This window comes from Sprattus sprattus (assembly GCF_963457725.1).
Source record: "Sprattus sprattus genome assembly, chromosome: 16".
Classification (NCBI taxonomy): Eukaryota; Metazoa; Chordata; class Actinopteri; order Clupeiformes; family Clupeidae; genus Sprattus; species Sprattus sprattus.
In genome coordinates, this window is record NC_137914.1 from 7,084,563 (window position 1) to 7,227,073 (window position 142,511).

Consider the following 142,511-nt stretch of genomic DNA (forward strand, 5'->3'; position numbering starts at 1 on the left):
GGAACGCAGGAACACACCTGATGAACTCACTCCGTGTGGAACTGAGATTAAAGGTCAAAAAGAGCAGAGGAGAGAGAGAGAGACAGACACCTCACTGCACGCAGACAGATGAGAGAGAGAGAGACAGACACCTCACTGCACACAGACAGATGAGAGAGAGAGAGAGAGACAGACAGACAGATGAGAGAGAGACAGACAGACAGACAGACAGACACCTCACTGCACTCAGACAGTCTGCGGTCTATTCCGGGGGGGGGGGGGGGGCATTTAACAAAAATGAGCCGTGCACGATGCGTACGAAGACGAGCACGCACACATGTCTTAACTGACTCTGGATAACAAAACGGAGGCAACAACAACAAAAAAAAATATTTGCAAGCTCTTCCTTGGACACGGTCTACCCATGCTTCCTTGCACACACAGGATAAAGTCCAGCCTCACAGACAGCAGACATGGGATGACTGGCTCCACAGCACCAGGCAACAGTGCTAGAGCAACATAGCTGGGCTGACTGACACACAAACACACACACACACACACACACACACACACACACACACACACGTACACACACACATATACACACAATACAAAATGTTTTGACTTACTAGGTGGGGTACAAGCAAAAGCAGCATGCATCGCTAAAAGGTAATTCCTTTCTTCAGTTTAAATGATGTTTAAAGATCTCTGTCCACTGCACTCCACACTGCATGTAAATGTGTACAGTATGCCGATGTGTGTGTGTGTGTGCGTGCTTGGATGGAAGTCAGACATACTCGTGTGAGCATGTGATGGTATTATTTAAATATAAGAGTGTTCTTGTTGTGTGTTTTCAGTGCTGGTAATGTGCACTGTACGCCTGTGTGTGTGTGTGTGTGTGTGTGTGTGTGTGTGCGCTTGGATGGAAGTCACTCATACATGTGGTGGTGTTGTGTGTTTTTAGTGCTGGTAATGTTGGTGGATGAACTCCAGCAGGTGCTCTTTGGAAAGCTTCTCAGGGTCAACCCTTGTCTGGGAATCGTGAACTTTGACCCCTTCCTCCCATGCCCAGAAGATTTGCTCCTTGTGGCAGACACTGAAAAAAACACACACAAAGAGTTACACACTTATACACAGAGAACACACACAAAGAGATACACACTTATACACAGAGAACAAAAAAACCCTTATGGTAAAAAGGTGTGAAAGCTGACAGAATGTCCTATATTGTTCTTCTACCCACATACTGTTTGTTTATGTACATACTTTTAATGCCACCCTGTTCATATCATTTAATAAGTATGTTGAACAAAATAAATATAGCTTACTGATATGATTGATATGAACAACTCTCTGTGTATCACCACAAGATCAAACCTATCAGGTGCTTGAGGTTGAAACGATCAACTATCATGTTTCCAAGTGATAAAAAAAAGTAATTTTCTGAGTTTCAGCAACGTGCGTTGCGGTGACAACAGATCATTGATCGTTATCTTGGTAAACTCAGGTTTGAGACATCTTCCACTATATAGACTTATACGGCTTATCCTTTCTATGTCTGTTCTATTCGTTTCTGAGATCTGACTTCCGTAGAATGCAGGAGAAAGACAGAGGTTTTTTGACAGGTGAGAGGTGAGTCAAGGCGAGGTCGTACTGGAAGGGGGCGACTGAATCGGGTGGCAGGTCGAAGGTGGAAACACTTGTGGCTTTATTGTAGAAGTACTTCCTCTTTGCGCTTTTACTGTAAGCCATTGTCCAGGGATCTACAGAAAAAAGAAAGGGGGCGGGGGTAGACAAGGAGGATATTACAACACTTTATAAATAGATACTTAATACATTTAATACATACAGTATTATATACATATATTCTACATATTGTACTCGTATACATAACATTTACATATGCTCATATACTCTCAGGCCTCCTTCATTTACTGACTCAACATCAATCAAACACACACACACACACACACACACACACACCGTTAACAGTCTTGATTATGTGGAGGCCACTGGGCAGGAAGTGGCGGTCGTCTCGTCCCGTGTACGACAGACGGGGCATCCCTCCCGAACCCTTAGTCACCTTCATCTCCAATCTGAGGAGGAAGAAGAGACACAGTTAAAGCATACACACACACACACACGCACACACACACACAATTCCTGTAGCAGTACCTGGCCAGTAACATTATCCACCTCTTCATTTGACAAGCACTCAAATCAAACACATTACAGAATCACCAAGTATATGGTGGAACGTTTGGTTCATATGGTGGGTTCTCAGGTTCGAGGACTTTTAAGGGAACATGCACCTATCAGATTGGTTGTGCCTGATACAACACCTCAAGCGTATCAATTCTGTCTTCATCTAGACATCACATCATTATCTAATACACACTTAAGGCAGCAATAATCAGAAAGGAAATTAGAGTAGATTAGGTTATTATTTTAGGCATTTTTGGACTGACAAATGTTTTGATAAATGATCTTTAATAAACAAACTAAACTCACTAATGCACCACGTGACTCCAAAGCTCAAGCAATTACCTGACAAAGATCTTCTCCATCTCCTCCAGCCTGTACACCTCCTTCACCCTGACAGAGGGAGGACATGTGAGCAGACACAACACTCAGCCCAAAGAAAGAGATCTGAGAGAGAGGGAGGGGGGGAGGCAGAGGGAGAGAGAGGAGAGGGAGAAAGAGAGAGAGGAGGAGAGAGTGGGGAGAGGAGGAGAGAGGGAAAGAGAGTGGAGGGAGAGAAAGAGAAAGAGAAAGAGAGAGAGAGAAAGAGAGAGAGGGGGAGAGAGAGAGTTGAGGAAAGAAAGAGAGCAAGAGAGGGGAAAAGAGGGGGAAAGAGTGGGGAGAGGGAAAGAGAGACAGGGAATGAGTGTGAGGAGAGAGAGAGGGAAACAGGTAGAGTGGAGGAGAGAAAGAGAGAGGGGGAGAGAGAGAGGGAAAGAGAGTGGGGAGGGGGAGAGAGGGAAAGAGAGGGAGAGAGAGTTAAGGGGAGAGAGAGAGAGGAGGGGGGGCAAGACAAGAGTTGACAGGCCATACCTTATGGGGTTCATGTCAGGTCTGCTAGGTTTGGATACAGCCTTCACAAACTTCTCCACCATCTGGATCCTAAGAGACACAGCCCACCAAGGTTTACACATAAACACACATCCACAGTTCTATTCAATACTCACAAACCACTCATTACATCTCACATCTCATATGATACAATGTCATAATACAGCTAGCAAAACGTTTAGATGCAATCCAGCAGCCAGGGCCATGGTCTCTGATGAGCTCTGCAGCATCAGGTAGGGGGACTGCCAATGGAAACTAGCCATTTGGCTATAATTGGGTGCATTTACATTTTTATGTTCATGAATGTACACTGTCCCTCTTGATCAATTATGCAAATTGATTGATTGATTGATTGATTGAGATGAGATCAAACACAGACATAACAGCTTGCTTCTTCATATCTAATGACAGTGGCAGTGTTTTCACATCTTCACTGAAAATGATGCTTTTGCATTCTTGGATGCTCTGCATGACTTGTCTTTGCCGTCCTAAGGGAGTACTCTTAAGGGATAGTTCGGGATTTTCGTCCTGTGAGCAGAGTTCTCGTCCAGTTTTGGTCAAGCAGTCCGGCAGGTTTGCTAGACCCAGCAAAATAAAACGTTTCTCTTCCCAAAACATTATGTGTTCAAAAGAGTGATATATTTGCATCCCAAAAACATGGTAGTGGAAAAAGTCACACCTCGTTATCACTTGGCCCTATTTTCAGTACGCGCGATACTGCAACCTCACAGCTAGGGACTACCTGTTTGATTCGCGAAAGTTGATTCGCCAAAGTTGCCTGAGACAAACGTCCGTCACAGGAAAACGATGAAAACTGAGACAACATTTGATAAAATTGACATAAAGCTGAGTGTAAAAAAATGGTGAAGGCTTGCGACTATCCAGGTTGTGGCAACAAAGATGATGGTGAATCGACTCTCAGTTTTCATCGTTTTCCTGTGACGGACGTTTCTCTCAAACTGGACGAGAACTCTGCTCACAGGACGCTGCCGGGGGTAAGTCAGCGTGATTGCATGACACTGGTCATCGGGGAGGCCATACAGATTCATGTCAAAAATCCCGAACTATCCCTTTAACAGAGAAAGGTGATGATTGGTTCATGGTGGCATGAGACGTGCGCAGGGGGAATAGAGGTCACGTTCATGAGATGTGCGGAGGGGAATAGAGGTCACGCTCATGAGATGTGCAGAGGGGAGTAGAGGTCACGCTCATGAGATGTGCAGAGGGGAGTAGAGGTCACGCTCATGAGATGTGCGGAGGGGAGTAGAGGTCACGCTCATGAGATGTGCAGAGGGGAGTAGAGGTCACGCTCATGAGATGTGCAGAGGGGAGTAGAGGTCACGCTCATGAGATGTGCAGAGGGGAGTAGAGGTCACGCTCATGAGATGTGCAGAGGGGAGTAGAGGTCACGTTCATGAGATGTGCGGAGGGGAATAGAGGTCACGCTCATGAGATGTGCGGAGGGGAAATAGAGGTCACGCTCACCGCTGGTTGAAGTGCTGCACTCTCACATCTGTCCCGTTCAACACCAATGCATCCAGAACATGGACTGCATTTATTCTTCGCTGGGCTTTCCCCTGCGCGCACACACACACACACACACACACACACACACACACACACACACACACACACACACACACACACACACACACACACACAGATACAGAGAAACACAGACACTACATGTCAGACAAGGTTTTAAACATGAATGCTGCTTTATCAAAGCTTTCCCACTGATTCCTCTCTTTCCTTCAATCATGCTATCATTTCCCGCCTGCCTGTCTGCACAGTCTTTGCTATGGGATTCTCTGTCCTCTCCACTCCTCTTTAAACTTTCTCCTGTCTTCCTCCTTCCTCCTTCCCCCTTGAGCTCCTGCTCTAACACCAGCCCCTCTCCACTCCTCCTCTCCTCTCCTCTCCTCTCCTCTCCTCTCCTCTCCTCTCCTCTCCACTCCTCTCCACTCCTCTCCACTCCTCTCCACTCCTCTCCACTGTGGCTGACCTCCGCCTTGAGCTCCTGCTCTAACACCTGCCCCTCTCGACTCCTTCTTTCCTCTCCTCTCCTCTGGGGCTCACCTCCCCCTTGAGCTCCTGGACGATCTCCACACTCAGGAGCGTGTCCCTGGGCAGCTCCAGCTTGTTGACCGTCTCCAGCTTCCTCCAGCGCAGGGGCGTGCGCCCGTCACAGGTGTAGATCTGGGACCTCTGTCCAGGAGAAGAGAAGAGGAGGAAGAAAAAAGAAGAGAGAAACGGAGGAGAAGAGAAGAGGAAGAAGAAAGAAGAGAGAGACGGAGGAGAGTGTAAGGGGATGACAGAAGACGTCAGACTAGAGTCATACAAGACCATCTACATGGTTCTGTGGAGTTTGATGAAATGACCTCATTGCATTCAACTGTGGAATTTCATTGTGCAATATTAACACATTAGTCACTTTATTCTACTGCAAGTCACTTATGCCATCTCATCTCATCGCATCTTTATGTGATTCCATTTGACTGTATTTATTTGCAACACACCTCAGGGGAGAACTTGTACCCTATACACCTGCACTTTGTTGTACTCTTTATTTTCTTTTAGCTATTTGTACTATTGTTGTGTTATATGTTGTCCCTCAGGAGCAGCGCTCCATATCTCTTTGTATACAAATACAATGACAATGAAGGCTTTTCTATTCTATTCTATACAGCCCAAATGTGAATGTTTTATACTCTTTTACGAGCCGTGATGTAGATGATGTGTGACATCATCGCCGGCCAATCAGATTTCATAAGCAATCTCTGTGTCATGTCTTATGAATGACAGGACTGGTAACTAACGACAAAGATTTGGTGTTCCCAAAGAAAGCAAAAGAAGATCTACTTCTCTCTGTGTACTCAAATGAATCGATCTCCTGCCCGGCCAATAGCACAAACTCACACAACGCCAGACGGTTGATTCTGCACAACATGGTTGTATACTCAATGCCCACATCGGTCTTGGCTGTCTGGATTATTGATAGATGCCTCGTCTTCAGTGATCACTACCAAAAGGCTCTGACCACTAACCAGCAGTGAGCTCTGGGCATCCGTGGTACATTCTGCCCCTACAGAATCAGAACAACAGAAGTAGTACTTACCCCAAGCGATAGCAGAAACAGCTGCTCGCCTCCTCCCACAATGCACCTGTGGTCCAGCACATGCGCAACCTTATCCAGTGTGGTGGAGGTCAGGGGGGTCGGCTTCAGGCTCAGCCACTCCATGTCTGAACCCTACAAGCACGAGAACACTCAAGCTCAGCATTTATTACAACTACTGACAATACTACTAGCCTGAATACACTCACGCTAAACATGTATTACAACTACTGACAATACTACTAGCCTGAGTACACTCACGCTAAACATTCATTACAACTACTGACAATACTTCAAGCCTGAGTACACTCACGCTAAACATTTATTACAACTACTGACAATACTTCAAGCCTGAGTACACTCACGCTAAACATTTATTACAACTACTGACAATACTTCAAGCCTGAGTACACTCACGCTAAACATTTATTACAACTACTGACAATACTTCAAGCCTGAGTACACTCACGCTAAACATTTATTACAACTACTGACAATACTTCAAGCCTGAGTACACTCACGCTCAGCATTTATTACAACTACTGACAATACTACTAGCATGAGTACACTCACGCTCAGCATTTATTACAACTACTGACAATACTACTAGCATGAGTACACTCATACATGCTCAGCATTTATTACAACTACTGACAATACTACAAGCATGAGTACACTCAAGCTAAACATTTATTACAAATACTAACAATACTACAACACCGAATCCAATTGTCACTGTGTGAAGTACAGTACATATCATCTCTCAGGACTTCGGCCTAGCAGCTCAAATTGACCAAAGGCACTCTGCAGACAGATCCATTCCACCGTGTTATGTTAAGTACTAAGTTCTACATCACCACATCTTGCCAGACTGCGTACCTTCATTAGTTCATAGAATTTGTTTTTGGGATCCGGGTGTCCTGGAGCAACTCTGGCTTTATCCGGGACCTGTTAAAGGACAACAAGCACTTAACTCACGAGACAAGACCATTACAGGAAATGACAAACAACTGCAGACAGCTACAAACTAACAAACTCTCTAAGCAGTTAGCGCCCCCTAGGGGTCATTGGAGAGAGAGAGAGAGCTCAGAAGGAAACATAAGCAGGTGTACTAACCCCCCACGTCTTGAGGCACTCCTTACGGATGTCAGCCTGACGAGGCTCTGACAGAGTACTGAGAAAGATAGCAAACCACCAGGAACACAGTGCAACACATTTACACTGATATGCAGATACACAATCTTTAACAGACACATAGAGAGACACACACACACACACACACATACACACACACACACACACACACACACACACACACACACACACACAGACACACACACACACACACACACACACAAACACACACCTAAAAGTACACCAAAACAATCAGTCTCCAAGAGAAAAACATCTACTACACTCTACTCACACTTAACTCTAGTTAGTGACACAGAGAGAGAGGACACAGAAGGAAACTCTATGAAACTCACTTGTCTAATACGAAGGCGTGGATCTTAGCCAGGGCTTTCACCTGTACTGCGCAGTGGCTGGAAAAGCACAAAAACATTGACAGCATGTTCATACCTTTGTGTTTATAGATTTTGCATTAAAAAAGGGAGGGAAAACAGACTTTGATTAAGGCTGTGCATGTATCAGTGCGCGCAAAAGACAGGGGAAGACTTGGGTTTAGGAGTGTGTATTTGTGTGTGTGTGTGTGTGTGTGTGCGTGTGTGTGCGTGTGTGTGTGTGTGTGTGTGTGTGTGTGTGTGTGCCCATCTCACCTTTCGTTCGAGCGGATCATGTGGTGAAAGAAGTCCGTATCTGATCTAATGATGTCCAGTGGGACGACTTCGTTGACATCAGAGTCTTTGTGTCGCAGCTGGTTGAGCTTGATGTTGACGGTGAACAGGTACTCCCTCACAGCATCAGACCCCGGCTTCAGGCTCTGACATACAATATACCTGCAGTACGCCACACACACACAAACACACACACACACACACACACACACAAACAATGTCAAAGATATGACATACACACACACATACAAACACACGCATGGTAACAGATATGACACACATATGCACACACACACTCACAAGGTCACAGATATGACACACACACACATACACACACACACCCACACACACACACACACACACATCATCTGTGGGTAAAATGTTTTAATCCAGTTACTGTTTGTAGTTGTGGTAGGACTTTGTCCTCTCTGAAGCTGACATCCCAGTGTAAAGGGCATGGGCAGAAGTTAACCCAGCCCCATGCTCACCTCTCGGAGTTGGCAGGCCGACTGGTGATGGGCTTGAAGAGGGACACCCGGTCGAAGCAGAGGTACAGCAGGTACACCAGCCCCACGCTGAAGGACGTGAACAGGTCGAAGGTCTTGCACACGAAATGGCCACCTGGAGAGGAACACTCACGGTTTAAAGAGCTCGACCGGAGTGACGTCCTTCCGTGGGATTTGGAAATGGGTGCACACACACACACACAGACAAACACACACACACACACACACACACACACACACACACACACACACACACACACACACACACAAACAAACACACACAGAGGCAAACACACACAGACAGAGAGAAACACACGCACAGAAACACAAACACACACACACACACACACACACACACACACACACACACAGACAAACACACACACACACAGACAAACACACTCAGACAGAGACAAACACACACACAGAAACACAAACACACAGACAGAGAGAAAGACAAACAAACACAGACAGAGACAAACACAAACACACACACAGAAACACACACGCAGAAACACACACACAGAAACACAGGCACACACAGACAGACAGAGAGAAACACACACACAGAAACACAAACACACACAGACAGAGACAAACACAAACAGACAGAGAGAAAAACACAAACACACACAGAGACAAACACACACAGAGACAAACACAGGCACATACAGGCAGAGAGAAACACACACACACACACACACACACACACACACACACACACTCACCCGTTCTGAGCGTAGACAGCGCCGTGAGGAACTGACAGAGGAGGAGCTGCTTGCTGAGGATTTCCTGGATGTTCTCCTGACCCTCCACAGAGAAGCCCTGTCATGGCAACACAAGCCCCACATCAGAGAGCCACCAACACTAACCCTAACCCTAACCCTCCACAGAGAAGCCCTGCCATGGCAACACAAGCCCCACATCAGAGAGCCACCAACACTAACCCTAACCCTAACCCTCCACAGAGAAGCCCTGCCATGGCAACACAAGCGAGCCACATCAGAGAGCCACCAACACTAACCCTAACCCTCCACAGAGAAGCCCTGCCATGGCAACACAAGCGAGCCACATCAGAGAGCCACCAACACTAACCCTAACCCTAACCCTCCACAGAGAAGCCCTGCCATGGCAACACAAGCGAGCCACATCAGAGAGCCACCAACACTAACCCTAACCCTAACCCTCCACAGAGAAGCCCTGCCATGGCAACACAAGCCCCACATCAGAGAGCCACCAACACTTGCAGCCCATGAAAAGTGCTTTCAAAACCAATCTCCGTCCTTGGTTCACCGCCAGGCCCTAATCTCATCGATGGGTAACTGGCAAGGAGCAAAGTCCGCTGTGCGTCAACTAAAGCTAATTTAATAACTCGGCAAAATCATTTGGCCAATTTTAATACCATGAGCAAGATCCTACGGGCAAACATGGGTGGGTCAGCGCAATGCTCCCACAAGCCACGCGATTATCTTTATTTATTTGTTTATTCATTTTATTTTATTTTATCAATAACATAAGGGTCATTTCTGAGGGTCTTACTCCGTCTGCCATGAGAAAGTGCAGGCCGCGGCGTTCCGTGTTCTCCAGGACAAAGTTCCGGAATGCGGTGATGTTCTCCGGCCGTGTGATGTCACCGTCACCATCCACCCCTCCCTCGCCTGAAAGGCACAGAGAAACAGAGGAATGAGTGCAGAGAAACAGAGGGATGAGAGAAACAGAGGGATGAGAGAAACAGAGGGATGAGTGCAGAGAAACGGAGGGATGAGTGGAGAGAAACAGAGGGATGAGTGCAGAGAAACAGAGGGATGAGTGCAGAGAAACAGAGGGATGAGAGAAACAGAGGGATGAGAGAAACAGAGGGATGAGTGCAGAGAAACGGAGGGATGAGTGGAGAGAAACAGAGGGATGAGTGCAGAGAAACAGAGGGATGAGTGCAGAGAAACAGAGGGATGAGTGCAGAGAAACAGAGGGATGAGTGCAGAGAAACAGAGGGATGAGAGAAACAGAGGGATGAGAGAAACAGAGGGATGAGTGCAGAGAAACAGAGGGATGAGTGCAGAGAAACAGAGGGATGAGTGCAGAGAAACAGAGGGATGAGAGAAACAGAGGGAGGAGTGCAGAGAAACAGAGGGAGGAGTGCAGAGAAACAGAGGGATGTGTGCAGAGAAACAGAGGGATGAGAGAAACAGAGGGATGAGTGCAGAGAAACAGAGGGATGAGAGAAACAGAGGGAGGAGTGCAGAGAAACAGAGGGAGGAGTGCAGAGAAACAGAGGGATGTGTGCAGAGAAACAGAGGGATGAGAGAAACAGAGGGATGAGTGCAGAGAAACAGAGGGATGAGTGCAGAGAAACAGAGGGAGGAGTGCAGAGAAACAGAGGGATGAGTGCAGAGAAACAGAGGGATGAGTGCAGAGAAACAGAGGGATGAGAGAAACAGAGGGATGAGTGCAGAGAAACAGAGGGATGAGTGCAGAGAAACAGAGGGATGAGTGCAGAGAAACAGAGGGAGGAGTGCAGAGAAACAGAGGGATGAGTGCAGAGAAACAGAGGGATGAGAGAAACAGAGGGATGAGTGCAGAGAAACAGAGGGAGGAGTGCAGAGAAACAGAGGGATGAGTGCAGAGAAACAGAGGGATGAGAGAAACAGAGGGATGAGAGAAACAGAGGGAGGAGTGCAGAGAAACAGAGGGATGAGTGCAGAGAAACAGAGGGATGAGAGAAACAGAGGGATGAGTGCAGAGAAACAGAGGGATGAGTGCAGAGAAACAGAGGGATGAGTGCAGAGAAACAGAGGGAGGAGTGCAGAGAAACAGAGGGATGTGTGCAGAGAAACAGAGGGATGAGAGAAACAGAGGGATGAGTGCAGAGAAACAGAGGGATGAGTGCAGAGAAACAGAGGGATGAGAGAAACAGAGGGATGAGAGAAACAGAGGGATGAGTGCAGAGAAACAGAGGGATGAGTGCAGAGAAACAGAGGGATGAGAGAAACAGAGGGAGGAGTGCAGAGAAACAGAGGGATGAGTGCAGAGAAACAGAGGGATGAGTGCAGAGAAACAGAGGGATGAGAGAAACAGAGGGAGGAGTGCAGAGAAACAGAGGGATGAGAGAAACAGAGGGATGAGTGCAGAGAAACAGAGGGAGGAGTGCAGAGAAACAGAGGGATGAGTGCAGAGAAACAGAGGGATGAGTGCAGAGAAACAGAGGGATGAGAGAAACAGAGGGATGAGAGAAACAGAGGGAGGAGTGCAGAGAAACAGAGGGATGAGAGAAACAGAGGGATGAGAGAAACAGAGGGAGGAGTGCAGAGAAACAGAGGGAGGAGTGCAGAGAAACAGAGGGATGAGTGCAGAGAAACAGAGGGATGAGAGAAACAGAGGGATGAGTGCAGAGAAACAGAGGGATGAGTGCAGAGAAACAGAGGGATGAGTGCAGAGAAACAGAGGGATGAGTGCAGAGAAACAGAGGGAGGAGTGCAGAGAAACAGAGGGATGAGTGCAGAGAAACAAAGGGATGAGAGAAACAGAGGGATGAGAGAAACAGAGGGATGAGAGAAACAGAGGGATGAGTGCAGAGAAACAGAGGGATGAGTGCAGAGAAACAGAGGGATGTGTGCAGAGAAACAGAGGGATGAGAGAAACAGAGGGATGAGTGCAGAGAAACAGAGGGAGGAGTGCAGAGAAACAGAGGGATGAGTGCAGAGAAACAGAGGGATGAGTGCAGAGAAACAGAGGGATGAGAGAAACAGAGGGATGAGTGCAGAGAAACAGAGGGAGGAGTGCAGAGAAACAGAGGGATGAGTGCAGAGAAACAGAGGGATGAGTGCAGAGAAACAGAGGGATGAGAGAAACAGAGGGATGAGTGCAGAGAAACAGAGGGATGAGTGCAGAGAAACAGAGGGATGAGTGCAGAGAAACAGAGGGATGAGAGAAACAGAGGGATGAGAGAAACAGAGGGATGAGTGCAGAGAAACAGAGGGATGAGTGCAGAGAAACAGAGGGAGGAGTGCAGAGAAACAGAGGGATGAGTGCAGAGAAACAGAGGGATGAGAGAAACAGAGGGATGAGAGAAACAGAGGGATGAGTGCAGAGAAACAGAGGGATGAGTGCAGAGAAACAGAGGGAGGAGTGCAGAGAAACAGAGGGATGAGTGCAGAGAAACAGAGGGATGAGAGAAACAGAGGGATGAGAGAAACAGAGGGATGAGTGCAGAGAAACAGAGGGATGAGTGCAGAGAAACAGAGGGAGGAGTGCAGAGAAACAGAGGGATGAGTGCAGAGAAACAGAGGGATGAGAGAAACAGAGGGATGAGAGGCCTTTACCACACACTGGCCTTTACACTCTCTTCTCCAGTCGTGCCGTAGTAGGGCTCAAAGAGTTCGCTTGGCGCTGCATAAAAGTCCTCCAGTTTGACACAAACACACACACGCGCGCGCCACGTACCATAGTAGGGCTCAAAGAGTTTGCTTGGCGCTGTATAGAAGTCCTCCAGTTGAACACAAACACACACACGCGCGCGCCACGTACCGTAGTAGGGCTCAAAGAGCTCGCTGGGTGCTGCATAGAAGTCCTCCAGTTTGAAGTCGTTGGCTCCTCTAATGGTCATGCCGAAGCCTTTGGCGTGCCACTTCCTCCTCCAGAGCACGTACTCCGAGAAGCCGCCGGGTCCTGCGCACACGTCACCGAAATACAGCAGCTCCCCCTCCTTATCCCGAGTCAGTGGTTTCTGTGTGGTGGTAAGGTGTGTGTGAAGAAGGCTTAACATACGTCTCCAAAATGCTGAAGCACCAACTCATCACACTCACACAAAAAACACACACTGGTCCAAATACACACAGATGCATACATACACACAAACACACACACACACACATACACACACATACCTCAGTTCAGCATTCTAAAAGGTTAAAGTAAAGCCATGAAGGCCTTGCCTCACCCCTTGAGAGTCCTTCGGGTTGGTGAACATGTAGTCAAAGACATGGTCCATATTTGCCATTTTCATTGCAGCTCTGAAAAAAACACCCAAAAAGAAGGATTAGCATCCACACTGATGAGACATGGACTGTAGTCTCCATGCTTGAGGTGTAACATCACTTACTTGCTCCGTGATGCGCAGGGTGGGTAAAAGGTGTGTGAGAGTGTGTTTGTGTGTGTATGTGGGTGTGTGTGTGAGAGTGTGTGAGAGTGTGTGAGAGTGTGTGTATGTGGATGTGTGTGTGAGAGTGTGTGAGAGTGTGTTTGTGTGTGTATGTGGGTGAGTGTGTTCGAGTGTGTGTGAGTGTGTGTGTCAGAGTGTGTGTGTGTTTGTGTGTGTGTGTGTGTGTCTGTGTGGGTGTTACCTGTTAAGGAAGAATGCGCCTCTGATGGTCTCGTAAGCATTGGAGCGGGTACGTGCTCTCCTCATCTCCTCTCCCTCCAAATTATCAAACACACTCTACAAGACACAAACATACAATTAATACAAAATTCACACTGGCAGGACACAGACTCTTCAAAACAGGGGAATACAGTACACACCTTACAGCGTAGAACAAGGTGCAGAAGATCTTCAGAGCAGAACTCCGTTTCATCCTCAATCTTCAGTTTCCTCTGGAGAATCACATATACACACACCTGTTCAAATTCATTCTTATTGCTTTCTCTTTTTTGTGACAGGATAAGAAAGTTGCTCCAGCTATATCTGGCTGTATGTGTATGTGTGTGTGTGTGTGTGTGTGTGTGTGTGTGTGTGCATGACAGTGAGAGACAACGCATGCATGTGAGCGTGCCAATTTGAGCGTGTCACAGGTTACCTCTCCAATGTGCATCCAGTCTTTCAGCTCATCAGAGTCAGGAATCTCCGTGGAACTTTCTGGAAACCACTCCACCGGTTCTGTTGCACTGGGCTAAAAAAGCGCGTGTGTGTGTGTATGTGTGTGTGTGTATGTGTGTGTGTGTGTGTGTGTGTATGCGTGCACCAGTTTGTTAGAACAGAAGAGAAGGAGATGAGAATAAAAAATGAGGAATACAGAAAGAAAAGACAGACAAATGGAGTGAAGGAGATTAGATTTAGACAACAGGTAAAATTACTATAATAAAAACACATTACAAAATGGCCTCAATGACCTGTAGCCCACAGCAATACATCCCCTAATTGTAAACAGGGGGAAGGAAAGGAAGAGATAAGTAAGAGAGCAAGAGACTGTTGTGCATGTGTGTGTGTGTGTGTGTGCATGTGTGTGCTTGCGTGTGTGTCTGTGCATGTGTGTGTGTGAGTGTGTGAGAGACAGAGGGGGCATGAAAGAGTCTGTGGTTTGTGTAAATGAGAGCTAGAGTTAGAAAAACTGCGTTGTGTGTTTAGAAAAGAGAGACGGACAGCGGGATTGAGAGGAAATGAAGTGCTCTGTACCGGTGGTTCATCCCGCCAGTCCACGTTGAGTTCCCCCTGGAAGCCTTGCAGCGTCAGCCCCAGACCCCTCCTTCCCCGCTGGGTAGACGCCTCGATAATCTCCTTCCGACCCTGGCCGAACTTCCCCAGGCCCTCGCCCTCACGGAAACCCATTTTAGCCTAGGAATGGAGAAGAGAGTGCAGCATGTCAGTATCAATGTGCTGCCTTGAAGGCATCATCAAATATGCCTGAAAAGCACTGCACTGCATGCGGTCATGTTTTGGTCTGTGCATGTTTACATGATGTGTGCTTTACCATAAGCTTCTGCGAGACACTGTTGTACATGGCGAACTTGTTGGCTGCATCTGCATCTGCATCTGCCTGGCTGTCAGACTCCTGACTCTGCGCGGGTCTGGAAAAGCTAGGCCTGGCCTCCTCAGCATCGCTCATGGAGTCACTCTGACTGGAGTCTGTGTGCGCAGATTCACACAACCGTGGAGACACACACACACACACACACACACACACATTTGGTAATCGGTTAGCAGCCTTACAGGGGCATTACACACACAACCCAAGACACACAAGCATGGTACTCATGCAGAAAGCAATGAGAGGAGGTACCTCTTCCAAGGTACAAATCGTCAACTTTCTCCTTCAACCAGGCATTCTCAGTCAGAACAGTGTTTAGCTTAGCCTCAACCTGAACAAGCCTCTCTTCACTATGGTCAAGAGTAGCTTCAATTCCACAGATCCGTTCTTCGTGTGATTCGTACAGGGCTTTTATTTCATTCCGAGTCGATTTGAATGGCGACAAAGCTGTGTCTAGCTCCTTCCTTATAACAGTGTGAATAGCTTGAGTGAGCTCTGAAAGCAGCCCTGAGCGGAGTTGGTCAAACTGCTCAGCTAGATCCATGCTAGCTTGGCTGGTGGTCACAGAAGCACTTTCTTTTTCACTCGGTTTTAGGCGACGAGTCTGCTTGTTTGACATAATACGTGTCGGCTGGCTTGTCGAAAATGGCTTTACTTACATTATTGACTGATATTCCTAAAATAAATGGGGTCAATAATCAAGAACAAATTAAAAACTCGGGAGCCACTTCTCCATACACCTACTCACGCCAAAACCAACCCGGAAGTCGGTACAGGCTGTTCTGGTTAGTCTAAAATCACACACACACACACACAAACACACACCCAGCAACCAGCATCCTACCTTGGCTGGTGGTGTGTTGCGCCGACTCCTCCTCATCAGAGCTAGCCTCATCCCGCCGTTGCTTCTTCTTCTCCGACGGCTCCTCCGTCGCCGCCACAAATTTCCTTTTGATCATTGCTAAAAAGCCAGATGATTTCACTATATGAGCTCATCAGCATTATATTCACAGTCTGATAGACTGGCAGAGCTCAGGTAACCAGACTTTTATGACACTTTATGATTGCAGTTTAAGGACACCCATGTACAGGTAGACAGGTAACGTAATGGGGTGAGTTACTGTAGACTTTTGAGGTCTATACTGTGAATGCTTCCCAGACACCTAACAACAATCAAGTGAGGGGCATCTTAAACATTCATAATCCATCTTTAGATTTTATAGCACAGTCAAGAAGTATGAATAATATCGTGAACGATGCAGGCTTATTCAGTGACATAGACATACTTTGCTGAAGTTTATAGTGATGTAAGTTAATTGTAGTTCATTCCTGTCGTATGTCCTCTTGAACCTCCTGTCCGACAGAATAGCTCCAAAGAACAGTTGGGCGATTTGCAAGTCTCAGTGATGATGAGGCATTTGCTGCCAGAGATAGTTACACGATACAAAATCTCTCGGACACTCTCGGTTTCGATTTCGCCTCCAGCACAACTGGCCACAGCTAGCTAGCTAACTTGCTAACTCGACTTGTTTACTTGTGACATGCAATCTCTCTCATCACAGAAAAGCTCACTGGCGAAAGACGCTGGTCCTCAGGGACGCATGAGGGTGAAAATGCTTCAATGCAATTTTTTCTTTCTATGGAATCTATAAGTACGAAACCACTTTGCCTCGATTGTTTTGAGTTGTGGGATCAGTGTTGACCCGCGTCAAATTTCAGAACTGTCGCAGTTGGGGTCCTTCTATATTTGGCGATATGAGATGACGTCATCTGTAGTAACACTTAATATTGCCTGTCTGACGCGGCTTTATTATTAATAACGTTATGAAAACGTCATTACTAGTACATTTTTACATTCTCAAACGAAGGGTAAGTAGCGGCGAGACAATATGCGTTTTTGACAGAATGCGATAGCATACACACCATAGATACAGTATAAATTCAGGCATCTCATTCAGTGGTATATTAAACGGAAACATCTAACTGAAGTATTGCTATACCGCCACTAAGCGGGTGGAGTAAGTAATGCAGTAATCCATGAGCAGAACATCACCCTAGCTCACTGGGAAATATTATGAGGGTCGAGTTTTCTGGCCAGCTAACATCAGGCTGAAACCACTGGAGTGATTGGTGTTTTTTTTCCTTTTCAGGTAATGTCTACATGTATTTTAAGTCAGCCATTAAGAGTCAGTGTGTTGTATAAATGTCCTAGTGCGACTTCAGATTTAGATTCAACTTTATTGTCATTGCACAGAGTACAAGTACTGAAACAACGAAATACAGTTTAGCATCTAACCAGAAGTGCAAAAATAGCAATAAAAGTGCAGAGTATGTGCAAATGTAAGTGGAATAAGTGAGTAAATATGATATGTACAGTAAGAGTTAGAATATGACAAAGAATTGTAATATAAACAGAATTGAGACTAGCAGCAATTGAGGTAGGAGTGAGTTATGATAAGTATGTAAAGTGCATCAAGTGAATGAGGTAGAAAAGTACAATTAATACAGGTAATGCAGTAAAGTGGATACAGTATAAAAAGACATTCTGGTGCAAATGTTCAGTGGCTGGAGGAGAGTGTGTGGCAGTCAAGCCAGGGTGAAGGGGGGGGTGGAAAGTGAAGTATAGTGCAAATGCCTACCGCGAGTCAACTTCTGTAGTTCTATGCTTCCATTATCCCCCCCAGCTGGTCACTGGGATAAACTGCATTCATTTGTTTCCAGGTATGTCTGGAAAGGTAAACGCCCACGGATTAAAATGTCCATTTTGCAAAGGCACAAACTCTCTGGTGGCCTTGGACTTCCAAATTTCCAGTTCTATTTTTGGTCCTCAACCCTTCGTCCTCTTCATACCTGGTTAGATCCAGAGGCTCAAGTAGCCTGGCGTTCATTAGAGGAACATCTAGTAAAACCACATAGGCTTCAGGATGTTATTTACTCAAACATCCCTCTCAAAATGTGTAAATCCAAATTCGGCTCTTTAATCTCACATCTTGTTGCCATATGGAGAACTGTGGAATCACACTCCAGCACTCACTTTAAATTCCATCCTCACCTTCCTTTATTTAATAATTTTGCCCTTTGTTTGGGTGGTCACCCGATGTCCTTCCCTCAGTGGAGGGATAGAGGGATTAATACCCTTTCCGACATTATGTCAGATAATGCGCTCAGATCTTTTCAGGACTTGAAATCACATTACAACTTAACCGGCACCTCTTTTTCCTACAACTCTGCAGCGCCTTACGGGCATACGGAGTCCCCTGGGGTGAAAACGTGGTGCCTCATCCAATTCACAAAATATGTGGTAGTTCATCTACCAAAGGCTTGGTCTCTGCTCTATACACATTTATGTCTAAACATGCAGAAAAACCTTTGCAAGTGGATAGTCGCTGGAGCCATGATCTCTCAATTGCACCTATACTACAATCAATTGGTCCATAGTCTGGTCAAAGCTTGACCTATCTTCGCGTAATCCCAACCATCAGATGATTCACTACAATTTCATACACAGACTCTACTGCACTCCTCATAAATTATTCTTGATGAAATTAAATCCATCTCCTAACTGCCAGCTATGCTCTTTAGGTACTACAGGAACCTTTGTTCACATGGTCTGGGAGTGCCCTGGGGTGAGCGACTTTTGGAGTATGGTATCCAACAGGATGTCTATAGTACTTGGGCGTACCATCCCCTGCTCACCAATTATCTTATTGCTGAGTGATTTTACGGGTCTAGATCTTTCTCTGATGCACCAACGCTGGTTTCTGGTAGGCCTTACTGCTGCTAAAAAGCTTGTAGCACAGAGATGGAAAGCTCCTCATGACCTGTCCTACCAACATTGGGTGAACACAGTCATAGATCTGGCTAAATTAGAGAGATCTGTGGCCAGCATGCATGGCGCCCAAGCCAAAAATATTAACTTATGGTCCACCTTTATTAACAGTATGTTGGGAGAGTAGTCATGGCTTACTGTATCTACGCCTTACTCACTGCTTTTTCATCCTTTTCCTTTTCTTTTTCCTTTTCTTTTTGTTTTTGTTTTTTGGGGGTGAAGTGAAGTATAGTGCAAATGTTCAGTTGCTGGGGGGGGGGGGGGGGGGGTGGAGAAAAGTCACAGGGGGAGGTGTGTGAAGGGGTGGGGGGGCTATCCCCGTGGAGCAGAGTTCAGCAGGGTGACAGCCGCAGGGATGAAGCTGTTCTTGAACCTGCTGGTACGGGAACGCAGGACCCTGTAGCGCCTCCCAGAGGGGAAGATGGCCAACAGTCTGTGGCTGGGGTGTGAGCTGTCCTTGACGATGCTGCGTGCCCTCCGCAGACATCTCTTGCTCTGGACAGCCTCAATGGTGGGGAGAGTGGAGCCGGTGATGCGTTTGGCAGTTTTCACCACCCTGTGCAGTGTGTTTTAGTGCAGTGTGTTTTTCCAGGGTGATTTAAAGTCTTTGTCTACTTTGAGCCTGTACAATGTGTCTGTGTATAGCCAGCTCCATTATGTAGGCTATTCATGTTTTAATGCATGTTACTGTGATTAATTAACAGCTAGTAAGCCAAAGATATGCATGGCTTTGTGTGATGGCTACAATGTCGTTAGGCATAATTACTTAAGCGCTCCTGTCTCCTCTGGTGTTAACCACTACATCTGTTGTTTGCTCCATTGTAAAACAATGACTGAGCTTTGTTTGAACATTAGTAAGGTATGGTCGAATCATTATGATTGGCTGATGACTTGATTGGTACACCCACTAATTACTCAAATAGTTTATGTTTGATTGTGCCCTGCCCTGTGTGAAAGAAATTAGCAAATATCTCGCTGCATAGTTATTGCTGCATGAAGCCTGTTTGCTGTGCTCATGGCGCTATGAACTTAGGGCCCAATTATACAAAATATGTTTTCTTAAAGCTGAAGTGTATACAAGTAAAATAACCTCACATTAATCAGGCAAGGCAATTCAAAGCTGTGTGAAGTTATCCATTTCAGGGTTTCAGTTAATCGTATGTCTATGCGTACCTCTAATCGTATGTCTATGCGTACCTCTTTGCCCTAAGGTAAGGAACAAAAGGCTCATCTTCCCATTGTCTTAGTTAGAACTGAAATAAACTGCAAATGCTAGGAAACATTTCCCCCGAAATATGAGGATGGACGCTAAAACAGAAATGTGGAACTATGTCATGGGATACTCTGATGTCCAACCTTTGGCCCCAGTGCCTTCAGTAAACTCATTTTAAACAGGAAGTCAGTGTTATCCTGGCTACAAAGCCAAGTCGGAGGAGAGCAGTGAGACTTTTTTGTTCACTTGCTGGGATTTCATTACAGTTGGATTTGTTTGTTTTATTTTTTTACGTTCCATTTCCCAGAAAACAGCCCCAGTCGGATTAGGGAAGGGGATGCGGAATTGGTTGGTGTTGGCGGTATAACGCTCATTGTAAGTGGATTCAGTGCTTTGGTTGCATTGCATAGCTCATTTAGAAAAAGACATGAAACTGCCATCTTAAAGTTATCTTTAACAGTCCATATTAATTAGATGAATATGAATTATATTCTATTTGCATTTACTGAGACAAAGCTGATATTTGGGATTGTCCAAGTAATGTACATAGATTTATTCTGAGGCAAATAGATGGCAGATCAATGAACTGACATTTCAACTGTTTCGTTTACGGTAGGGTTTATAGTGTATTGCAACTTATTTTATTTATTTTAATAGGCTATTTAAAACACCAGCATAATTTTGAAGCATTCTGCACCCTATAAAAAATCCCTGGTAAAGATGTGTCAAGTAAATAAGACTTAAGACATGGAATGCCAACTAACCCTTACATTAGACGAACATGTGATTAGGATCAGTGTGAGGCAAGATGAGGCAAGATGTACTCAGGTTGCTACATCACAAACATTTTTTTTTTTTTTTACAAACAAGCCCCTAATTGAGATTAACATAATTATTGGATAGGTAGGCGAGGTTCCTCAGTGAGTCTACATCATATCTTTAATCATATGAAGTTAGTTTAGTAAAATCAAGAGTTGTCATCACATACCACAAGAGTTTCCCCACATGTTCTCAAGAATTCTCCAATTCTTTCTTTCATTTTCATCCTCTTTCTGTCCTCCCTTCCCTTTTCCTACAGTGAGCGATGAATAAACAAACACTCATTTCCTGGAAAATGACTTTCCTGGTCACTGTGTCAGAAACAAACTTTTCTAAGCAATCTTGATAATGTGTGTGTGTGTGTGTGTGTGTGTGTGTGTGTGTGTGTGTGTGTGTGTGTGTGTGTGTGTGTGTGTGTGTGTGTGTGTGTGTGTGTGTGTGTGTGTGTGTGTGTGTGTGTGTGTGTGTGTGTGTGTGTGTGTGTGTGTGTGTGTGTGTGCGCGTGTGTGTGTGTGTGTGTGTGTGTGTGTGTTGACACACTCCTGAGCTGGGTGGGATCTGGCGGCAGCTCCTGACAGGTGAAAGAGAGTAGAACTTTCACTGGCTGAGCAGTGTCTCCTGCTCCTGGCTGTTACCTCCCCTCAACCCCTCAAAACACACACCCCCGCACACCTCGCACATAAACAGACTCGGGAGAGCTGGGTTGCAAAGACAACTGGAAGCAGTGAGAGTAGACAGAAGACCAACTGAGAAGCTAAGGAAAAGATTTGAGCAATTCTCAAAGGTATGTAATTTCCTTGAAATAATCATCCAGCACATAGTTTTTTCTAGAGCAGTGTCTGGACCGAAGAACTGACTTAACTAGAGCTGTTTCCTCTGTGTTCTGTGTGGTGGAGTGATTTATCTCTTTTTTATTGGGATGTGCTGGAAGTGTTTGTAGTTTCCAAGGGATGTAAAACCTACCCCAAGAGTTTTGTTTCAGGTTTACGTTTCTAGATTTTACTACTTGCTTAGCTATCTGTCTTAAATCTCATAGATAGCCAGAAATGATGTTTACACCATGGAAAGAAAGATTATAGGTAGAATGAACACTGATTTAAACTTATGGTCTGAATTAATTAAATCACAAACTGATTATGTTTTTTGTGTTATACATTTCCAAGTGGATAGTTTTCTGACGTAGAACTGAATCAAGCAATTTAAAAAGAATATCAGACAATGTAATCAAATGCTCTCAGATCAAGACGTTTTTGTGGCTATGATAGGATAGACCTGGGTGTGGATTTGGGGGGGGGGGGGGGGGGGGGGTGGGTAGGAGAGAGGGATGTTGAGCTGTTGCATAGTTCATCTTTTTGGATCTTGATGGGACCTGTCCTAGCATGCTCTGGTGTTGGTCTTGCCCTGTGTGCTGTGTTTATGCTCGACTGACCCCACTGACATGCTCCTTGTCAGTAAACAGCTGCACCTCAGTAAAGCAGATGTCGCCTAGTCAATCTACTTCACAACCCAGGTGATGGTTATCTCCGTGTTTATAGGTAGCCCTTAAGTCGAGAATGTCCGATTGTCAAGCTGCAAAACTGGAAAGTCCCAGTTGGGTGATGAGGCAAAACTGATCAAGCCTGTGGGCATTGCACTTGGTTGACGCTCGAAGACATGATTCATATCCCCTGTGTGTCAGTGCCTGTGCGACCAGGACCTGTCTTATAGAGGCACTGCTGATCTGAGTTGAGATCACAGTCTGGCCACATCATGCCCAGGACATTATTCATGACACTGACTCACCAAACGCATCCGTCATAAGTTCTACTGCATGTGTCGTAGACAGTGATCGAGGCTATGTCTGTAATTGATTTGATCACCTGTCTGTCTATATAACTTACAGTAAGTGAGTCAGGTATGTGTCAGGTCTTGAGAGTGTCTCTGTGGATGACCTCGGGGGGATTTAGTGATGTTAGGTCATCCTGCTGTATGACTGAAGGCTTGCAGGTCTTTATATCACAGCAGATAGACCTTTTCTCACCCCTCCTGTTATTTCCCCTTAGCCTCTTCACTGTTACCTTAGTCTACTTCTCATTTTGCCTGTATACCATCGTCTCCTTGGCACTGTAGCCATAGACTTTCGACACATCTTTCAGACCTATGTGTAGAGCAACTTTAGCAAGTACTCACTGGTATCTACACTATACAAAGAACATTTATTTTAATTTCTACATGACCTAGTATGATGACAGTATAACCAGATAGATCTAATTCTCGTCAATCTCTTGTTCCATTATATATTAAAAAAAAAGATAGATTGGCACAGGCAATATATTTATTAGGGGATGTATCCTTGTTTATAGTCTTAGAAGGTGATGGGTATGGTGAGGGGAAGTTGCTGCTGTTTTATCATGACACGATTTATTGAATCAGTCCTGTAAAGTCAGTGTATAAGATTATCTGGCTGAGCTCACTGCAATACTCATCTAAGGTAAACACTTGACTGAATCTGAAATATGTGAGTTGCGCCACATCATCTAAGCTTATCAAGGTTATCGCAGGCCTCTGTCTCAGCTTGTTTAGGCAGCTTCAGGAGAAGTTAGTCAGGTAAATTGCAGGTGTTTTTTTTACCCCTCTTATTCCAAATAATGATTCATCGCTAAGGGGGAAGCAGGAAGTCCACTTTCATGCTATCGAATGACTTCGTCATTTTGGACTTCTTACAGCTAAGAGGCTCAGAGGTTCTCCTGTGAAGATGTGTACTCATAGAAATATATTAAAGTAAATACTTCCTTATCGGGGTCAGAGGCAATATGTTTGGGAATCCTTGAGTCTTTGAAGGGACTTTCCAGTTTCCAATTTCAGTTTAATTTTCAGGCATATCAGAATAACTGTAAACTGTGTGGGAGACATGAATCACCTCAGAAGGAAAGATTTCAGTGGAATAAGTCAAATGTGCTGAGGGTTAGAACCATAGATATGTATATAACCGTAATTCTATATGTCTATGGTTAGAACGTTCTCCCTCTGCTCTACTCCCCTCAGGTTGCCGTGCGTACAGGACACACCAGTAGTCATGGCCACCGAATCATTCCAGAGAACGCAGTGGGCCTCAAAGTCTGTGCGCATCACAGCCAAAGAACTGTCCATCGTGGGCAGGAATACTGCCATTGCTGAGCGCTTCAACAAGTAAGTGTTGGATAAACAGTTGATCCTGATTCCTGTGTTCCCTCTTCTTGCACCTTAAACGTATCAATGTCTTTCTTCATGTTTTGCATTAAATGTCCTTTGTATTTTAGTTAAACACAGGAAAATATGTTAAATTCCTTGTGCTATTGGTTGGGTACTTTCCCAAGCAGCCAGTCTTCTCAATGTCACATGCAAGTTCTCATAGCCAGCAACCTAACCAATATAACAACTGCCCAACCATAGATTCTGCACAGCAGGATACTACAACAACACACAACTGGCTGAAAACAACCGCAACACGCGCCACATGTTGTACTCCTTCACAGTCCGTAACAACATGACTGCTCAACCACCTCGAAAAGATTTCGTAAATCTCAGTTTTAATTCAGGTTCACGACCCCAATTAGTCTGCGAGTTCCTCAGCCACAACCACTGGTTTGCTTTTTCAGCAGCCTCAGACAACTGCTTTAAAGCTACTTTGAGTGACCGTCCTTGAAAACCAAGATCAAATGGAAGTGTTGTTGTTGATTTAGCTACAAATTCTACCAATTCTTTAGTCTGCTAAATGACTAAATGTAAATGTAATCTTGTTAACCCAACAAAGTAAACCATGCACTCAGAAAAGACATTGTAAGTGGGTTCAATGGTACATTCTAATGTGGTTAACGTCCACAGCCTAAAGTTCTCTCCAGCTGATCTTTCTCATCTCAACACCACGCTATAGTTCATCCATTGCCTTTGCTTTGCCTGAGAAGCCGCTGCTTCTTGCTTCTCTCTTGTGCCCTTCAGATATCCACAGAGCAAATACTTATTCCACCTCAATGCAGCATGCCATGACAGAAATAAAAAAAGACATGTTTTTCCTGTTCTCCTAAAGGGCAACAGACATATTGATTTCAAAGGGATGCAATTTACACAGGTGGCTTCAATTAGATTAAACTCAATCATCACACATTTTTTCCTGAAAGCTATTTTATTTTGTCATATTTATGGTCACCATCCTGCTATAAATGATCAGCTTCCTACAGTGCCAGTATGTGGTATCAATGCACACTTCAGACAGCAGGGGACAGTATTACTCTGTTACGTTGTGTCATGACATGAGAACAGTTAACCAAAAATGTCAGTTATATGCCTTATATGAATGAATAGCCTCATTCAAAGCCTGTTCTTTTATCCTCATAGGTACCAAAAAGCAGCGGAGGAGACCAACGTAGAGAAGAAGAAAGCTGTAAGTGTCTGCATTTCCTCAGCAGCCATGTTTGGCTGATCTATATGTGTAGGCCTGGTTTCAATGATAGTGAAGTGCTGATTGTTTTGTCTCATATTAGTCTGGCAAAGTCCTACAGGAATGACACCCCAGCTATCACACGGATTCAGTCTATGTTGCTGCAGCTTCAAGTTATGCCTGGTCAGTGTGTAGCCACACAGCTAGTTGTCTTAAGCCTTATTTAGACTGGTTAATCTTCGGGTTAATTCCCCTGTAGTTTGACATAACCACTCCCCTCTGCCTTACGTCGGCTCTATGGTACTGTCTGGAGGGCTAAATGAACTGTAAACTGTAGCCAGAAACTGCAGCATGCAGGAGCTCCAGCTAACCCTCGCTCTTAGCTGGGTAATGAGGTAGACTGTACACCACAGTGGTCAATGGGTAGAACCACTGTGAGGCTCTGATGTGGAAGTAAGGCGGAGGGACAGCACTGTCAGAGGTATGTTTTGGGGCAGGCTTGTGACACCACTGGTGTGCTTTGTGTAGTGTGAATGGTGAGGCAGTAGCAAAACCCTTGTAGTTTTATTTTGGGATGTTACAAGCTAACCTACTGGTGAACAATGTTGGTAGTAGTTCTCTGTCAGTGTAGAGTGATAAGACATGATTGGTTCTGATCCCTGACCTTTGACAGACCACTCGGTCACTCTGAGGAGAATGTTAAACAGACCTGAAGGTTGAGTGAGTAGTTTGAATTCAAATTATGATGGCAATTAGAGGGATTGATTGACAGCCTGAGGCTTTCAAGAAAACAAAGTAAAACTCCAAATGTGTGCAAGGACTAGCACAGTATAAGTGCTGCTCAGTGCTTCGGTGCTCTTTGTCACTCTTGATCTAAATCAGCCAGAGAGGATCTTGTCTCATGACTCGCCTCTTTGGGTTTTGGCACAGAGGAGCCGTGTCTGTTGCTTAGAATACATTTGGAAGGGATCCAGAAGCAAGCAACATTTTTAGCAAGAAATTAAACAAAATTATCTTAACTGTTGTTGTTATTTGTATTACCCAGAGGACGCAGTCCATTTCGAGGCTGCTGATGCCAATTTCTTAACTCAGTGAGGTGGTAGATGAAAGAAGTAAAGGTTCATTATTCAAGGAGGAGTATAAAAGGCTAACCAAATGTTTTATTTTTTTTACATTGATCAGTGAGTTCATAGTACACTACATGAGCTCTGGGGGAAAGTCCCAGTCTTTCATCTATCTAAGGGTTAAATTCTCTCCTGAATGAAGTTTCTGACTTTCTGGCTTCCTGGATCCTGGTCTCTGTCCTTTTACTGACTTTCGGTATCCTTCCTTCTCCCCCTTCTTTTCCTCTTCCTCTCAGCTTTTCTCTCTTTTTCATTAGAGGGGTGGGCTAGTTCCTTTACTGTTTCTCAGGGCTGACATCTGGGACAGCTTTTATTATTCCTGTCTGGCTGAAACGGAGAGCACCTACAATACAATCAGGTTTCAAAGTTTCTATCTTTCATATGCATAGGTTTTCAAACTTTTTCATAGAGTTGTCTGACTAGTGCGATCAATAGTTGAGTCTATCAAACAATTGTATGACTTTTTTTTTTCATATTCATTTTCTGTCTGGAGAAGTGGTCATTTTCCTTTTTAAGTGGTTATTTTCTTTTTTTTTAATGAAATGTTTGTTGTAATGGATAGCCAAATTGTGTTATATGTGGGCTATTTTGAAAAGATGTTACATTCAGTTTTAGAGGCGTCATTTTTCATTTGATTTGGCTGAGACACAGCATTCTTGAAATATGCTGCAGATTGAAAAGAGGTGCTGTGTCAGTGATGCAAGACGCTCAGAGAAGCATACATTGCTGGCTGCACTCCCTGCACTTTTTCTATTACATTTCTCATTTCAGTTAAGTCTTGGAAGTCAAATACAGTCACACGTACACTTAAGACAAGCTTGGCGATGTGTAAGATTGCTGGGAGTAGGATAACTGTCATTGCAGGGAACCCCTCAATTTAAAGATACTTAGTTTTGTAATTAATTTTGGGGTCAAAGGACTAACTTGACTTTTTATCTTGTGACCTATTAATTCCAATTAACTTGTTACTCAACTTAAAATCAGCATTTAGAAATTATGTTTTATTATAAGGTGTTGTGGATGGCAGTGTAAAATACTATGATTTACTTATTTAGTTTTACTTTTTTTAGTTTTACACTGTAGATCTTCTGCTGACATTCCACAGTCCTCTCCTCTGCTCCATGTGCTTCTAATATGCTGAGTCCATGAAGCATTCCACAAGCTCTCTGTTACTTAGCACAAAGCGGACAGGAAACCTAAGCCTTGATCTTAAGGACAGCACATTGTTGCCTTTAGGTCTATTTCTAATCCAGCTGTTTCGGACCCCTTCTAAACAGATTTGTCTCAGGTCAAGTCAAAGTCCTCAAGTGGGTCAGATAAGTACCGTAATAAAGCGTGTGACATCATTACATGCAGGATACTATCCTGCTTAAGGGTAACTTCTCTCAACAAACATGCCAGGTTTGGGTCAGGTCAGATTTGTGGCTTATCATTCAGTGTATGTGGGAGGCATTGAGCTGTACAACACCTTTGGGAGTGATGACTGATGATTCTCTCTCTTTGACAATCAGGTTTTGGAGAACCTGCCCTCAACCCCGCGCGGTGGCAACCTGAGTGCTCTGAAGAAGCGCTGGGAGCAGTCACCCTCCCTGTCCCCAGCAACCTACCCCCACACACGCCCATCAGAGCCCACTCCCAGCTGGCGACAGCCACAGAAGACAGCAGACACCACCACACTGTCCTTAGAACCAGTCCAAGCTGAAGACGCATCAAAGACCACCACCACCGCCGCCAGCCAAGCTCTGCCCACAGACGACACCCCAACAAACCCTGTGGTTGTCCCGGTCCCCCAGGATCCTCCGCAGCACCAGGAGGAGTCAGCCATGGAGAACCAGGAGGAGCAGGAGGCCCTGCAGGAGCCTGCGACCGTGCCCAGTGTGGTGGCCATCGAGAAGCCCAACGTGCCTCTCACCAGCCTAAAGAAGATGTTCGAGAAAGGGGAGAACATGCAGAACAAAGTAAGTAAATGCAATGAGCTTGTGTGGGGGCTCAGTGTGATGGTGTGGTTGAATGCACACATTGAGGCCCCACAGGGGGAACCATATACAGTGCTCATGCACTCAGGTAGTTAGCCTTGTGATGGCTACAGCCAGGCAATTACGCGAAGCCCCTCATACAGTGTACAGTGTGTATCCACTTTAGGCCATTAGTCTAGGGATGTTTGTATCGTTTCCATAACATCCATCAGCTGATGTACTGTATTTAGCCCTGGGAAGATCATGTGATCGTGGTGGACATGGTCTGTGAGCCATGAATCCATAGGATAGTGACTGCTGTCGGATTGAAGATCTGCTGGGGTTTGGGGCGTTAAAAATGGAATGTGCTTCCAGGGCTTTCGCAGGACTTTCTGAAGTGTGTCTGTGTCTGTGTGTCTGTTTTGTTCTAGTCAGACTCTCCCCAAGGCCCTTCATGCTGTGTATCACATGCTTCTCTCTTCATGCCCCTTGCTCATAATCAGCCTGCTTTCCCTCGGACCTCAGACGGGTGTCCGTCAGCAGAGTGTCCTGTTTGATCTTCATCATTACGTGTTAGGTTTTAAAATGTTTTCTCCCAGTATTAACCCAAGTGATTGCACTTTCCAAATAAGCTTTTTTTTCTCTGATGAATTGATGTCATGTACTGTTATATATGATTGCATTCGCACACGATGCACGACTCCGACGTAACAGGTTTGTTTAAGCCCCACGTGGTTGAACAGAGCTAACATCTTCAACTTCAAATTAGACTCTCATTTGATTTAGACATCAGTCGGTATTGTGCTACTGGCTGAATATTTGATCTCTCCTCATCTGCTGATACTCGTTTATTCCCAGCATTTGAAAGGTTACGTGTCCAAGATAAACTCGAGGGAGAACAGTCAGAACAATGGAGCCTTGTATCCTGCACTCTGCACACTGAAGGGATTCATGCTGGGGCTCCCGTTCAATCGAGAAAAAAAGACGGAGAGGATAGACAAAAAAGGCCGACAGGAAGTGGGAGTGAAGTGGAACATTAAAAGACAAAAAAATGACTTTTTAGAAGTTATTTCCTCTGACATTTAGAGAACAGGTAATTTGTTTGAGTCGAATCGGTAAGGTGAAAGGGCTTGCATTTGATGCTGTGCCGGATATAGGTGTATCCTCTTTATTTCCGTTTTAGAATTAAATGAGCTCAAGATGAACTACCTCTTGACTATTCCTCTGCTGCTCTCCTCGCGAACTGCTAGTTTTCCTGGCCTGAAAGCTCAGACTGATAACAAGTTTGTATTCATTTGACCTTAATACACAAACACCTATTATGAATAGTGGAGTTAGACACCTTCATCTCATAAGGAGCCGCTGAGAAAAACTACTGCTTTGAGTAAATACCCATTTGTACTCTAAATTGTGGGATAATCTATCTGCTTATAAAGCACTCCTCATGTAACCTAGACAAGTAGCTGAGAATGGCACCTCATCCTGCTACTTCCTAGAGATTCCAAGTGAGGCACCAGCCGAGATCAAATCTAGGGCTCTGCTAACATCAGCCTGACCTCCTCCAGCACCCCAGGCTTGTGAACATTCTCTTGGTGATGATGTCAAGGGGCAGGCAGGCAGGCAGGCACATGATGGCGGAGCAGGATGGGAAGACTGTGAGACCCTCAGGGCAGGGCCCTGTGCTCCTAGCTGCTCTGCGGCTCCGGTTGGCCCCGGCCTCCTGCCACACGGCTCAGTCACGGGGCAGAGGGGGCCGACCGCAGCCTTTAGTCACCCCCCCCCCCCCCCTCCCCCCCTTGCATCTGACACAGACGAAGAGACTCCCCTCAGTGGCTCTTCTGTTTTAACAGCCCCAATTGAGTTATGTGGGCAAAACACTGATGTACAGGACATTTTCCCAAGCACAATGCAGGCTTCTCTGTTCAACACATATTTTATAAACATGGTTGGTGTAGCACTGGGAAAGTGGTAGAATTGCATCAGAAATGTGTCGGAGGATGAGGACGAACGTAACTGTTGTATGAACCTGAGATTGGGCCATAAAACCATAACAACCGACTAAAGCAACAAAATGCTAGTTTGTTGTCTCAAGACGGTAACAAAAATGGTTATAATCTTCAAATGATAAAGGGAAAAAAAGTTTATGGTTTGTCCCATTTACCCCATTTAAGGTGATTGGTTTATGATGTTTTTGGTCCAATTCCAGGGTCATGTGATGACAGCAATAAAACGCTCTAATGGACACATTTGGTACTGGCTGTCATGTGACTGAGTTTGGTCATGGTAGTGTTTGTGTGCGTGTGTCTTTGTGTGCGTGTGAGTGTGAGTGTGCCTGTGCGTGTGAGTGTGTAGTGGAGCGTAAATTTTTTTTGTGCTTTGTGCCACTCCACCCATATCTCTGTAATTACTGGCGGTGATGAGACTGCCCTTTATTTACTCGCGTGCGGCTGTATGATCGGGGCAGCTCAGACCCCCCCTATTTGTATGAAGGATTAGCATAAGAGCCCTACTGTCTGTTCCGCTGATCCCTCTGCTTGAGCCTCAGTTTTGTGTTTTTGTTTACCCCCACCCCTCCATGGTGTCCTTCCTGCTGTCTAGAGATGCCCAGCAGTGCAGCCACAGTGCAGGCTAGCTGGGCTGGCAGGCTTCCATCCACCCCACTGACTTACAATGGCTAATCCATTGAGAGGAGGGACAAAACCGTACCCCCCTCCCCCCCCCCCCAACCCTTGTATTTAAAGATTCTACCAGCTGCCCTCTGCCCATCCTCCACTCTGGACAACTGTAGCCAGCCACACACTGGCATCATCCTGGGCCTCTAATCTGGGCTCTGAGCACACCCTAGCATGGAGGCTGTTCTTCAAGCCTTTAGAAAATCCCTGTGGATTGAGTGTTCTTCTGCCCTGAATAGGTTTACCAAACACACAGGTACTCGAGATGGTATCCTCTGTTCCCAGATAATGCCATGTCATGATTTGGTCCTGTTGCAATGGGAATCTTGTGCTCTCTAGGTGAAGAATACAGTTTGTGCCCTCCGCCCTTACGGCTCCAAAGTGTTTTCAGAGACAGTTGTTGTAGTGAACCAAGAGACCTGATCTGACTGTTGGTTTGCACAGACTTATAACTAATACATATGCATATACATACAATGTTAGTTTTACTCAAGACTGGTGGTGGTGGCTACACTTGATGCCTTACTGCAGCTTGTGAGGTGAAATATTGCCATATATAATACCGCTAAGGTCCTCTAGGTTGTGTGTGTGTGTGTGCATTCGGCCTTTGTCTGTGGATTTGAAGAGGTGGTGCTGTGGGTGATGTGGCCTGTGAGTGAGGATTGCTAGGGCCAGACAGTGGTGTCTAGCCCAGGCTGTGCCTCACTGAGCTCATTAGGGGATTAGTGGCGTGGGCAGCAGGGCTGGCAGCGTGGGGCAGACGTCTGGATGGCGGGCAGCAGCAGGACTGCAGAGCTGCAGCGCAGGGTCAGACAAAAGTCCCTCACGGCAGCTGCTCCACACAAAGAGCTCCGTCACATCTGTGGTACTACTAACTATAAAACATTATAGTTTTCTAAATAAATGGCACATTTAAGAAAGAAAAAAAAGGCTAAATTGGCTAGTAATGTGTCATCCTAGGTTTCTGAATTTCAGCTGAAGACCTTTGTCTTGAAGGATCAAGCTACAGGTGTGCGGATTAGCGAGTCAATCAGGTCCCATGTGCAGGCAAACGATCAATTAGCCAACCAGACCGCAGGCTGCATTGAATTACGCCCACCCTATCTTCACACTCGAGAGATGTTCAGAAAGGTGAAAGCCAGACTTTAAGAGTGGGGGTTTTATTGTGATTTTATTTCAAATCCCAGAGATCATTGTACTCTGAAGTTATTTTAAGTAAATAGTCTGTAAACCGTTTAGTTTTTAATCAACTGAAATTTCAGGACCAACAACCGCTGAGGTTTGTGTCTTCAGCTACCTGTGAATAACTGTCGGGTTCACTCTGGTTAGTTTAGTTGTTAGTTTAGTTGCATGACTTCATGTGGAAATAAACTGGTCTTAATATTAATGAGAAAAGCTTGAGAGTGCGGTTTTATTCTACTCATAGTTTACATTCTTTTACTCGCACCTGAAAACGCATTTATATTTTTTTGAAGTAGAGCGCGCCTATCCCTTCTAACTGTTGCATCACTTCAGCCACGCTTTTTTTCTGTGAATGTTTAGGTGCCCAAAGAGCCAGTCCGCATGGGAGCGAGCAGCAGCATGCCTGGAAACATGCATCTCCAAACTGGAGACAAAGGTAAGCCTTAACTAAACAACATTCACCCAACCTTAAACCTACGATAATGAAGAGACCGTGTGTGATCTCATGGTTTAAATCTCACATGACTTTGCTGTATACTTGTCTCAAAGAGTACAGCTTGTAACCATTGTATCCCTTTTTGAGTGTGTTATCCATGAGGTGCTGAGGGCTTAGTTTGTGTGAGCTGTTTCTGGAGGGCTCTTTTCTCTCTTGCCTTCCCTTCCCTTCCATGACCTCGTGTGTCTCTTCCCTCAACGGACTTACAGTCTCACCATTGTGTAGGACACCACTCAGCCTCTGGCAGCTGCTCTCCTCAATGAAAGGAGTGGACTGGTGGAGTGTATCTGACCTCGCCCCTTGCCTTTTATTCTCTTCCTCTGTTCCACCCCCGCCACCTCCTTTGCCTCCCTCTTTCTCTTCTTCCCCTCATCCTATTTCCTTGTTCTTTCTCTCTCTTGACAGAGAAAGTTGAGACTACCCCGCTGCGGGACAGGATGGCCATCTACCAGGCAGCCGTGTCCAAGCAGGATGTCTTCACTACACCAACTCGTACTGTGAGTGTTCCTTTCCAAAACATACAGGACCTGTACATCATAACGAGACCCATACATCATTGACTTTAATTAGAGATATATATGCACATGTTCACTTCTACAAAAGAATGGTGAATAGGTCAAACAAAACAATGTGATCTCTGACTTTGTCATGAGATGACATTAAGGTCTCTTTCCCCCTCTGCTTATAAACATAATCCAGAATGACTCGCTGGACACAGAACAGCACACCTACAGTGCGAAACAAAAGGAGAATGTTCCCCCGAGCGTCGTGGAGATAGTAAGCCTCTCTCTCTTCTTCGCGATAAATCTACTCTTCTTCCTCCATGAGTTTAGCACGTACCACAGTGTTGAGCTGTCATTTCACTCCTGTCCTGTCTCTCCTGTTCACAGTCGGTGTCCGAGCCCAACAGCAGGAAAGGTTCCTCAAACGACAGCAATGGTGAGCTTCAGACCAGGTCTTCTTCTAGCCATGTGCTTAGTTTAAGTGGCTATTGTGAAGCATTTTTAACACAGCAGTAGAGGTGTCGTATAGCAGAAACGGATCAAATCGGGATCATTCCCTTCTCAGCTAATCAGTTTTTGTTATGTATCTTTTCTTTGCAATCCCATGTGTTAAATGGATTTGTTTGCTAAAGACCTGCTTGTGTTTTAAGGGTCTATTGTGGACTATGCTGCCATCTAGTGTTAGCACGGTTGCAATGTAATGATAATGCGCTCTCCTTTAGCAGGGACTGCACCTTCATCTCCTCATGATGCAAGCCAGCCTAAATCACTCAAGGCAAGTTTTCCTCAAAAAAAGACATGCACTTGGAGTTCCGCTTATTCACATTATTTGCTGTTGCATGGAAATGGTGCATCTGATGCACTGTAAGATATTTTACAACAGTTGAGAAATAAAATGTCTCCTTTTTATATAATGACATACCGTAAATCCTCAAATAAAGACCGGGATTCAATGAGAAGCCGGGCTCCAGATAGTAGCCGGGGTCGTGGTCCATACGGACAAATAAAGGCCGGGCCCCGAATACAAGCCGGGGGTAAAATAAAGTAGCCTAGATATTACTGTAGCCTACCAGCATCAGTCCTTCGGCTCAAAGTTGACATAACAATTTAATTGAATGCATTTCACAAATACATGTTCTCCTCATGTTTAATATTATAATACCGGTATGTATTGAGTGTGAAGAGGCTCTGTTCTGTCTGTGTGTGAACCTGAAACTAAAAGTGAACTTCGTACTTGTAGAAGTTCCACCTGCCTGCCCGGGAGACCTGTGTGATGTGCCAGAAGACCGTTTACCCCCTGGAGCGTCTGGTGGCTAATCAACACGTTTACCACAACACTTGCTTCCGCTGTGCCCACTGCAACACCAAACTGAGGTGAGTCAATCTAACACTTCAATCCTCTTGTGTGTGTGAAAATGTACCTTTTGTGCCATTTCACTTGATCTCCATGAGGTGTCTCCACTACATCTGAGTAACTATGGTCCCATATCTCCCTCTGTTGGCCAGTTTGGGGAACTACGCATCACTGCACAGCAATGTCTACTGCAAGCCCCACTTCTGCCAGCTCTTCAAGGCCAAGGGCAACTATGATGAGGGTTTTGGACACCGGCCCCATAAAGAACTGTGGGAAGGAGCGGCCAAAGGAACAACAGAAGATCCGCCAAAGGTGGCCCCACCTGCAGGTCACATCATCAGCCCTACAGTGGAGGAGTCTCCCTTGGCCAAGGTGAACGTGCTGGCGGCCACACTCGAGACGCGCTCTCTCTCAGGCACTCTGGAGAAGGCTGCGAGTGGTTCCGTGGAACGCCTGGCCGAGACGCGGCGGTTGAAGATCTCCTGGCCCCCGCGGGCCGACGCCGACGCCTGTGACGGGGAAGCTGCTGCTGGGCAGGAGGTCTCCTCGGGGAGCCCGAGTCTGGCTCCTGAGAACAGCCCCGTCGTCCGATCGGTTCTCGCCAAGTGGCCTCCAGAGGGCGACGCCGTGTCCCCTGCGCCGAGCCCGGAGCTGACGGGACTGCAGAGGAGCGCCTCGCTCAGGGAGCGCCGCCTGCCCTTCTCCCTCACTCCCACCGCGGCCCCGGTCCCTGAAGACGCCTGCTCCTCCAAGCCCGAGCCTCCAGCGCAGGCCTCCGCAGATGGTCAGGAAGAAACTCCATCCACCCAGAGCCCTGACGATGAGGACATGCCACTCAGTGTGACGGCCTGTAGAGGTGACTTAGAACCGGAGCTAAAGGAAGAGGAAAGAACTTTGACACAAGAGGAGAGGGAGCAGTGTGAGGAGGAGGAGGAGGAAGAGGAGGATCTGGCCAGTGATGGTGAGGAGCGGGGCAGTGATTGTGAGCTGGGCAGTGATGATGATGATGATGATGATGATGATGAGGAGCTGGGAGCAGAACGGGGAGATGATGAGGACGAGCTGCCCTCTCCGGAATGCCAGATTTCTCAAATGGACAGCACCCCTCCTCCGGCCTCCCCGTCAGCTGAGTCGCAAGAAAACCGCGCTTCTCAGGATGTTGGCTTCTGGGAAGGGGAGGAGGCTGAAGAGGACCAAGAGGAGGTATCTGTGGAGGACCTTATCAAACGGAACCGCCATTACGAAGAGGAAGAGGAGCAGGACAACTAAGCACGTAACATGAAAACAAATTTATGTTTGTTGTATTATGTATGTTGTTGTATGTGACATTGGTTTAATTTCACCCAAACTGCCATTTCGATTTTGGTTTGATGATGATGGATCCAGATCCGATCAGTCTCCTCTTAACCAAAGCAAAAATCTATTGATCAATGTAAGACGTTTCACCCTCCGGCTCTGGTGCAGTGCTGTCCCTGTCTGAACTCTCTTTTTAGGTGCCTGTGACTGTTGCAAAGAACCAAAAACGACCAATAATGTAGATCTTGTATCACACATGTCTGCTGGACCAAGACGCACAACACTGACACAACCTTGTACTCAATTTTATGCAATTTTTAATAAATGTCTTGTCAGTAACCCCTTTGTTATGCCCCACTGCACTCATCACCACTGACCCAATTTAACTACAGGAAAAAAAACACCTTTTTAAAACCACCATTTACTAATATAAAGACACACACAACAACCTAAGACACGATATCAAAACACAACAGCAACACAAAATCCCTGAGAGGACGCAAGACCAGCAGTCCTCAAGCTAGCAGCTTCTCCCTCCTCTAGCAGGAAACTGGAGATTTGAACTGCAATCAGGTGTAGCGCAACCTGGGGGGCTCTATTGAGAGGGAAGGAAAACACAGAATACACACATGTGGCCATAGCAGCCTTTGTATGGCTTCTTTCCTTCTACACAGTTTTGCGTGGTTTTAAAATAATTTATGAATTAACAATGCTTTCAGATTGGCTTAAGTAATACTAGTGTCAGTTGTGGGACTGATTCAAAGCAGTGTCTTTGGTCAGCTTCAATGTTGGACCTCAAACATCCCTTGATACATACACGTACATACAAACCCATGGGGGGGGGGGAGCTTTTTTTTTAACCATTTTAATGTATATGATGTTGCTTATATCTAAGGGCAGTTTATGGTGCCCATTCCACCACAGTTGCTCATGGTCTTGTAGTCTTATCAGGAGAAAATTCAAGCTCTTATTTCCATATTATGTCCTCTTACATCGTCATGTTTTCATGCTTTTATATAATTATATCATGTCGGAGATGAAATGGTTCACTGTGAAGTATTAGGGGTTGGGGAGGCTGTTTACTTATTGTTTTGATTGGTTAAATGATTGCAGTGTGGGTTTGTGAGCAGCTGGGGTAGCTGAGCATTCCACAGTGTGTCCATTTCTAACCTGAGTCCAATATACTGAAATAAATCATGTCTTGACCTCGGTATTCGACTTTTTTTTTTTTTTAAAGCCGCAAAAGTACAAAGTTCTAATCAACATGTGGCTTGTTTAATAGTCTGGATTATATTGAAATAAATGTGAGTTCCATTTTTTTAATTAATTGAAAAGTTTTATGCTCCAAAATACTTTAAAGAAGTGTCATGTCTGGAAATGGGAAGGAGCAAACCTTTTTTCCTTGTTATTTTTTGGCATGGTTATGTGTTGGCGTCCCATAATTCCATGCCACTAATTACTTTGAATATGAATTTGATTCTGTTTTTTCCCCGGAACTGTGTTCAACAAATTACTATTGAATTAGCTGATGGTAAATGTTTCTGATGTTTCTGACTGCTTCTGGATTATAATAGAAAACCAACCAGCTGCAAAAATGTTGACTGAGGCACCTTTTATCTTGCCGACATCTTTAATTCAAATCGCTTTATTTGAGTAATTTATTTTATTCATTCAAGAATATCAAATCTCTCGATATTAAGCCATCTCCTGATGGTCTTAAATGTACAAGTCAATACAAAATACTAATCGCATGCATGCCCACAATGCAGTCAATCCAACCATATTACTGTATATAAAAGACAACACATTGTATATGGAAATAACCATCTTTATTAATGATAATATATACAATTAGCAAAACCGTGCATGCTACAGTTGGGCAAGATGCTAACATTGACAGTATTTGAGGCTGACAATCACTCAGTCATCATTCAGCATTTCACACAGATACAGAGGGCCAAGACAGCAGAGCCCTGGATGCACTGAGGTAACACACCCCTGATGCTTCTCATCAGCTGAAGAAAAAAAAAATGCATTGGGTTCCATGTTGAACACATGGAACCCAAAATAGAGATTGCCTGGCACAGATGTATTAAATGCTTATAATTTCAATACAATTTAAGACTTTTTTTTGGAATAGTACACTTTTTTGGGGTGTGGGGGTTATCTCAAAACTGGAAAACATCTGTTTCATTTTGGAATGCTTGATGACAAATATGCACGCAGTGTGTAACAGAAATCACCCAGGATAACCAATCACCTCCCCTATCCCCCCAGTAATACATCAGAACAATCTTTTTATCTATTGCCTGCTTTACGATATGAAGTGAAGAGTGGTTTTCAGAGTAACTATTTTAAATAATGACATTTCATTGTGAACAGTGAAGTGAGGCACATTATAGAGAGCAAATCTACAATTTCATAAAATCCATCAAACCATTCAAGAATTCCCTTTCTAAGGTGTAAGGTAGAGGGGAATATGGAAACAAATTTGGCATTGATCTTAGGTTATTGCTAGACAGCAGATAAAAAATACATAATATTTTCATAATACACGGAGACATCAAAAAATCAGACAACGCATACTGACAGATCCTACAGTTTGAGCTCACTTGAGGTGTGCAAAATGGCTTCTGGTTTCTGGTGTTTCAGTTGCTGGACTGTTTTAAAGTGCTCAGGGCAATAGTGAGTGGGGCCTTCACAATGCAGCAGACAGTGTCTATAAAAGCACAATGTTGTTGTCTTGCAAGACACAACCCCCGTGATACCCCTGTGTCTTAATTATGTTATATAATGTGATTTGTTGTGAAGAAAAACATGAACATAACTATGGCTAATGATTGACAGGAAAAAACTAGGAGGTCTAATGGAAATTTCAAAATGGCTAAATTAACATCTTATGTTTGAACATTTTTTGTCCTTGGGATTCTGTTCAATCCCGAGCGCTCATATCACCCCAAAGTGTTTAATAAGTTCATATCGGCCTGAGCTGGGCCACCTCCAGCTCCCTGACAGAGGGCTGCTGAGGGACCCTTTCCTGGATGATGGATGATGAGGGCAGAACAAACAGCAGTCATGAAAACACAGCTTGTCCTACATGCTTGTGGTGAGCTTCATGTCATCCCTTTATCCATAACAGTCATCAACATTCCTACTGAGATATCTCAACGTATGAGTGGCACTTGACTTACTAAGGACATTCAACAGTGAAGAAAAATGACAAAGTGAATGTGATGAATATTAAGTGGGAGTGTTGGATAGAAAGTGCTTGATGCTGCTGACCATGTCAGCCCATGCCCCTCCCCCCCCCCCACAGTGTGACTTAAAGTGGGGACATACCAATTAACGTCACAGTACGAGCTTTCAACTGCATTATGTGACACAGAGTTTTGGCATAGATGGAGTTACATATGTAAATGACACACATTCATAAAAATATAGGAATCTTTACATTAACTATATTTATCTATTTTTTGTATTTATTTATTTTCCTGAATTAGTTAAATATTTTTTTTTTTTTTTTAAGCAAAATCAGATAGAAGTCTTTAAGTGCGGCCCAACCTGATATGATGTAGAGTGTGTTTTTTTCGGACCTGAATCCAGTCACCTGATTATCAGCACGCTTTGGCCACAGGCTGAGGAAAGGCTTGGCAGAGAGTCATGATGCGAGTACACCTGGCCAGAGGCCCTGAACCTGAGCGCAAAGAGCCTCTTCCGATTGTGGAGAAATAACTGACAGGATCTCACTCAGGACCTTCCGAGGGCGGTTGTCTCCTGGTCGAGACGCGCACACTTGCTGGCCAATATAACTTCAGGCGAGAGGTTTGTTTAAGAATAAAGATAGATAGTGAGAAAGAAAAGAAAAAGAGTATGACCAGTACCAATACATCCTGTTCATTTTTTTGCTGAGCTCACCAAACTCAGGCACCCTCTTTTGCATTGCTGTAGTTATATATAATCGTGATGACTGCCATGGTGAACTGGTCAAAGCATAACATTTAAACTAATAGCTTGATATGTGGATGCTTTTTTTTCTCCCTCCTCCTTTTTCTTCCTGGCGCATCCTCCCACTCCTGCTCAACCGCTGAGTGGGTGCAGGTCCACCTTGACCTTCTCTCCGCTGCTCAGCATGCCTATGGTGGGGTAGAAGCCGCCCGCGGGTACCACCACCTCCCGCCGCCCAATGATCTTGCCGTTGCGGGTGAAGAACACCTGAGTGGGCACAGTGGGGCGACAGTGAGTCAGCAATTGTGTGGTGATCGATCTCTCGGTCTGTCTCTCTGTCTCTGTCTCTGTCTCTGTCTCTGTCTCTGTCTCTGTCTCTGTCTCTGTCTCTGTCTCTGTCTCTGTCTCTCTGTCTCTCTGTCTCTCTGTCTCTCTGTCTCTCTCTCTCCAGGGCTCACCTCAAGAGGGAGGCAGACTGAGCTTTTGTGCCTTCATGTTCCAGAGGCACCCATCACTCATGCCCAGTGCTTTCACTTTTCTTTGTGTGTGTGTGTGTGTGTGTGTGTGTGTGTGTGTGTGTGTGTGTGTTACATGACAATGTGCTCCATGAGGGAGAAACAAAATGTTGAAATGTACACACATCTTATTGTGTTTTGACTAATTTGGCTCTGGGCAGCTGTCATTTGCACACACACACACACACACGTGCACACACACACACACGTGCACACACACACACACGTGCACACACACACACACACACACACACACACACACACACACACACACACACACACACACACACACACACACACACACACACACGCGCATGCACGCACACTCGCGCACACTCGCGCACACACAGGGCCATGAGCCAACAATGCTTTGTGGTTTGGTTAAGCAGAGTCAATATTGACAACCCCTCTGCATGATTTAAGAAGTGCCACGAGTCCATTTTCACACCCAAGGCTTGTCAATAGCAAGCACTGTTTGACCCCCTCCAGACAAGGGGCTGCCAAATGGGCTCTGTGGTTCTTGGCAGGCATGAAAAAGCCCCTGACAAGAACAAATGAGTACTAAAGTAACTCCCACATGGCAATTGAAGAAACTGTGAACAAACATAATGAAGACTAATTGATGTACCTGCCAAAGTTGCGGCTTTGATGTTTTTCTTTCGTCAAGACTTTTGCAAAGCATTCAGACAGCAGAACAAAATGTCTAGATCGATATTGTGTACTTAGTTGAAAGCCTAGCTTACGCTAATGAAGAAAGGACAGGGTCGTGCCGGTCCGGAATGCTTACACAGGCCTGAGTTATTAAGCGAGGCTCCAAGCACGTCATTCCGCACGTAAAACTGGTTCAGGTGTGTTTAGGGAGCACGGTTCTTACCATGACCTTCCTGCCCTCCTGATCCTGCTCGGCGTCATCACCGTCATCCTCATCTTCTTCATCATTCAGGTACACAAAGTTCTGTACGCGGCCCTGCTTGGGTCGAACCTCCTGTGCCTCCCATTCGTCTAGTTCGTCTAGTTCGAGAGATTGATTGATTACTTAAAATTGGGTAGGGCAGTACATCAACATTAGATGTTGTCATCCAGGCTGTTTCTTGTAAGGCACTATTATCAGAGGTAGGTCCATTGTATAGATAATGATGGTACCAATGCTTTTCAGAAATCAACCACCTCTGGTTCAACTACATGAACTACATGAAGGGGTTAGTTCGGTACACAAATTAATTGAACAAATGAATTCAACAAAATTACATTTAACACTCTGACCTATGATCCTCTGAGAGGCAAAAGTGCTCAGAAGTGTGGTCCGATTTTGCCCTGACATAAACACGGTAATAACTGTTTACTAAAATATTAATTTTCCAAATAGGTGTAGAAGAGCAGTTGTACAAAATCTTGTACAAATGATGCCATGGACTGTGACTGTGACTTCCCCCTTGTGACGACCGGTTAAAGGGGTTTCATTGGAAGGCTGAGCTACATGTTGAAATGATCATGAGAAAGGCAGTGTAGGCATGGCATAAGGCCTCTCTCACCCTCACTGTGTAGGCATGGCATAAGGCCTCTCTCACCCTCACAGTTTAGGCATGGCATATGGCCTCTCACCCTCCCAGTCGAAGATGTAATGATCATGAGAAAGGCAGTGAAGGCATGGCATAAGGGTTCTCTTACCTTCCCAGTCGAAGATGTAGTCTCGTGGGAACATGATTCCACAGCCCATGATGTCCCCCTCGAAACAGCGTGGGCCAAAAGGGTCCCCTACCCCACTTCCATGAAAGATCTTGCCATCATCTAAGAGTGAGACAGACAAAGAGGGAGAGAGTGGGGAAAGAGAAGGGACAGGGAACTATGTCAGTTGATGTGACTTTAAAAAAGAGACACATTCACACAAATCTGCATTGCTCATGCCCTGGTGATTCTGGGACCGTGCTCCCTCACTGAATCACAGATTTACACACGCACGCACGCGAACGGACGCACACACACACACACACACACACACACACACACACACACACACACACACACACACACACACACACACACGCACCACACGCACACGCACAAAACATTTCTCTACACACTTTGCAGCTACTACTATCTTGCGTGTACCAAAAAAAACGAACATGTCTTTATTTAAGCTCAGTGGTGGAAAACAAACCAAAAATGCTCAGACCGATATAACAACAACAAGATGAAAAAAAAAAAAAAAAAGAGAACACGAGCATGAAAGAAAAACAACGACAAGGTAGCCTGCAGACAGAAAAAAAAAAAAAAAAAGATTGTGCTTGTGTGGCTGGTAAATATTTGTGGAGTTGTCATGGGACCCGTCCTCTAGCTCAGGATACTGTTTAAACAATCTTGATCAGGACGTGGGGAAGGGAAATGGAGACACTGTATCATTACGGCTCCCATGCGGGCTCTTGCCACAACAGCGCTCACTCTGCAAACACCGTTGCCACACCGAGGGAGGAGGGTGGCTATAAATAGCCCAGGGGTTTTTGGGTGGGGAACCAGGTTTTACCCCCCAATGGCTGTCTTTAGGCCTCCGTCTCGCACAGCCAACCTGTCTTTTATTTAAGTACGTCTGGCTGCCGGACAGCAGCACTTGTTCTCAGCTTGCTGGAAGCAGAGCGGGACCAGGAAACGACCCTAGCGAAGGGGGGGGTGGGGGGGTGCTCAGGCGCGAGGGCTTTTTCCTCGAATGCCTCCGCTGGCATTTGGAGCTCCGGCGGAAAACAGGTCGCGACATAGCAGCTGTCTCCGCAGGGACACCGTCCGCACAACGGCTTCCGCAGACGTGAAAAGTGTTCTAGGGACGACGGTGCTTTTTTACAGGGGATGGGGGGGGGGGGGGGGGTCATGGCAGGTGGGGTAGGTTTTGTCATTAGCACACAGGGGCCTGTCTCTTCTTTTCCTTACTGGGCCTGGGCTTGCGGAAGCGGTTTCATGAGGGTTCTGCTGAAATAGGAACAATTTGAGGGACTTTCCACCCCCATTCCTGCACCATCATTAAATTAGCATCACCATTAGACTTCTTCGCATAACACTTGTCTACTAGTCCTCTGATATTTAAACTTTTAAAATGTCAATTACATTAACATGGCTACACTGTCTGGCTGGTTAATTGCGTCAGTTTAATGCGTCAGAACCTTAAGACAACACCGATACCATTTCTCAGAGACACCAATGTGACCAAGAAAGAGCCATGCGTTCTGATGTCTCTGGAAGTAAGGATCAGGCTCCAGGAAAGGCCATCCTCAAAATGAACGAAACTGCCAGAACAAATGGATGTCTAATGCCTTCATGGCCTGTTGCCGTTTGGATACATAACCTTACTGCTCAAGGTTTGACTTGGACTTCATTTAACAGCGTTTTCCCCCAAACCTAACATGACGATGCAGACTTGCCATTGACTATGTCAAAATTGTACGCTGGCCACTGGTAGTTGCTTTAGACAGATGTGCCTTATTTTAAGACCCCATGTAACCCCTGAGGGACATGACCTTGCAACCTAAAGCAACCTATGAATCACAGTAAGAATGTGTTTGTGCATAAATGTGGATGCTAGGAGCTGATGCCGTGCCAGGGACTCAGGTAAATCAATGGGGGTGAATCAATGGGCCGCAGTGGTGCCACGCTCAATGAACGAACCAACACAAACACTCACACACAGTTATTCAACAGGGTAGCATGGCACAGATGCCAATCTCAAACATCAACACACAGATGGCTGAGTGGCACGCAGCAGGCACTTAGAAAGTATTCGGATGCCTTGACTTTTTTTTTTCATTTTGTTATATTGCAGCCTTACGCTAAAATGTTCATATTCATTAATAAGGAGAAACTGAAACATCACATTTACCTACGTTTTCAGACCCTTTGCTTTAACAATACAAATGTAGCTTAGATGCCTCCCATTTCTCTTGATTATCTTTGAGATGTTTCTACACCTTAATTGGAGTCCACCTGTGGATTCAATGTATTTGGAAAGGCACACACCTGTTTATATAAGGTTTCTGAGCTAACCATGCCATGAGGTCGAAGGAACTGCCTATAGAGCTCAGAGACAGGATTGTGTCGAGGCACCGATCTGGGGAAGGCTACAAAAAAAATTCTGCTGCACTGAAGGTTTACAAGAGCACAGTGCCTCCATTATTCTTAAATGGAAGAAGTGTGGAACAACCAGGACTCTTCCTAGAGGTGGCCACCTAGCCAAACTGAGCAATATGGCAAGAAGGGCCTTGGTAAAAGAGGCGACCAAGAATGTGATTGTCACTCTGATTGAGCTCCAAAGATCTGCGCCTGTCTGGAGACAGGGGAACCATCGAGAAGGATAGCAATCCCTGCAGCACTCCACCGATCTGGGCTTTAAGGCAGAGTGGCCAGACAGGACTCTTAGGCTGTGAGAAACAAGATTCTTTGGTCTGATGAAACCCAGATTGAACTGACTGGCCTCAGTTCCATGTGTCATATATGGAGGAAACCAGGCACTATTAATCATCTGCTGAATATCATGGCAACTGAGGAGCATGCTAGTGGCAGCAGCATGATAGTGGCAGTGATTTTCAGTGGCAGGGACTGGGGCATTGGCGTCAGTTGGGTTTGAAAAGTGCTGGGGACATAGATGGGATTTCTATGCCTCTACCTCTGCTAATACAGTGAGCGTAGCCTGAATGCAAATGCATTACAAAAATCATAGGTTACCGGGATTTTGTAGTGTTTTAAAAACAAGTGGGATCTCTGTCAATTAGTGGCCAACAGATAGAGTGCAGTGAAAAAAAACTAAATATCCAAAACTATAAGAGTCGTGCTTATTGTCAAGAGAGAAACCCAGTGATGTCATGCAGCAACACTGTCTTTGCATTGAGCTTGGCAAACCAAACCAAACAAATCTGCGATGGTAGCAATACTTAGAAACTATGTGAGCACAATTTAAAACCCACATAATGCCAGGAACACGTTTCTGACATTTGACAGAAAAGCAACCATTTTAGACGCAAGCTAGCCTGTACTGTAACAAAGTGATACTATCCGACTGGGGGTCATCACAGGGACAGGCCACATACACACTTGGACTAACGTTGCACACAACTTTCATTTTTGTGTATCAGTTTGATTTTCAACTATAAACTGGCGATTAAGCACTTCTGTGATTTGCAGTGACATTTTATTTTCAGTTGTCAAACGTGGTGGAGGATGTAACTGAAGTCTACGGGTTCTGGTCAGGGTTCAGGAAAAGCTGAATGGAATGAGGTACACCAATGCCCTTAACAAAAACCTGGTCCAGAACATCAGACTGGGTCAAAGGTTCTTCTTCCAAAAGGACAATGGGCCTAAGTACAAAGCCAAGACAATGCAGGAGTGGCTTAGGAACAATTCTGTAAATGTCCTTGAGTGGGCCCCGCCAGAGCCCTGACTGGAACCCAGTCAAACAGCTCTGGCAAGACCTGAAAATGGCTGTCCCCATCCAACCCGACAGAGCTTGAGAGGATCTGGCTGGTTTAATGCATCAGAAAAGCACATAGCCTAATGAATAAGCACAACAAAGCGAGAAGATGAGAGAGGTCAGTAAGGAAGCAGGGAAGCAATAGTGGTACAAAACAGATCAACTCTCTGTTATGGTAGTTTTTAAAAGTGTTATGAGATCAGAGACCCGTTGTGTAGGAGTGTAACAGTTTCGACCGGGAATGCAACAAATCCAGTGCTGCGTAGAAGAGTTGTGCCACTCCATCTGACTTCAATGGAATAATTTTGGAGTCCATTTCCGGAAATTAGCTCAAAAGTTCCAAACATGGGGTTCAGTCAATGTAACCCTATCTGTTTAAACAACTATGAGCAACTGTCTTGGTTAAATGTGAAAATTGTGGAATACATAAGATTGCTGACAACTTAGACTAAACTGTCTACATTCATGGATTTAGGTTGTTGATCCTATCAGACCACTCGCGAATGCTGCCTGGAGTTGGCATCTCTCCCCAATTGCTAAACCTGCACTAGCCCCATTATTCTATTTCATTCAATTAAAATAATGGAGATTTCCCATTTATCTCTATGAATGGGACTACTAATTTGATACTACTTTTCAGTCCAAGAACCACGCGACCATTCAGCAAATTTGACTTCTGTTGGCACAAGCTTGGATTTGAGCATCTCTGCCCCCCTCAAGCCCACAAACAATCTTTGAGCAAAGACAGTGTTGCTGCATGACATGACATAATGACCAACTCTGGCTAGGATAATCTCTAACTATCTATCTACTAGTTCTTAATGTCTAGCATAGCCTTCATTATACTTATGAAATGATACCTGGTTTATCATTACGTTTTCTTACCTGGAGGTGGGCGTGCTAATAATTACGTTACAAATCACTGGGTTTCTCTCTTGACAATAAGCACGACTCTTTTAGTTTGGGATATTCAGGTTTTTTTCAAGCCCACAAACAATCTCCAATGGAGAGGTACTTGCCTGCAACACCATATGGCAAACTATCCAAAACAAACATTCAAACTCTTCCTCCCTCCTTTTCTTCATTAGAAACATACGTAGCCTTAAGAGAAGAAAGAGTCTTTAAAAATGATCAATGACCATTGATAGTGACTGATTTGATAAATAATATTCTGATAATGTTTTCTGCAATATCGCCAAGCCCTCGCACGCAGGTAGCCACTTGTCCCTTAAAAGCGTACTAACTGAATAATAGCAGATCTTGGTTCTAGATGATCTCATCTGAGTGAGAGAAGCCCAGATGAAGAATCAACATGCTTGTTTTGTTTGTTCTAGGAGGGGATTTAACAATAAGGGGCCTGTCAGCAGGCTACTCCAGGGTATGACTGTGGAGGTGTTTAATTGCCTCACTGCCTCTGGGGCGCTTAAAGTGCAGGGGCGGCCCTGATGGTGATCCGGGAGATCAGGTCCTCACATGAACGTGTTCACAAGAGCACCAGTATCGGGGCTCGCAGATGAATCTCCGGCGCATTCAGGTGTACGATTGCTCATGCTTTTCCATTGTGGCTCATGCTTTTCCATTGTGACTCAGCGTTTCGAATACAGGTCTGTCTCTGTCAAGTCGGGTTTGATTTTCCCCTTTTCTTTTGTAATGGCGTGGTGAGACAAAGTTTGTGTGTGGCATGGAGTGCCAGTCATAAATCACCTGTCCACCGCATTCACACACAGAAGACTAATTAGTTCTGCTGCAAGGCCAGCATAGATTTTTTTTTTACAGCATCTTCCAAGTGCACAGCAGTCTAAATCCACAGAAACTAAAGCCTCTCTGGGACTGATACGATAGCGTAGCTCGAATATTCCTTTTGTTGCCGGCATTTCGTCTAAACCACAAAACAGCCTGTAACCACCAGTGGCTGAAATGGATTTACACATGGGCTGGGCTAGTTGTGAATTTGTTATGGATACAACCACTAGCACTCCCCAAACATAAATATATCTAACGCTCCAAGACAGGTTTTAAGTTTTATTTGCATTTGAAAAGGCATGTTGTATTAATGGCACCAGACCCCAGTCTTTAAACCGAGATACTGCTTACAGCACATAGTCCGTGACGTTCTTAAAACAACTTGCCTAAGGAGGCACTCCTAGGATGAAAACTCTCACACAAAGCAGCTTTCAGCAGCACTTTTGTGGTGCATCTGATAAGACAGGGTTGAGGTAGTGGGATGGAGTCTGTCCAATAGTGCCAAGATGTTTGTCTTCACAGGGGTTATACAGTCAGTTACACAAGCGTGGAGTGATACACTCCAAAGAGGATATGTGGTATCAGATACATCTCTCCATGGCGTTCCTCTCTTGCTCATAGATGGGAGCTGAGTGAGATAGGTGTGATGGTGAGATATGGAGCATCTATTGAAACTGAAATGTTTGCAGGCTCCTAGTTGCTGTCTAAACCTCCTGCCATCCGACAAACGTTTCTTATCATAGGAGTATAGCAGAGATGGTGCCCTGAGATGGAGGCTGAGCACTTGTGAGGCGGAATCAGTCTGTTCAGAAAGACAGTTCCCAATTGTTCTTCAGTTCCCAACTGTTTTTGTGCAAAACTACAGAAAGAATAAAGGTATATGACCTGGTGACTGCTGAACCCACTTCCCCGCAAGCTTCCCAATAAAAGAAGCAAGGATTTGTGTGTACTCTTGCGTACAGCCTGTGAATCTGAGCTCTTTTCAGCATACCAAAGGTGCCTTCCTTTGATGTGTGTATGCTTTAGACCCTTCCAACTGCAGGAACGTTTTACAGCTCCTCTGTAGGATATTTCCTCAGCAAATGTAAGCCATGTCTCAGAAAGGTACTTTTCCAAAACCATAGAACTATTGGGTGCAGTTTACTGTACTGTAATCTGTAAACTGGCTGAACACAAGCTTAACAGAAAGCAACAAAAAATATTCTAGAAGTCTGAAATGGTTATTTTTTTTTTTTTGAGTTCCAGTAAATACACACCTCTATGAAGAGCGCACATTTGTATTTTCATGTATGTGTGGGGGCCTGCCGTAGTTCCTTTCACACAAAAGGATCTTTTTAAGGTTCTAGAAACGGCTGTGTGGCGAGACAAATATTTGCCTATTTTTTCACCACAGGAACTACTACTTTCGTTATTTAAGGGTAGTTCCTGTAGCATTCTCTGATGACCAGTTCTTCCCAAAGGCCGTGGAACAATTGTCCTTTTTTTAAATCGTATTTTACACAAAGATTGTCTAAACACCAGGATTTTAGAAAGATACACTGACCTGCATGGTATGCCACTGATCCTCGACTCCATCCAGGGTGCCTGTTCTTGGGGTAGTCCTGTAATAAACAAACAAGGAAGCAGATTACAGCCTATTCACGCAACACTCGTCCCACTCAAGCAAACCCTGACATGAAAACAGACTGAGGAACCCATAAAAAAACAATTACAGAGACATAGCCTCAACTGGTTCTGGCAAAGGGCATCAGGGTGTAGTGGTCACATAGCTGGAGAGGATATGTCTTTTGTGTACGGCTGAGCTGTGCCAGTGCAAACAGTCACTGCAGCCAGCATTCAGATAAAGACCATAGAGAGCCACAGAGGTAATTAGAGCCAAAGTGTTTTTCACAGTTGCTTCACTCCTGCTCAATTTGATCAACAGAGATCCACACAACCCTGACAGTAGACAAGGAGGGAGCTTTGTTTGTGACGTTTGGACAATTTTTTCCAACTTTAAAAACACATTTATTCCTGAGGAGAGGCCAAAACGACAAGAAACTGTGTGATTGGCCCTTACGCAGACAAGAGTTCTTAGGATGCTAGGGAAAAGTGGAACAAGATTGAAAACGGTGGAGTAGGGCGGAGAGGGGAAAGGAGTGTGGCTCCGACTCTTGCACGCCACAGCACCCTGGCATTTTATAAACTCATCTCCAGGACGACCCTAGAGAGGGTTAGGATTTTTAGCTTTGCATAACCGAACAAGGAACGTGGATGTGGCTCCCATGAATGCTTTGTTGACAGCTGTACTTTCTGTTTTACCTGTTTATCTAATTAGTTGGTTACTTGTGTGTGTGTGTGTGTGTGTGAGAGAGTGTGTGTGTGCGTTTGTGTGTGTGTGTGTGTGGGGGGGGGGGATGGTGATGGAACCTGTGGAATGAAAAGTGATTGATTTACAGTCCTGTGGAGAGAGATGGGGGGAAGCCACAGACCCTCTCTCGGTCCTCTCCTCGCTGCACGCCCCCACACCCGCGGGGCTGCTTAAGAGCCCCATCAGCTCCATCATGCCAGCCAGAGGGCTGAGGATTAGGGCATGAAGATGAACGATGGGCATAGCGATGATGACATGTTGGCAACCACTTCACCAACTCCGAACTTGAGAGTAGACACTGACTTTCAGCTTTCTCTAAGTGCATGCTGCCCATTTTCCTAGTTTTTGGTACCTACGTTTCCACTGAGAAGAAATAATTGAGTGTTTACTACACTTGCATTATCACACGTGTGTGTCATGCACAAACATCCTCACATGAACAGTCTGCAACACTTGACCGCAAAACACCATAGCCATGAATTTCACTGTCAGCGAACAGAAGCCCCCAAAAGCAACTTAAGGTCATAAAATAAAGAAGAAAAAAAGCAAGTCTGAAATATTTTTTTTTAACACACACACACACAGACACAGAGACAGACACACAGACAGACACACGGACAGACACACACACACACACACACACACACACACAATATAGGCCCTTTAACCACAAAATGCCTTGCAACTCTCCCTATGACTGCAAAAGCCATTAGACTGAGCAGGACAGGGGCTTCCAAGAAACACAAACAGTAGCTTTTCTGTCTATGGAGCAGTGAGTCCTATCGGACCCTCAGGGGTTTTTATCAGTGCAGCAGCAAAAGCAGCAGCAGCAGCCTGCATTTCCACACTCTGACTAAGTCAACAAGCTGTGCACAGCCTGCTGCCACTGCTGGAGACAGATAGAGATAGCAATCTCTCCTAAACTACAAATATAGCACAGGGGGATTACCATGCAGTGAAGCTCCCTCTTACCTCCTATGAGGGTAGGGGAGGTAGTTTGTACAACAACAACAACATGACATACCATGAGATGCCATGTTTAACACAAGCACCCACCCCCACACACACACACACACACACCCACCCATCCCCCCCCCACACAGACACACTCATACATGCACAGAGAAGGCAAAAAGAATTCGAAAGCAGAGAGAGAGAGAGAGTGTGAGTGAGTACTGCAGCATTCCTAGACGCACGGCCGTTGTCTGCTTTTGTAATGGCACGATGTGACCTCTGCACAGAGCAAATAAACATGTTTGAGAGGTGGCCATAACAGAGTGCAGCATCAGGGAGTGTTCTCAGGACACGGCCGAGCCGAGGCGGCATGGGAAAGCACTCAGGCCTCGGACAGAGAGCCAGCCCCGTGGGGACGGAACAGAGGAGAGGAAAGGGCGGACGGAGAAGAAAGGTGGGCGGGGGCGTGTGGGGTGTGGGGGGCTGTGAGAGAACAGCGATAAGGACACAGGCCGACTCTGTTTGCACAGCTTCTACTGCTGTGGCCCAGCAGGGCACCAGAATGCCCCCCCTCCACCCTGCGTTACCTCTATCCTGCCGCCTAGCAACGGCTGTGTATTCCGGAAGCATGTGGAAGTGGCGCTCTGGTCTTATCGTCAGACACGGGGTGCGCGGAGGGTTCACTGATCTCTGATAACTACATCCCCATCACAACCACACACCACACTACTGTGAACTCAGAACACAGTTTCACTGACCCACAATGCTCATTAAATTAAAAAAAGAAATGCAATTCTTAGGATGTGAAGCATGTGTGTTTTGTAGATAAAGCAACAGTAGCTGAAGTGAATTCTCCTTGACAATGTCCAGTAAACATGATACAACACAGCCATTTCAGAACCCCAGTCTTACGGTCACAACTTCAAGATTCTGCATGGAGAATCACACGTTATTGACCATTTGTTTAATTGGTTGAGCAAGATTTTAAAGCAATCGCTTGTACGAAACGGAATTGATTAGTGGTAGTACAACACACTGAAAGAGGGGAAAATGTAGCCTCAAATGATATCAGAAAAAATTATGATATGTTCTCTTACTGTGAGTTATATGTTCTCTTACAGTGGCTCACATGGATGAAAAAGTAAGGGCCAAAAACACTGTAGGGGCCAAATGAACTTTTATGTTGATTCTTATGTTACCTCCTTATTAGTATGTGCAAGTGTGTGTGTGTGTTTGTATGAGTGACACTATGGCCGTGGGTATCTGACCCAGCCTGGATCTCTGATGCCGCAGAGCCATTCTACTACCAAAATGTTAAACAGGTCTCTCTCACAGAGCCAGACACCCATTGGCAAAATATCTAACAACAATGTTGAAACGTGGACTACATGTGGGTCACAACAACCACAGGCAGTATCGTGGGAACATTCTAGAATAAAAGCACAGGGAGCAGAAGTTATGGGCCAGAAGTCAGAGGAAGAGGAAGAGGCAGAAGGTGGAGCCTAGTTGAAGAAATGTGTCTTGCTGAAGAATCAGCTGTGCAGTAACTAGTCAGACAACAGCAGCTAGTTGCCATTTGACTTAATCCTATGGGACTGCTAAATTATGGGTAAGGCAAAGGGTCAACAAAAAATAACCTGCACGCCATTTGCATTAATGTATTGTATGTATACAAATGTTTGTTTATAATCATAAAAGAAGCTTAAGGGGATGCTGATGCTGATTGCGCCAATTAGCTAGCCATCAGTGACACAAACCCATCTTATTCATAAGCAATCTTCACTGTGATTGGCCAAAATGAAGAAAAGGTGGTTGAATCCACTGTGTTTGTCTGTTTGCTCTTTACTTACTTGTTGATTTACTTATTTATTTTTTGAAGATATACTGTTTAAACTTTTGAAAGCTCAAAAAGCAATCACAAGGTGGTCAGTCTCAATGTAAAAAAGAGACATTAACAACAGGGAAAGAGCTCTAAACCCACTATAGCATAATGTTATATTCCAAACAACTTCTATGGAGGCAGGCAGTAGCTCTGCAAGGCAGATTATGAGAGGCAGCTGAATGAATCAGCTTAAGAGCCTGAATTTTTAGCAAAACGAAATGAAAAATGCAGAGCAGCAACCAATTGCATACAGTAAAGGTGACCATGCACTCCCAGAGAATTTCAGGATGCTAAGATGGCATAGAAAATGAGTGGTACTGGCCATGATCGAAGTTTACTGCTGTTAAACATCTTCTGCCAAAAAGATGCCAGTGGTTTTGGGGTTGTGGGTGTATTTATACTAGATTCAAATGGTTTCCAACTGATATATTATCACTGCATTAATACTTTTACTTTTTAGAATGGAACTCATGCCAGTTGTCTGGAGAGCTTCGAGTATTTCACTGCATTTCTTCATTCACAGCATTCAAGGATACCTCTGGCTGCCTTTATACTTCTGATAGCCATGTCTGCATCTCAGTAGACCTGTTTTACTGAATACAGGCATATTAATCATACAGGGTAATGTATGAATGGTATGCATTGCACAGGAATAAACACTCTACTATGATCCTCAAGCTCTACGTAATAAACCTAATAAGATCACCTTGGTCCTCTTACACTGCAGCACACCACCACAACTGGATTCCAATGAGGCCTACATGATAACAACTATAAAGTCATACAAAGTAAGGAGGCAGAGTTTATTAGCAGACTGAAGAAGAAAAGAGGAGTCACTCCTCATCAACGAATAGTGATCGCGTGAAAGATTGGCTATCTGTGTGAAAAAGCTGTCAGTACATGGGAAAAGTGAACAATCTCTCTTTCCCACAACAGTCTTTACAACTTTGCTGAGACGTGGCGGAACAAAGGAATACCAATTGCACACACACAGAATGGAGTCTGACATTTGCCAGGCAAAACATTTGCAAAGGGTTTCAAGTACTTCGGGATTTTTATTAGCAATATAAAACTGACTGAAACTAAAACCTCAGCCATGTGTCTTCTCCTTCAAAAATATCAGGTCCTTTGATGTTTTTGGGTGGTGCCTTTGCTGATTCGCATGAAATGCATGAATTTATAATCCGAGAGCTGCGTTAGTATTGCAACATAAAGAGTTGATATTTCAGGCAACTATGGGAAGTTTAGGCAAGCAGTGTTCCACTTCGTCTCTCTGGATAGGATGGCATGATATTTGCACTAACTTGTACCGTGCCATCCTCTCTCCCCAGCACTGTCTGCTGTGGCAGGATGCACAGTGCACCAAAACATCCTAATATGAGTAAACAGTCATTACGCAGTCCTTTCAATTACCTGTTTTATCACGTCTGTGCAAGCTCAGAAAGTGTGATGAGTCGCAGATGCGGGACAAGATGGCATGCAGAGGAGAAGAACAAAATGGCAAGTTATCACTCCTCCTACCTTTTCCTCCTCTTTATTGAGGTAGAAAGGAGATGGATAGAAGGGAGGATAGAGAGGGGTGAGGGAGAGAGCGAAAGAGAGAGACAGAGAGAGAGAGAGAGAGAGAGAGAGAGACCGAGAGGACCATCAAGTGGCCCCCCACTCAACCCTTTTACGTGACAAGTTTGTTTACTGTCTGTACTCTCGAGTCTGAGAGCAATTAGTCTGTGCCGAGGCCATGGCCACAGAGACCTGGGCGGGTCAGGTGAGATGCGACAGCATAGTCATCCCCGTCTGCTTTTAAAAAACACACCACTTTTCATTACAGGCCTTCCCAGGCAAATGCTACAGGGCTAAGACAATTTTCCACCATCACATAAAAAGCTGGCCGTGAAATTAGAGAACCTGATGAACATCCAACGATCGTAGATTCGACTTGACCTGCTTAACACAGCATTTATATTTGCTCTTGCCAACCGTGCTGTGCTGCTCACTTAAAAGCCTTCCGGATTCTTTGCATAAACTTAAAAAAAAATGTGCGCCTCCAAGTGTAATAATCACTAAATGCACCGCATTGAGTTTTGCATGATTATGGATGAGCTTTGTAGGAAAAACAGCGAAATAGTCGCCGCCCGTCCACCCCACCCACAACAAAAACCTACAATGTAGGAACTTCCCCTCAGTACCTCAATTTACTATAAAAAGGACAGAACAGTAAACAGGAAATGCATGAACATCTGGACAGACATCACAAAATATGTCTGGTGTCTTCCTAAAGTCCAGGTGGGCGACAAGCTACCATCTGTACTCTATATTCCAAGAGAAAGTTCATCAGAACACTGTGGTGCTAACTCATGAAATGCATTAGGTTACCACATGAGGCAATAAAATCATCAGTTGCAACACAAGGTTTAATCATGCAAGTGGGTGTCTTTTATGTCACAATAACGGACTTCATCTGCTTGCATCTCACACAGGTGAAGGCATATTTCTAACCCCTGAGACCTTCATCTCTAACATCTGAATGCAGTTTAGATAGACCATAACTGTGCACTCCATCGACAGTCTGGAAGAGGTAACATTCCTTACCTTAGGAAATATGTATTCACCAGAAGGGGACCTGATCAGAAAAGGACAGCTAATGGAGTCCCCAAGCGCTTCCTGGTGCCAGAAGTATATTTCTCCTTAATTTATGATAAACCCACTTGAGTAATCTTCTTTGCCAAAGTGTTGAGATACAGGCTTTTAGCCAGACAGGCAGGTAGGAGGCCCAATCAGAACAGAATTACATGCAAATCCTCACAGAGGGCTCACTGCAGATGCTTAGAAACTACAATAGCATTTGAAAGAATAACAACATATTTGTACTCACTCTGCGTGCCAGTCCCAGTGCGATATAGCATTTCTCGCCTGCATCCACAATTTCCACCTCAAAATAGTGACTACGTGTGGTGAGAGGTTGCCGGGCTTGGGCCAATCCCACATCCATGATGCTCTTCCCTTTCCCTACATACTCCAGGAGCTGTGGAGAAAAAGACGGCACGGTCAGAGGGGAGACACTGGCAATTACCCCCCACATTCCATCCAAAGCTTTTATCATGTCACCCCACAAGACACTTTAATTCAAGGGTTAGAGGAAACCATTAATTCCTGTGGGGTGAGGGAAGCATTTAAATCTGAAAATACCTAATGCCAATGCAATGCCCATTTCGTCTCTTAGCATGTGACCCAGCTTTTGATCTAACAAAGCTAAATAAGGCTAGGTATCAGGCATTTAGCCGACATGCTGCCCTAAGTGATGGGACATACCCCTGAATAGGCTGGTCTAAATTTTAACATGTAAGCACATAGTTTTAGCACATAGTAATATATGACCCCTATCTTGCTTAGTTTATAGATGAGCAATGCCTATTTACTCAACAACTGTACATATCATATTTATTCACTTATTCCACTTACATCTGCACATACTCTGCACTTTCATTGCTATTTTGCACTTCTGGTGAGATGCTTAACTGCATTTCGTTGTCTCAGTACTTGTACTCTGTGCAATGGCAATAAAGTTGAATCTAATCCAATCTGAATCTAATCTAAACAACACAACAAAAATATATGACCCCTATCTTGCATGCATGAAAGTCCTAAAGAATCGATTACATTTGGGAATGAGTTCTGTGAAAACCAGCACTGTTGGTTAATGACTACACGAGGATGGTCTATTTGTGGCCATGAATGTTGGCTCAGAAAAGATGAATCACCAACTTATGGTTGCCCCTTCCAAAAATCAGTGTTTGCATCCGCTTACAAAACATTCTCATGGCATTGTGTCAGAATATGGACTACCGGTAGGAGTTTATGGGTCATCGTGAGGATTCCATGCAAGATCAACAGGCCTCCACAACTCCCACATGATATGCCATGATGAAATCAAGGCTACCCAATAAGATGCTATGGTGAAATCTAGGAGATGCCAAGTGACCTCTCAGATTCTGTGGTGTTCCCCATAGACCCACCATGGCTCATGAGAATTCATATACGAAATGCCTTTGTGCTTCTCATGTTATTAAATTCACCAAAAACGTACAGTATGCATATTTGGTTATTATGAGTAAAGTGGATTGCACCATACAAAAAGTTTGTACAGCATTAGGTTTGGCAGCATCATTGAACCCACCACCACCACCACTTAGAATGAACTCTTAACTTTTTATTCTTTTTACAAGTGAGACCCTTTGGAGAGAATACTAAATTATAATGAGCAGATTAAGGCTGCAACTCAATCGGATGCCAATTATCTTATTTGCACAATTTTCGAAAGTATGGTGATTGCATTCAGAAAAACCAATCTTGGACCAATACTAAAGAATACATAGCATCTTGGCATACCCAAGTGGTAACTGTGGCCAACTAACCCCACATTCATTCTACTTTTATGACCTACGCTGCCCTTATTTGCTCCCTCCTACGATTCTGTTTGTGACAAAACCTCTGCTGCTGATCCACAAAAAGCCCTTTTAATTACCTTCAGATTTTTCAGGCGCATTTGGTCAATTACTCTGTGATTTCCATTTGCTTTCACAAAAAAATCACCAGCTGCTTGGGTAATGGAAACATTTTTCCTGATGCTGTTTACCATTTCCTGTCGTCCTTGTTTATCTCTTCACCCCAATGCCAAACAGTGAGTTACACAAGCAGTCTGGGAGGCGGTGGAGAGGTGGGTCATTAAAAATACATTCAGGTAAAGATTACTGACATTCCACATGATGGGGCACGCCAAATGGGATATCTAGCTTGATTCCAACATAGATGACTTTCAAGTTATCAGGTTGCACACAATGATAAAAGTCTTTGAAGTAATCTTATAATCACTACATTGCAATCAGCTGAGAAACATCTGCTATATCCATCAGATTCGCAATCCCTACACAATGGGAGATGGCCTAATCTCTAGTTTTGATTTCCTTCAAGATCAAGTTGTTGGTTTACCATATTTACCCCCCACTATCTAGTCAATAAGATGGCTACAAAACGCACTCGTAAAGACTTTGGTCAAGGAAAACTTGAGAGCTGCATCTCTCTAGCTGGCCCACATGACCGTGTTCACACTGCTGAGTAATGCTGCTGCGAGAGTGGAGTGCGTGTTGTGTCGATGCTCCTGGCATTTGCCAAAAGCTACCAGAGCAGTATGCTTCAATGCTGACAGATCCCAAAGACTCTCCACGTCTGTGATCCTAGAGCTGAGGCATGTATGCGTGGTGGTGTTGGTGGTGTGGGGGAGGGGGGGGGGGGGGTGTTGTGTTGACCTGCTGCCCAGGCAACAGGTGTAACACTCCAAACAAGCTTCCTGTCAAATTGTGGAACATCTTGGAAAGCTGGAACAAGCCGGCTCAAGGGTGGAGTAGTTCTACTTGTTTGGCTCGGTTTCACAGGTCGGAGTTCCAGCACTTTACCCATGAGCTTTGATTGGTTGCGGGGGAACTCCCTGTATTAATGTGGATAGGATCTCCTGGTTGACCGACACAATGAGTGAACTGCAATGTTCCTTCAACATTAATGGTCAAATGAAACTTGAAACTTGGTTATGTCTTGATTTTTCCCCATTCTACTCATGAGAGGATCCTGATTTGCAGGCCCTGCAGCCAAAGGGTGTGCCATGTTTGTGGTAGTGCTTTTGAGTTTGTGTTTTACAACACGGAATTAGCCTAATATGGGTTTGCACATATTTAACATAGCATTATATTTAAGAACAACAAACAAAGAGTTGTACACTTAGTTGAGTATTTCTACATATGTGTGTGGCCTGAATATACACCCCTCACAGGTTTCTAAGGTGTTCCCAAATATTTTAAATGAACTACACCCGTAAATCAATGTCAACTCAGAAAGACAGCCGTTCGAGAGCAGGTGGAAGAAACCTTAGCGCCTTTCTAAAATGAAAAGGTCTGTTTTCTCAATATCTTTGGTGGACTTAATTTGTATTTCATAGATTGTTTTAGTGATGCTGGGTTTGAGACAGACAGGAAATGACAAATGATGATAGCCCATCGTGTTCCAAAATACAAAAACAGTTACACTGACATCTTTCCAATGCCCCAGGGCCTGACGCTGTGTTGTGTCAGCCTATTCAATAATAAACACCTAAAACAGCCTATTTATTTAACTTTAAGCTGGCCCCACCCAAAGGTATGCCTTTTAGACTGGAGGTAAATATGAAGGGAAAACATCAACATATGTACATCATCAGTTAAAATGATGATTGTCTTGGGATGCATAGAGCTGTTGAGTTCCGCAAACATATTAGGTGGATGGTCAATTCAGATGTGCTGATCGGCAAATTAACTTCCTCAAACAGTCACCACCTTTAGCTGATTTCTTTGACAAAAATGAAAAATGTTTTTTTCCCCATTTCATAACATATGGCATTTACCAGAAAAAGAAAAAAAATATTGTTTAATCCTGTACAATCTTCACCATCTTTAACTGCTTAATTAAACACCCTCAAAACACCCTCAAAACCCTACGGCTTTCAAATTATAACTGTGAGAAACAGTGTAGTTAAATATTCCAGTTTCATATTATAACTGTGAGCAACAACAGTCAAGTGGTGGAATGTCAAAGAGAACAATATTCAGTCCCCTTAAGAGAGACATTGACAGAAAATTAAATCTTGTAGCATAATCAGTTAGGCGTCAAAGGCATATCTGGTATGTTTCTCATCATTGTTGTGTGACTGTGTACATGAAAGTATAAGGAAACAACGATAATAGGAACGAAATAGGAACAAAGATTATAGCACATTTGCTTGAACCTCTAACAAAATACTAGACAGAAAACACTAGACAAATGGAAATAATCGGGTCTTATTGCAGCAGCAGCATGCCAACTTCACCCTTCCACCGTGAATATGGGGTTTCCTTATTTCTCACACCGTCTCAGTTCCCAGCGAGGGAGGGAGGGACGGATGAAAGGACAAAAGGAATGATAAGAGGAGGAAAGGGAGAGAGAAAATGAGAACAGGACATCTACGATGCTCCCACATGTTCAGTCTGGTTGAGTTTCAACGGGAAATACTCAGCGTATGGGAAAACAATGAACTTTTCGGGACTACATGACTGGCCCAGCCCTGCCGTATGTCCCTACTGTAAGACAAAAAGGCAGCCCTATTAGCCAATGGCAACAGATAACATAACTTTTTGTCAAACAAGGAGCAGTCATTGACACCATTTGTCCGTTTGAGATGAAGGTGGTGGATCTGGCAAAACAAACATTAAGAACCTTAAAGTGATACCCTAGCCTACAGAAGAAAGGTCATCATTTAATGGGGCTTACAGTAAGTATCAAGAACATTAGCCGAAGAGGCAGCATTTGCAAGGCATGAATCAAAATCCCTTGTGAGCATACACAAGCCTCCGTCACATCCTCTCTTCTGCTGTCCCTTCAAAAGCCTCCATCCCAAATCCCATGAACAGGAACTGTGACTAAACAACCGGTCAAGAGGGAGTCAATCACGCACACTTTGAAAATAATGAAATGTGCGTGACGTTGTGATGTGGGCATAAAGCCACCTGCCTTGCTCTTTGAGTCACAGAGGCAGTTTCACACAGTCAGCAGTGCTGGCAACACTGACCAATAACCACAGAGCATCTAAAACAGCAGATGAAAGACTAAAGTAAAGGGGGGGGGAAATAGCCACAATCAGGGCTGGTGCTTTGAGTCACCACAATGTGCTAAGGTGGGATTTCCTGGCTTTAATCAAATCTTCCTGGAGGAATGCGCTGAGAAACTGCACTTGAGGTAGCCAGCGCAGAAGAGGCCAGGTGTGTGTGAGGATGCGTGTGAGACTACATGGGGAGGAGATGAGCCAGCACTTCCTCTGCTCCAGGTACCCGCCTGTGCCATCCAACCCCAAGACTGCTGGGATTAAGGCTGTTGAGCATATCTCTACTGCTGTGGCAACCGTGTGTGTGTGTGTGTGTGTGTGTGTGTGTGTGTGTGTGTGTGTGTGCATTGAACAGCACGTACGCAGCAGAGACAAGCCAAACGCCTCCACACAAGACAAACATCAAGTAGGAGGAGTGTGGCTGCAAACAAGAACTAAACTAAACATGCAAACTTATTTTGGGAAGATTTTAAATCAAATCTCATTTATAAAGATTAAACAGCTCTCCTCCAATATTTCTCCTCGGTGCCATTCATCAAGTCAGCAGCACAGATATGAATAAATCATGTCAATAATACATTTAAAGTTGTGGCTCTATTCAGAGCTGGCGCATGAGTCACACTTTAATTGTGAGGTAATAACTTTGGAGAATTGTTTTGGAAAGGGGAAAATATATATTTGAAAAACTGTAATCCTATCCTTTACCAGCCTTGGGTGCTTATGAGGGTAAAGAGGCGAGGCACTCAAACTGTGTCTGTTTTTTGCCAAGAGAAAGCTCAACTTTAGAGCTACCCACCCTTGCTGGCAGCTCTGTCAGTGTCGTAAAGGTATTTAAACCTGCCAGGTCTGTTGGAAAACAGTTCACCTTCAGTTTTAGATACGTCATGCAATCAGTCCTAGCACACCATTCCGTGAAATTCCCAGGCAGGCTTACAGCCAGCTTGCCTTGTACTAAACTAGGCCCTGGTCACTAAATAAACAAGAGAGACAATGACGTTTATACTACCTTCAGTTTGAATTTTATGTTGTCCCACTGAAAGGGGACAATCCAGGTCAAGTCGAAGCTTACAAAATCGCTAGCCTGCCATCCTGGGACAGTCAAGGTTTCCCTTCAGGCTACAGCATCAGGCTCAAAATGTAACAACACCCTGCCCGACAGGGTATCAGAAATGATCCCCTAAGTGAAATAAAATTCACTCCTTTATTCTCCTTTTCTGCTCTTTTGACTTGCTATTTAGAGGAAAAACCTTGACCACCGAACAAACAACTCACTAATTTCCAGAAAGAAAAAATGCATTCCCATGTACAGACCGCACCCGAATATTAATCACACTGCTGCAGAAAGTAAAAAAAAAAAACCTGTTTAAAACCGCAGCTAATAGTCGGAATTTTACAGTAGTCTAGATGTAATGTTACAAGCAAAGTCTATGGGACAAAAAACTAACGCTAGCCAGTATTTAAGTTAAGCACAACACAGCAGTTCCGCTTAAGACACCCAAATGGCTAGCAGTGGCCCTGAAAATACAGAGGAAGAATGGCAAATTTGAGTAAGACGCATATTTATGATGATCGTAAATGTTAATGTTTTATTATTGCTTTCTTGAATAGGTCTACCTTTTCTACATTTAAATCGTCTTATTTAACCAAAATCTAAAGAATTCCTGGCCGAAGGGATACCATAGATTAAATCCCTTTGCAAGCCCTGCAATATAATTGTTGTGCTGGAACAACTTTCTCAGTTGTTGCTTCCTAACCTTGGAATTAAATTAATGTGGGACGTTGACCTACCCTGCTGTTTAATTCTGAGTCTCTCCTTGTAAGGAAGACCATCAAATGACTTCGCAAAAATCAGGTCTACATCATTAGCAACATCTGCCATTTTGCACTTGCTAGCTAGAGAGCCGCCTTCATTTTCCCTCCATGACCTAGCTTAAAACCACATTGTGAAATGAAAGCAAGTAACAAACTCAAGAACTCTACATCTACAATTTTATTTACATTATGCACAATCAGAAACGGTATAGCAAATAACAGAAAAAAAATAAGCATGAGATTACATCTCATGATTTCAGCTGCTAACATCGAGCTTGAATTCCTCCAATGTAGGGGCAAAAGCATATTGTCCAATATATGTCTAGCTTTGCAGCACTGAAAACAAAGCATATTCTGAGGTGCCATTGAACCTAAGATACACTCAGCGTCAATGGTTTTGAATGGGTCATTCTACCAGGGGCTTCCATGGGAGTTAAGTAACGTAATACTTAATTACATATATAATTGACAAACTTTTTCATATTTGAAAGGGGGCTGGGTTTCCTGTGTAGTCTTGCAGCAATGCTCTCTGGGAGAGATCATATTCGGGGAAACCACAAGTATTCAGGTGGGGCAGGCCAAAGACTATAAAGGTCTGGCTGTGATGTCACCACATCATAAGTCGAGTTGGAGGAGTTTCTATTCAATTAAGTTCCAAAAGTCCTAAAGCCCCTGAATTTCAATCTATTATGGAGTCTGTTACAAAGACACTAATCCCTACCGTGGGTGCAGAGAACAATCCCACAAAATCCTTTGCCTCTATACTACGGCTGACTTTAGATTAAACATAAGATTATACAGTGAGCAACGAAAGGTTTTTCTAACCTAAAAAAACCACATCTTTAGCTGCTTGTTACAACCTATGTATGTATGTAGGATAAAGGCCGAATTATGCTCTGTTTTAGACGTAACGCATAAGCACGTAAGATACATAACCCCCCCTTGCGTGGTAAAATATCCCCCCTTACGTGCTTAAGTGCGTCGCCCAAAATTCCTGACTATGCGACTAAAACACTACGGCCCTACACAGCTCGCAAAGGCTGTGATTGGCCGGCTACCACAACCTTTCACAGAGTCTCACGTTTCCGGGTTAATAGCATACTACAGCCTTTTTTAGACCCAGACATTTTTTTAAATCATGAATACCCTGCAGACCGTCTCACAAGCCGTTTCTTATGGATTAGGAACAAACATAACAGAAGAGGTCCAAAGACATGAACTCCTTTACAAATCCTCTTTAAACACTTATAGAACGCTTAAATTACCGCGAATTTATGGAGAGAATATCCCATTCTCACCCGCGATTGTTTGGAGAGAATGTGGTCATTCACGAACAAATAGGTACTTTCATATTCATTTTCCGCCACTTGTGAGTCATGGTGATATCTTTCATTGAGTTCATATTGACGTGAATCATCAATTGCACCAGCGAGATTGATAGAATGAGCCCGGTCTGCTCATATACAAAAGTTAACCTGCCGTTACCTTAGAGAATATCCCATTCTCACCCGCGATTGTTAGGAGAGAATGTGCTAATTCACGAACAAATACTTTCATATTCATTTTCCACCACTTGTGAGTCATGGTGGTATCATTCATTGAGTTCATATTGACGTGAATCAATCAATTGCACCCGCGATTTTGATAGAATGAGCCCGGTCTGCTCATATACAAAAGTTAACATTAACGTGGGCTTAACTGATGGCCAGCACCATTGTAGTTACAAGCATTGACAACATGATGAGATTCTCTCACCGTTTACCACCTCATCTTTGAATAATGTAACTCATAAACACATCGTTTAAAGCCTGTCGCAGTCATTAAAAGATGTCAATAAACGAACTTTTGCGTCATGTGCTGTCTTTTTCGCCACTGGTACTGAATTGCCAACATTTGTATTTTGTGTAACACATGTATTCATAACATCAAGCCTTTCGCCCACTACACTTTCATGCTCCGGTAAGTTTTTTTCCTTTGTCCTGCTGCAATAAATAGGCTTAGGCCTACTTAACTCAAAATAAATCTACAGTTCTGGCGTCAATTTGCTTTGCAACACGCAACACAAGCCTTGCAACACGGCTCTGCGTCTAAAACGAACCTTAAATCAAAACTTGTCTAAAACAAGTTCCTTGTGTAAATTACGTGCTTAGGCGTTACGTCTAAAACAGAGCATAATTCGGCCTTAATGAGTGAACAAACCATGACGACGCCGGGCAATTATGAAGAATTCCAGTAAAAGGGGTACAAAAACAAAAGGCATTAAAAAGAAATAACACCAAATTATCAGAGCACAGAAACAGTTTAGTTCCGACACCTACGACCAGCCAGCCTTAGTAAATCAAACACGCTAAGTCTGTGTATACCAGGTTGTGAATTCCTCCTGCCACACACGAGTAAAGCGGCCTCAGAGTCTAAGTCCTTATCCCAACTCTCCCCCTGCAAGAACTTTTAAAAGTTGGTGGGTTGCCCGTCATCCCAACTATGTCTTCCGTGATGTATACAAGGGTCATAACGGAAATCTTCAGGAGATCCAATTGTCTTGACTCATGTGTAACATGTGTCCAAGTTAGCACTAGTGTTGATGACTAGATCTGAGTAATTGGGGGGTCGGGGGCTATGGATTGAAATATCACTCAGGCAACCTCTGAGTCCTTTGTTTTGTGTGCTCTGTGGTTATCAGGCTGGCAGACATTCATTACTGTCTCTAGTTGACTGGGACGTCTTGAACGTCACTGTGAGCAAAAAACACCCTGACACTGCTTTTAACATCATCTAAAAACTGGTTTGCAAAACTATCATTATTGTGATTTTGTAAGCATGACGCTTTCACAGTACCGTTCTCTTCAATAAAAAAAAAAATCTATATTCCGTTTCTGCTCCTAGCGCTTTTGAGATGCCGACACCACCCCAACTCTGACACAATCCTGATCACTTGGGTAGTGGAGTGCTCTTGTTAAAATGTTTGCAATCCCCCCAATAGTTGTAATCGGCAAAGTGACAACCAACACGCCCATGAACATTGCAGTGGAGCTTGTGTTAGGCGATGACAGATTAACTGATGTTAACCCCATTTAAGAGAATGCAGACAGCTCCACGATTTTCTGTCATATAGGACCATTTACCACTACCACCAACAGCCAAAGGTTAAACAATTCACATTCAAAAACATGATAGGTGTTTGTAAGAGAAGAAACTAGAGCATTTTTAAGCTAACAAAGTTGACCCTGTAGTCTGACTAGTGATGGCTATTTCAAGTAAATTAAACATGGTCTTTCTTTTATTGCTGTTACTGTCATCTTTGTCGTGTAGGCTAGTGCAAACTTTTATTTTCAGTGATTATTTTAATGTAAATGTTTTCAGTTCAGCAACTAGCTTCTCTGATAAAGGTTGGTTGTCATACAGTAAGGTCCTTCAAACCCTTCTGAGAAGAGGTACAAAAATATAATATTACGCAATCGTCAATATTATATAATCTCTAAACAGTTAAACAAAAACATCCTTTTATTTAAGAAAACTTTGCTTCACCACACAGTCTCACACTTGTGTCTCATGAAACAGCATTTTCTATGCGTAAGTTAGCCATGTGCCAGGTTAGTGTGTACTCTAGCCCTTTTGTCAGTCTATTCAAAGTGACTGAATTACTAAGATCTGGGAACACTGGCATAAGTGCCTTTTTTAGCCCTTCTTTCCTTGTGTATTTATATGTATTTATGATTGTATGTATGTATGTATATTTATATGTAATTTATTGATTTTATGTATTGTACATCTTCCATGTGGGCCTTGAGCCTGTAATAAAGTGTATTACTAACTGATCAAAGTGATTTTTAGGAGAGGCTATGCTGTATGTTCTCAAAGCAGGCGCATTAGTTATGTAGGGCCCTATGAAATCCATAAAAAATTAAAATTAGTTTTTTTATTATCATCAAATCATATGTCCAATCAGGACACAGGCTACTGTGCTTTTACACACATTTTCCATCTGTCTAGGTGATAGACCCATTTTGTAATAGGGTAAGCCGTAGAGGGTAGCAATGCTAGCATAACCCCAAAGACTAGTTTCATTTAAAACCCATGGGTGCCAGTGTCCATCACTAGTCCGCCACCTAAGGTGTTTAAGGTGTTTAAGGCTTACTCACTGCAGGTACCCGCTGACAACAGTTACATTCATTTTAAGCCTGATGGTTATTGTAAGAATATTAGTATTAGTCTTATGTGTTGGTCTATGAGTGACTGGATTTCCTCTTCAGTTCACAGTGCATAGGTATGCGTCAGTCAGCCATCATTGTGGCAAACTATTCATTTTGAAATCACAGAACACGAAAGGTTGATTTTATGAGATTTACCGAGACATTTACACTACACATTTACACAAACAGGAATTTTGAAACAAATTACACTCCATGAAACATGAAATGCATTACTGCAAAAATTATGTTCACATGTGAGATCATGTCTCTGTACTACTCTGGTCCACTGCTCGGTTTTGACAAACCAGTATCATGGAATTAGTGGCAGTGTTCCAGAACACTTCTGAATGCTCTAGAGTGTAGACTATTATAAATGTTATATTATCATTGTACACTATTATGTTTCTTCAGTTCACTGTTATAGGTTGAACTTGATGTCTCATGGGTCATCATAATTATTACACGCATTTGTGTGTGTGTGTGTGTTAGTGTGTGTGGAAGAAACACACATAGCTATAAACACAAGGCTCACACAAGTAGGTCAGATTTGATTTGAATTGCTGCCCTGCGCCTTGTTCGATGACAAGCTCTCATCCAATAGGGGGTCAAAGCTTTCTTTTTGAAGGGGCACTGTGTTAGTATCCGCGTAATGGCAGCTACAGTATGCTATGGCCGACTGCAGCTGCACTGCAATCACACTCGCATTTTCTTGTGGAAATGCATCTGTAGTTGAAATTGTTGCCTTTGGCAGAAAGTCCAAAGACACGCACTCAAGCAGACAATTGCACAAAAGTGGTTTCCTCTGTCAGTCCTTTTAGGTGGTTTTTCACAAGAGTGAAAAAAAACATGTCAACTAGGGGTTCTCAAGCAGTCCAAACCAGCGGCTGCATTTCGTTTCTGCATCAGTGTAGGGCAAACTAGCCAGACGCAGAGCACTCGTGTCTGTTAAGGTCAGACAAATAAAGCCCAATTCTCATCAGTAATAACGTCATGCGAGCTCAGTTTCTGTGTCTGTACTTTTTTTTAAATGATAGGCACTTATTATATAAGCCGCTTATGTAAATCATGGGCAATGACAGATGACTCAGGGGCGTCTCCCATAAATTGTACTGTTGGACTGTACCGTTCCGCTGGCTCGCACGTCATAGAGGCGACCCCACTCATCCTCATGGCTGTCCACCATCATCACACTGTCATCCTCCTCCTGCCCCCACTCGGCCTGCAGGTCCAGTCGCACCTCCTCTCCCAGGGAGTGCATGCCGATGGCGGGGAAGAGTCCGTCCGGCGCCACTGGCACTACCACCGAACCTACCTGCTCAACAATGTGAAGACACTTTTTTTAAACTGTGAGCTTGTCTACTCCCATTCCTAACCAGCATGACATAAGGTCTGATTATGCATTACTGGTCACTTAATGTCACAGACAGGATCTGGTCTGGGAAGAAAATGTCTAGACTTTGATTATTTACACAGAAAAAACTCAAATTAAAAAAGGAAGAAAAAAATGAAAAATGATGTTTGTGTCATAAAAGGAGCAGGACACACACACACACACACACACACACACACACACACACACACACACACACACTATCCAGCAGGTTTCACTCACCTCTTTCCCATTCTTGGTAAAGAAAACAGTCGTTAGGCCAGCGTCTAAAGTATCAGCGTAAATCCCACAGCCAATACGGTCTCCACGGTTACACTTTGGACCAAACTGCTGCCCGACAGGGTTTCCATTGTACAGCCTGCAAACGTAGGAGAGCATCAACCAGCCATGAATCTCTCTATGGTCAAAAGAGACATATCCCAACCAATAGCTCTACTGAATGAACGTTCTTTCTGTGTAGAGTTCCCATTTCAACTTACTTGCCATCATCTGCATGGTATGCAACAGAATGTGGGAGCCAGCCAGGCTGGTGGTCAAGCTTGTAGAACTGAGGAACAAGGCCAACTGCAATCGTGCCTCTCACACCGGTGTCTACGATGGTCACCTGGCACAGTGGGCAAAAAATAACCCCAATGACTAACATAATACATATTGTTTTAAAGAAGCTGTGTGAAAGAAATGCAGTAGTCAGGCAGACTGACACAATAATATAAGCCCAAGAAACATTGTATTCTTAAAGAGCAGTATACTTCAAAAGAAAGAACACAACAGTAATGGGGTGTCGGTCTGTGATAAAAGGCACAGCAGGTGCCCTGGGCCATGTGCGTCACAATTAAAATACAGGCGAGTCGAGGGTAATGGAGAGCAGGAGAGTCAACAAGCAGCGGAGAAAACTTCACTGACTCACACTTTCAACAGAGAAACTATCTTCAGAGAGCCTGTTATTAAGGGGTTTGTCTTTCGAGAAACGGTTCACATTACACACGCTGCCTTCCCAGTCCTTTGGTTGCGGTGTAATCCCTTAAGGGACCACCCTGGATGGCCAGTTTTCTGGAAAGAACTGGAGGAGAACCGTTATGGTGAAATGAGACCCTATGTTTGCAGAAATGAGCTGGGCCCGGTTCATAAACAAGACTACTGTGTTGACCTATCCTTCAAGGTGGGTTTCCAAGCTTTAAAAACCCAAAGCATTACCCAAGCTTTTAAAACCAAAACAGGACCCAGAAGCCAAAGATATCAACTCTAGAAAGAGCCCGTTTAAGGCTTCACGGGTGCAAGCCCATGCTGCTGCCATGCTATGCTTTTGAGGATCATTTCAGCTCCAGTTGATACCTCTCTTGGAGGAGTACATTCCTGAAGCCTTCTGCACAGCATCCAGCTCCGATGAGCCCATCCTGCTGGCAACACTCACAAATAAGAGCACAAGCCACTTACATGATTTATTTTATTTGACGAAAAATAAGAGGCGGAAAAAAAAAAAAAAAGCGCAGCCCTGTGGAATATGTTTGCAATTAAAAAGCTTTCAGAAATAAAGATGTCAACAGAAGATAAATGAAGAGAGGTGCCAGAGTGGGTTCGGAACGAGATTGAGTAGACAGTGCCTAGTGCATGAGCTCCGGAGGAGGTGAAATGCAAGCCCAGCGAGAGCGTAATGAGGAAACATGAGGACGCCACTGACGCATATTCTGACAGGCACATGACCTTTATTGGAAGGGAGCAAAAAAAGAAGAAAAGACCCCATACTTTGGCGAAACGGAGGAGCCTCCTCAGGACGTGCGTCATTATCATGAGCACCACTTCACATAAAATAAGCAGCAGCTCTTTATTGATCATGCGAAGTCCCTTGGCTGCAAATGTCAAACGCATTTGCTTAAGACCTGAGCTGCGACCATCGAGCTCTTAGGCATTCTGCAAAATGCCAAGTGGCTTCAGATCTGAAAGCTTGAAACTTTTGTTGAACTTTAATTTGCTATAATAGGATTCTTTGTAAACAAAAATGCTAAATTATTATTCTGTAGCACATGGTGGTGATATACATACTAATGCAGTTGAAGAAAATAACATGGCCTTGATACTGTAATCAACATGCCTGTTACATCACCATTCACTTACATTCATTTTGAAAACTAAGACGTTGTCTCACTGGGCAGGACCAAGTTGAGACAGGGAAGGGTTTGGCCCATGTAAGTGAATGGGAGTATGTAATATTTCCTAAGCTCTTACAGTTATTAAATATCACATGGTCCTATTCGGCATGTAATTGTATGATATTTGAGTTACACTACTGTCAGTTACCTAGCTTTAGCTTGCCAAGCAAAAAGATTTAAAGATAAAGATTAAACACTTTTTTAACTAACCAACTTGTTTCAAAATCAGAATTGGATTTATTGTTTTATCTCCATGTTTACAAAAGTGTAGCGTTAAGTGGGTTTCATCAACATATCGCAACAACACTGTTCGCTTAACAAACTATTAAATGTAAAGGATATCTACTTGCGTGTTAGTCTTAGCTAGGCTAAGCTACGCTACCAATACAATTCCCCATGTATTGGTCATTTTAAATTAAATGAATGGTGCATAGCAGGTATGCAGAGACGGTACAAGAGCATGTAAAGTCACCGATCCAGGTCGTCCTGTGTCTATTGTTTTTAAGCTGATGGCCTGGGAGTGTCACAATGGTGCCAAGTTCAACCCGAAGGAACCCTGAAACTTGTGACTTTCAACTGGGAAGTAAAAATAGGATTTCCATAAGGTGGTATTGCACACAAGATATGCATTGGGGCAATCTAAAAAGACGTTAGAACTAGTAATAAGGTCACAGATTCAGTGTCACGTGAATCTTTCACAGGGTGAGTACCTGCTGTGAAAACATGCAGGTTCTTTGAATGCGAATACCCAGAATGCTGAGCAAAGAAGGACTCAGTGTGGTTGCAGTGTGTGCAGAGCCCATCAGGATAATGTACGGGGTGTGAGTTTCCAGCCCCGCAGCCCCTGGAGAGGAAGTTCATCAAACCTCCGCAACCTACCAGCAGTGCACTGCACAAATGCCAGTAGTCCTACCTCAGCCGCGCTCCACACATTCAGCCTCCTCCACTGTAGCCTCATAAATTAAGAGCCACATGCCCTCTACCAAACCCTAATTTATGAGCTGGTCCAAGCAGGCTTTCCTGTATTAAATCACTTCACCAGGACAATCCCCCCCTCCCTTTCTCTCTGCTGCTACAACCTCTGGTAAAGTCAGGGGATGGACAAAATACCTGGATGCAACAGCTACAACACTTATCTAGCATATTTCAACTGATGAGATTGAATTGAAATGAATTAGATCAAAACATTTCAATTTGAAATGTGGTTTGATTGACTTTACCTGAGAAATATAACCACCTTTAGTAGTTCCAAGAGAAAAATATAAATGTGAATTAATGGTGTGATTTTCAGTAGGAACTCTCAAATCTAAAGTCTGGTCAGTCCAGGCCCATCTTATGCTTGAAACCACAATTTTCAATGGACTGGCATTATACTCAGAAGTAGTTATCGTGACAACAGAGTTTTCATAGGATAAACTTAAAATTGATGGTATCTCAATGAACTAAGCAACAAACAAGAGTTTTATAAGCTTGACTTCAGAAGTTTCACCAAATCGTCAGTGCTAAACTGTGTCCAGTAAAAGTTGCTGTAGCCGCAAGGGGGCCTCAATTACAATGCATAAAGATGGTTCTCTTTTAATGTTTACTGGAAAAAAGAAAATGCAAGTTGTACAAGAGGTGTGTGGTTCTGAAACAGAGAAATGATAAACAAACAATTAAACAACCTTACATATGCAAGTATATGCTCCACCCAGCTAAGCATGTAGCAAGCTAGCCTGTCTTTGCACAACAATTGCCTACATTGTGCACAACAAGCAGAAACTGACCAAATAAATATCAAACAAAGGCCCATAGCGCATGAAAGGTAACACCTCCATCAATATGTGCCATCAACACACAAGTACAGGGACAGAAGGCTTTAACGCGCATTTCTGGACACTGCTACATTCTTAACAGTTGAACGAACGACCAAATATCTGATCTACTGTTTTTGTACGCACACGGTCTTGGCAACAGGACACAGAAAACACTATTGAAATGAATACAATCTATTTGCTATCTGTCCGGTGCGGAGCAACAAGGCGCACAACAGGCCTGGTACAGATCTGCAGTCCAGCAGTCCTGACTCTACCATCTGTTCCTGGGATACCTCCGGTGACTCGACCAGCCACAGAGCTCTTGGCAGCTGGGAGTCCACGATCATGACAATGGTTCCAGGTTGCAGCTGTACAGGGTTCATGTGCCACTTGGAGCAGGTCTGGTAGGTAGGGCCAAATGAGGTGTGTCCAAAACTGGCCAGCTAACACCAGAGTGTCTCCTGATGCGGCGACTGACTACATACACAACTGATAGGTGAAAAATCACCCTAGTTAGTTCAGGACTCCGGAGCTGCATGAAAGTATATTTATTAGACAAACAAACAAAGACAATTGCAATTGGGCTCCCCTTCCAGCCGAGGCTGACAGTGAAGCCCTGATAAACTCTTCGCACAAAGTTTATATAGTCAGAAGTTTAGCTTGGATTTCTCACGTCCGAGGCTCCCTGTCTTGCTAGGATGGCAGTTTTGCACAAGGTCGGAAGAAGCACAGTTCCTTTCTTATCTCCTCTGGTCTAAACATGCTCTTGTTCATATGCAGACTTAGTGGCACCTAATATTCTAGTTACACACACAGAGAGAAAAGCCATGCTCCTGCTTTCATAAGCACATAATTCACAGGAATATATTCATACAAGTCACTTGATTATTATATTCTTAAGTCATTAACAGTGTTTGGAAATAATCTCTATCAACAACCTGTGGTAGAGAAGAGTCAAGCCACCCCATCAGGAGCAGTTTGGGGGGTGGTCACTGGGTCAGCATCAGCCACATCTGTTGACACGTAACAGCTTGGGAGTTCATAATCCCCTCCATTTCAATAAGTGCTGTCCTCAGGTCAGTCTGGGTCTGGATGGTGCTGTACAGTGCAGCTTTCACAAATCTCACTTCTCCCTCCCAGATATATCTCTGGTGCGGTGCACTTGGGGGGTTGAACTGAAACTGGATCTGGTGTTTAGCCAGATAATCCTGGAGTGCGTGGTGCAAGGCCTTGAAAGCATCTTGGAACTCTCTCCCACCTCCTCTGAAGTAAGAGCCCTGGCTAGATAGGAGTTTTGTCTCGTCTCTCCATGCAATGAAGCAGTGCAGAGCCATCAAAAAATAAGTCCTTGCCTAAGCTAGACAGAATGTCTAAATGTACGGTGCATGTATTCAGGCACTTAAAACAGTAGGCCAAATCTCTTCTCATGGCGACTGTGAAAGGCCCGAAGCAGTCCATGCCTGTGGAAAATAATGGGGTCTTCAGCAGCCACAGTCTCGAGGGTGGAAGGTCTGTCATCCTAGGCACAGCTGGAGTGGATCTCCACCTTTGGCAGTCCAGGCAGGAGAGCTGGTGGTTGTTGACAACTTCACGACCGTGCAGAATTCAGTATTTGCGGGGGAGCTCTGCAAAGAGGCTGGATGGTGAAGCTCCATCTCTGCATCCTTGATGAAGAGCTGGGTCACTATGCCTGAGGTCCAGGACAATTGGGTGAATGGCATCTGGCATCTGGCTCCAGCTGTTTGCTGCAGCGAGGCCTCCCTTCCACCCAGATAAGCCTCACTGTCTCATAATACTTTGGGGCAGACACTGGCTTACCGGCACTCAACAGGTTGAACTCCTCCACAAAACTCCCGCTGGGCTCCTCTCAGGACTGCTCTCTCTGCTTTACAATAACCTTCAGCCGAAAGAGTGGCTTGGTTAGCTGCCTGACCCATGGCGGGAACGAGCATCAGCCTCTGCCAGTTCTATGATGGAGGAGAACTGGTCTGTGTCTGGCAGATGAGGGGCCTGGGCAGTCATGATGAGACAGCATCCTCCGTCTCCCCTGTTGGTAGCTGGGTGGGCCAGATGTCAGATGACTGCCGCAGAAAGGCAAGGCCCTGACTCCTTTGCATAAAAATATCTTTGCAAAATAATTGCCTACCTTGTACAAAGCACAAACTGACCTAATAAGTACCAAAAATGACTTTCAGGGGTACTTTTGAAAGCCACCTTATTTGGTAAGAGATTATGTTCCTGTTTCAATCGATCTCTTTTCTGTCCAGGAATGCCAGGTTAGTGCCAGAATAAAGCTACGGTATATGTTAAGAAGGCTTCTCCCCCAGCTGCATCCAGCAGTGCACCCTGCGGTGTAGGCCACTCACGGGACCTTGTGGGGGGCGTAAACTGTGGAATTTCACACCCCATGACAGTTTCAAGGTAGCCCCATACGTTTGGGGACAGTTTCAAGTCTCCCCCTAAGGCATGTCCTGACATGCCTCTCAGCCCCTCTCTCCCTATATAAGCCCGACCTTCTCTCTGGCCATTTTGTTGGTCAAGAAGCTGGCGAGAGGAGCAGCAAGGAGTTTGTGGGACAATTTATCAGAGACATTCAATTGCCGTGCGTCATTGAGAACGTGAGTGTTTGTGTATATGTGTGTTATTTACTTGGTCGGTTTCATCGTGTATATACAGCCGCAGAAAAAATTAAGAGACCACTTCAAAATGATCAGTTTCTCTGGTTTTACTATGTAGTAAAGTTAACATTTTAGTTGTATTCTATAAATTACTGACAACATTTCTACCAAATTTCAAATAAAAATATTGTCATTTAGAGCATTTATTTGCAAAAAAATGACAATTGGTCAAAATAGCAAAATAAATGGAATGTTTTCAGATCTTGAATAATGCAAAGAAAACAAGTTCATATTCATTCTTAAACTACACAATACTAATGCTTTAACTTAGGAAGAGATCAGAGATCAATATCTGGAAACACAGCATATTTTTTGTTATTTTGACCAATTTTCATTTTTCTGCAAATAATGCTCTAAATGACAGTATTTTTATTTGAAATTCAGTAGAAATGTTGTCAGTAGTTTATAGAATGAAACAAAAGTGTTCATTTGACTCAAACAAATACCAATAAATAGTAAAAAAAAGAAAAACTGATAATTTTTTTAAAGTGGTCTCTTAATTTTTTCCGCGGCTGTATATTCATTCTTGTTGTGCATAATTGGAAATTTCTGTATGTCTTGTTATTATCATTTCATAGAAACCACGGATCATTGTCTCATATTCAGTTCACGGATAACTCAGTCATTACACGGTCTTCATTCAGTTCATCATCTTCCTTGGATATAAGTCCTTTACACGGATAATTATATTCATCATTCCTTCATCTGTCACGTTCTATTCATCACTGCGTGTGTGTGCAATAAACCTTCATCATCATTCGTCATTGACATCAATTCTTGTTCTAACCGGACAGACCTGTGGCGATTGTCACTCACTATTTCAATTAACCAGCATACAGTCCTTTCTGGGGATTCAACAACATCCCCTATTTTATAGTATAAACCTGTGTCCCATTTCTTACTATTTGCACCTTGCCTTCCACTCAACTGTGGAATTTCATACCCCATGACAGTTTCAAGGTAGCCCCATACGTTTGGGGACAGTTTCAATTCTCCCCCTGAGGCATGCCTCTCAGCCCCTCTCTCCCTATATAAGCCCGACCTTCTCTCTGGCCATTTTGTTGGTCAAGAAGCTGGAGAGAGGAGCAGCAAGGAGTTTGTGGGACAATTTATCAGAGATATTCAATTGCCGTGCGTCATTGAGAACGTGAGTGTTTGTGTATATGTGTGTTATTTACTTGGTCGGTTTCATCGTGTATATACAGCCGCAGAAAAAATTAAGAGACCACTTCAAAATTATCAGTTTCTCTGGTTTTACTATGTATTGGTATGAGTTAAAGTAAAGTTAACATTTTAGTTTTATTCTAAAAATTACTGACAACATTTCTACCAAATTTCAAATAAAAATATTGTCATTTAGAGCATGAATATAATTATCCGTGTAAAGGACTTATATCCAAGGAAGATGATGAACTGAATGAAGACCGTGTAATGACTGAGTTATCCGTGAACTGAATATGAGACAATGATCCGTGGTTTCATATGGGGCTACCTTGAAACTGTCATGGTGTGAAATTCCACAGTTGAGTGGAAGGCAAGGTGCAAATAGTATTTGCACTATTTGCACCTTGCCTTCCACTCATTAAAAAATATGTTGCTGTTGTTTACTACAGAACGGACTACAATGAGGTAAAAACAAGGAGCTCTTTTTTCACCAAAATGGGAAGTTTGTTCCCAAATGTTTAACTTAACTATACAGTCTTGTGAAAACGACAAACATAGCAGATTCATACTGGTTTACAATCGTGTCTGTCATTACATATATTCAAATACATTCACAGGAGAGTCAAATAGTGCTTAAGGGACTGGAAAAACATTCCAGCGAAGATGCTTTTTGCACTTTTGACATCGAGAAAGAAATATTTTGCAGTGAAAATTCAAAAGCGTACCTCAAAATAACAGTTTCCTTTTGATAATGGTCTAGGAGCCACATAGCAGCCAACTTCATCCGAGTTCCCATGGTAACTACAAGAAAGAGGACAACAATTCCCTTTAGTAATGTGTCCAGTGCAGTAGTACACATCACAGCATACAAAAAGAGTTCATGACCACTTAGTACCAAGCATTATCTAGAGTCAAATACATATGCATATTAGATAATGAATTTGATTGATGCAAATGTGAGTGAAAGTGCAAGTTCAAATTGGACACTGATGTTTAAAATGGGCTGAGATTCTGAAGGAACACCATCATGTCATTCCAAGCAGAGGCTCTCACTGTTCTAAGCCTGGCTACAACATGTGATTCTTAAATCAGTCGCACTTGTTTCCACCTCTCCCCCACCCCTACCCCTCCACACTTTGGAGCATCTTGCATCAGCATTTTCCTTTTTCCAATACAACTTTGCAAGGCATGCCTTTCATCTTTAGTTGACCAAAAAAAGTGTGTAGTCACTGACTGTCTCCGATTATAATTGTTTCAATCAGTGGGGTTGAGAGAGTCAGCGTTGTTTTGAGTTTTTGGTGGAAGCTGATGTTTCAATTGCACGCACACTTTGTGGTCTTTTGCAGGCAAGTCAATACCCAACCACGAGACTACTCTGAGGGGATTCCAAAGGAATGCAATTTGAGTGGAAGGGAATTAAGCCACTAAAACACAGAGAAATTAGCTTTAAATACTAAAACTCGGGTGAGGGTATGAGACTAAGGAACCAGGCAAAAGACAAACCACCTACGTCACAATTATTTAAGCACACAGTATCCTCACTCACTGAGGACCATGTCCAATTCCCATTGCTTCATCGCCAAGAAGACACTTGTGGGCAACCTGCCAACTATTACAACTGAACCTAAGGCAGAATGAGAAATATTGACAAAAAAAAACGTTTTTTGTTGTTCTAACTAAATAATCTAGGACTCGGAACACATATTCCACATATCAGATGACTATGCATTAATAGTCACTAAAGACGTCCTCACCTGAGTGTGTCTCCATCTTTAAGAATGCGTTTATATCGCTCCTGAACACGCACAGCTCGGACCTCACGAATCTCTCGGATTCTTCGTCTCCAGTTAAGGAACCTGTAGTGTAGGTTGATGTCATCCATCTCAAATGGCTTTTATAGAGAGGAGGCTTAGGTCAGACACATACTAATAGTCACTGCAGCACAGTGCAATTAAAGCCATCATAATAATTCTAGCTATAGGCTTGGTACCAACCTGTATGAAAATAAAAATAACTGGTTAAATTAATAGCACTGCAAAGAGTGAATGTATGTTTTATAAGAAATAACAAAACATATTTTGTTCAGCAACTGTACGGTTGGGCTAATTTTTTTTCATCTCTCAAATAGTAAGACAGTGGTTTATTCACTCAAACAAGACAATTTATTGACTCACTGTGTCTCAAAGAAAAGAACCCCATTATATGCCTAGATCCCCTCAGGTGGCCTGAACCCCACAAAAGAGGTGTTTGTGTGTATCATGTCCTAACATCGAAATTACATGTTTCATAATTCAACTAAATCGTTCCCATATACCTTGATTGAAAAAAAAATAACATCAACAGTCTTTCTTGCCTTGGTCCACTTACCATGGTGGACCAAAGGCTGTCAGTAACTATGAGAAATCTAACTTCTCTCTTGAGGAGATGTGTTATAAAAGAACGCTAAATGATGAAACCAGGACATGTTCTTCCTGAAACTCTTGATTTTCGTCAGCTAGCCCATCACTCGGCTGGCTAGCTATCTTGCCAATTTAGCTTAAGCTAACTTTGCCTAGCAAACTATTTAACCCCTAATATCACTAGTACAACGTACGGCATGTTATAAAAGCTGACACTTGGGGTCCAGTAAGATTGTGACAGCTTAATCACATGCAACTTTTATGTCATACTTTTAGGACTCCTTTATACTACTTCCTAGCAAACAAACTAAACAGCTAGCTAGCGTCTTACTTACATGCCAACCAAACAGTTTGATAAAAACAACACTAACGCTTATATGTTGACCTTTAAACTAAGGCGTGCTGTATGTAGGATATATGTTATATGCTTACCTTGTTTCACTTATTAAAACATTAAAAAATTAGCTATTGTAGGCACTTGAACTGATTTCTCACTGTCGACTCCATTTGCAGGAAAACTTCAATATAGTATACAGACGGCGCTTCCTGGTGACGTACGGTGACCATGAGCTCACGAGAACAAAAAGTGGAAGAGGAATTTGATAACCTGGGAGTCATGCTGCATTCTAATTCTCCTCTTGTCGAAGCTTAATATTTAATATTTTAAGTCAGAAACTCCGGTGTAGAAATGTTAGTGTTCTAGCTATTGACGTTCTGCTGCTAATAATAATAATTCAAGATACTATTACTAACTGATACCTTAAAAATGGGAGAATGACAGCGGTTACGAGTTACCTGACGTCGTTTAGCATTCACAAACTGTTTTCGATGGGAAACGGTTTTCACCCGATTATCTGTGCGTAGCCTATATGCTTTCATTACATCTATATGTTCTACAACTAGGTCTGAAGTAAGAAAACCCTATGCAGCAGGAATGTTAGGCAAAATGAAGGCTATGTCTGATATAAAGGCAGTCGCTTCTGCCTGTGATGTTGCTCAGACCTATGCTATAGGCTACATACTATGGCATGGTGTAAGACGATTGCTCTTTCCCAAAACAATGTTATAAAACTGTTATCTGGGTCCATGGAAAAAAAATGTGAAGGCTACCGGTTTTTATTTATTTATTTTTAATGTGTGTATCCAAGCATTCAAGGCCTTCAAGGTCAAGATAATTAGCTTATGAACATATGATTAACCTGCTAAATGTATAGCTGTAATAACTTAAACCAGACTTCAATGCCTATGTGGGGTAAAGAGGAATCATCACAAAATGAGTTATTAAACCATCACACTTCTGTCCCTATAACTATAATCTTAAAATGCTTTCAGTTTTAAAGGTGTTGGCAAATTAATGTCTACCATGACCTTCCCACATCATCCAAAAACAGAAAGAAGTTTTAGTGTGTCCTCCTGTGTCAACATGAAAAGAGGTCGGTCAACATTAAAAATGTGCGTTGCTTTCCGTCAGATGTTCTTCTTTACATGAACAACTAGTCAACTATCAGTGAAAAAGAACACCACAGAGGCAACTTTATAGAAATATGCAGAATACACAAATAATAGGAGGAGTGGAATGGGGAAGGTGATGAGAGGCAGGGAAAATGAGTAATCCAGCAAGTGTGGAAAAAAGGGAGCCCCCATTGGCCTGGCGTGCTGTATGGAACATTTTCCTGACAGAACATGTGGAAACAGAAAGGGGCTGTGGCATTGATGTGAACACAAGGCGGCAGGTGAATTTTGCTCTCATTCCCAAGATTAATCGCCTCTAATAAGAACACTGGCCAGCTGACATCCGGGCCAAGCATGGAGGAGCTGTGCCCTGTGTGATATCAACAGCTTTAGGAAGTACTAGTGTTCTACCTTTCCGTTTCCACACAGGACTGGCTTTGTACCAAACGCTATGTGCCCCTCTATGTCTTCACCTACTGCCAGGAATGAATGTGACCATACATGTCAATATGATTAGATAAACATCTAAATCCTGTTTGCTTCTTCTCCCACCAGCCCCCATCTCTGATGTCATATTGTTCATGCTGCCTCATTACAACAGATAACAAACATGTTTTTATCTTCAAGAAACCCTTGTTGGGTTACATTACCTGATATACCCCAAATCCCTCCCCACAGCTGTCAGCTTCCTTTGTATTTTCCATGTTGTGCCCTCAGTAATCTCTTAAACATCCTAAAATGCCTAAACAGTCTTTAATATGAACTTCCGAATGTGAATACACTGTATGTCCTGTGTTTGGAGTTCAGGGCACGGGCATAAACTCAAGGAAGTCACCCCTGAGGAAAGTTTTCAATGGTTGAGTGGATAGATGGATTGCGTTATTAGCTGCTGGCATGGATCCTCTCATGTACATTCCAGGGGGAAAAAATGAGAGTTCTTAATTATCCAGTTCATTTGGATTCCAATATAAACAATTGAGCAGAAATGAGAACAAACTGGCCGTTCTAGGTCCACCCCACCTAGAGTTCACAGCCTCTTCTCTTGGATGTAATTACATGCTGTACAGACCGAAACATACCTGCTTATAAAGTCAGCTGCCTGCGCTAGCCACTGGCCAACAGTTAAGTCCTACTCATTGGACAAAATGTTGTTTTATACAAGGAGAGGTTCACCTATGATACAGTCACCCATTAGCCAAGGACAAAGTTCACCGAAAGTTCTATGCAGCTTTGAGTGTTTATTCACGTCATCTTTTATGTTATGTTTCGATTAAGTGCAATTTGCCAATTGACTGGCAACATATGTCGGTTTCATTTCTCTTGTTCTGAGTCATGGTGTAAAGTTTATATTATTTTGAATGAGCAAATGCAAACCATCTTTAATTTCTTTACTAAGGTTACAGTTACTTGCTATTATACTTAAAGGTAAGCAACCTAGCTCTTGAGTTAATGTATGATAAATGCACTTGAATCCCTCATCCTTAATCATTGTTTCCATGGCAAACGTTAGGAGAATGCTGTGGCACATTCATACATGGTGAAATAAGAAACTATATATTAGCAGTATTTCATCTTGCTGAAATATAGTAATAGTGCATTTAAAGGAAAGATCTTCCTCCAGATGCACTAATGTGACAGGAGGAGATAACAGAGAGCTTCTTTCTGAAATAATCTCTTTCTCTCTTGCTCTGTCTCTATGTCTCCCCCTCTTCTCTCTCACTCTCTCTCTCTTTCTCTCTCTCTCTCTCTCTCTCTCTCTCTCTCTCTCTCTCTGAGTCCCAGCCCCTGAAGGTGTCATAACTGTGCTCTCTCCCTCTCCCTCTCTATCACCGCCTTTCAGATCTTTAAAAGCTGCTGCTTGCTGTGTCTCTCTCGTTCTCTGTTTGTATCCTCTGGCACCGCAGGGGACTCCTAGCTGCCTTCGCAACTGAACAGGCTGAGCACCAGGCAAAAGCTGAAGAGAGAGGGAAAGGAAACACACAGATAAAAAAGGAAGACAAGAGAAAGCAGTGGAAGGAGAAAACGAGGAAGACAGGAAAAGGGAACATAACACACCAGAAATAGCATCAGTCTTCACATTTTGCGACTTTCAGGGAGGATAGTATGGAAAACCCAAGACCAGGGCTCAAGCTGTCTCTGCTCTCGAACCTGACCGCCATCGTCCTGCTGCTGATTGCCCAGTGCGGAACCTGGACTCTGGCCAGTCGCCTAGGCCCCCACAGAGGCTGTCTCTCCTGCAAGGATCCCCTGGGGTCTGGCAGCAGGGCCTCCAGGGACCACGCCGCCACAGCCAGCAGCACATCTGTCCTGGCCCTTGGGGAGCCCTGCGGCGTGTACACCTTGATCTGTGCCAAGGGGCTACGCTGTGTGCCCCCACCGCGCGAGCACAGTCCCCTCCAGGCTTTACTGCAGGGAAGGGGTTCCTGCGTCAAGCACAGCAGACCCAGTCCAACCGAGAGGCCCCACCCCACAGGTAAGAGCTTGGCAGCTCTCTCTCTCTGTCTCTCTTTCTCTCTGTGTCTCTTTCCCCTCAAGGCAATGCATTTCCTCTTTTCTGTGTGTGCTTCAGGTAGGATGACATTTTGACTAGTAGCCTTTATCCCTATTCAGAGGGAGGGATTGTGAGGTGCATGAATGCAGCACATTTGTAACACTCTACAAGGAAGTATGCTGCAACAGCATGTGAAAGCTAATCTGCTTTAAGCATTGCTGAGGGTGGTGCAAAGATGCAAGGTGCAAAGGACTTCATATCTGAGTGTCTGTGACCATGATTAGTAGTGTTGTGAACTGGGGAATGTAAATCAACACTCTAGGTGGAATTAATTAAATGTCTATGTAAGTGCATGCCTGTGCATGTGGTAAGCTATTACTGTCAATATGCAAATGTAGCAAGCAAAAATGACTGTATGTATGCCTCTCTGTGTGTGTGTGTGTGTGTGTGTGTGTGTATGTGTGTGTGTGTGTGTCTGCGCGGTCGTGTGTGTGTGTGTGTGTGTGTGTGTGTGTGTGTGTGTGTGTGTGTGTGTGTGTGTGTGTGTGTGTGTGTGTGTGTGTGTGTGTGTGTGTGTGTGTGTGTGTGTGTGAGAGAGAGAGAGACAGACAGACAGCACAGAGACATAGAAAGAAATGATATAGAGGTGAATTGAAATCGGGGGAATATGTGACTATCAGCTGTGTCTTTGAGTGTAAATGTGTTTGAATGCTCAAGAGAGTAGATTAGGCTGTTCCACCATGGTTCTGAATATCTTCCTTTGCATAGCAATAGTCTCCCTCTACTGTTCAAATAATGCCACTTCACTCTCCGTCACTGGAGTTTGCCTACGTGATGTGAGGCTCCATTGCAGGAAAAAAATGCAGATGTCTTGCAGACTAACTAGAAAATGACTTAAATGCTCCACATAAAAATGGAGCCAGTGATACAAATTCTGTCAGCTAAAGTGTAATACAGTACAGTACATACAGTATAATGTGTCTTTTTATTCTTCAGGTCCCCATCCATCACACGGTGGGGAAATAGACAAAGTGAGTATGTTGTGCTTTCTTAAAATGAACCTACATACTCCAGATGTGCTCTATGATCACTTTGTGATGTATATGTTATGGCTTAGATAAACTGATCGTATACAAAATGCATTACATGCACTCATTCGATTCTCAAGAGTTAAGTGAAATTCGTCACAACTGACCTGAAAAAGAGAGCCTTGTATAACAATACCATTATATAATGACGTGATATTGTGTGTGACATCTAATAGTTTGCCTCTGGCACATACTACGTCACTGACCTCATTGCAAAGCATACATTGGATAATACCCAAACATATTGTGATTGCCGCTCAATGTGGCCATTGCCTGGGTTTGGAAGTCAAAGAAGCTTGGCTGTACGAGGAGGGGCTATCTCTTCCTTCTCTCTACATTTTTCTACCCAATTAAACATTTTACTTTCTCTATTGTTTCTCTCCCCAGGCTCCCTGTCGCAGGCTGCTTAATTCAGTGCTGCGGGGTCTTGAGCTGACTATTTTCCAGTCTGACCGTGACATCTACATCCCCAACTGTGATACTCGTGGTTTCTACAGGAAAAAACAGGTGACTTCAGGACTTACTGTACTTTCTGTCTTACATGTAGGTTGTGTTGCATACTGTGTGTGTGTGTGTGTGTGTGTGTGTGTGTGTGTGTGTGTGTGTGTGTGTGTGTGTGTGTGTGTGTGTGTGTGTGTGTGTGTGTATGTTTTTGTGAGAGAAAGAGAGAGACATAGAGAGACATAGAGAGACATAGAGAGACAGAGAGAGACAGAGAGAGACAGAGAGAGAGAGAGAGAGAGAGAGAGAGAGAGAGAGGGGGAAAGGGGGAAAGGGTGTCTGTGAATGTGTAGGCAAAGATATCAGGCTGAGCAAGAACAGAATGCACTGCAAAATGAATTTCCCTCTTCTCATTTTATTTTGACCCATAAGAAAATAAAGAAATGTTCCATGTGATGTGTATGTTTACTGGACATGGTGAAGGCTTACAGGCTTTCCCCCCACATGTGTTGTGTCCACAGTGTCGGTCCTCTATGGGCATGCAGCGTGGTCACTGCTGGTGCGTAGACGAGCTGGGAACCGCCCTCTCCATGCGCCCTGGTGAGGATGGCACCTTGCCCTGTGATGGGGAGTGATACCCTGAGCCTGGAGGACATGTAGGAAGAGACAGAGGAGGGGAAGAGAGGAGGATGTGGAGAGGGGGTGGCTTTGGCTTCTGCTAGACACTGCCTGGCTATAGGAGAAACTAGAGAGAAATCCCTTGAAATGGAAAAAGGTTCACTCAAACACCCACCCATTTGAAGAGGAGAAAGCCCACGCAGCTTACCCCCTGATCATGGCCCCAAAGTGGATGGTCCTTTTTCTCTCTGGGAAAGCTAATACTGCCTTTGTGTTTGGTTATTTCTCATAGATTAAAACTGTTAAGCAAGTGGTTTATATGATGATAATGGAGTTGATACAACAATAAAACAAACCTGTCTCCCCACCATCCTCTCTCCCACTCTCAAGAGATACACTGATTAGAGTATATACACTTAAAATGAACAAACTTCATTTAATTTATTCTGAAGTACAATGACATTTCCATTCAGATTTGCATTTATTTGACTTCTACATGTTATCATATAAGCAAGATGTAAAGATGCTCGTATATGTATACATCATTTGGGTTTGCATTCTGACTGCTACAACAGTGGATTGTTTGTACATAAGTATGGTTTTGTGGTTGACTGTGTATTTGAACTGGCAAGTACAAGATTGCTAACGGCAGTTACCCTCTCTGAGATGTTAGGCATATTTTTATACACTTCAATATAATATTTTATATATATATAATTATATATTACAAAAATTTGGTTTATTTAATACACAGTGCCATGTATTTTTATATTGTCAGCGGTTTTATTTCCTTGTCAGGACAAAAGCTATTTTATTTCATGTACTGAAACGTGTTATGCCCCAAAGGCACACTCATGGAGCAGAAATACACAACCACAATACACACAGATATTCAACTGCTGTACATGTTTCTTTCTGTTATGTTTCAAACTTCATTTTAATGTTATATAATATGTGTGGACCATATAATATCAGAATGTATTACAATGTTTGCGTTTGAAAAGTACTGTTTTAATGAAGTTTCTTTAGTGTTACTATCAATCATTCCAGAATAAATAAAGTTAAAAAGTGCAAGTGCTCAAAAAGTGTGAACATTTTACACACTGATCAACGTGGTTTCTGTATTGATGACAAGGACATGTAAAATCTTGTCAAGGATTTACAAAATTAGCCACCAGTGAAAGATAGACAAAAGGGAAAAAATAAATGCATAAATTGCTCAATTTCAAAAACCTGTCTGTGTTTTCTTTTGTCAGCGCTACAAAAAACTTGAATTTTTACAGTATACCTAACACTGTGCAGATTATCTAAAGTCTAAAATCCATTAGTTTAAATCAGAGACATTTTGATTGTGATTACTTCACCACAACTGTGAACTTCAAACACACCATAAACCCAGGAACACACATGTGTGTTGTATGTTTTCAATTCTAAACCTGATTGTTCAAATGCTTGATTGTGATTGGCTAAAAGCCGTTGTAAAATCCAGCATTACCTTACAATTTGACCTGATTACATTCCATATTACTGCGCAGCGAATGGCAAGGCATTCATATAGCGCATTTCATACCCAGTGTTCCATCTGGCTGTTGCGTTGCTTCAAGGGTTGCGTGGCAACGATTTATTTAGGAACTATAATTTTTAGTAGCGGAAGAATGACGGTTTATCATTAAACTATTGTTTCTTAAATTGAATTGTCTTTATTTATGAAACCATATCAAATATGTGTAGTAACAGGTTTAGAAAAGCAATAACTCCGCTTCGCGTCGTGCCTAACAACTCCCTTACCTGTTCTAAAATCAGCGCAAAGCACGGCCTCTTGGGGCTTATTGCTCAATTTGGTACCTACAGTATATTAATCAGTTGGAGCTTGCACAGTAGAAACAGTTTTTACTGCACATGGAATTCATAAATACATAATTCGTAAATCCAAATATGTTTATGTTAAAACAAGTTAAAGTTTAAGTGAAAACAAGAACTTTAATATTACAACTTTATACAGCCGTGACACACAATTTATTTAGCACATCTGATATTATCTGCATGCTAAATCATTTCCAACAGCTAAAATATTAAGTTTACCATTCACCAATACCATAACCTAAGTAAAAGGGACATGCCAGGATTTTCTATCATAAAAGTTTTTTTTTTATTACACATAGTGCCAGAAATCAACGTGTTTTATGAGTAGGCCATCTCTACCGTTCTGCTGCAGCATCACCTCTAGTGATGATTAAGTGCCTACATCCAAGGTGTTCAGCTGTTTTGGCCATCTTGCAGGCCATTTTACTTTGTCTTGTGATTTGCTCTCCATGAACCATGTGTTTCTGTTTACATTTTAGTTACCAGTTTGCTATCTCCCAACCAGACCCGGCTCCTGTGTGTGCTAGCTTTCCACCAAATCCAGTCCCTGTGTCAGCTAGCCACTGTTTTGCTAGCTCCCTGCCTGATTTTGTTCCAGCGCAATCAGCCTCCAGCCACCCCTCAGCTGGTAAGGCTGGGCCTGCTTAGCTTCCATCTAGCTCGTCATAATGATAGCATCCAGCCTGACGGCTCCCAGGCAGTCTCCCAGAACGATGGCGACCAGCCAAACACCCTCAGTCCTGGTGATCTCCAGCCTTGCAAATCTCCAGACAGTCATTCAGTCGGCTAACACTAGACCTGTCAGCATCCTGCATGATTCTGTCCCCATGGATCCCCAGGAGTCACCATTCTGGGGAATTCCATCAGACCATCCCCTCAGAAAAAAAGCGTGGCTCCTGATGACGTTGAGTCTCTCAGCTGTACAGTGACACGACCCCTCAGCAGCCCTGTGCCTTGTTGGTCCCTGTGGAGTTGCTTCCTGAGTCTGCAACCACACCAGAGTCTTTCCCTGAGTCATCTGATGCCTCACCTGCTCCTAAGCCTGCCCCTGTACCATGCCTGTTCCTGAGCCTGCCCCTGCACCCAAGCCTTCTGCTGGCTCCTGATCCCAAGTTGACTGTTGGATCATTTTTATAAATTGGCGAACATGGATTAACTAATACATTGCCCTCCGCAATTATTGGCACCCTTAGTGAATGTGACCAAAACAGGCTAGGAAAAAATATGTGTTTGCTTTTTATCCTCTTGGGTCTTTCACTCAAAATATTCACAAAAATCTTTTCCAGCTGTGTTCCTTGGAGATTCTTTTGCCAGTCGAACCATCCTCCTCACGGTGCGTGGGGTCAATTTACAGACAGGTCCTATTCCAGGCTGATTTCTTACATCTCCTGTTGCTTTGAACTTCTTAACTATTGCCCTGATTGTGGAAATGGGCATTTTCAACTGTTAATGTATTTTCTTATATTCTTTTACGGATTTATGCAGCTCAATAACTTTTTGTCGCACTTTGACACTGTGTTCTTTTGTCTTTCCCATCTTGATGAATGACTTAAGGTATTTGTCCTTTGTCACGTCATATTTATACCCCAGTGAAACATGAAGTCATGGTTGACCACTTAAGAGTTCCTAATCAAACAGGTGAACTTAAAAATGTAAAACATGACTGTAATATATTAAAGTTAGATTATAATTATAAGATTTTCTAGGGGTGCCAATAATTGTGGCACCCATGTTTTGGAGAAAAATGATTTCAATAATTTGACTTGAATGAGAAGGTTAGATTTTTGTGAATATTTTGAGTGAAAGACCAAGACGATAAACAGCAAAGACATATTTTTTCATAGCCTGATAAGGTCACATACACTAAGGGTGCCAATAATTGTGGAGGGCACTGTAAGTATGAAAAGGCTCACTCAAAATGGCTGACAAACAATACCAAACAGTTGACTGCTTAGAGGAAGATATCCGGGGTGGAGACAAGGAAATGGGAGTGATGCCAAAAACACACATGCACACAGACAGAGAGAGAAGTTGGGAGTAAAAGTTAGAGAATGGGGTTAGTTCTGATTGGCCTTGGAGAACAGCCAAGAGAGTGGGAGGAACTATGTTTCTTCAAAAAAGTCTAACCAGACATTAATACAATGATATCAAGCTTATCAATGGACCATCCCCTCTTGTGGCTTCAATAAACCTCAGTTCTGCACATGTGGCCTTTTGCCTCTTGGTTGTGGAGAGCGACATTGACTTACACCATGCCTGCTGCTGAGCTGGCACTTGAGTCGGCCGACACCCAGTCTGTTCCTGAATGTGTTTCTGAGGCTGACCCCGAGCCTGAGTCTGGGCCTGTTCTGGTCCAAGCCGATTGAGTGCGTGTCTAAACCAGTCCCTGTCCCTGAGTCGCTTCCTGTTCCCGAGTCTGTCCTGGGTACTGTCCCTGAGTCGCTTCCTGTTCCCGAGTCTGTCCTGGGTACTGTCCCTGAGTCGCTTCCTGTTCCCGAGTCTGTCCTGGGTACTGTCCCTGTCTTTGTGTCTATGTCTGTTCTCTTCTCTGTGCCGGTCACTGTGTCTGAGTCTCTAATTCTGTGTCTGAGCCTGAGTATGTTTCTCTTCCTGAGCCTGTTCCTGTGTCTGAGTCTGTTCACTCCCAGCCTGTCTGTCCTGCCACTGAGACGTTCTCCAGTGCGGCCCTGCCTGCCTTCTCTCTCTCCGGGCTGTCCGCCCAGGGGCTCCTGCCACTGAGACGTTCTCTGGTGCGGCCCTGCCTGCCTTCACCGCCTCCGGGCTGTCCGCCCAGGGGCTCCCAACTCCGGTCATCTGTGCTGTGGTTTCAGCTCTGCTCGTGGAGTATGTGTTTCCAACATAACAAGCAGACAGGAGAGAAATGTAATCCATTAATGTAACTTCCAAGCCTTTGTAACCCAAGACTAATTCACATTGGTCCTTTATATAAAATGGCACAGAGAAGTATTGATACAACCACAACCTGCCCATTTAGCAGCAGCAGAACATTTGCTTTGGACATGAGGAGCTTCAACCACCAGGGGTGTGGGATTAATGTTCTCAGCCTTGAAATTTAAGTTTGTCTGTCAAGACAATACAAATACAAATCCTCATGTAAAAAGGCCTGCTAGAAAAAAACATGTGCTTTGGTGCATGCTCACATCTGTGCTTGAGCATACAACATTTTATGAGACTTTTTCTATTTTCTTACACATAAAAGTGATGTGCATACCAAGTCATTTTCACACACTTCAAAAGGAAGAGGGTTGATGGTATCCTATTCAGGAAGATGATTCTGCATCACATCTTGTATACATCCAATTTTCTCCTGCACCTACACAGAGACACATGATAGTTTCCAAGGTAACTACATACAGTACAATCTCACATTGGCTCTGAAAATTGGAAATGAAGCCTATGCTGAATATGTTGGTATATAATGGGTCGATTCACACAACAAATGTCCTACTTCACCTACTTAGGTGTTGACCTTTTGCTATTCTTAGCCATACATTTGGGGTTATAGAAGTTTATTCCCATCGTGTTTTCAAATTCCAAATGAGGCTCTGGCCCAGATCTAACGGATCTGCTGACCAGTGCCCAGGGGGCGGACAAAATATTGGAAACACCCCTGAAAAGTAGCTTTAAGTACCAAATCCACAATTAAGGATAGACATGTAATTCTTGCTCATCTTATTCTTAATTGCAGCACCATTCCTACTGCTTTGTAAGAAATGTGGGATACATTTCACACTCTGTGTGTGTGTGTGTGTGTGTGTGTGTGTGTGTGTGTGTGTGTGTGCGCGCGCGCGCGTGTGTGTGTGTGTGTGTGTGTGTGTGTGTGAGAGAGAGAGACAACCTGAAACCTAGCCTCTTTGTGGAATCACACACACACACAAATGACACACACATCCACACAAAAGAGCAATTGTATAGGCAACAGAAAGTTTTGTTTAACCTTAATATGAGAATCTATTTTAGGGTGAGCTTTAAGGCTCAGTGGAGAGACCACATCCTCCTCCTGTAATCATGTGAGTCACCTCTGAACAAGCCTCAGAGAATCTACAAAAAGAGATCTGTTTGTATCAAAGCCATAATGGAGAAAAAGCTTATTCATTCATTAAAAAAAAATCATTGGCATGTGTCTGGAAGCTTATATGACGTTATTAGAGACACATATGACCATATTTTAGTAGGCTGTTTGTGAAGCTGTTTGACAGTTTCATATCCCCAAGAAGTTATACCATATGAAAGGCTAGGCTATAATGTATCACTGATAGGTGTAGCCTAGAACATTATCTTGGAGCATGTTCCAACTTACCAATAAGATGAATCACTGATATCAAATAAGAAAGTCTTTTACTGTTGGTATCTATCAAAACCACAGACACAACACAGCCTGCTTCATGCAGTCCAATCAGCAATTATCTGTCGATTAATTGAGCTAACCAAAACTCAAATCATTGTAGCCTACAAGAGTGTAACAATATCTTCTTCCTTTTGTTACAGTGTGCTTCTATCAGCAATTACATTTCATTTAAAAAAATCCTCTCAATCAAGTTCATGGCCACAATGCACACTGACTGAGACACTTATGGTACGTTTACAAGTTTACATTATAAATGTATGAAGTTTATGCGGTTTCCGCCTACATAACATCACATGACACGTGTGGGGTTTCTCCACCTGTCCGTCTGTAGCCTACCACGTGATGAAGAACCAGGTGAGCCAGTACGAAGGGGACATTCTTATGAGAACCGAGCTGTCAAGTCATATGTGTGAAGGCAATTTTTCCTTTTTGGTAGAAAAGAGGTCTGTTGTCATTAGTCTACTGACTGGTGTGTTAAATATAAAGCTGACACGGTTTAGTTTACTGTTTTTTTTTTTTTTTTTTTTTTGTAAGTCCCCGCCCTTTACTTGTCAGGGACTAAAACGAGCGACGGGGATCAAATAAAGGAAAAAGTATTTCAACTTTTCAAGCCAGTTCTGTGATGGCGTCCCTTGGAAACGCTGGTGGCACGTCGAATCCAATGGTCATGCTAGCCCCAAAAACCAAGACGAAAAAGAAACACTTTGTGCAGCAGAAGGTGAAAGTATTTCGAGCAAGCGACCCAGTTCTCAGCGTCTTCATGTGGGGAGTAAACCACTCGGTACGTTCTTGGTAGAACTTGCTTAGCTTTCAAGCCAGCTAACTTCGTTACCATGTCTTTTTCTGAGCTAGCTAGCTAACAGTCGTGGCTAGCTAAATGTTATTTCTTTTTCAAGTTGTACAGTCTGGCATTGACGGAAGGTGCTTCTACAGACGCGCGATACAATCTTGAAATAGCTACCATCTTTGTTATCCAGCTAGCCTTCAAGCTAACTTGAGACTGTTTAAGTTTTAACAAGCTAACCTTTTGGTTGAATCTGCACAAATTGAACAACCAGTGCATTGTGAACACACTGCACATGTTGCATGACTGGCCGCCCAGCAAGATTAAGTTTGACAATCAATGCGCCGTAAATCGCAAGCATGATATTAGTGTAACATTGCCTAACTGCATGCATGTCAAGAGATGGTAATGTTAATGTTGGAATTGGAATGTTGACCTCTCCAGTCAGGCCTTGTAATCTTCCGGTGAGGGAAGGTCTCGCCATCTGTTCAAGTCGTGTCTCTTTGTGTCTTAACTATACTCCAATGAACCCACAGTATTTTACTTTGAGGAATGAAGGTTGACATGAAAGATAGTTTGAGCCTACTTAACAACGGAATTCCTAAGTATAAAAACGAGTTGGAGAGGAATATGTGTATGAATTGTAGAATGATGCACATATGAATTGTCAGCCTTCTTCCCTTTTGTATGGTTCACAAGTCATGCAATCAGGTGCTTCTCTTCCCTCTTTTAGATTAATGATTTAAATCTGGTACCGGTTCCTGTCATGCTGTTACCTGATGACTTCAAAGCCAACACAAAGATCAAAGTCAACAATCATCTTTTCAACAAGTAATGAAGCCATTGGTTGAAAATGTGTCAAGAAAGCAGTAGGCATCAGAAGTACAGGGAAGGGGTAAATGTATGGATCTGTATTAGATATAGCCAACATAATCTAAATGACTGGTGTATTATTGTTTTAACTTGTTCCTTTCATCGCAGTCAGTTCTTGAATATATTTTTACGTATGTTGTAATTTTAAAGATTATATTTGATATTCACAAAGCTAGGCTAAACAAAAAGCCCTTCTGGTCCTTTCCAGAATCCTTTGGTTTGCAATGTCACTTGAGGACGAGAAAGAGATGTGTGAAATTCCTGTGGTGGATGACAACTGTTTAAGAAAGGGATGGGTTTAAAGAAATTGACAGTTGCCATCTGAATGTTCTTTTGTTTTGGGGGTTTTCAGCATGTTTGGTGTTACAAAAAAGTTGTATATATGTATTTTTAACTCAGAGAAAATCTCCCAGGACATTTCAAGTTTAAGGAATACTGTCCCCAGGTGTTCCGCAACCTCCGAGAGCGTTTTGGAATTGAGGATCTGGATTATCAGGTTTGTTGGACTGCATCAGTCTATAATTGCAAAATAGACTGTCAAAAATGTAGACGGAACAAGCTACCCATTGCATTTTAATTCTGTCTGCTCCTAATGTTTGCCCTTCATTCCCTCTTGCAGGTCTCTCTTGCGCGTAGTCCACCTGTGCGTGGAGGGGAGGGCCATGGAGAAGGACTGCTCCTGACCTCATATGACCGCACATTGGTGGTCAAGCAGATCTCCAGCGAGGACGTTGCTGACATGCACAATGTCCTCTCAGAATACCACCAGGTATTTCCATGCTTGGTCCAAAAGGCAACCATTTTGCCCAGTGCATATTTTCTCATGCGGTTAACCATGTGAGGCTTCTGTGTGTGGGGTATTGGTTAATCTTGAAGTAAAATTGATTAAGCATAATGGCTGTGATTTCAATACATACAGGGGTGTTTTCGTGATCATTTCTGTATTTGTCAAAATAGTGTGAAGAGTCCTCAACGCTGATTGTTACTGCATGATAGTTATCCTAGTTCTTCATCAATGTTTACTGCTCGAGTCTCGGGTTTGGGTCTCAGTGAGCTCAGTGAGCAACAGTGAAGCCCTGAACGAAGGCCTCAGTATGACCATGGATGGATGAGCAGGAGTGTTCTTCTGAAGGCCTCTGAACAGTCCCTGCAGTCATCCAGAACAGATATATGTGTGTTTGTTTAGCCTTTAGGAGTCAGGTCCAGTCTGTTTTTAGAGCAGCCCTGGCAGTGAGAAAGGTGTTTGTGTGTGAGAGAGAGGGTGAGAGAGAGAAAGAGAGAGGGAGAAAGAGAGAGGGAGAGAGAGAGAGAGGGAGAGAGGGGGCTGTCAGGTTTACATTGTAGCTGAACAAGCAGATTGTTATCTAGGCCAGGCTCCTGATTGTGCTATACATTTACATTTTGCCACATGTCCAGAGGCCTTCGCTTAGTATGCATTTGGACCACTGCTCAGTCATTTACTTTCATTTGAAAGGCATCAGAAACCGTGGTCAATTACAGCTCTAACCCCGAATGCATTCTTTAATTCATCATTCCTATGGTGTATATTACATTGAAAAAGTTTGTTTTCATTAATTTCTTTAAAGAATTATAGGTTCTTTTAACTAAACCTATTACGTTCAGTTTGCTGTAAAGCAAATGATTGAGTAACCGACCTCCATTGCAGTCTGCTGCCGTTTCTGGGCAAAGTAGGACAAGCGAATGTGTGCAGGGATATTTAGCAGTCCCAGGGATGGTCTTAGCCTAGATCTTATAATTGAGAAAGAATAGTAAATTAGTGTGTTACTAGATACAACATCAAATTGCACAGTAGCACTCTGTGATGTATTTTTTCCATAAAGGATTTGAACTTTGAATAAATGTAATCCATCTTGCTGGATGTGTGCCTAGATTGTAATTACTTTAATTTGGGCCAGTCTGCTAAAAAAGGCAGCATTTATTCAGTCAGTATGCAGTCTTTCAGTTTGCATATTTAGTGGTAATGGTGTCTTTCCGACTTGGTCTTTAATCTGAACTCTTTGTTGCAGCACATCGTCAAATGCCATGGTAGCACCCTTCTTCCCCAGTTCCTGGGCATGTACCGTGTAAGCGTGGAAAGTGAGGACTCCTACCTGATAGTCATGAGAAACATGTTCAGCCACAGGCTAATAGTGCACCAGAAGTATGACTTGAAAGTAAGTTACAAGTACTGTTTTAGATCAGAAAGATAGTACATAACTCGCACTTACAGTTGTTACATTCCTGCACTTTTTATGTCTTATATAAAGTAGTATTCATTTTTGTTGCACTAGGTCTCTGTTGCTCATAGCTTGATTGTTCTCTCCTTTGTACAACCCTTTGGATAAAAGTGTCTTTGGATAAAAGTGTCTTTGGATAAAAGAGTAATGTACAGAAGGTGACCACAGGTCACCAAAGATTGGAGAAAACAAGTATTGTGTGAAGAATAATAGTGACACTATGAAGACGGTGTTCAAACACCTGAAGACAGGTGAAGACAGTGTTCAGTTGCACTGAAGACAGTGTTCAGGTGCACTGACAAGGTTTTACCACAAGAGGTCACATCATGATCAGTTAGTGCCGGTTGTTCTCTGTGTCTTTTTTTCTAATGTGGATGAAGTAAACGTGTTGGAGGAATAGAAAATTCAATACATGACTGCTATTCACAGGGCTCTCTGGTATCCCGAGAAGCAAGCGATAAAGAGAAGGTAAGAAAAAACTGGTACTTACCTTTTCTATGATCAGTTTTTATTACTGCTAATATATTAATACACAAAGAGCTACTGTTGTGTTGCCAAGTAATATGATGGCTCTTGTGTTCAATTTTAGGTGAAAGAGTTGCCCACTTACAAAGATGTAGACTTAAAGTAATATGATGGCTCTTGTGTTCGATTTTAGGTAAAAGAGTTGCCCACTTACAAAGATGTAGACTTCAGAAACAACATGCAGAAGGTCTATGTGACGGAAGAGGAAAAAGAAAAACTCATGGAGAAACTGAACCGAGATGTAGAGGTGAAGCATAACCACACATTTTATACCATGTACTTTTTCCAAATAAAGAGATATTTTAGACCAGGGGGTTTTCAACTGGTTCTGTCCCATGGACCACCATTGTGACTAGAAAGTAATCCGCGACCCACTGATATGCCAGTGATTCTCAAAGCATTTTACAGTCCAGTACCCTCCTTTACATGTTTGTTACCGCTGCTGCCAAGCCCCCTCCCCCGGCACACATATTTTGCCTATAACACTTAAATTTGTGAAATTATCGGGGTAGATCATTAACCACCACGCACCCTCCCCCTGCGCACGTATTCTGCCTATTACACTTACATATGTGAAATTATTAGGGTAGATCACTAAGGGTAGATCACTAGATCACCGCTGCTGCCACGCCCCCTCCCCCAGTGCACGTATTCTATAGCAGTGGTCCCCAACCTTTTTTGCACGACGGACTGGAATGAGGCATTTTTTTCCGGACCGGCAAGGTGTGGCGGATAATTACAGCAAAAATGAAATAACACAACTTTTATAAAAACGAATGTTAAGTGCATGAAAAATACAACTCACCATAACGCTAAATCAGTGCTTGGTCTCCATGTGCCGAAGCAGTTTTGATGGCTTCATTGGCTCGTTTGCTATGTCGCCACATATTATACAGAGCGGACTTGGTGCATAAGAATCACCTGTTGAGATAAACCCGTATTTTAAGTATGACTCCTGCTATTGTTTGTAAAAGAAGCTTTCTTTTTGGAGGTGTGGCTCCTTAGTTTGAAGTACAATTGTTGCATAATGCTTCTTTAAGGGAAAAGTTGCATGGTTCAGCCAATTTATCTGACAATTATGAAAAGTCAGCACAAAATACTGACCGTTTCATTTGGCATTCATTGTGATGGTGTACAGAGGAAATGTGAATCACTGTATGACCAAATACTTATTAGACAATAACAATTAGTAGTTGATGCATTAGAGATGTTCTATACCAGAGTTTTAAAAAGGCATGCAAAACACAAACCACTTGAAATGTATTCTTCCTTTCAGTTTTAATTTCAAGCAAGTTACTGCCTTTTTTGGTGAGTTTAAGTCCAGAACACTGCAAAGCCTTGTAGAATAATTGTTGATTGTATTCAATGTCTTTCCTCTGTTCATATATGTGCTATATGGTAGAATTGTATGTCCTGAGTCTTTAACCCACAGACATATGTCTGTGCAATTATTTCCTTGATGATCCCATAAATGCTTTAAACTAGCCGTTTGGCCCTATGTGTTCCAGTTCCTGGTGAGGCTGAAGATCATGGACTATAGTCTGCTCCTAGGCATCCATGATGTGGCACGGGCCGAGCGGGACGAGGAGGAGGCTGAGGAGCCTGGCTGCGAGGACGAGGCGGACCCTGACAACGGCCTGGCACCCGCACCACTGGTCGGCTCTTACGGGACCTCGCCCGAAGGCATTGCGGGCTGCATGAACTCCTTCAAGCCCCTTGGACCAGGGGAGTTTGACCCCTACGTGGACGTGTATGCTGTCAAGAGCGCCTCCGGTAAGTGTGTGGAGTAAACACTTTCTGTCTATTGCGTATTGTTTCTTATTGTGTTGAGATGAGCGGATGCATGGAGTGGGGTGACGGGAGCTATAAACCCTGAGGTTCAGTGGTTGCGCTAAGTGACATTTCCTCATGGTTTCCAGGAGCACCACAGAAGGAGGTGTACTTCATGGGTTTAATCGACGTGTTGACGCAGTATGACACCAAGAAGAAAGCTGCCCATGCAGCGAAAACCGTTAAACATGGGGTGAGTCATTGCATCGTAGGAATTCAAAACATGTTAGTTGCTGGGAAGGTTGTATTTATTCTGGTTTTTGCGCATTTTGATCCATAGAATGCTTGTTGAAATGTTCACTTGTAGCTATTAAATTGGCTCAGCCTAGAATTATTTGTAGTTTGTTGTGTTTTTGACGGGGACAAAGTTGAGTTGGAAAAACATGATTGTATCATTGGTCAGACATTTACTTTTATATATGTGTTGCTTGCAAGATGCTATGTGTTATTTTCTGCAAATCTTTGTTTTATGTATCTGAGATAATCCTTTTTTTTTCAGGCTGGTGCTGAGATATCCACTGTTCATCCAGAGCAGTATGCCAAGAGATTCCAGGGCTTCATCGCTAACATCTTTGCATAGTGACACTGTAGCACTGTTGCTATAGCAACACTGAGAACAATGTATGTGGTTGTCTTCAACAAAGATATTTACTGGATGTACATTTACTTCACCAGAAAAAAAAAGGTAATTTAAAATTTGATTTAAAGAATTTGGTCATTTATACCCACTTGTGCAATATACGTGACTAATATGTCAGTGTCCGTGGTGCAGAATAAGAAGGTGATGTATCATTATCATATTCCCATTATGCATTTGGGCAAAGAGGGACGATTTTATAATGAAGGCCTGCAGTGACCTACCATTAACCTCATATCAGAGCTTTATTAGTGTTCCCATGTAAAGTGAATGGGATGAAGACTTCGACACCACAGTAGGGTAGGGTAGCATAAGTAATCAGTGAAGGGCTTGTAGTGTAGTCTGACCTGTGTTTTTCTGCGTAGTCTAGAGCAGCGCTAGAATGTGATAACACCTAAGTCTTGAGCCTTAGGATTTGTGCATGAGTGCATCTGATGCCGAGCATGGGTAATATTTTGGAATTGTCAAAATACAACTTCTTGATGCCTTTGGTGGTTTCTGAGAGTGGTTCCAGTCAGTATTCGACTGCTGCTGATCCTTTGGAGTTCTCTGACTCTGCCGCAATACTAGTAGACAGGAGAACCATAGGCCATTTTACACAAATGTGTGAGATCCTTTTAGGTTTTGCGCCTTTTTTTCCCTCAAGTGCTGTCAAGGATCTAAGGTACAAAAGTAGATGAATACATAGCTTTGAAGAAACAATCTCTATCTTATGGATCAATTCTGGCATACAATTTGCCTTTTTGCGTTTTATTTATTTTGTTACCGTGTTTGGACCAAATAATTTTTTTCAGAACCTTTTTTCTGCATTATTTTTAATCGTGACTTTTTTTTAATGTAACTCATTCCTCTGAAACTCAACAGTGCCAGTCACATGAAATGCAGACAACTGCCCTGGGGTGCTTTTTGGGGTTTATTTTGAACTTCCCTCCTGTGGTAGTTGTCCACAGTTAGTGTATGCCAGGGGACAAGGGGGTGATTGATCTTTGAGAGATTTCCACCCGAGAGACTGTATGTTATAGGTTTACTGACCGAATTAGTTATATCAGGAGCACTTGTAGCATTTCAAACGATAAAAAAATGGTAATCAATTTCAGAGCACTGTGCTGGACATATTCCAAGATATTTTGCTTCACAATGATTATGACGTTAAAATAGTATGCTCAACTTGTGTAGTTCAATTGAGCCAAACCTGAGAAGAACCATGTTAAATCCTGAGATGAACCATGTTAGTTTTCTGGTCTCTATTTTAAAATTTCTATCACTTGGCAGTGATTCCATCATTTAGTGTTATTTATTGGAACCAAATTCCTTTCTACATTACTCTTGCGTGTCATTCTTCATGGCATATGGGTTTTGTCGCAATTAAGTTGTAAGTCCCTATTAATGAGTTTATAATCATTGAAGTCATGGAGTCGTGACGACACACTTTAAAGGGATGTGATGGGTTGTCTGTTTGGAGGAAGTGTTTTAAATATATATATATCGATGTTAAAATCTTACTATAATGTCACTCACAGAAGATGTGTGCAACCAGGTATCCAAAAAAAGAAATGTATTTGTAAGGTTTTTTTTTATTTATAAGGAAAGATATTGAAAAGTAAGCTCACCTGCTTCCCAATTACACTAAAGTAGCTTTAGGATGGTGCCTGTGATTCCTCTCTTTTAGTGAAGCTAGAGCAGTTTACTCAACATCATTAACATGTTCACTTGTAAGTCAATAAAACCTGTTTCAGTATTTCATTGTTTTTGTGTGATGTTCCTACAATACAATTGGTCATTGTCTTATGCTTTTACGAGGTATCAAATCTCCCTTGAGAGGCCCTTGCTCAGTTAGCATAGTAGGAATGTCACTATATGCTATAATTCCTCTTTGCACAAACCTCAAACATAATAACCATGACTGAAGAAATACTGCATGAAGTGTGCATGAGTGTTTACAGTTTGCCAAAAAGAAGCATTTGCTCCTATTTGAGTTGATTTTGGTAATTGAAATAAAGGTGTTTGGTTCAGGTTCCTTAAGGGTTGATGCAGTCGGAGCCTGCACCAAACACATAGGAGGCCAGAACAGGATTCATTCCCCCTTACCAGAAGCCATAATTCTGCTGACCGTCTGCTTCCTGTTGCTCTTGCAAAAAGGGGTGACTTCTCTTAACTAAGGGAAACACGCAGGATGAGGAGAGACAAAGAAAAAGAGGATACAAGGAGAACCTCGGACCTCAGTAACTTCTGAAAGTGCTGACGAGCAACACACCAATTGTAAGGGGCTGGAACATGGCGTCCTGTCCTCACATTTATCTGCAGTCAATTTGAAACGCAGCCAACACAAATGATGTGTACGGCAAGAAGGACACGGTTACTGGGGTCCCACATGATGACAGTGGTAGACACTGCAGAGGTTGCATATCTGGAAGCCACTTCAGGACACTGTTAAGTACAATGGGTACAAAAAAAAGGGTAATGTGGGTTTTCTCCCAGTGTGTGTTTACCCAAAGTTTGAGGTTACATTATAATTCTGTCAGAGGATTTTGAGTTGCAGATAAAGGTGTATTGTGAAGTGAGTCACAAAGTCTCACACAACAAATGTTATATGAATGATATTACTCATAACCCTTTTAATAGCTAACTAACAAATTGCATTTGCATTTCTTTGAATGACCATGCATGCCGTGACAACATACACCACACTTGTGGAGTTGTTATTGTCTTCTTTCCGACATACCCACTTGGCTGGGGTGAATGTCACTTGATTCCTAATTGTTCATGGAATTCAGTAAATCAGCCCTGGGCACTCATAACCATGGGCAGTACCTCGAACAAATAAAATGGGACAGGAGTTTGGGTTAAGAGGTTGCCTTCCTTCCTAGTCCACATATTCATCAGGCTTCCTAACTTCCCCCACGGTGCCTGCTGTCCACTCTGGCACTATGACTTTTGGGGTATTTCCTGGTATTGTCCTGCGTGTGGGGGCTGTTTTTTTTTCAGTCAGTACCAGACCACCTATATGTTTTTCCTAGAATGTGGGACTCTCGAGAAGATGAAACAAAATTCCATGGTAGTTGCTATGATTAATAGATGCAGTGGCTATGTGGACATGTGCAGTTGTTGCCTGTCATGCGCTGAGCAGGAAAAAAGCTGTTTCACTACTGTTACAGTTTATCAAGGGTGACAAGTTTTTAATTTGAACCCAGTTGCTGTACATAATAACATGAATTGATTGCAACTGAATTCCATTTCTTTCTCTAACACCAATCACTGATCTGGCAGGTTTCATTCTGAACAACAAATACACCTGAAGAGAACATGACCTTACTTTTGGGGTATTTCCTGGTATTGTCCTGCGTGTGGGGGCTGTTTTTTTTTTTAGCATATCAGTAACAGACCACCCTATATGTTTTTCCTAGAATGTGGGACTCTTGAGAAGATGAAACAAAATTCCATGGTAAGGTGTGCCTCCATAGTTGTCACACAATGAATTATCCAGGGATTCTAGTACATCCAGGGGGGTGTCCATTTGATGTTATTGACTTACATGGTAAATAACTACATTTCTAAGTTTATTTTATGTCTATATTTTATACATAACATTTGATTAAACAACTTGCAAGGAGAAATCTTCACTTTGATTTTTGCCCATAGTATGATCAGTAAATTCAGTAATTCTGATGTTGGGTACGCCATTCTCTAATAACATTAACATCTCGCCTTGTCTCCCCAATGTTGAATCCTCACCAACATAAACCCACTTTGCTGTCTCCCTCTTTCCTGTTGAGAACCATAACACCCCCTTTGTCAAGAGGATGTCCTGTTCGTTTAAACCTAGCCAACAGGGACAGAGAGGGCAAGAAAAAAGAGAGAGGGAGGGAAAGCTTTAACACTTCAGAGCTTTTAGTTGCTACCCTAGTTACTACAGAAAAACTCTGGACATCACAATTTTCCCATCAGTACAGATCGCCCAGGATTACTTACAGTTTTCTCAGAGGGAAGTGTCTCTCAGCTCAGCTCAGCTCATCTCGTCGTTGCACAGATGCCTCACAGCAAGGTAAGGGAACACTTACAGCCGCCCAGTGGTGTAGTAGTCCCTGGAGAAGTGGGTATACTCTTAATTAAAAAAAAAAAATTGGAAACAGCCCATAGAGCACAGGATAAACACCCTGTTTTGAGAAGTGGGTATACTCAATGCTGACTAAAAAATATGTGGGTATACTCCGTATACCTGCGTATACCCTGGACTACACCACTGCAGCCGCCTCTTTCAAGCATCTGTTGAACATCAACTAGGAACTGTATAGGCTGGATACAAAGCGTGGCTCTTCTCTGCTTGTGTTTGTCTTCATCTGTTGAGGTCTTGATGGTGTTTTCCACCAGCAGTGCTGAGTAGTTGGAGGTCAGAAGAAAGTTACAGGCTGTTCATAAACTTGTAATCCCTGAGCAGTCTTAGCATTGACCCAAGATCTTTTGCAATGTGATGTGGAAATGAATAGTTAGCACATTGTTACCGCTGTCCAAAGAAGGAATTAGGTTATTTAACTCACTTAAGTATTCGAGAATGTTATGCATAGGTTTATGTGGCAAAAGTGTAAGGTGAGCCATTTTAAGTAAAACCAAACCACATAGACTACATTTGCAATCCCGAGGTGATCAGTTACATACATTAAGATATTTAATCAGATACCATTTTCAAACAGTAATTTTGGAGATATAAAATTGGTCTAGAGATGTTAAGTCATATCATGAGATATTTGCACAGTCCTAGAAATAACACATAATATCACAATATGTGAGGTATATTCACAGCTCAAGTTAGGTGGCCTGGCTTACCTAACTTCACAAAATCTCTTCACATAGCTTATTACAGCAAAACACACAGTAAGCTCTTGCCAAAGTGATACAATTTAAATAACAAATACTACACATTAATACACATATTTTCACAATAACAAATATTTTTTGAAAAAATCTGATTTTATATCTGATCAAAATAATTTGAAATCTGATATAATATTGTTATTCTGACAAATGCATTAAAAATTATAACATATCAAAGAGCCAATAGTGACAGCTTAGAATCAAGGGCAACTTATCATGCTCACTTGATCCCTTAGACTGTATTTATTGTGTACATCACCAAATGATTAATAGGTGCAGTGGCTATGTGGTCATGTGCAGTTGTTGCCTATCATGCGCTGAGCAGGAAAAAAGTTTATCAAGGGTGACACGTTTTTAATTTGAACCCAGTTGCTGTACTTAATAACATGAATTGATTGCAACTGAATTCCATTTCTTTCTCTAACACCAATCACTGATCTTGCAGGTTTCATTCTGAACAGCTACACCTAAAGAGATCATGACCTTAGAGGATCTTTCCGCAGATGACTTCCACAATCATACAACATATGACTACGCCAACAACACACCCTGGTTCATCTATGACTGCAACATCAGTCTGGACCATGACAACAGACGCATCGCCCTCTTCCTCATGTCCTTGTTTACCTTCATGGTGGGCCTGGTCGAGAATGTCTTGGTGCTGTGGGTCAACTGGCGCCGGCGCCACACAGCCAGTGGCGTGCTCTTCTGTGTCATCAATGTCAGCCTGTCTGACCTGATGGTTGTAGTGATATGGCCCTTCTTCATGCTCGAGTTCACCATGGACAAGGTATGGATCTGGGGTCGCTTCCTCTGCCGCGTCACACACCTGGTCTTCATGCTCAACTTCTACAGCAGCTCCTTCTTCCTGGCCCTCATGACCCTAGAGCGCTACCTGGCACTGGCCCGGCCTACGGCTCAGCCCCTTTTCCCACGAGACCGCCGCCGCCGGTGGCTGCTGTGTGCCGGGGTGTGGCTGCTCGCGCTGGTGCTGTCCCTGATAGAGAACGCACACATTGACCTGCTGGAGTGGGACGAGCCCGGCTGCTACCTGATGCTCGAGTACAACGAGACCCACTGGTTCGTTAGCATTACACTCATCGCACTCATCTTTCAGTTCTTAGGCCCCAGCATCGTCATCATCAGCTGTAACGTGCTGATAGCGCGGGCGGTGCGCTCGGCCCCCGACGTGCAGGGCAGGCGGGACGTGTGGCTGGTGCACGTGTACTCGCTGGTGTTCGTGCTGTGTTGGCTGCCCTACCACTTTGTGTGCCTCCTAATGATGGTGGACGACCTGAGTGTTCACCACTTCTCCTGCGACACGGTCAAGGTGCTCTACTTCTCCTACGACATTGTGCAGTGCCTGTCGTTCCTCCACTGTGTGGCCAACCCCATCCTTTACAATTTCCTCAGCAAGAGCTTCCGCACCAACCTGATCAACGCAGTGGTACAGCACTTACCCGCACCAGAGGCCCAGGCCAATGCTAACACAGCTGACGGCACGACAGCGACAAAGGCGGGGAATCAACGCAAGCTCAGCAATGCCAGCACCAGCCAGTCCGACGCGGGCTTCTAGGACGTGACAGCCGTACTAAGACTCCAGAGAGATTCTGAGAAGTGTTGTCTTAAGATTCTGTCACAACCTGATGGGGGTAGGGAGGAACACAGAGACCAAAGTGAAGAGAGGAAAGATTAATTTCCTTTTCACTCCCTCACAAATGTTATTTCCCACAAGAACTTCTTAGAAAGAAAGGGGGGAACTTCCTGAAAGCTGGGGAGGAGTTAATTTACCTAACTGGTGACACCTATTCTATCTGACAAGTTCTTACCTGTGTGAAGGAGAACCATGACAGGCTATGAATTGAACATATATATAGACACAAATGATGCTAGATGTTTTTGAAACTAAGTTACAAATACTTTTCTGCATTGCTCCTATCCATAGTACCAGCCTCTCAAAAGTGAATTACTTTTTCATGTGTTGCATTATTTGTACATATTTTGTTGTTAAAGTCCACTAAAACTGTATATGACTACATCATTCAATGCAACTACATGACTCTCAATAAAAAGCACTTCTTCTGGTAGCCTTATGTCTTTAGCATTTTCAGTACTACTTTACTGTATGTGGCCTGCTGAAAAAGACTGCCAGCCTAGTATCCTAACTTAATTTCTTAACATTCACTGTATAAATTAATGTTTAAACCATTTAGCAAAATAATTAGTTTAATTTTAAACGCATGGTATTAATCATCACTCTGCATAGTCAGGGAAAATATTGTGACTGATGTGGAGGGCTCCTTTGTCTGTGAGTGCAAACATAAAATGTCATTGTAATTTTGTAGATTTTCTGTAAGGATTCTGTGCATAACCTTTAGGTATCTCAAATGTTTGTATCAATGTGCGATCAGTTATAAAACTATAAGCTACAAACTATAACCCCTAGCCCTCAGTCATCATTGTTCTGTATACCAAACAAAGGCAAGAATTTGTCTCAATAGGCCCATATACATGTGTCAATTTAACCCACCCAATTTATCAAATCGTCTTCATGAGTAGCGAATTACGAGCTTTTACCGGATTAAACGTGATTTGGCCGAGCTAAATTGACACATGTATAAGGGCCTACTGCCTCTGTTCATCAGCTCAAATGGATTTCCTTGACCAGTTCTCACTGACATTGATTTGCATACAATGGGGGTCCTGAATGTGAACTGAGAGAAAATAAAAGTCAACTATGGTGGTCTTCTGAATGTTTAAACCTTTAAGTTCAAATAGTGCCCCCTTCAACAGAAGCTGCTGCTATGGACCTTAAGACAAGCCCATTTAAACCGGTAATGTACATTCTTAATACATAACATACACTGGAGGATATTTCGTATTCGCTTAAAAAGCAGTACACATATTCGGTTTGCTTTGCACTGAACCATTTAATACTCTAATGACCATATTTTCAACATGACATGTTCCTTCAGTATATTATTTCACTTGGAAAAACAAAGCATAAGAATGTTTCGAAAGGCAGTCTGTGTATTGTTCATGGTGCTACCTGTCATTAACAAAACATTATTAGATCATAAGAACAGTATAAATAAAATAAATAAACGTATGAGTGAACAAAAACACGAGATGAGGCACAATGAAAACAAGGGCTGTGGAATGATCATCATAGACAACACTTAAGGTTTGCATTGTCTGTTGGTCAGTCCTTAAGATGTCTATAACATGATCTAAATATAAACATGATCTAGGATGACATGGCATATACAGCTGATCCAGATGTATGTATTTTCTTATACTTAGACGAACGGCACAGAACCCAGACTGGAACCTCTGTTTCACATGACACAGCTTCGTACCAGCATTGATTCTTTTCACCAACTACTATATTGGCCGTACCACTGATATGTCTCTTGGAAGAGGAGTTCTCGATATTTAAGTGTTCATGAGGATCAGGTTTACGTCACCTATTAGAACACGGCAATAAACTGATGTATTATACACGGAAACAAAATATTACACATAAGGTTATATATGTATATATCTATGTGACAACAGCTCTAATATAAAAATAACACAATTGAGTTTTGAAAGAGGAATTATTTTCAGTAAAGACACTTAACAGTTACAGGTAAAAACACCTCACCTGGTCAGTGTGCAGAACAAGGCTTTTTGTATTGCTCGGAACTGCAATAGCTTGAATGCGAGATATGTAGTTTCTTGATGTCAAAGACAAAAATTCTTTCTAAACCAGACACAGTAGTACCATTTTGAAATACTGATTAGCAGTATGATTAGCAACATTTTAAGATATTTAGAATGCAGAGGTTTTTTTAAATGGCTTTGTTTACTTCATATTTTTGTTACCACTGTATACATCTTTGATACTAGACAACTAATAAAATTCGTTGCACAAAAAATTGTCTATTAAAACTAAACTGTGCAACACTGTGGTCATACCATGTCCTCAAAATGATGACATTTGTGTAAGTCTCAAAGCATTTTGGAAGTCTGACAACAAAAACTACATACTGCACCTTTAATGTTAATAAAAAAAGCTTGTTGTGTCTTCCATGGCATAGGCCCGAGAGAGCAAATCAAATCTGAGGTGATCACCATTTACTTGACAGCACTCCAGGAATTGCCACCTACACAATGCATGTGCTGCCATCAAGGAGCCATGCCACTACCCATTTCACGGTGTCAAGGTAATACAGTTTCATTTCAAACTCTCAAGACATACAGCAGTCAACAAAACATCACAATGACATTGCTTGGGATAACGACCATTACGCAAAGTAACGGGCAGTGTTTTAAAAACCTGTTATGCACCACTTAAAAAGGCTGCATTTAGTTTTCTGTAAAAACTAAAAGTCGTCTGCTACACCATCTCAGATTTCACATAGAAAAAGCACACTGGTTATACCAACAGGCAGTTAAATACATTCCCCTGTCCACAGAGCTACGGTCCCCTGGCGAAGACAAAAGTTGAGGAGGAAGAAATAAAAGGCAGTGGGGCTGAGGGGTGGACAAACTCAGGGGACATCCAAGTTGGACAGGGGCTCTTTGGAGTGGTCGTTATACATGAAGGTCTGCTCGATGTTGAAGTCCGGTGGCAGGTGGTCCTTGTGCAGCTCCATGTGTGAGGAGACCAGCTTGAGCGTGGAGAAGTAGAGGCCGCAGACGGTGCAGCGGTACATGAGCGCGCCCGAGTGGGTCTTCAGGTGGCAGATCATGGTGGAGCGTCCGCGGAAGTAGCGGAGGCACACCTTGCACTGGTAGGGCTTCTCCCCGGTGTGGATGCGCAGGTGGTACGTAAACTCGCCCGAGTGGGCGAAGCGCTTCCCGCAGTAACGGCAGCGGTACCACTTCTGCTTTGGAGGCCCACCCATCGCACCACCAGAGCCATCGTTGCTGTTAGAGAGCAGCCCGCCGCCTGGGAAGCAGGCCAACCCTCCCTGGAGCACCTTGTCCTGGAGACCCAAACCCAGCCCAAAGCCCAAGTTGAGTTTGCCCAGACCACTGCCTCCACCACCGTCTAGTGGGGAGGAGGACGAGCAGGATGAGAAGTCCAGTCCCGTGTCGTGTTTGCGCTTCTTCACACCAGTCCAGCCCTGGCTTCCTAACTGTGGGTCTGCCCCAGCGTGGGCGCTTAAGTGGCTGTGGAAAGCAGCGGCCGAGCTGAAGGTCTGCGGGCACAGGAAGCAGCGGTAGTCCTCGTCCAGGCCGTTAGTGCCGTCTGGCCCTGCTCCTCTGGCCAGCACAGAGACATCGGCATGCAGTACCATGTGCCTGTCCAGCAGGGGGCGCTCCAGGAAGCCACAGGCACACACCGGGCAGGAGAAGGCAGCCAGATTGAGGTGGGTGAGGGCGTGCCACAGCAGGGCACAGAGAGAGGGCTTAGGCAGCTGGCACACAGCGCAGCGCAAAGACTGGACACACACATGAGTCAGTAGGTGCTCTCGTACAGCCTATGGGACAGAGAAAAGGGCAAAAAAAAGATAAGAGCAATTTTACACAGCTTAGGAACAGGGTGTCCAGTCAAACAGAGCTAATTACGTACTACGGTCAACTACAATGTTGCTAAAAACCTTTCAAACAGCACCATCTAGTGAGTGAAGTGTTAGCCAGAACCCAGAAGTCACCAATGTATTAAATGTATTGTTGCTATTGTGTTTACAAAGCACAAACAAACAAGACCTTTGGACATCTCCTAATACTATTAGCCTGTGTCCTTTTGGTATGGGAACTGTTGCCGTTTCCTGTTAATGTCATCATTTTTGATAAGATGTTGACGACTTCTGAGACCACTCACCTTGAAGTCTTTGGCAATAGATTTGGTGCACACAGCACACTGCACTTCTCCTCCTTGGCTCTGGGCGACACTATTGAGCTGATCAGGTGTGGGGAGACTGTACTGAGCTGCTGCCTGGCGTCGGTGGCGCACCATCTTGGACTGACTGCAAAACTGCTGCTGGCACATGTCACAGGAGAATAACAGGATGCCCACATGCGAGAGAGCGTGAGTGACGCTGGCGCTGTGCTCAGGGAAGGCTGTTCCACACACACGGCACTCACCCGCCTCTGTCAAGTGCGTCTCTGCGTGGGCCCGTATGGCAGTGGCGTCTGCTGGAAGTGCCTGCCCACAGGCTTTACACCTTGCTGCTGCCACCATGCCTGCCTCTCTGGCTGGATCAACTGCTCCACTGCTGTCATTCCCACTGCCATTCTCAACAAATACCAGATCATCTTCATCCTCCTCTTCGTCATCCTCCTCTTCCTCCAGGTAGCGCTCCTCTTCGTCACTCAACTCAATGATCTCCTCGGCCAGCCCTCTCCATTGCTCCGCCCCCTCTGGTTGCTCCCCGGCCTGCAACGCCCTCCTGCTCTCCTCAGCCTCTTCCTCTTCAAAGATGGTGGACACCCTTCCATCTCCCTCAACCGGTCCCATCTGCAGGCCGTCCAGGGGCTCCCCGCAGGAGGAGGACGGGGCGCAGGTCTCACTGCCGAGCTGGGCCGAGGAGTCCGGGAAGGAGCAGGACTCCGGAACTCTGCTCAGAGTGACGCTGGTTACGGTTACCGTTTTAGTCCCACCACTGACCACTGCTTGCGTGTCTTCCATCTCGCTCCTCCCTTTCTGTGTCCTTTCTTCCATACATCCCCTTACTACCTCCTCTTCTTCTACTTCCATCTTGAGCTGCAGAGGGAGCACTGGGGGACACTCTGTCCCTTGTGAGCAGTGTGCATTTGAGGCAGGCTTGCTGTCTGGTGCTGGGCTGTACTCGATATGTGGCTGTGTAGCCTCAGCCTTGGGCGACAGCGAAAACGAGTGGGACGTGACGTGGGGTTGGCCCGACCTGCAGGCCCTGCCCTGAGGGAGCGGTGACGGGGTGACGGGAGTGGGGACAGCCGAGGAGGAGAGCGAAGAGCAGGATGCAGCAGAGGAAGAGCAGACAGAGGCGGCCATAGCACTGGCTGAGGCTGCCTCAGGATCCAGGTCGTTGCTACACTGCCCCATGGAAGAGCTCTGCAGGTCAGGGAAGGTGTGATGGCATGCCTGCACCAGCTCCCTCACGCCCAGCCTCTCAGCTAGCTCATACAGCACCCTCACATCAATGAGGTCCGTGAACACCTCACCCGTGTAGATGAAAGTGAGCACCTTCTCAAAGTTGGTTGCAGACACAAAGTCCAGGGAGAGACTGGAGCGTGGGCCTTGAGAGAAAAGACTGTGGAAGTGTGTGCATGAGCAGGCCAGGACAGCCCGGTGGGCTGGAAAGGATCGCCCACCCACCTGGAGGACCACATCGCAGAGAAGACGGGACAGGCGGCAGCGGTTGAGTTCAGAGAGGAGACGCTCCGCATGACTGGAGCCCTGCAGTCTGATCCTCATACCTGCCGCTCTGGCTGAAAGGTATGTCCTACTGGAGCAGAGAGATCAAATCAACATAAAGGCACATGCAAATAGTATAATGTATAGATAGAGGCTACAAACACAGTCCTTTAATTTTTTAATTTCTACGAGCTGGTCTGAACTACCTCTAAACTGTGACAAAATAAATCTTATATCCTCATATATTTGTCTACAGTGACATTTGAAGTGGAGATACACACACTGGCCAAATGGGGATACTGAATAAGACATGCACTTCTTCAACATGTATCACAGCTCATTTTAAGAAAGGTGAGGATAGCTTACGCTTTCGTCACCCATTATGTCCGGTCCGCATCAATTTTGTAAAAAAATACCCGCTTAAATTAAAATCTTTCCTGACTGGTAAGGTGCAACACGTTGAGCAAGTACCTAGCTAACTGACAAGGAACAATACTAGCTAACATAATTACTTTAACAGTTCAGCTATAACTTTGTTACGCTACGTATGTTTTGCATTACGCTAAATAACGTTATATTAACATGCTATACATGAAATACCATTGAGACAACTGTCCCTGTAGCTAACTTAAGTTAGCTTACTAACGCCAGCAGCATCTCAAACATTAGCTTGCCAGATAGCTGGCTAGGTACTCGATTGTTGTTGAATGACAAGCTTTTCAACCCGATGCAATCGACTACATTTCTGGCGATAACATCACTTTATTTTTAAGTTAGCCATCACAGTTACATTATTTTGGTACAGATAAATAAACCAGATATTAGGTACCCAGCTACCTATTTAGCCTCGCCGGACGAGTGTAAAGCTAGCTCCCACAAGACCCAGATAACATCGTGCTGATAATGATTGGCTGAGTTAGCCGCTAGCGTACATTGGCACCCCAGTTTGCCACCTTATAGTACGCTAGTAAAGGGATGGAAGCGGAAGCAAGATTACTAACATAACAAAGGCGAATAACGTTTGCTAGCTGAACTAACTTACTTCTAATTCGCTTCCATGGCAATAGGAATCATGGCCATTGTCTACCAAATAAACGGACAGGTAACGTTGATTTTTTACTTTGCAAGAAATATTTACATTGGACCTGATTTGTCATTCAAATAAAGTTACGAATAACCAGTTAGCTAGCAAGCTAACATCCATAGCAAATAAACTAGCCAGCCAGCTAATAAAATTGCTACAACCGCTAGCTAACTTGCCAAACTGTAAAATAGACAAACTGGTGCTGTTTACCCATACAACTAGAGGAGCATCAATATCCAACAGTTATCTTTCCCCGTGGTTGCCACAACAGCAGGCTGTTGATGAAGACGGCCCACTTTTGAAGCAGCGGGAACAAGCAAACTATGCTTGTGCCACTGGATGAGTGGATGACCGACCGAGACTTGTCAGTTCCACTGCCCCTGCCCCTTCATTTAGTAACACTTCAAAGACTTTGACTTCTGATTGCCATTCATTCAGAAGTAGCCTACTCTGCCGCCTAGTACCCAACATGTATTTCTTCACGACTATTGCACTTTATTTCTAAGACACTAGCATTTCAATAAGATATCAAACATAATGGTTAGGCTAAATGATAACTGGAATAGAAAGTTTTGAATCAGAACAGCAGACCGAGTAACACATTCATTTGTAGGCTAGTATCATGTAGAGATCAGTGGTATCATGATTAGACTGTCTAATCATGATACCACTGATCTCTTCTGTTACAGTTATAGTCATCATAAAAGACCAACTTTTTTCACCAATTGTAGCGCACTGTATATCGTCTCAAATGCCTAATTAGAAAACGTATGCAGAAGAGGGCATATACAGATTCAGTCGCAAAAAATCTAGACGTGTATTTTCCCATCCCTCATTATGGGTTATTGCATTTGTTTTGGCATTTGTCATGTAACGGGTTAGATTTACACTTCTTAAAAATAATTTGTATAGTTTTGGAAATGTGTCTTTTATTCGGACTGCTGGTCGCGCAAGCTTCACGGCTGTTGTCTCAGGTAATCATTACTGTAATATCCTCTTTTCTGTTTAATATTTGTATGGAGAGAGGTCATGTATTCCGTTTTATTACTTGTCAAGATATTATCTATATTCAAATAGACGTAGTGATGCGTAATATACTACACATAAAGTGAGAAAATGAGCAAGAATTAATAAAAACAGTACCAAACATATATTTGAAAAGGCAAAATAATTTACATTTATATGTGTTTGTAATTTAACAATGTAAAGACTGACATCCAATGTTAGCCAGAGAATTGTCATTTAAGTGTTTATTGAACCCTTTGACAAAATACAAAGCAAAAAATGATGGTATGATGTTTTTTGTGTCACATTTATATACACCAGGGGCCGTATTCACAAAGCCTTTTATCTTACCACTAGGAGTGCTCCTAACTCGCGCTAAAACCTTTTACGTAGGAGTAATTTCTTAAAAGTGATTCACAACGGCTCTGAGACCTACTCATACTAAGGATAATACCAACTCCTAAGCTTAAGATAAAAACTCCGTTGCTATGGATGACGTCCATTCTCATGCACGAGTTTAGAAGCGGTGCGTACGGTGATTGGTTGCTGACAGGCGCTCTCATTCAAAACTCAGTCCTAACATCCCCCTAAGGATCCCACTAAATCAACAGAAAATAAGAGAATAACCTATGCTTCAAATGAAGCCATATTAAATAGTTATGGATAGTGCACTTAGCAGAATGCACACGCATGATGACAAGTTTGTGCATCCAACGTGAATGACGCTTTGCACGTTAGAGAAAGAGAAATTGCCGAAAAAAACACGGAAATTGCATGAAATCAAGGAAGTAATAATTAAAGCTCCCTGCAAACTATTAGGTAATCGGCATATTTCCAGCCCTTAAACACTTCAAATATCAGTCCATACGGCTCTTTAAGTCCTCCTGTCATAATGGACGAAACGAGGGCGAGACGTAAGAGAAAGTCGAACTGGTCCCAGGACCAACTGTCCATGTTGGCCCAGAGTGTGCTGGAGAGGAAGGGAGTTATAAAAGCTAAATTTGGCTGTGGGGTGACCACAAAAAAAGAAGCGTGAGGCATGGGAGGACATATGTGTTAACATAAATGCTTCATTCCCTGCCGTGTGTCGCTCTGTCGATGACTGCGAGAAGCGGTGGTATGCGCTCCAGTCACAATGTAGGATGGAGATTGCGGAGTGGACTTTAAAAGAGCCGTCGCGGCTACAGGTATTGTGTCACCAAAATAGGCCTCATGCGTATACTTGCATGTTGTAGTTCAACTGTGCTCCCGGTTGTGGATTGAGGAAGGGTGTCAAAAGCCATGTCTTGCATGGTTGCCACTGTCACCCAACAAGTGGCATCCAGCAGGTACATGGTGCCGCTCAAAAAGCTGGCGCAGACCGCGCTCTCCATTAAAATGCGCGAATCGTGAGTAGATCCAGGCCACTTCGCAACAATATCCATGATTGTGAAATTTGGATCAAACACTATCTGTGTATTAATTCAATGTACCTTTTTGCGGTTTACAAAGACGTCCTCATCTCTGGATGGAGCAATTATTTTAATGTGTGTTCCATCGATGGCACCCACGACACCGGGCATTCCTGCAAACGCCATGAAATTGACCTTGATCCTTTGAAGTAGGCGATTGTCCATAGGGAACCGAATAAACTGTTGTACAATGTGTGGTCTACAGAGTGCGGTGATTGTTTGATGAATGAATAGGCTTACTGATGATTGCGATATTCTGAAGTCGTCTGCGTTGCAAAGTTGCATTTTCGCCGTAGCCAAAAATCTTAATGTTATCAAACATTTAACTTCCGGACTGATTGGGTTGTTTCGGATAGTTGGAGAGACGTGATTGCATCCCGCACTAATTCTAGTAAAATGTTGATGCCTTCACGGTTTAAACGATATCTTCTCAACAATTCAGAGTCGTTCATTGTCTCCAACACGTTACGTCTGGCTTCAGCCATTTTAAGACTTTTTGTGAATAGGTCTTAGTGACTTAGGAGTCCTCATGAGGAGTTTTAAGCTGTCCTAGACTTAGGTGCTACTTTTAGGGATAAAATATTTTGTGAATTGCTCTTAGTAAAAAAAAATAGGAGTCCTAAATTTAAGACTGACACGCCCATTATTTTTAGGAGTTTCTCCTAAATTCGCCACTTATGAGCTACTTTTAGCCCTAAGATTCTTTGTGAATACGGCCCCAGGTCTTTATAGCAATTTATTGATCACAAAAAATATATAGCCTATATTATAGAAACAGAAATATTGTTCATTGCATTTGCAACATTTTGGAATATTGGATTGATTATTTTCTTTTCAAACAGGAACTTTTTTATAACCTTTTTATTTTGCCTTGACGTTTCATAATTTCGTAGTTTTTGGCGAAACAGTTTTCCAATTTATTGACATGTGTAAGCTGAAGCGCCCTCTATAAACGAAATTCAGGCAATGAATTAGGAGTTCTGCAACTAGGCCTGTAGACCTTTTTCTTATTCCAAAGGCCGTATCAGTATTAGTATAACCTTGACTGATTGATTGCACTGCATTTTCACCACAGACTCAAGGGTGTAATATGTTCATGTATTTATGTGTATGTTGTGTTTTTCTACCTTTACCATACTCACCCATTGATATATTTACACTGACCATGCCCACAGATCCTTTACCATACTCTCCCATTGATATATTTACACTGACCATGCCCACAGATGCTTTACCATACTCACCCATTGATATATTTACACTGACCATGCCCACAGATGCTTTACCATACTCACCCATTGATATATTTACACTGACCATGCCCACAGATCCTTTACCATACTCACCCATTGATATATTTACACTGACTATGCCCACAGATCCTTTACCATACTCTCCCATTGATATATTTACACTGACCATGCCCACAGATGCTTTACCATACTCACCCATTGATATATTTACACTGACCATGCCCACAGATGCTTTACCATACTCACCCATTGATATATTTACACTGACCATGCCCACAGATCCTTTACCATACTCACACCCATTGATATATTTACACTGACCATGCCCACAGATCCGACTGTATGAACTATGGGCACTTAGGATTGCTACCTTAGGTATTACAAATAAATTAATTCAGTGAAATTCTGGTGGATACTTTCCCAACTGTCTATTGTCGTTGATTCAGTTTTTATTTTCCTTAAGTGTGTTCCACACATGCAGTCTATTCCAGAACATTATCTTCATGTGGTATGAATGGGAGCAGGGGTCGATATTCAGGAAAATCTGTACCATCAAGACCTAGTAACATTTAAGAGAAAATGCCTGTATGGCTGTGTTATAAAAGAAAGCTGTAACATTGCAGGTACAAGCACATAAATCCATCTGCTGCCATCTGCTGGACTGTCCCCATCTATTCCAGCATTGCCGAGGCATGTGTGAAAAAGTGCAAAAGGAAAATGTTCCTGAATGTAGCTGCAGGTTAGTCTGGGAAGTCCCGCCCCTCTTCTCCGGCCAATTTGATTTAGCCTCTGAAGGGGGTCTGGCAAACTTAGGATAGCAGTTCACTTCAAAATTTCCAGAATCCTTGGAGCCAATCACAAACTGGCTTTTGGCTACCTGGCGCGCCATTGGCGGATTTAAAATAACCACGTCTACCGTAACAAAAGCGAAACTTAAGAGAAAAGCACAGTAAACTATATACTGCTCTCGCTGCTGTCTTGGATGATTTCAAAGGCAAGTTTTCTTTGAAAATAGAACAGAAACCTGCTCTGGAACAATTCATACAGAAAAAAGATGTGTTTGCTTTATTACCGATCGTTGTATCGTTGTATAGTATCGTTGGTCTGATTGGTTAAAGGCGTGTCCAATAACGTGAGTGAAGTGGATCGCTGATGAGTAGTTTGCCAGACTAAATGAGCAAATGAAATGCAGTGAAGGGGCAGGGAATTCCCAGACAAGCTGCAGGTATGAATAGTGCAAAATCACTTAGCGGTGCGTTATCCCAGTAATTTACCAGAAACTGTGTGTGAAAGAGGCTTCAAAGTTGTCTGTCTGTGTGATGCATGATGTGAATGAAAAGGCAAAACGCAGAGTCGGGCATAAAAATACTGAGTACTTGATTATTATGGAAATGCAAACATTTTGTACTTATTGTAATGCGTTGTATGAAAACAGATTTTTGCACACATGGTGATAATACTGATATTACATTGAGATCAGTATCTGAAAACTCATTTTGTTGGTTATATTAATATCAGTGATTGTGTTTGTAGATTTCAAAGAAGACAACAGAGGAAGTGTGTTCTATTATTTCTGTCTCTCTCGCTCTCTCTTCTATCTCTCTCTCTCTCTCCCACACACACACACAAACAAACACACACACTCATATAGTTGTTCACAAACTAATCTGATTTCTCTGCCAGTTCTCCAGATCCATGTATGCAATATCCATGTCTGTACATTTAAAACATCAGAAGTTCTCCCTCCTCCTGCTGGAGTTGACTCTTCCCAGGCTGGTGATGCTACTCTTTCGGGAAAGGCTAGGTGTGGGCAGAGTGGGAGAGAGTTCATTTGGACAGCCGTATTGTAGCAGAAGCTCAGCGCACTCTCTGCTCCCTGTGTTGCGAGCCATGGTCAAAGCTGTCTGGCCTTGTGGACCTTTTGCCTTCACATCAATTCCATACTGTAGAGAGTGTTAAAATTTGACGTTAGATTTTTAATTCAACCTAAATTATGGAGAATAAATATCTTATGATGCATTAAATCTCGTAGGTTCATGCAAACCAAGTATTACTTTTTCAGTTATGTCAGTTGAGCATGCGTTTTTTTGTCAACTCTATTTATAAGTATACAACTTGTATGATATGTGTGATTCTTCATGGCTAAGGTTTTAGATTTGGCAAACTTGTCTCACCCAGACCAGCAGTTGGGTCATGACCACTTCTCCAAGCTGGCAAGCAGCATGTAGGGCTGTGCGTGCCTGCGGCGAAGCCTTGACCAACGGGGCATTGATCTGTTCCTTGTTGCTGTGGGCAAGGAGCAGCAGGAGGCGTGGGAGGTCCTTCTCGACCACGGCACTGAGCAGCCAGTCTGACATGGAGCCCTCATTGTCCTCAGTTTGGGCAGCCAAGGGCGCTACAAAGACACGCTGCTCATACTTAGCTCGGATCCATGTCTCCCTCTCCTCCCTAGCAACAGTGAAACAACAGTTATTCATCATTACTATCAGCTTTACTTTCACTGGTTTCTACAGTCCCACTTCAAACAATTACATGTCTCCCTCTCCTCCTTAGCAACAGTGAAACAACAGTTATTCATCATTACTATCAGCTTTACTTTCACTGGTTTCTACAGACCCACTTCAAACAATTACCAATGCCATTTACGCCCCATTAAGGCCCCATTACGCAATAATTGGTAATATTATTTAGCTACTGAGCTCCCCTAAAGTTGCGAAGTGTAGCTTACTTTTACACCATTGTCATAAATACGCTTTAAGACCCCCTAGTGGACAGTGTACACGTGTCAGTGTGACTGACTCTTTTTCGGTCTCTTGCTGTTATTTCAAGGTAAAATTGTTGCATAATGTTACTTTAAAGTTCCTCATAATGGCCCTTCTCTGGGTCATTATTGAAGGGACTTGCAGAACTAATCAGATCACTCTCTGACTCATTAGTGTAATGGATAATGTGAACAGCAATTTCCTGGATCTGCACTCGCCTCGAGGCCTCTTGGGTTGGCTTCTGTCGCCCCTGTGTACAGCTCTCCCAGACACTGTTTGCCATGTGGTTCCCAATAGCTGTTAGCACTTGGCTGAGCTCAGGGGAAAGGTCATCCAGGTCCAAGGAGCGGACACGGGACAGGTGGGTCCCCAGGTTCCTATGGATGCCTGAGCACTCGATACAGATCAGTGCTCCAAGGTTAAGACTTGCCCATGTTGGACCTGAAATGCATATTAATAAAACAATATGAACAATTACCAGTCTGATACCTCAATATTTTTCATGCACTGTGTGTATCTAACACTGATGTATTGCAGAACTTCCATAGGTCACAGATGTAATTTAGCCATCTGGTTATAAGTACAGGATGCTGTATAGTAGGAGAACCCACTTGGTGCTCCACAGTCCACACAGCGGTTGTTGCCTTTAGCATTACGGATTGCTTGCAGGGCCAATTCACTCTGGCTGTTGCGCCGAGCCTAGAACAAACAAGCACATATGGATTGTTTCATGTCTTCATAAACTGACCTTTAGTGCTAAAGAAAACAAATACTAATACTAATTATATGATGCATAGCATATAATATGATGATTGTGAGGGATCATAAATGGAAGTTATATTTTCTATGGCAGAAAGGCAATTATTTTCAAGTCATGGAATGGAGAGAAAAGGTCATGGATCACAATGTTTCCATGCTTAACCAGCAAAAATGGCGAGATGTTTTACCTTACGCCTGCTGCTTTCACAGCCTTGCAGGCAGGCAAGGATCTGACTCTCAATGGCTTGGACCCAAGCATCTCTTTCCTCTTGACTTGTGGCTTCAAAGTGCCACGTTTGTCCTGTGCTTGATATTATTATGAAGTCAGCGTTGTCTTCCTCTGCAATATGAATACATTATTAATTAGAACTGTGACCCTAATGTCAGCAGTTGATTTGGTTTTGCTAGTCAGCCTGTGTATCTTTATTTGCATGTTTTTTTTTTACCTGTCTTGTGAATGTTTTTCAAGCTACCAAAACTCTTTAATTTCCACATTTTTCGCTTAGCTGCAGAAAAAGGTTAGTCCAGGGCAGCAGAAGAAGGAAGAGGGCCATAGAAAAGAGTGATTATTCAGCTGTGACAGCAAAAGAAAGATTAATTTTAGGAGTCTGCAATTTCAAAGTGTTGAAAGAGAGTAGAGAAGCAGTGAGATCAGCAGGGCAAAGCCAGTAATGTTATCATGTTTGCGCAGTGATTTGAGTTCACCTTTCAGTCAAATGGTTAAAGATATTTTAAACCAAGACAGTTTAAAAAAACATTGTAAACGCAAAAATAATGTTTAACCCAACACAATGTCAGAACAAGTTAAAAGAGGCCGAAATTTGGTTTTGACCTTTAAGGAACCCTGATTACAGACAGAGCCTATGGTGTACTACCAAACATGCATATTCATTAAGCATCTCTGTTCTATTAGGAATCTATTTCTTGGATGATTTCATTCACTGCATATAAACCTACCCTCTGCTTGACCCATGGCTGCATCCCCTTTGGGGTTCATGCTTTTCTTCCTTGTGGGCTTCTTCCTGTTGGTCATTGGGGAGGCTGGGACCTGTTCTTTCCCTGAAGCGATGCTGGTCATTCCATCAGTGTCTGAGCAAATTACACAAATATTAACACATTTCTAGAGTGTTCAAATCATGCAGAGCAGTAAACATTTCCTGATTTTAGAAGTGGTTTGTGGGTGAAAAGGAGTGGCTGCGACTATATCACTTTCTTTAAGAATAACCAAGGACCCAATAAGACAACCCTGTGACTTTAAGCAGATGTATTTTTATTTAGTTTTACCATAAAAACCTTGCTTTGAGATTCCTCTTCATTTATTCTGACAAGCTGTTTAGAAGGTAACTCATGCTGTGTGGACGCGAAAGATAAAGGCTGATGTTAGACATGGAGTTAACATCTGAGCTGAGACCCATACCTGAAGGGAAGTGTCTATTGGACAGTGTTGAAGGGCACCGTCGAAGTCCACCTTCTCCAGCAGGGGAGGTGGCAGCTCCTGTTCCTTCATCTACAGTCAGCAGGCTGGCAGAGCTTGACAACGTAGCTTTGAAAACAAAATGGCCGCTGTTGGTTGGTGTTGCAGGGCAAGACATGATTTCATAATTTTGTTATGAGACTACCCGACTTATTTGTTGAAATATAAGTGGTGAATGGTGACATCTAATCAAAAGCCATGCTGTGCCTTTACAACCAATCCTGACAATAGAACTCACATCTACATTACTTTGAGTCATTGGACTGGCTTAGAAATCTACCACCTACATTTAAGTAGCTTTCCTACACGGTTGACCAAATGAGGCATTGTTATTATGGGATGGTCTCAGGTATTTACAGTAGGCCTATCACAATCTTCCCCTCACCAAAGAAATCACCTCTGCATGATCATCAGTTCTTTATTGTCCTACATAAGAAAGGAGGGAGCAGTTCATAAAGTCATGAAGCTCACTCGTGCTTACTTGGTGTGGTCCCTTCAGAGGCTGGTCCATCCTTAAGTGCTCCATTCAGGCCACATATTGAGCCACCAGGAGTCACAGCACGAGGGGGGCGCTTACCAGGGACTTTGACCGTCACATGCAACAAATTGACCTCTTTACCATGCCCATTCTGCATGTAGTCCTGAAAGCAGAGAAATAGACATTAAAACAAATGGCCTTTGTTGACCTAGGTAGCACCTGCTTACAGTCAGCCGTGTCCTTAGTTATGTAAAGCAAACCACTGACTCATGCTCATAAGATAAACACATATGCTATAAATCAATTAAAATATAACACAAATTTGAAAGTTGTGAACTTACATTTTGGCTTGAATAGTAAGACAGAATGCCATTGCTAGACAGCGAAACAAACTTTTTCTTCCAGTCCTTGTTCAGTGAACTTCCACCCCGTTTCCACAGTATGCTCTAGCAGACGGCAAGAATAAATGTCAGACAATGGATTGACTATGATATTTTAAATCCTTGTTATTGCCATTGCGAAATAATAATAATAATAATAATAATAATAATAATAATAATAATATTTTATTTATAGGGCGCCTTTCAAGAAACCCAAGGTCGCCTTACAACAGTTAATAATACATTGAATAATACAGTAACAGGTTACAGGTTATAGGCCTGCCTAAACAGGTGTGTTTTGATGTGTGTTTTAAAAAGAGCAATTGATTATTTTTGAAATAATATGTATTCAACCAGCACAGAAAGGGTAACACACGCTAACCTGTCTGATGGTAACTGAGCGTATGCCGACTACTTCACCCCTGTTGTCAGGTGTTTTCTTTTCTGAGTCACTGCCTCGACGATTCTGAAATAAGATACACAGATGTGAAATTAGCCACAGAAGAAGCGAAGATAAAGATGGAGAGAATTAAAGGGTGGCTGAATAAAAGATTAAATGAGAGAAGTCATATGAGAATGGGTACTTTAGGTGGCAGAGATGAGGGTTGTGAAAGCTTAAATGCCTGCAAATATCCTATTGTTGGCAGTTACACATTACCTTTTAAAATGACAAATGACCATAGTTAATTATTTAAAAAGAAACATTCACATCTCCACAACTCATGAGCTGTGATATTACTAACCTAATATGTATCCTCACTAGCCTTGGATGGCTTGCATGATGTGTGTTAATGCCCATCACAGACTAAACTTACCAAAAGATATTTTTAATATACCAGACATTATTGAATAAATCACAGATGGTCTAGCAAAAACTGATCAGGAGAGCTAGCATCTTCACATGTACTCTCACTACTATAGGTTTGCTTACCCACCGCCGCTCGTACAGCCCTCTTTGTGCATTTTACCACAGCTATGTAAGAGAGGGTTGCTCGGATGTAAAGGATATAACTGATAGAGGAACTAACCCCGAAAAGGGATGTCCGTCGACGGGGGATATTTCTCTGAGAGCCTCCCTCTCCCCGTAGCTCTCTATGACCGACCACAGGAGTGGAGGGCAGTGAGGAGGAGATGTCACTACTCTGACTTCCATTACTGGCCTGAGAGTGGGGGAGGGTGCACACGGATGATGGAGATGATACATGTAAAAAGACAAGAAAGGCGGAAGTCAGTGAAGATGTATAGACAGTGGTAATGATGGACAGTGATGGCAGTTACTGCAGAGGCAACAGTCATTTGGTAAGGATTGAATGAATGTTATCCAAACATCTACTGTGATGTGTTGAGTGATATGGCTTTAAATTGATCCCGTAGTTGTTGAAAAACTAAAATGTATCTCAAACAACTCTCAATGAACTATGAGAACATAAAGAATGTAAAAAAAACATTTATGTATGTCTTTGCAGTTCATTTCAGGCATTTGTAGCATTGTTTATGTTTTACAGCCCTTTAGAAGTACATATTATGAGTTTGAAAGCATTTTTTGTCAAGGTGACTATTGATTCAGCATTCCATGCCACTATTGGCACGGATTTAAATAAAATGTATTATTATTATTTAATATTATCTGTGTCAATATTCCGGGCCCTCTGGTGCTTCATGCCAATTTGGTACAGTGGTTAGTTGCTGCCTTCCAAGTATTTCACCTAGGTTCAATTCCCAGTCAAAGCAGGGTGCAGTATAAGTTGCTTTGGACGAAAGTGTCTGCAAAATACTTTACATATACCTTTGATCAATATATCATATCACAAAGTCATATAACATATTGCCTACAAAAAACATATAAAGTGACTAGTCTAATGATTAGTAAACGTATGGCCTACAATGACGAAGTCACGCTATGGATACACGCTGGCAAAGGCCATTGGCCATTCCTCAGAGGGAGCACTAGCGACTGGAGGTACCTGCGCCTCACAGGGCCCTTACTGCCCTCCTCACGTTGGCTCAGCACCGCACTGGATTCACCATGGTGGGGGAAGCAACCGTTCTTTTGCCCCTCTCCACTGACAAACACCATGTTCCCTAATGCTACAGAATGGGATTTAACAAATAAAAGAAATACAAAAAGAAATCCATGGAGAATTCATCCATGGCAGCAGTAGGTATACTACTGGTATGGAAAAGACATTCCGCACCAATAATATTCAAACTATTGGTATGGAATCTAATTCCATAGCATTATTTAGCAGACGCTTTGGTACGTAATTTAATTGCGTAGGAATAGTGCACTAACTATAGTACCTGTTCTGTAGCCATAGTAGGGGCCTTATTTTATTAACAAAAACTACTATCTCCATTTACATTCTGATATCTGACATGATTTTTTCTGGTGGATATTTAATGCTGGGCTTGTTACCTGTCCATGGTAAGGTCCTGACAATGGTGTTGAGTCTGCAGAATGACAGGGGGAGTTTGGAAGGGATTTGCTGGCAGCCAGGAGGGCTGCCTGCTTCTTTCCTGCGACAACTTTCTGAGCAGCTAAGGAAAAATGAAAGAATGTCAAAACATATTTCTTTACCACCTGCAAGGATCTGGATGAATGTAGTTGGGCACTTTCCGTGGCACTGTGCATGCCAAAATAGAGCTGGCGTAGCTCATCATGTGAAAAGTTACTCACATTGAAAAATTATTTATTGTGTTAGATGAAAATCCTTAAAAAGACATTGTTCATGCCAAACTGTCTCACTAAGTCCTTACACATCTAGCTGTCAGATGTTTTTTGTTGTTTTAAATCAGTACTGGTGGTGGAAAAAACAGACCATCATAGTTAAGCATTTCTTTTTTATGACAGACACTGTAGCTCCTTCAGGGCAATTTCAGTCTTAAATATATACTATTGAAGAGACGAATTGACCCAAGTTACATAAGAGGGCATAATTAATTGTCCAGATGTGCTGTGGCAGACTCACCCTCTGTGAATACTCTGTCCACATTGAGGCCGTATGTTGCACAGGTCTCATAATACAATGAGCGCTTCACATCCACAGATAGCTGACGTGCACGTTTATCCTCGATCACTCGGGGATTGGTGCTACTTATCTTGTCTGTTGGGAAGAACGAGAAGTTGCGTTTGTTCCAGAAACATATGGATGTTGTGGACTACTAACAACTTTTGGCTGTTATCGTTAAGAAGAAATATATATGATGTTAGTTTTTAAGGCTACTGTTGCTACAGGTGTTATGCATACTCAAGATGGTTTGGTTTTAGATGATGATTCACTATTCCTATGTCAAACCAATGACCAGTTTAGGGCTGGAATTGCAAAGATTTGTATGATGTAAATTAAGTCAGGGATGCTCGTACCTTGAGTGCCCACCACTATCAATGGGATATCAATGTTGCTTCGGTGGGTGTTGAGTTCACTGAAGTTCTTGTACACTTCTTGGAAGCTGGCTTCATTTTCCAAACTAAACACAAAGACAACAGCATCCACCCAGTTGCTGAACTGTGAGCCCAATTGGAGGGAGGAAAAAAGAAGCAGGGAGGACAGGTAGGAAAAGAGAGGGGAAATTATCAACACGAAATAGAGACACTGATGTTAAATTTTGATTAGCCATCTTTCATAATTCCTTATTTAGATTTAGAGATTGTGAGGAACAAGAAAGAGAGAGAGAGAGAGAGAGAGAGAGAGAGAGAGAGAACGAGAGAGAGAGAGAGAGAGAGAGAGAGAGAGAGAGAGAGAGAGAGAGAGAGAGAGAGAGAGAGAGGAGAGGGAGAGAGAGAGAGAGAGAGAGAGAGAGAGAAAGAGAGAGAGAGAGAGAGAGGGAGTGATGAGTAATGATGAGAGTAAGACACTCACTCTGTCTCTATCACTCACAAACACTCACACACACACCTGCGCATCAGGTAGCCCCGGCTCCTCCCTGACTAGTAAAAGATGACTCTGGCCATCCACCAACACCTCCTTTTTATACCTTCCTCCTGAAAGATGAGATATAGTATTTCAAACAGAAAACATTATTTCTAACCTTGTCAATGTCTTGACTATATTTTCAAATTCATTTTGCAACTCATTTGATAAATACAAGTGTGAGTTTTCATGGAAAACATGACATTTTCTGGGTGACCCCAAACTTTTGAACGGTAGTGTATACAACAATGAAAAGACGCAATGTTTTGCAAATAACAACAATCCCAGACAAGAGGAACAGGGAGGTGTGGAGATGCTTACCGTCAGAGCATTCCGTAGGAACGTAGCTGCCAGTGATATACCTGTTCACCAGTGCAGATTTGCCACTCCGTAGACTTCCCAGCACACCCTGTGGGTATAAAATAGTACAATCCCTTAAGCACTCGCCCACTACATGCTGTAATTCAATTAGTATAACAACAGATTTTAGATAGTTTAGAAAACTATGAACATATTACACCCAAAGCAATAACTCATCAATAGATATCTAAAACGTGGTCACTGTGTAAGGGCACACAAAGTTTGACTTGCCAAACGCAGCTCTGGAATGGAGCGGTTTAGAGTCCATTCTTGACTGTTGCCACAGGCCACTAAAGAAGAGAGACACAAAGAGAATGGTTAACAGAGATAGTGCTGGTCAACTTGATTCAGTGATGCTGTGCTGACATACTAAATAATTTAGTATAATAATACACTAATGACAAAAAAAACAGCCTTCTACACCTGTGACCAAATCAAATCCTTGAAGTAAATGCTTGCTTGGCAAAATCTCCTGTAAATGAAAGGGGGACGTAAACTCCTGTGAATGATGTGTCTCAATCAGCAAATACAAATTCACACTCATGGAGGGGGTGGGCAGCCCATTTTGATGTTGATAACTCCCAAATGGCTGACTATGTCAGCATTGGCCTTATAGGGGCCAGGGGGGGTTGTATACACATGTTGTCAATACAAACACCTGCATTGATGTGTTTCAGCACTGTTTAGTCATGCCATTTACTTTACAGCTCAAAAAAAACTTCACTGGGGAAATTCTGTTCACTCAATCCCCGTTTGGCTAATGTCAAAAAATAGGATTTGTAGGATTTCTTTTGTCTCATAGTCCCATTACCTTTGATAATAATCTAGTATAGTTGTAGGTTATAACTTGCAGTTTATATTATGCAAGAAATGGGATTTTTGTGTGGTGACGTTTTGCATTTCCCTGTTGATGATGGTGAATTCGAAAAACAAACTACCTAAATGTTTTGAAAACGCAAACACGTTGTTTTCAAAACACTCCGTTGTCATGTGGATGTGGTCTCACTCATTCCATCTGCCTCAATTGTTAAAGGGGGGGGGGGGGGGGCAAAATGGATTGTGTATCACACAATGGTGGTACTAAGTGCAAGACTCCTCTATTTGAGTCCTTTCAACATTCATTTCAACGTAAATCTCTGAATTAAAAGCACACGTCCGCTGTGTGCAGAGGGCATGTTACTTACTCCCACCCTCAGGATTGTGTACCGTGTGGGGTAAACATGGAGGTCGAAATGCAATGGCCTTGGGTGATGCTTGAGAAAGGTCAGTGATGAGGGTGGTTGTGATAGGGGGTGATTATTCTAAAGGTTGCCTCTATGGTGTCTGTCCTACACACAGGCATTATTCTAAAGGTTGTCTCTATGGTGTCTGTCCTACACACAGGCATTATTCTAAAGGTTGTCTCTATGGTGTCTGTCCTACACACAGGCATTATTCTAAAGGTTGTCTCTATGGTGTCTGTCCTACACACAGGCATTATTCTAAAGGTTGTCTCTATGGTGTCTGTCCTACACACAGGCATTATTCTAAAGGTTGTCTCTATGGTGTCTGTCCTACACACAGGCATTATTCTAAAGGTTGTATCTATGGTGTCTGTCCTACACACAGGCCTTATTCTAAAGGTTGTCTCTATGGTGTCTGTCCTACACACAGGCATTATTCTAAAGGTTGTCTCTATGGTGTCTGTCCTACACACAGGCATTATTCTAAAGGTTGTCTCTATGGTGTCTGTCCTACACACAGGCATTATTCTAAAGGTTGTCTCTATGGTGTCTGTCCTACACTCAGGCACGTGACCCCAGCTGGGCCCCAGCTGCAGCCAGCCACACACGCCAGCAGGCACAGCGAGGTGGCTGAACAGCCACAGCAGGTGTTCTGGCACCACTGCATAGATGGGTTATCTTCTGTCACATCTATCTCAGCCTGTAGCTCGCTCTCTCTCTCTCTCTCTCTCTTCCTCTGTCTCTCTCTCTTTCTTACTCTCTTCTCTCTCTCTCTCTCTCTCTCCCTCTGTCTCTCTCTCTCTCTTTCTAACTCTCTTCTCTGTCTTTCATTTTCCTTTTTAGTCTCTCACTTTCTCAGTTTCTCTTCCTTTGTCTATAGTGACACTAGTCGTCAGTCAGACTGTGAGTGAGTGACTGAGTGAGTGAGTGAGTGAGTGAGGGAGGAAGACACTCTACTCTCAGCCACATTGTAGGAGAGTGCCATTAAGCACCTTCAGCTAGGAAGCCAGGCTTTCATGCTGCCCAGACCAAGCACATCAAACCACAGATGTGAAACCGAGGGCATGAGAAGATGAAAGGACAGAGACAAAGCAGATGGCTAGGGCGGGGAAAAAAATAGTCTGAATCGTGCAAACCACCAGTGAAGGAAATACATTTCTACTAAATCAGTAATTTTACGTTCAAATAAAGTCTTTGTTACTCAACAGATATGAGAGGTTCTTAGCCAAACCCAGTGTAGACAGTACAAATCTGGTATTCCCACCCTGCCCTCTGAACTGAATGAAGCTTTGTGCATACAAATGTGCTGCACACCATATATTTAAGGATTGAGGAAAATCTTTCCTTTTGTGGATTTTTTTTCCTCTTCCAAACCCAGCTGCCCTTCCCAACAACATCCCCAATCCCCACCCCCAGCCCCACACTCGTAGTCACACATGCACACACTGTGACATGTTACCCATGCAACCAGCAGCTCTCATCCTTATCCTGTTGCCATAACAACCTGTCCTCCAACCCCAGCCTTTTTCTTGAGCTCAGTGAAAATCCAAATACATTGAGAGTGCACATTCCATAATGCACACACACACAAACACAGTCACAGTCACACTCTCACACTCTCTCTCTCTCTCTCACACACACACACACACACACACACACACACACACACACACACACACACACACACACACACACACACACACACACACACACACACACACACACACACACTCACATGCTGGAGGTCAGGCTCCACAAATAAGAGAGTGTGGTGTTCAGAGTGTGGTGGAATTTGTCTGAGATTGATCTCCTAAATTAGCTATCTTCACGATTGCTACATTTATGTGTTTAATCGCCTGAATATTTAGAAGGACCTTATCACTTCCCTCCTCTTAAGGAGCTCTACATTTTTCATAACATTTTAACTCTGACAAATAACTGTTTGTATTGACTTAAAGAATATGACTGATTGTAGTTTTGCACATTCGTCACAACAGGCTTCTTCTCTTTGCCTGAGCATCCTAACTTATTTTTGTGACTTAAAAAATGAATTGGTTTAAATTTTTATCCTCCCAACTGACACTGATCCTAAATCAGGTCTTGTGAAGTTTTATGGCTTTGGAAATCATGTATCTATAAGTAAACGTTAACCAGCTCTGTCAAGCATGTCAAGCATTTCCCTCTCTCTGCGAAGTAGATCCATTTTTATAAGGATGGAGGCCTGTGAAATGTAAGCGTCTGAAATGGACTTGACATGGTCAGGAAATGAGCGAAGCAGGATGCAGGATAGAAACTGTCATGGTAGGGATGATTCTGAAAAGCAGGCAGTGGGTGGAACATCAAAGACAGGATTAGGACATTGGCTGTAATTGCTGTTTCCCAGGAAGTGAGTATTATCAAATTTGTTTTCTGCAAAGTGCTAAGGGGGTTGGGGGGTGGGGGTGGGGGCACTGAGTTGGGAAAGGGTCGGAAAATTCTACACATAGAGAATTTGTCGACTTTAACGATGGCCTTCATTCATTTAGTGTTGGATCAATATAGAGTGCCCCTTCCTGGTGGGAAAAATACAGCTATCCTGACAAATAACTGAACACAAAAAGATTATCACATATTGTGCTTATTCGAAAGCTAAATTCAGCATGTTATTTTCATCCAAATACCTCCCATGTTTCAAAAAACAAAACCAAATTCCTCTATGGTAGATTACATACACACACACACACACACACACATACACACACACACACACACACACACACACACACACACACTCTCACACACACACAAACACACACACACACACACTCTCTCACACACACACACAAACACACAGCTCACTGCTGATAAATGTGTACCTTCCTCCTCACTGGACTCTCTCTGCATAGAGCTCTGCTTTGCGGGAGCAGTTGAGGGACTGCTCTTGCTGAAAATACCACTGATAAACTTCAGCATCTTACGGTCTCGGGCTGAGGCTCGATGGGACTGGGGCGCTTGGGAATGGGTTGCAGCCTGACCCTGGAAGAGCTCCTCAGATAAGCAACGCAGGTCACTGTTGTCCAGGGTGTGGCTCTTCTTTCCCTTCCTAAGGGTCTTGGAGGCCTGAGTAGTGTTGGGCGCTGGCAGAGATAACGAGCCCATCTTTAGCTTCTGTGGCCTGGGAGGATTTACTTGGGTTTCCTTCTCATTGCCGTACACCTGAGCGGATGCGCTTCTCCCACTCCGTGCCTCGTCTCTAGCGTTCTTCTCGTGTAACGCCCTGCTTCCACTCTCATCCCAGGAGGCTCGGTAAGGCCCCATGAACGACACGGTGTCCTCAGATGCACTGGTTGGAAAACTGACTCTGACCCCCTTGTCCTCGCCGTTCAGGCTTTTTGAGGAGCGGCTTTTCCTCGTCTCCCTTAGCTCTGGGCCACCAACAGCAGTGCCGTGCGACTTCTCCAGAGGCATTGGCCAATGGCTAGTGCCCTCTGAGGTGTCACTCTTGTTGAGACTGGCAGATGTCCCCATGTCTGCTAAGTGGCTGGATTGATCATCTCTGACGATGGGTGTCGCTTCACTCCTTCCAGTTTTGGCGGCAGAGGTGGCCTGCAGGGCAGTAGAGGGGACTCGCTCCCCTTCCTTGAGTTTGATGCATTTCCCAGCCCCCTGTTCTGCCTCCTCCTCTGCATCCGGCCTCAGTGGGGGCTCTCCCTCATCCACCAGGGCTCCAGGTCTCTTCTGTCCAATTTCACTTCCCAGCGTATGAGGAGTTGGTCTGGTTTGCCTGGCGCCATGCTCCTCAACCGCCTCCACCTTCACCAGGGTGACGGAGATGAGGTAGGTGGTCCGCTGTTGCAGTGTATCGCTCATGAGTTCAGAACATGGAAAACAGACAGCAGACGGAGAAATCTAGGCAGGGCATCAATATGATTGATTCGGTTCTCTCTATTAAGGAACTCATCCAATGTTCGGGAGACAGAGTGAAGAACCCTTTCCAGGAGAAAGTTTCATTCAAGCTGATTCCAGTGAACACATGCACATCCTCCCAGGTCTCAGCAGCTCTAGAAGCCTTAGCAGAATCTTATCTGTCAATGTCAGATACTTCCTTTTATCTATCCAATAAAATGTCACATTTCCCAGCAAACACAGATTGATGGCTGCAAGATCAATGTTGTCACGGTTTGTTTTCTACGTGAGATCCTTTACTCTTCAGTTTCCTTTCTCCAGAGTGAGAGCGAAAGACACTTATATGCAAATGTTCTCCTCATTCAATAGATCTCTTTGATATTTGTCTCTGTACAGTTCTGGTTGCAAAAAAGATTGAAGAAAACCACAAAAAAATGCAAGTCTCTAAATCTTTACCTCTTCAACAGGATTCCATAGCAACAGTCAAAATCTTGTGCGCGCAGTGTGAATAAATTACCAGAGGCAGCCTCTCAGATGATCGGGGGATGTAGGGGTAGTGTGGAGCCAGCTGTGGTGTTCAGATTGCAGGGTGTCACTCCAAGTCTTGCACCACGCTCTGCAATGGTGAGACAGGCAGTTGACAGACTGGCAGAGTGAGACGGAGGCAGAGATGAGATGAGTTTCTGAGCAGGAAGAGGAGCGGGGGATAAAAAGGCTAATGGTAATTCCAGTGGGACAGAAGAAAATGCAATATCCTCCCTGCGTGTCTGGCCATCCCGCCCTCCAGGCTCTGTGGGTCTTCCAGGCGCATTGTGCACTGACGATGTTTAATACAGCTGGTTCGGCTGCATGCCCCCCGATGAAAGGCAGTTTGTTTTTGCTGGGGTGAGAAAATGGATCACAAACACATACCTCTGGAGGAGTCCAACATGAGGAGAACCAGAGCAGCTGTGGTGTTCAGGAATATCCCTGGTGCCCATGCATCCCATCACATCACATGAAGCCCTGCCTTCCTCTCTTCTCGTCACACACACACACGCTCCCTCTTTCTCACTCCCTCACTATCTGTCTGGTTAATGCGCTGTCTCCCCACCCTCTTATTCTCCCTCTGTCAGAAAGCAGACTGTGCTCAGCCCTCGCTCTCTGTTGCTCACCATGCCCCCACCCCTCTGCCTCTCCCTGATGTGGAAGGGAAAGGCATTGATGCATTAGGAAGAGGCGGGGAAAGGCTCCAAAGAAAAAGGAAAAACAGCGTCAATAAAACATCTCTCTGAACAGAAAGAAAAAATCCTCTTGAGCTTCACGAATACAACAGATTCATTAGGGAAACTAGGCATTCACCCTCTACTGCACTTTGTCTTTATATATTTCAGTATTGTGCTGTTGTGTTATCAGTCAGTATTTATCTCCCATTTGGGCCATTCAGATAGCAAGAGCTTGTATGCAGCCCTATCGCACCTAGTCAGGTTTTTTAGTGTTTGCGCTGTTTTTCCCTGACTGCATTTGTGTGACTGTTCCATTGTATGCAGGGTATGTGGCTGGTACAGGCAATAATGTCTGTATTGATCTGTTTTCCTGTGCATTCATCAGCAGAATGCAACTTGATTTATATTGCAGCTAAAGCCATTGACCATTTCGTAAGCAGATGAATGCGCATTCACAATACAAAGTATGTGATTTTTGGTTAGAAATGTATTGTGTAAGATATGCATGTCAAATCATTTTATTTAGTTTGAATATAACATCTAGTGTATTTATGTATTTGAGTGTAAAAAAGCTAGAGGCTGTGGGGAGAGACGTGAAGCGGAGAAAGAGGCATAAGCTACTCTAGTTTACAGTAATGATTGTGTCCAAGATGTTGGTTTACACCTCTTTACTTTATTAATGTTATCTTTAGACTGAAATTGGCAAGTGTATTGTCTTTAGGGGCGCACAGTCAGGAACACACCTCATATGTGCTCCACACGCTTGTATTTGTGACAGGCATTCAAATAATAACTATAAGATCCTTAAATCGATGCATCTCCATTATACAAAATACTTGACAACTATTTCCCCCCCCCATATAGTAATAATTACAACCCTATCTTTGGTGAGAAAAGGGAAGTGGCTTCTGACCTTGTAAACCTAGGCAATCCTTTTTGGACATCTGTTGGGGTGTAATTGATATGCTAATAATAGCCAGAAGGGGAAGGAGGTGAGACAGTCCACAGAGGGGGCTGGTGCTCCTTACAGTGCTCAATTAAAGACTGGCTAGTGAAATAGGGTGAGTGAAGATCAATAATGTAAGCGGTACCAATTTCACGTTATGAATGTGTGCGTGTGTGTGTCTGTGTGTGTGTGTGTGTGTGTGTGTGTGTGTGTGTGTGTGTGTGTGTGTGTGTGTGTGTGTGTGTGTGTGTGTGTGTGTGTGTCTGTGTGTCTGTGTGTCTGTGTGTCTGTGTGTGTCTGTGTATGTGTGTTCAGTGTGTGCATAGCAGAGTTTTGCTCTAATGAGTGAGGAACTGCTGCAATGCAATGCACTTTACAGACAAGAAGGTTTAATTAAGAGCACTTTTCACGCTAGTGAGGGGATAGCGGAAGTAAACCAGACTGGGATGTGTCTTATCTTATTATCAACCTCAATACCTTGAGGATTCTTTTTTAAACTATATGTCTTGATCTTAAAGGTAAAATGTATGGTCTTTGTTCTCAATGCATTGTAGACCTGAAATCCTGATGAAACTACTGGGGTAATAAAGAAAGAATATTTCATTTTTATGTAACATTGCTTTTTCCATGTGACTTTGTTTCATTTCAGGGCATATTTTTGAATCTTTAGGGGGAAAATGCATTATATTAAGACAAATATGCATTATATAAAATATTTATATGTCCCATTGGAGGGTTTTGTTTTCTGGCAACAAAAGTGCTTCACCTTTAAGCAAAGGGATAAGGGGAATGACACGGAGCAAAAAGGCATCAGCAGCAGGTGGTGTCTTTGACTGGCAGGAAGTGGCTTTTGGGGCCAGCTACTTAGCGTCAGACACAGGAAGTAGGCTATAGCACGGCAGGAACTCGATTCTGCTATCATTACGACACATGATTGCTCACTGCAAAGCTTTTCTAGAGAATTGGGCCATGCTCACTGCATGCACAGAAATGAAGTCCCGACCATTACGTGTTCTAAAGTTTAATAGCAAATGGCCTTTCCTGTAGCATATGATCTTTGCTGATGAACTCCTGACTTGAGTTCATAAGGCACCATCTGGGAGTTGAACTCCTCAAAGGCAAGAGAGACAGGAAATGTTGTGGTAGACTTGTGTGTTCTCTGGCTGCACTCAGACACTAACAGATTAGTTAAGGACAACGGCGCTATGTGATCTAGCTGTCCACAGAATGACCTAGATTTTAAATGCTATGATGTCCACTTATTGACCACAAGTACGTGACTGAAGCCTACCGACAAATTTGATCATTCTTGACAACTAAAACTTTTTTTTTTCACTTTAAGAGAGTTCTGATAATCACTTGATTTTTTTTTCATTGTTTTTAAGTATTTGCCTTGCATATATTTGCAGCCAGTTAACAGAACATAAAGAACTGCCAAATCAATGCAATTGGTATCGTTACATTTTGCACATAGCCACCCATATTCATCCACTTTTATAAACAGTCACAGACTGCTGGTGTCCACCATTTTACCTTATTGTGTAGGTAAGAAGTAAAGTCACTACACTGTATCAGGGAGCCCCTACAGCGCTAAGGCGCCACTACAGAGTGCTCACCTTGGATGCTGTGGAGGTAGAGCTTGAGGCCGGTGCGGAGCTGCTGATCAGTCACCCTCTCCAGCTGCTTGAGGATTTTGTTAATGTTGTTCTTGACACCATCATGTCGCCTCACCTCTGCTCTGATGGCACTCGAGTGTGCCCCTTTAACGCTGCTATTCATGCTGAGTGAACCCCTTTAACTCTGCTATTCATGTTGAGCATCTGCCGTGACTGGACCCAATCCACTGCCCATCTCACCCCTCTGCCTCACTCTCCATGTCATGGATTCAGAAATTTAAAAAAAAGCCCAACTCCGTCAGGTACAGGACAACATGAACGGAAGAGACTCACTCAGTTTGTGTCAATTTCCTTTGCGTGCTTTTGAACGCACTTCCTGATTTCACCTAAGCTGACTGAGTGCTCAAGTGCATGTGCAAACAGGATCTTGCGGTGAGGTTTAGTGTAACGGCTTGCTGAGGCCCAGCTGAATTAGTAGAAGCTACGGCTTTCGTTTCGTGGTGTGTTGAAGTCTAACCTTTATTTATTCTGCCATTACATTAAATCAAAAGACCCAAAGAACATTTTGGTAAGTTTTGAGAGCATATTTATCATTTATTGAAAACTGATTCATTCATTCAAGGGTTTGTAGCAGGAAGTAGTGCATAATTAAGGATATATTTTATAAAGGTAACTAATTAAAAATGTAAAATCCCATATTTCTGTGCCTCACATAAGCCTGCTTACATGACATTTTACATGTCTCCTACAAGTATGATTCTGTGGATTTGATGATCTAATAGATCTAATGCTATAATGTTTATAGGTCTAGCATGCTCAGGTTGGCAAACCTAAATTGATGGTAACATGGTTCACTGAACGTTTCTTTCATGACTTCTAATATTTTGAGCTATCTGGGCAAAACATACATTTCCATCTGCATACAATCCAGACTCCTTTTAAAGGACACCTCAAATTCTATATACATTTTGCTTTTGTTTTTTTCGAAAAATAAAAACAATTCAAATTATAATGTTGGTTTAATGTATGCAGGCCTTTCCAGGAACTGGTGTACCTCAAGGATCGGTACTTGGACCCCTCCTTTTTTCTATTTACACGACTTACTTAGGTGAGATTATTCAGTCCCATGGGTTCTCCTATCACTGTTATGTGGATGACACTCAACTTTACTGGTCTTTCCCCTAGGATGACTCCACAATATCGGCTCAAATTTCTGCATACCTCAGTGATATTTCAGCTTAGATGGAGGGCCATCCCCTTTAGCTCAATCTTTTGAAAACTGAGCTCCTCATATTTCCAGCCAACTAAATATTAACATCCAGCTCGATTCATCTTCACTGGACCCCAACTAAATGCTCCTCTGCTGGTCACTGCTTAAAAATTCACCTATTTTAATTATCATCTCACTAATTAGTTAGTTTGCATGAGTCCAACTCTCTTGGTTTCGGTATTTGTTATTATTATTATTATAATGATAATAATCTTCATGATATTACTAATAATCATAATAATTGGTATCTAGTATTACTTCCTTAAAAAAATATATATTTATGTTGTCTAATTTCGTTTTCTTATAATGTGTTGTAAATCACTTTAGACAAAAGCACCGGCTAAATACTATAACCATAACTATAACCAAAACAAGATGTTTAAAATCATTGAATGTTGGCTAGACAAGGTGGGTAGCATCAGGTAGGTGTAGGCTTTGCTACATTTTTGAACATCATAATAACATTATACATGATTTCTGACTAGATTATGAAAATGTGTGCTTACTTTTTTACATTTCATAATGGACAAGGACAACAGCTTTGGACTGTACACGCGATGAACACAAAGGTCGTTAGTCACCAGTATGTGACGCAATAGCCCGACCCTCTTTACACCCGTGCCTCATGAGCTTGCAAGTGACGTTAGATACTAGACAATTTCATTCTACCACTTCCCTGGAAAGGGGGCTTATACTACAACGTAGGTGGGATTTGCATAGGACCGCAGTCAATGATGGTCTGTGGAGGATTTACTTGCTCAAAAAATGCCTTGTGCTCGCTTAATGTTGTGTACATGGTAAGTTTACTGTTTACCAGAGACGGTCTAGACGCCTGTAAGGACTGATGTTACCCAGCTATCCAGCTGTTAACCTAAGCTAGCCTAATTTAGTAGCCAACAATCTAGCTAACGTGAACCAGTCATGCGAATCTCTCTTGCAGCGTTTTCAACGGAAACTGAAATGGCTTTTCGGCATGGCTAATACGTGTTTTGGCGAATTCCATTATTTCGTATGAATAATATGAATAGTTTTAGCTGAACAGTTATGTAAGCAAGCTACCTCAGTTGGCTAGCTATGAAGCTAGCTAGCTTAGCTGGCTGGCTAAATCGGAAGCCAACGTTAGCGCTAAATAGTGAACCGCTATTGACTAACAGTAAAGTTAGCCAGCTAGCTGTTTGAATGGGTGTCTTGCTGGTAATTTAAAACAGACTAAAAACCCATAAACCTAGCTTGCTAGATAACTATCTTAAATTACTAATCCAGTTAGCCGGCATGGTCATTATAGTGTGTTGACATTAGTTTGGCCCTAAATGCACCTTAATCTAGCTAAAGTGATATGAATGGGTAGAAAACGGTAGCAGTAATATTTGATGAATAGGTGTTTATCTTGTTCAACCATGCACTATACTTATGATAAAATGCTCACGTTATCTAAAGTTGACCGGTACCATTGACTGGGGCTTGAACGCGTTAACTGAAAAAACACCCCTCATACCATCCTGTTAGTTAAAGTGGAGACATACAGCGAGCATTGTTTCACGTTAATTGAATAAGGCGGAGTGGTCACTTATGGAGTGGTCACAGCGAGCCTCAGTCTAGCTAGGCCTAGAAAAATGCGACCTGAATACTTCAGCAGACATTCGTGTTTAGGAGGGTGGTGCTCAGAAACTTTAACATTCTCAGTTAGTGCCAGTTGGCTGATTGGGTAACACCAAAGAACAGTGAAAAGGGTACAGTTTGATTCCTAACCATCATACAGTTACGGGCTCTGACCTGGTTAAATAAGAGGAACTGTGTCAGTACTGGCGCTGTTTGTACTTGAACTCTTTGTACTTGAACACTGTTGCATTCAGTTTTGCATTTTGATTATGTAGCGATGGCTCTAGCTGCTCTGTGGGTTATTATTTCAGTGAATTGATCAAATTGTAACGTGTTGATGATGTAATTTTAATGATGTAAAAATAAATACCTTTATACATGGCCTGAAACTCCCCTATGGTACAAAAACACGGATCGTTAGCCATACTCTCATTATTGCTTATGATCAGTATGTAATGACAGTTAAGGTTGTGCATCCAGACAGGCAAAAATGCCTGGTGGCTTGTTTCTGTGATATCAGATAATGATGTGTGTTTCTCTCTACACCTCAGCTGGTGGGCCTGCTGCTGGTGGGTGTGGCAGCATGGGGAAAGGGCTTTGGCATAGTTTCCAGCATCCACATCATCGGAGGCGTTATAGCTGTTGGCGTCTTCCTTCTGCTCATCGCCATTGTGGGCCTTATCGGTGCCATCCACCACCACCAAGTCATGCTATTCTTCGTATCCTTTTCACATTGAGTCAGTTAGTCCTTAATAAATAAGATATGACAGGACAGGGATAAAAGTATTTAGGATGTATACATATATTTTTTTTTATGGATCATATCTCTATATGTGAGTGAAGCTTTTGCCATAATGCTGCTGTGATTGATGTTCTCTGTTCTAAACTAGGCCTAATGGCTATTGATACAAACATACTAACTTTCTTTGCCTCAAGGTTTTGTCCAAAATGCACTGGGTCATCTGTGAAAGTGGTTTCTTTCTCCCTTAACGGACTCTTTTGCAGTACATGGTCATTCTGTTCGTTGTCTTCCTGGTTCAGTTTGGAGTGTCGTGCTCCTGCCTGGCTATGAATCAAGGGCAGCAGGTTGGTAGCTGTCATATATATCACGATTACTTTATCACAGTAACTTTATCATTACCTGTTATAATAATAATAATAATAATTCATAATTGTCATAATTGTCAGATTTTAATGGCACAATGGCTGTTCTGCTAGATGCTAGATTTGCTTTAAGCAAGCTTGGCAAAGTCTTGTGTGCTTACCTTGTAGTGGTTATTGGCATGCTGTGTGTGTCATTAACACATGAGCAGCATTAATCAAGAGCATCGTTAAGTACCCCTTTAACATTTAACTTCTCACAACTGTTGTTCATTAGTTGCATTGACCTACAAGTACCAACGCTTTTATTAGAACAATTTATAAGGGATCAGTTACAGACTTACTGCATGGAATAGTTTTGAGCATCTTCTGGGGGCAGTCTTACAGCAGAAGGCTTAACGCTCACCCTTAATGAAGAATTCTTCACCATAGATTCCCTTGCCATCACAAGGTCACCTAGAGCTAGTCATAGCCTACTTCAAAATAACCTTGACAGACAGACATGTCATAACTGTTTATAGATAAGCTTTGAAATAGTTTAGCTGGTTTAAGGTATCAGGCTAGGTCTTACACCAGACCTTATAACATGCAATCTTGTCATACTACTCAACATATGTTATACTTTCATATATTGAAAGACTGCATGTTTGCACTTGATACAATTACATTACTTTGAATCCTGTGTACACAGAGTTTACAACAGCATTGGAATCTAGTAATGTAACAGTTGGTTAGTAAGACCACTGGCTGGGGTACTACAGAGGACTTGTAACACGGCTCTGTTTATTGACCTTCGTTTGTCTGTGCTCCTGTGAGAAAATCCTGAGTCTGTGTGAACCGTTGCAGGGCAAGCTGCTGAACTCCACGTGGGGCATTATGAGCGATCCAACCAGACTGGATCTAGAGACCAAGCTGAACTGCTGCGGGCTGCTCAACACCACTCAAAATCAGATACAGTTCAACAATGACTGGGAGAGGTGTACCGTGGTAAGGATTAAAGGCCACTGATTTGGCATGGTGTTAAAACGGAAGCCTTTTTTACATAATGTTTACAAAAAAAGAATTCTCTGGTTTGTTTTATGGCCAGATAATTGTGTTAATTAAATGCTTTAGAAGTGGGTCGCTCTGCACTCTGTAACACAAGCCTCTCCTCTGAAGCCTTGTAAAAGCAGTGCAGCGGGATGTCAGACTTGTGGCGACATGATGCTCCAGCATGCCTCCGAGTCGCTCAGGATCCTGGGTGGTGTCGGCCTATTCTTCAGCTTCACTGAGGTAATCATGACTGCACGACACCTCTCCTTTACTGTCTTTTCCACGCATTTGCACAGTAATATGTAACACGATACAGATATTTATAACCATTTCTCTGTGCAAACTTAATGTAGTGATGACAGACTGAATATCTGCTTTGACTGAAAGCTCTGTCTTATTTTAAATCACTTTACCTCCCTCTGTATTGATATGATTGTAAATTAAAACCTCTTATCTGCTTTATTGGGAAAATGCGGTGAAAAAAATGAAACAACTAACGTTTGATTTCTGTTGTTCTCCTAGATTTTGGGTGTTTGGCTGGCCATTCGCTATAGGAACCAGAAAGACCCTGCAGCGAACCCCAGTGCTTTCTTATAGTCTTGCGCACACGCACTCACCATGCAATAGTGTAGGAAAGCAATTACTCGTCAATGCGCTGGATAGACACAGTCCCTGATCACACTCAGGCTGCATTGGAAATGAAAGCAAAACACTCACACTGGACTCCATGCACCTTCCTGTAATCTTGTCCCCGAAATACTTAGGTGCCAAGCTGTACCAGACACACACACACACACCTATAACAGCCACTAACGTAGAAATGTTTCTCTGTTTTACTGTTATTGTTTTAATTCTGTGCTAAAGGCATAAATATGCACTCTCGCAGAACCATCTAAGGTCTCATGTATGACAGGATGGCAGGAGGCTTGATTCTCATGTGAGTGCCATCCTCCTAAAATGCAGCCTCCTTGACTTGAGTGAATGCCACTGGATCGTGTATGCAAACGGACAAATCTGCCATGCCAAGAGTATTTAGTATGTGCATGTTTTCAGACCAGTGTAGAGCTTTTTTTTCTCCTCACATCAGGTGTGCTCCTCTGTATCACCTACCCTAGACAGTTCCATTTGCATTCTCCTGAGGTAGTTGCAAGTTCTAAGTTTTATCACACATGTTGTATCAGTGAATCACCTTTGACCTAGAATGGGTAGAACTAGTAGATTGGCTGAAGACGTGCCCATGTTTTGATGGAAATAATTACAGTGCTAGTAAATTGTAGCAACTCTTTAGTAGTAAGTGTTGGGAGTTGTTATGATGGACTGTTTCAAGTGATGGAAGTTGTGCGATAGACTTGAAATGTGTATTGTGTTGGTCTTGTTTGTTGCCCCAAATGTTGGGATGTTAGATTTATAATTTCCATTTTTATTTTAGTACACATATTTAAAATCTTCTGTGACTGAGCCATGTCTTTTTTTTGTTTAGTTTTTTTCAGGTGGGATTTTTTTTTTTAAACCTCCCAACAAGACTGCAGCTGTAATATGGTGTTTGTTGTTATTTCAGTGGAAGAGGGTAGAGTGTGTGTGTGTGTGTGTGTGTGTGTGTGTGTGTGTGTGTGTGTGTGTGTGTGTGTGTGTGTGTGTGTGTGTGTGTGTGTGTGTGTGTGTGTGTGTGTGTGTGTGTGTGTGTGTGTGTGTGTGTGTGTGTGTGTGTGTGTGTGTGTGTGTGTGTGTGTGTGTGTGTATGTTTTAAGTGAGGCACAAAAGGTTCCTTGGATGGCTCCTTGGTTTGAAGTCATGAATTTAAGAGAAACTTGGCAGTCATTGAGTAAGGACTGTGTGTGTGTGTGTGTGTGTGTGTGTGTGTGTGTGTGTGTGTGTGTGTGTGTGTGTGTGTGTGTGTGTGTGTGTGTTGGCAGTAATGGAGTAAAGACTCCTTGTGTGTGTGTGTGTGTGTGTGTGTGTGTTTTGGCAGTCATTGAGTAAGGACTCCTCGTTTGTGTGTGTGTGTGTTGGCAGTGATTGAGTAAGGACTCCTCGTGAGCTGATTTTAGCCACAGATAAACACTGCAGTGTCATTGACATCGGTTAGCACTAAACTACAGTATAGGTTCTCAGTTGAGTTGTCCTGTGTCTGTGGGGAAGGTTCAGTTGATTCATCACATTACAGGATAAGGCTGACATTGATTGACATTAACAAAAATGAAGTGAAGTTGGTCATGGAGCAGTTTGCACAGGGTTATCTGAAGGGTGAGATTGATGACCCCTTCACTAAGTGAAATGTGTTTGATTTTGCATGACTGGATCCAGACAGGATTATCTCAGTAAAGATACTCACAGTGCTTTAAATCTACAGTCAACTCCAATGTACTGATGGGCTTAATCTAGTTTCCTTAATTATGTTGATATTTGTTTGTCTGTATCTTTATGTTGCCAATAATTTTCCCTTTTGTCACACTGTGCTCTTCCCTTATGCCTTTTTTTGTAACAAAGTGTTAAAACGTGTGTGCAATTTTGTTTGTAAAATGCCAATTATAAAGGTGAAAATATTTGTTTGGGTCTGGTTTAAGCAGTTTTAATCCATTAAGAATTATTTTCAAATGCGTGTATTGCGATAAAGTCATGGAAAACACCGGTACTCTGTTCTACATCTAAATGACATGTAAACTTGATGATGATGATTTGGCATATTTATGTTTATTCCTATTTATCGTGTGTACCATATTTTCCCATGATGTACTAACCATGAACTTGATGTGCACTGCTTCTCTCTGACCTATTTTTGAAACGTTTTCCAATTAAAACTAGTGAGATTAAAGCAAAGTCTTGGGTGGTTTTATTACCTGTGTATGATAAGGGATTCATGGTGTTTTGTAACGATTACAGGTTCTGCTCTGAAGCAGGGAGATAAAGAAAACTGACTAATCGCTGCTGAACTGTCTAGTAATTCTTCTGGTATCCACACTAGGTCAGGACTGGTAGAGATGGCAAGGTTTGACAAAGAAATTCAGTAGGAAATAACTATATCTGAAAGATTATGCTTCCATAAAACCACCTCATATACCCTCACATGTTCTCCTATGCTATGTATACATATACACAGGCTAAAGTACAGTAAGCCTACAGACACATTTGGGCAATTTAATGTATTTGTATGTATGTAGGCTTGCCGTTGCGCCTGATGATGGGCAACATTTTATATGATGCCTTATACAGAAATGTTTAAGGTTTATTTAAACCCGATAATTGTTCAGTATCCAGGGAATCTAACCATAAGGCTAGATACTGAGATACACGGTGGCTCAAAATGGTATTTGGAGGTTTTCCGGTCATGGATATATTTGGAAGTGGCAATTCTATTTGGACTGCTGACAGAATAGGCCTGACAAATTGGGTCCATTTGTCGTATGTATAGACTTGTGGCAACCAAGTGAGCCCCCATACAGCTTGTCCACCTGTCCACTTAGTGCAGAACAGATTTAGGTACAAGCGGTAGTGGTTACGTAGGCTACTTTAATTTGAAGTTGGCAGGCTGGGTGCGCACTGATGGTGACGGGTGATTCGTATGACCTCAACAGTAAAAACTGGCTTTTGACCACAGCAATTTTCTTAAGTACTTATCCGACCACATATACATTTACTTGGCCTCACTAATGTGTATCAGCATCTCTGCCAAGTTATATCTCATGTCCATATTACTTAAGCTGCTTGGTCCAAAGAGGGCTTGGTTGATTCATATTATCATCCATTAGCAGCACAAGGGTAAACTTCAGGTCGTTAATAGTATAATCAAACAAAGCAAAAATGCTTGTCACATCACATGAAGACAATATGCTATTGCTATCCCTCTGTGCAGCTTCACTCACAGGACTCCTTATCAATCACAGAGCTCCTATAATCTTAACATGCTCCAGTATTGGTCCTCATGACAATATGAAGCTGAGGGGTGATTTCCTGATCACCTGCTGCTGTTATTCCACAATAGAAATGTGGAACTGTCGCCTTCACTGCTTGGTAATTTAGAACGTTTGTGGGCGCCTTTTCTTGGAAGAGGTGAAGCTGCTGCGACTTTGGAACAATTCAATAATTGATGAATTCAACCGACCCACTTTGCTCTGCTGAGCGCATTGGGGCTATGCCGTAATAATAAATTAGCTCCAGCCAAAATGTGTAGGCCTACTGAAGGGGGTTTCCGTTT

The 142,511-nt window shown here is 43.2% G+C and overlaps 9 protein-coding genes across 11 annotated transcripts in view; 5 read left to right on the top strand and 4 right to left on the bottom strand.

Moving 5' to 3' along the window:
• The window catches only part of cmtr1 (cap methyltransferase 1), a 17,154-nt gene extending 222 nt beyond the window's left edge, over nt 1–16,932 (bottom strand). The window contains exons 1-24 of the mRNA XM_080854001.1: nt 16,495–16,932; nt 16,053–16,169; nt 15,152–15,306; nt 14,857–15,015; nt 14,261–14,353; nt 13,986–14,057; nt 13,808–13,902; nt 13,405–13,477; nt 12,993–13,191; nt 10,008–10,126; nt 9,197–9,293; nt 8,451–8,583; nt 7,945–8,124; nt 7,654–7,710; nt 7,283–7,340; nt 7,046–7,114; nt 6,170–6,301; nt 5,131–5,259; nt 4,537–4,628; nt 3,034–3,102; nt 2,527–2,574; nt 1,963–2,075; nt 1,634–1,742; nt 1–1,075 (exon numbers count right to left, since the gene is read on the bottom strand). The exon at nt 1–1,075 is cut by the window's left edge and continues 222 nt beyond it. Coding sequence (XP_080710127.1) covers nt 940–1,075; nt 1,634–1,742; nt 1,963–2,075; nt 2,527–2,574; nt 3,034–3,102; nt 4,537–4,628; nt 5,131–5,259; nt 6,170–6,301; nt 7,046–7,114; nt 7,283–7,340; nt 7,654–7,710; nt 7,945–8,124; nt 8,451–8,583; nt 9,197–9,293; nt 10,008–10,126; nt 12,993–13,191; nt 13,405–13,477; nt 13,808–13,902; nt 13,986–14,057; nt 14,261–14,353; nt 14,857–15,015; nt 15,152–15,306; nt 16,053–16,167 — 2,502 coding nt within the window. The 5' untranslated portion in view covers nt 16,168–16,169; nt 16,495–16,932 and the 3' untranslated portion in view covers nt 1–939. The remainder of the gene's footprint in view (nt 1,076–1,633; nt 1,743–1,962; nt 2,076–2,526; nt 2,575–3,033; nt 3,103–4,536; nt 4,629–5,130; nt 5,260–6,169; nt 6,302–7,045; nt 7,115–7,282; nt 7,341–7,653; nt 7,711–7,944; nt 8,125–8,450; nt 8,584–9,196; nt 9,294–10,007; nt 10,127–12,992; nt 13,192–13,404; nt 13,478–13,807; nt 13,903–13,985; nt 14,058–14,260; nt 14,354–14,856; nt 15,016–15,151; nt 15,307–16,052; nt 16,170–16,494) is intronic.
• Nucleotides 16,933–24,124: 7,192 nt separating this feature from the next.
• lima1a (LIM domain and actin binding 1a) lies at nt 24,125–36,020 on the top strand (the record flags this gene model as incomplete). Its single annotated transcript, XM_080854002.1, has 10 exons — nt 24,125–24,237; nt 25,423–25,468; nt 28,101–28,547; nt 32,759–32,834; nt 33,300–33,391; nt 33,594–33,671; nt 33,785–33,833; nt 34,120–34,172; nt 34,638–34,771; nt 34,904–36,020. 10 exons carry the CDS (start codon nt 24,125–24,127, stop codon nt 36,018–36,020), a joined length of 2,205 nt encoding a protein of 734 aa, XP_080710128.1.
• Nucleotides 36,021–37,854: 1,834 nt separating this feature from the next.
• On the bottom strand, nt 37,855–78,630 carry spryd3 (SPRY domain containing 3). 2 transcript variants are annotated; one of them, XM_080854005.1, is made up of 12 exons: nt 78,551–78,630; nt 77,474–77,610; nt 77,266–77,343; nt 76,445–76,520; nt 68,414–68,538; nt 68,157–68,292; nt 67,668–67,856; nt 55,755–55,904; nt 49,240–49,297; nt 42,176–42,295; nt 41,382–41,518; nt 37,855–40,259 (listed from the first exon to the last, which is right to left on the bottom strand). In XM_080854005.1, exons 2-12 carry the CDS (start codon nt 77,599–77,601, stop codon nt 40,125–40,127), a joined length of 1,332 nt encoding a protein of 443 aa, XP_080710131.1. In that variant the 5' UTR covers nt 77,602–77,610; nt 78,551–78,630; the 3' UTR covers nt 37,855–40,124. The 2 variants fall into 2 exon arrangements, with proteins under 2 accessions (XP_080710131.1, XP_080710132.1); XM_080854006.1 differs by lacking the exon at nt 77,266–77,343.
• A 2,950-nt stretch (nt 78,631–81,580) lies between these two features.
• On the top strand, nt 81,581–85,104 carry igfbp6b (insulin-like growth factor binding protein 6b). The gene is made up of 4 exons (XM_080854010.1): nt 81,581–82,043; nt 83,058–83,092; nt 83,537–83,656; nt 84,112–85,104. The coding sequence occupies exons 1-4, from the start codon at nt 81,674–81,676 to the stop codon at nt 84,223–84,225; spliced, it is 639 nt and encodes a 212-aa protein (XP_080710136.1). The 5' UTR covers nt 81,581–81,673; the 3' UTR covers nt 84,226–85,104.
• Nucleotides 85,105–91,033: 5,929 nt separating this feature from the next.
• pip4k2ca (phosphatidylinositol-5-phosphate 4-kinase, type II, gamma a) lies at nt 91,034–99,064 on the top strand. Its single transcript, XM_080854007.1, has 10 exons — nt 91,034–91,221; nt 91,958–92,055; nt 92,497–92,593; nt 92,717–92,866; nt 94,125–94,271; nt 94,764–94,802; nt 94,993–95,106; nt 96,368–96,632; nt 96,779–96,882; nt 97,189–99,064. The coding sequence occupies exons 1-10, from the start codon at nt 91,063–91,065 to the stop codon at nt 97,267–97,269; spliced, it is 1,254 nt and encodes a 417-aa protein (XP_080710133.1). The 5' UTR covers nt 91,034–91,062; the 3' UTR covers nt 97,270–99,064.
• Nucleotides 99,065–102,673: 3,609 nt separating this feature from the next.
• ackr5 (atypical chemokine receptor 5) lies at nt 102,674–103,771 on the top strand (the record flags this gene model as incomplete). Its single annotated transcript, XM_080854489.1, has 1 exon — nt 102,674–103,771. The coding sequence occupies one exon, from the start codon at nt 102,674–102,676 to the stop codon at nt 103,769–103,771; it is 1,098 nt and encodes a 365-aa protein (XP_080710615.1).
• A 2,721-nt stretch (nt 103,772–106,492) lies between these two features.
• On the bottom strand, nt 106,493–110,918 carry zbtb39 (zinc finger and BTB domain containing 39). Its single transcript, XM_080853402.1, has 3 exons — nt 110,820–110,918; nt 108,011–109,613; nt 106,493–107,666 (listed from the first exon to the last, which is right to left on the bottom strand). The coding sequence occupies exons 2-3, from the start codon at nt 109,583–109,585 to the stop codon at nt 106,731–106,733; spliced, it is 2,511 nt and encodes an 836-aa protein (XP_080709528.1). The 5' UTR covers nt 109,586–109,613; nt 110,820–110,918; the 3' UTR covers nt 106,493–106,730.
• A 5,130-nt stretch (nt 110,919–116,048) lies between these two features.
• On the bottom strand, nt 116,049–129,514 carry agap2 (ArfGAP with GTPase domain, ankyrin repeat and PH domain 2; the record flags this gene model as incomplete). The annotated part of the gene is made up of 19 exons (XM_080853551.1): nt 116,049–116,261; nt 116,493–116,762; nt 117,295–117,521; nt 117,692–117,779; nt 118,028–118,179; nt 118,286–118,345; nt 118,797–118,928; nt 119,257–119,382; nt 119,795–119,954; nt 120,133–120,237; nt 120,554–120,637; nt 121,200–121,331; nt 122,588–122,709; nt 123,141–123,275; nt 123,536–123,677; nt 124,068–124,153; nt 124,404–124,491; nt 124,674–124,732; nt 128,521–129,514. The coding sequence occupies 19 exons, from the start codon at nt 129,512–129,514 to the stop codon at nt 116,049–116,051; spliced, it is 3,375 nt and encodes a 1,124-aa protein (XP_080709677.1).
• Nucleotides 129,515–135,244: 5,730 nt separating this feature from the next.
• Nucleotides 135,245–139,924, top strand: tspan31 (tetraspanin 31). 2 transcript variants are annotated; one of them, XM_080853988.1, is made up of 6 exons: nt 135,245–135,384; nt 136,738–136,905; nt 137,192–137,272; nt 138,134–138,274; nt 138,401–138,559; nt 138,842–139,924. In XM_080853988.1, the coding sequence occupies exons 1-6, from the start codon at nt 135,319–135,321 to the stop codon at nt 138,914–138,916; spliced, it is 690 nt and encodes a 229-aa protein (XP_080710114.1). In that variant the 5' UTR covers nt 135,245–135,318; the 3' UTR covers nt 138,917–139,924. The 2 variants fall into 2 exon arrangements, with proteins under 2 accessions (XP_080710114.1, XP_080710115.1); XM_080853989.1 differs by having other exon boundaries at nt 138,446–138,559.
• The last annotated feature ends 2,587 nt before the right edge of the window (nt 139,925–142,511 follow it).

What these genes read in the sequence shown, in the direction of transcription:
- spryd3 (XM_080854005.1), bottom strand. Translation starts at nt 77,601, where the DNA reads ATGGATGACATCAACCTACACTACAGGTTCCTTAACTGGAGACGAAGA. An exon ending in TACCATGCAGATGATGGCAA is followed by an intron (nt 68,293 to 68,413) that starts GTAAGTTGAAAT and finishes CTACGTTTGCAG; the next exon opens with GCTGTACAATGGAAACCCTG. An exon ending in CTACATCTTCGACTGGGAAG is followed by an intron (nt 41,519 to 42,175) that starts GTAAGAGAACCC and finishes CTCTCGAACTAG; the next exon opens with ACGAACTAGACGAATGGGAG.
- igfbp6b (XM_080854010.1), top strand. Translation starts at nt 81,674, where the DNA reads ATGGAAAACCCAAGACCAGGGCTCAAGCTGTCTCTGCTCTCGAACCTG. An exon ending in CGAGAGGCCCCACCCCACAG is followed by an intron (nt 82,044 to 83,057) that starts GTAAGAGCTTGG and finishes TTTATTCTTCAG; the next exon opens with GTCCCCATCCATCACACGGT. An exon ending in GTTTCTACAGGAAAAAACAG is followed by an intron (nt 83,657 to 84,111) that starts GTGACTTCAGGA and finishes TTGTGTCCACAG; the next exon opens with TGTCGGTCCTCTATGGGCAT.
- pip4k2ca (XM_080854007.1), top strand. Translation starts at nt 91,063, where the DNA reads ATGGCGTCCCTTGGAAACGCTGGTGGCACGTCGAATCCAATGGTCATG. An exon ending in TTGAGGATCTGGATTATCAG is followed by an intron (nt 92,594 to 92,716) that starts GTTTGTTGGACT and finishes TCCCTCTTGCAG; the next exon opens with GTCTCTCTTGCGCGTAGTCC. An exon ending in ACCAGAAGTATGACTTGAAA is followed by an intron (nt 94,272 to 94,763) that starts GTAAGTTACAAG and finishes TGCTATTCACAG; the next exon opens with GGCTCTCTGGTATCCCGAGA.
- zbtb39 (XM_080853402.1), bottom strand. Translation starts at nt 109,585, where the DNA reads ATGAGGATCAGACTGCAGGGCTCCAGTCATGCGGAGCGTCTCCTCTCT. An exon ending in CTATTGCCAAAGACTTCAAG is followed by an intron (nt 107,667 to 108,010) that starts GTGAGTGGTCTC and finishes TCTGTCCCATAG; the next exon opens with GCTGTACGAGAGCACCTACT.
- tspan31 (XM_080853988.1), top strand. Translation starts at nt 135,319, where the DNA reads ATGATGGTCTGTGGAGGATTTACTTGCTCAAAAAATGCCTTGTGCTCG. An exon ending in CGCTTAATGTTGTGTACATG is followed by an intron (nt 135,385 to 136,737) that starts GTAAGTTTACTG and finishes TCTACACCTCAG; the next exon opens with CTGGTGGGCCTGCTGCTGGT. An exon ending in ACCAAGTCATGCTATTCTTC is followed by an intron (nt 136,906 to 137,191) that starts GTATCCTTTTCA and finishes ACTCTTTTGCAG; the next exon opens with TACATGGTCATTCTGTTCGT.